At 34.1% G+C, this 144,179-nt stretch overlaps 9 protein-coding genes, 4 long non-coding RNA genes and 1 other non-coding gene across 21 annotated transcripts; 8 read left to right on the forward strand and 6 right to left on the reverse strand.

Moving 5' to 3' along the window:
• Nucleotides 1–632: 632 nt before the first annotated feature.
• LOC112736098 (uncharacterized) lies at nucleotides 633–1,202 on the reverse strand. Its single transcript, XR_003168722.3, has 2 exons — nucleotides 967–1,202; nucleotides 633–858 (listed from the first exon to the last, which is right to left on the reverse strand). It is a non-coding gene; the product is annotated as an uncharacterized lncRNA (long non-coding RNA).
• Nucleotides 1,203–5,265: 4,063 nt separating this feature from the next.
• On the forward strand, nucleotides 5,266–5,652 carry LOC112735629 (uncharacterized). Its single transcript, XM_025785156.1, has one exon. It carries the CDS (start codon nucleotides 5,266–5,268, stop codon nucleotides 5,650–5,652), a length of 387 nt encoding a protein of 128 aa, XP_025640941.1.
• Nucleotides 5,653–5,892: 240 nt separating this feature from the next.
• LOC114925012 (uncharacterized) lies at nucleotides 5,893–6,327 on the forward strand. The gene has a single exon (XM_029291293.1). The coding sequence runs from the start codon at nucleotides 5,893–5,895 to the stop codon at nucleotides 6,325–6,327; it is 435 nt and encodes a 144-aa protein (XP_029147126.1).
• A 5,433-nt stretch (nucleotides 6,328–11,760) lies between these two features.
• On the forward strand, nucleotides 11,761–12,702 carry LOC140182850 (uncharacterized). The gene is made up of 2 exons (XR_011879049.1): nucleotides 11,761–12,046; nucleotides 12,360–12,702. It is a non-coding gene; the product is annotated as an uncharacterized lncRNA (long non-coding RNA).
• Nucleotides 12,703–18,946: 6,244 nt separating this feature from the next.
• Nucleotides 18,947–19,532, reverse strand: LOC112736099 (uncharacterized). The gene is made up of 2 exons (XR_003168723.2): nucleotides 19,291–19,532; nucleotides 18,947–19,181 (listed from the first exon to the last, which is right to left on the reverse strand). It is a non-coding gene; the product is annotated as an uncharacterized lncRNA (long non-coding RNA).
• Nucleotides 19,533–33,627: 14,095 nt separating this feature from the next.
• Nucleotides 33,628–39,599, forward strand: LOC112734611 (glycerol-3-phosphate acyltransferase 9). Of its 6 annotated transcripts, none has more exons than XM_025784002.3 (13): nucleotides 33,628–33,727; nucleotides 34,372–34,558; nucleotides 34,764–34,821; nucleotides 35,210–35,328; nucleotides 36,143–36,242; nucleotides 37,225–37,320; nucleotides 37,417–37,513; nucleotides 38,034–38,121; nucleotides 38,333–38,429; nucleotides 38,580–38,665; nucleotides 38,757–38,876; nucleotides 38,978–39,076; nucleotides 39,366–39,599. In XM_025784002.3, exons 2-13 carry the CDS (start codon nucleotides 34,437–34,439, stop codon nucleotides 39,412–39,414), a joined length of 1,131 nt encoding a protein of 376 aa, XP_025639787.1. In that variant the 5' UTR covers nucleotides 33,628–33,727; nucleotides 34,372–34,436; the 3' UTR covers nucleotides 39,415–39,599. The 6 variants fall into 6 exon arrangements, with proteins under 6 accessions (XP_025639787.1, XP_025639790.1, XP_072089803.1 ...); XM_025784005.3 differs by having other exon boundaries at nucleotides 33,663–33,727; nucleotides 34,375–34,558; XM_072233702.1 differs by lacking the exon at nucleotides 33,628–33,727 and adding an exon at nucleotides 33,982–34,111.
• A 676-nt stretch (nucleotides 39,600–40,275) lies between these two features.
• Nucleotides 40,276–43,659, reverse strand: LOC112734613 (histone-binding protein MSI1). The gene is made up of 6 exons (XM_025784008.3): nucleotides 42,980–43,659; nucleotides 42,181–42,507; nucleotides 41,811–41,963; nucleotides 41,290–41,414; nucleotides 41,107–41,202; nucleotides 40,276–40,703 (listed from the first exon to the last, which is right to left on the reverse strand). Exons 1-6 carry the CDS (start codon nucleotides 43,322–43,324, stop codon nucleotides 40,478–40,480), a joined length of 1,272 nt encoding a protein of 423 aa, XP_025639793.1. The 5' UTR covers nucleotides 43,325–43,659; the 3' UTR covers nucleotides 40,276–40,477.
• Nucleotides 43,660–62,555: 18,896 nt separating this feature from the next.
• LOC112734615 (uncharacterized) lies at nucleotides 62,556–64,021 on the forward strand. The gene has a single exon (XM_025784010.3). The coding sequence runs from the start codon at nucleotides 62,861–62,863 to the stop codon at nucleotides 63,821–63,823; it is 963 nt and encodes a 320-aa protein (XP_025639795.1). The 5' UTR covers nucleotides 62,556–62,860; the 3' UTR covers nucleotides 63,824–64,021.
• Nucleotides 64,022–67,900: 3,879 nt separating this feature from the next.
• LOC112734616 (aspartate carbamoyltransferase 3, chloroplastic) lies at nucleotides 67,901–73,110 on the forward strand. 3 transcript variants are annotated; one of them, XM_025784012.3, is made up of 8 exons: nucleotides 68,027–68,270; nucleotides 69,369–69,536; nucleotides 70,301–70,417; nucleotides 70,519–71,026; nucleotides 71,103–71,242; nucleotides 72,119–72,292; nucleotides 72,397–72,633; nucleotides 72,742–73,110. In XM_025784012.3, exons 4-8 carry the CDS (start codon nucleotides 70,537–70,539, stop codon nucleotides 72,847–72,849), a joined length of 1,149 nt encoding a protein of 382 aa, XP_025639797.1. In that variant the 5' UTR covers nucleotides 68,027–68,270; nucleotides 69,369–69,536; nucleotides 70,301–70,417; nucleotides 70,519–70,536; the 3' UTR covers nucleotides 72,850–73,110. The 3 variants fall into 3 exon arrangements, with proteins under 3 accessions (XP_072089805.1, XP_025639797.1, XP_072089804.1); XM_072233704.1 differs by lacking the exon at nucleotides 70,301–70,417 and having other exon boundaries at nucleotides 67,901–68,270; XM_072233703.1 differs by lacking the exon at nucleotides 68,027–68,270 and having other exon boundaries at nucleotides 69,388–69,536; nucleotides 70,317–70,417.
• Nucleotides 73,111–76,664: 3,554 nt separating this feature from the next.
• Nucleotides 76,665–89,675, forward strand: LOC112734617 (protein CHROMATIN REMODELING 4-like). The gene is given in 13 exon segments (XM_072233695.1): nucleotides 76,665–77,075; nucleotides 77,829–77,902; nucleotides 78,168–78,469; nucleotides 80,230–80,331; nucleotides 80,468–81,229; nucleotides 81,739–81,846; nucleotides 81,967–84,735; nucleotides 85,265–85,422; nucleotides 85,755–85,869; nucleotides 86,021–86,103; nucleotides 86,469–86,850; nucleotides 86,853–87,131; nucleotides 87,225–89,675. Coding segments are annotated over 11 exon segments (7,062 nt in total). The 5' UTR covers nucleotides 76,665–77,075; nucleotides 77,829–77,902; nucleotides 78,168–78,181; the 3' UTR covers nucleotides 89,241–89,675.
• Nucleotides 89,676–92,350: 2,675 nt separating this feature from the next.
• On the reverse strand, nucleotides 92,351–94,962 carry LOC112734619 (uncharacterized). Its single transcript, XM_072233696.1, has 4 exons — nucleotides 93,849–94,962; nucleotides 93,547–93,642; nucleotides 93,222–93,468; nucleotides 92,351–93,039 (listed from the first exon to the last, which is right to left on the reverse strand). Exons 1-4 carry the CDS (start codon nucleotides 94,092–94,094, stop codon nucleotides 92,948–92,950), a joined length of 681 nt encoding a protein of 226 aa, XP_072089797.1. The 5' UTR covers nucleotides 94,095–94,962; the 3' UTR covers nucleotides 92,351–92,947.
• Nucleotides 94,839–97,654, forward strand: LOC112734618 (uncharacterized). The gene is made up of 2 exons (XR_011880455.1): nucleotides 94,839–94,979; nucleotides 96,181–97,654. It is a non-coding gene; the product is annotated as an uncharacterized lncRNA (long non-coding RNA).
• An 8,196-nt stretch (nucleotides 97,655–105,850) lies between these two features.
• Nucleotides 105,851–106,402, reverse strand: LOC112735630 (ethylene-responsive transcription factor 8-like). Its single transcript, XM_025785157.1, has 2 exons — nucleotides 106,012–106,402; nucleotides 105,851–105,924 (listed from the first exon to the last, which is right to left on the reverse strand). The coding sequence occupies exons 1-2, from the start codon at nucleotides 106,400–106,402 to the stop codon at nucleotides 105,851–105,853; spliced, it is 465 nt and encodes a 154-aa protein (XP_025640942.1).
• Nucleotides 106,403–110,499: 4,097 nt separating this feature from the next.
• On the reverse strand, nucleotides 110,500–110,607 carry LOC112738876 (small nucleolar RNA R71). The gene has a single exon (XR_003169828.1). It is a non-coding gene; the product is annotated as a small nucleolar RNA R71 (small nucleolar RNA).
• Nucleotides 110,608–144,179: the final 33,572 nt, after the last annotated feature.

Raw genomic sequence — 144,179 nt, forward strand, 5'->3', positions numbered from 1 at the left:
ACTTAAAAATATATTTAAAAAAAGACGTTTTACGCGTCTTTATCTAAGTGACTCCCTATATGTATATAAATTCTTCTCTATTTATATTTTATGTTGTCCCTTTTAGAGGTTGACTTGAAAAAATAGGTGTATGTATATATATTCTGGTCGACTTTAGTTTTACAGGTCGAGTTATAAGTTTAATAATTGTATATATACTCTGGAAAAACATATTTTGTTAGTTCACATATTTTATTATTGTAAATATTTAGTAAAAAAAAATAATTAAAAACAGTTAAAATTTATCTTATTTAGAATTTATAAATTATTACAACATACAATTAATAAATATTAAATAAGATAAATTTTATTTTTTTTTCTCTAGCTTTACCAATCTATTATATACATACGCATATAAAACAATCATTGGATCGAAACAATCACAACACTACTATAGCTCGCTACCGTATTCCAAAATTGAAGGTATTAGTATATTTCTCATGCAGTTCCTGTTCCTCTTTTAGTGCTCGATCAAATAACGTAATAGATTGTTGAGAAGCTATTAATGTTTCACATTATTCGACGTTCCCATATGCCAAAATTTCCTCAATTATTAGTTAGTATGGTTTAGGGTTTAACAACGCACAAATATATATATGCATATCATCACATTTTATTACTAAGATGACTCACTTGTTTACAATGAGAAACACATTAAATTGAAGTACAATTATTGGAGATAGAAGCACATATTTTTAACCAATGTATGTGGAGTCAAACTAACAAATAAAATAAACAAATAAGACCACTACATATATATATCCTCCTCATGGTACGTACTTAATTGCATTGCTTCATTCACCAAAAGTACACTTGAATCTGTAACGTACAAAATCAAAGAATATAAGAAATTAGTATGGTGATGAAATAAATAAGAATATAAACCAAACAATTATTCATCAGGAGCATTTAATTTGGAATAAGTACGTAGTGGGATTATGATTTGCTTCTTCTTGCAAAGGCATCTTGAATAGTTGGCGACTTTTTTCCAGGTTTTGGAGGAGGATTTGAATTACTAGAAGACGACTTAGGAGGTGGCCTTGTCACGGGGCACAGAACCTTTTGAATGCTTATGCTTTGGCTACTCATTATTGTGTATATATAATTGCTATTGGTTTTTGGAATGTCGTGGATATGTTATGAATGTTGATGATCGATGAAGCATATAGCAACATGAGAATCGTGTATTTATAGGGGTGCTGCATTAGTTCCTTAGCTTGTTCATAATCCCACGTATAAGAAGCGAAATTACCAAGTGATTCATGGTAATCTACATAGAAATTTCTATCAATTTTTTTTTTCATATTACATTTCTCATTTTTACAAATTGAATTATCTGATTTAGTTTGCGTGAAAAATGTAGCTTGTGGCACAAGGAGATATCCGCGGTGATGTGAGTCGTCACACCCAAACTGTGGCAAAAACCGTCATGTAAAGTTCAGAAGAAATTTAACCAATTGAAGTTTAATAAAATATAAGTTCTAAAAAGCAAGGATTTCAACGTTCAACATTACTACTAATACGCGCTACGGACACGGGTAACTATATATCTAGTTAAATAACGAGAAACTCTTCACCAAAAATTTTTAGTATTTTTTCTTATTATTTAACTAATATAATCACTAAATTATTTTTAATAAATACATTTTAATAATTTATGTGTAAAAAAATTTAAAAAATATAAATATAAATTTTGACAAATATAAATTTTATAATTTTGTATATAAAATTTTTATAGATATAAATATAAATTATTATTGACTAAATACTGATAAAAAATAATAATATTTATTAGATATATAATATTGTCCTAACTATACTAAATAATTAATTAACAATTCCTCTTCTATGTGTTCCTCTAATAAAATGTCGCATATATTTAAAAATTAGAAAGTTATTACACATTCAAAATTTCAAAGTTAAACATATAACCAACTGACCAAGTCATGCAGCTGAGAGTTGAGAGGCTCAAATTTAATGCAATGCGATGATATACCGCGTTCTGCGTTCACCAATGGTTAGTTGCTTGTACAAGTTCTCTTCTTAACTAAATGCAAATAATTAGTTAAGTTTTATTTTTCTTATACATAAATTCTTACTTTTTTACTTTTTTATATTTCTAATACTAGTTTTTTTTTTTTAAATTTTTTTTAGAGTTCTCTTCTTTCAGATTTAGAATATTGAATGTTATTTTGTGCTATAGTTTTACTGGGGAATTGACTCAATTGAGGAATTCTATCTTTAATAAGTCATAACTATTGCCGCACGTAAGTTATTCTATTTATAATTTTATTTATATCAATAAATCAAATGCTTTCTCTTTTTTTTTTTTTCTAAAAAAAGAGAGTTAAGTTTTAACAGGTTAAAATTGATCGTAGAATTTTTTTGGTATATAATAATAATAATTATGTTAGGTAGTGTATATTAAGATTAGACATTAAATTTAATTATTAGTGTAAAATATACATTAAAATATAAAATACACTAATTAAATTATACATATATTTATACAAAAATATATAATAACTGATTTTGATAAATTTTGATATATAAATAATATTTTAAAATAAAAAATATATAAATACTAAATTTAAATTTCTTTTTAACACAGTCTACATGCATAGTTGCTACAAAATAAATTGAAGTACTTAGTTGTTTACTTGGTTAAATAAAATAAAAAAAATTATTAAATACAAAAGAAAAGTATTTTGTTTCCTTTTTTATTTAGAAGAGGGAATTAGAAAAATGAACTTTTTAAAAAAATATAAACAAGGAGTTTAATTCTAATACATCAATAAACTAAAACTTTTTACATAATTAACAGATGTAATTTGTTATTTTAAATAATTATTCACGTATTAAATATAAAAATTAATTATTTTTATTAAGATTACATGTCAAATGCACTTATGAAATTTCTCTATACTTATATTATTCAAAATAAAATTCATAAAATATAACAAAGTGGGCCTCCCTAAGAGGCCGGAAGACCACCACCGACTTTTACCAACTCGTCGTATTTGGTGAGAATTTAGAAAGTGATTAATGGTTTACGGAGTGGCATTTTAGTCCTTTTACTCCGGACAATGGCTGTGTGTGTCTCCAAATTCCAGTTCAGGGTTGTTAACGTCAACATGAACGTGGTTGATAATAATTATTCTTAATTAATTTTGGAAAGACCTAAAGTCGAGGTTGATATATGGTATTCTTAGATTAATTAGCTTATAGTATATGTAGCTAGGATAAATTTATGATTTTGTTCATGATACAAGTTTAAAGCAAACACTTTTTTTTCATCCCTTCTGTTTTCTAACCTTAAAAAGAAATTATTAACTACTTACTCATTGTAGAGGGTTATTAATTAAGATTTGAAATTCTAGACATACAGAAATTTTGCGTTAACTTAACTGGAAATTACTCCATTAATAATTAACTTCACGCACACGACAACAAAAGTTTGTAGTTTGGTCAAATTAATGTGGATACGATGTTTGACGACTGGCGGTACTTTGATTTCTTTCAAGCCGTATAATAAGAGGTTGGTGGGATTCTTTATTGTTTTACTTAAAAAACTTTCTGGTTGTACCCTCATTTTACTTTATTTCTTTATAAAGTTAAATATTTACACCAAGGTCAAACATATTATTTTTCGGACAATTTACTTAATTAAATCGTTTGAACATCAATATTACGTAAATACATTATTTCCAAATTTAATATGCAATTGCATTGTTTCACGAATCTATATAAACTGCTACTGGCAGTAGCAGTTTACAGGTGTACAGAAACCGCTACAACCAGTCGCGGTTTACGTGCAAAACGGCTTAGTCATAAACCGCTGCTACCAGCAACGGTTTACGTGCCTGCGTGTATGATAGTAAACCGCTAGAGTCTATAGCGGTTTACGTTAAGCATGCTGAATGGGGCTGCCTATATAAACTATGGAGGGCCAAATGTAGAGAGATAGAGTGTTATTCACAAATGGAGGGGGAGGATAGTTTTGTGGCTCTGGTTCACTACTCTGAAAAAATTCAAAAGAGCAAAAGGCATGGTGTGAAATTCACAGATAGAGAACCGATTAGTATTTTTATCCGATCGTCGAGTACATTGGCAGAGATTAAGCTAAGCATATTACGGAAGCTCGGTACCTGTGGGACGAAGTGGGTAAAAAAGTTATTTTACAAGATTCCCATAGCCGTTGTTTCAACTGGTGTGAGATATGAGACATTCGTGATAGGGTCGGATGAAGACCTGCAGGTCTTGTTTCACTGCAGGCGTAGTTTTCCGGAGGTGAGGATACCTGAGCTGCTTGCGAAGTTGGAAGATGGTGTGGATAGCTCTGGGGCATTGGCACCGAATCCTCAGTCGACTGCAGTCGGTGGTGCCTCGACAACGATGCCTGTGGTAGCAGCGGCAGTTCCGATTCCTGAGCCCGAACATGCTGGGGCTGTTCATGCATATGTGGCTCCTGTTGTGCCTGATTTTGAATTTGATGCCGGACCGGATCGAGTTGAGAATGCGCTGTGTGACGATGATTCAGATGAGGAGCCGGTCGATATTGGTGGGGATAGTGATGATGATATTCCAAGAGGTACACGTCCAACCCATGGAGGTTCCGGTTCTGGAACACAAGAGTACCCTCCCCACATGTCTTCTTTGAACTTGGAAGCCATTGGCCAACACCAAAATGTAGATGCAACATTCGATGGGCAGGGGATGCATGATGGGACAACTATGACTGAATTTCAGATTGGCCAATCGTTCCAGAGTAAGGAGGAAGCCGTGCTGAGCGTAAAAGATTTCAGTATTCGGCGTGGAGTTGAGTACAAGGTTATGGAGTCAGACAATCTGAAATACCAAGGGAGATGCAAGGAGTTTGGTAACGGGTGCACGTAGTTGATTCGGATAGTCATGCGAAAAAGGAAGAGCACATGGGAAGTTAGGAGGTACAACGGACCACACACGTGTATGGCCACATCGATATCGAGTGACCACAAGCAGCTTGATTATCATGTCATCTGTGCGAGAATCTTTCCATTGGTTAGAGCTGATGCGTCCGTGTCGATTAAGGTGTTGCAAGAGGCAACGGAGGCGACATATGGATTCAGGCCTAGTTATCGGAAGGTGTGGTTGGCGAAGCAGAAGGAGGCAGTAGCGCAGATGTATGGCGATTGGGAGGAGTCATATGCGAATCTGCCTTGATGGATACTTAGGGTCACATCCACCATGGACGGTTCCGTTGCTCTGCTGAAGACCTCTCCGGTTAGAGTGGGTGACCAAGTTGATAAAGATAGAGTCTACTTTCATCGCATGTTTTGGACATTCCCTCCATGTATTGAGGCATTCCGCCACTGTAAGCCGCTCGTAAGTATCGACGGAACACACCTCTATGGCAAGTATGGCAGGACATTGTTGTTAGCGATCGCTCAGGATGGTAACTCGAATATTTTGCCTGTTGCGTTTGCACTCGTGGAGGGGAAAAATGCAGAGTCTTGGTCATACTTTCTATCCAATCTTAGAAGACATGTTACTCCACAGCAAGGTATTCTCGTGATCTCTGATAGACACAATGGCATCAAGGCTGCACTAGAGTCCCCCGATAGTAGTTGGTGACCTCCTCATGCTTATCGGATATTTTGTATTCGGCATGTTGCTGCAAATTTTGCCCTTACTTTCAAGGGACAGGATGCGAGGAGGTGGCTGGTAAATGCCGCTTATGCGAAGACGGAAGCAGAATTTGACTATTGGTTTGATATAATGAGGACAGAGAACCCAGCCATGTGCGACTGGGCAAACAGGATGGAGTATGAGAGGTGAACACAGCACAAGGATGGGGGGAGACGATATGGTCACATGTCGACTAATATATCTGAGTATGTGAACTCTGTTTTGAAGGGCACAAGAAATCTACCAGTGACGTCCCTGGTTAAGTCGACCTATCTCCAGCTGGCGGAGTTGTTTGTTGTCCGGGGGCAGATGGCAGAGGCACAGTTAGGGTCCGGACACCGGTATTCGCAGGCACTAGTTAACGCCATTAAGCGGAACTTGAAGGATTTGAGGTGCTTCACAGTGACTGTGTTCGATAGGCATCAACTTGACTATACAATGGCTGAGACTACTCCCACGGGCAAATTCTCGTTGGGTAGCTATCGGGTTTCTCTAAGGGATCGCACCTGCGACTGTGGATACTTCCAGGCGCTGCACTACCCCTGTTGCCATGCCCTCCGGATGGACCACGGCAAGTACATCAAGCACGGAGTATGGCTCCCATACAATTTGAAAATTTAGAACTCATCAGACATTACCACAACAAGTATATATCTAGTCACCACTCGAGAGCAAACCAGAAACGAAACCCTAACTAGTATAATACTAACATAACGAGCGGTCAAGCGATCCAATGTAAGCCGATAGCTTATGACCCTCTGTTCCTTGCCATCATTCGGAGGTAAGTAGGCAGACCACCTAATTGTAAATCATATGTGACACAAACTTAAAAAACCGCCCATGAAATTTTTAAGCATTAAAAAAACATAACCTATACCTGGATGCCAGCGGGAAAGAGAAAACCTCAAACCCGGACAGCCTCAAAGACGGAAACCGCCAGAATATCCAACTCTGCAGCAACTGAAGGGGACCCGCAAGGTTAGTCACATTTCTGTTTGCTACCCGACACATGCATCGGTACAACCAAGCCAAAGCGGCCGACCCCCAGCTATACCTCCCCATGTCATTAAGGTTTGCCACAAATGGCAACCACCGTATATGTACCCGGTTCGCACTCTTGTCCCCAAATAACTGAGTCGATAACAGCATCATGATGTAGGCACGTGTGTAGATGCGGACAGTCTCCTCGGTCGCATCTGGTGGTAGCATCCTAAACCTCTCGTGGAACCATGTAAAGTGTACTGTCATCTGCTTGACCTTATTCGGTGGAGGCCACTCACCGAATAGGTCCTCAAACCACTCTCAAGCTGGTCGGCCACCCTCCATGTATTTCTCAAACTCACCAAGGCAACCACTCACAGCCTCCCCATCCACAGGCAGCCCTAGCTGAAATGCCACGCCTTGCAATGTCACTGTGCACTCTCCGAAAGGCATATGGAACGTGTGCGTCTCAGGACGCCACCTCTCAACGAACGCACTAACCAATGGCTCATCCAACCAGAACCATTAGCTGTTTAGCCTGGCCAAATGGTACAATCCAGCCCTCTCTAAATACGGGATGATCCTTTCATGCATGGGCATATTCTGTTGCCGTCTCACACTGTATATACACCTAGTGGGCTGCACAGAACATGAAAGAAATACAGGGTCCAATTAAATTCTCCTATCCATAAAAAAATTTTCCTATCTAACAATAACAAATATCTTAAACCATCAACAAATGATGAACCGGTAAACAAATTAATCTATGAATCCTATATAACTAAGCCGTCGAAAAACATGTAAGCTTCAAATTATAGAAACTAATTACGATAGTAAAAATAACAAAACACATACTTCAATAAATAATAGCCAGAATTATAAAAATATTATAAAGCTTTAAAATAAAAAACTTCATATCATACAAATACACTAACCGAACTAAAATAAATCATGAACGTCAACTATCCCTTTCCCTAAACTAAACCAACAACATGTAGAATAACATTCATTGAAGGATTTGAAATTCAGCTAACTAGTCATATTTATAACTTAACAAGAAAAATTCAAAATATTAACCCAAACCGATTAAACTAACATCCTAGCATGCGAAGCCTAATTTCAAACTAGAGGGAATAATATATAAATTCTAGTTCGTCTATCTTACATACCATTTTTCTAACTAACAAATGCTAAGCCTAAAAAAAATAATTATTAACTAACCTCGTCACCAATAGAACCGGCAATATGCGCAACACCGTTCAGTCGGTACAAGCTCCTGTCTGCCATGATAACTCGCCGGAAGTCACCACTGAGATACCTCGGACCCGCTCTCAACTTGCTCTAACCTCTCTCTAGAATTTTCTTTCTCTAAAAAACCTCACAAACCCTCCAAATGAATAATCCGCGGCTACCACCACGGTTTATATAGGCAGCCAACTATACGTAAACCGCTATAGGCTCTAGCAGTTTACGCACGCACACCAACACACGTAAACCGCTGCTGGCAGCAGCGGTTTATGACCAATGCATAATACACGTAAACCGCGGCTAGTTGTAGCGGTTTCTGTACACCTGTAAACCGCTACTGCCAGTAGCGATTTATATAGATAAGTGAAACAATGTATTTGCGTATTGAATTTGGAAACAATATATTTGCGTAATATTGAGAGTGAAACAATTTAATTAAGTAAATTATCCTTATTTTTCACTTCAAAAGGGTATCGTGTATTTTATTCGTAAAAATAACAGTGTATATTTATTATGCTTCATATTTCACGTTAAGAAAACGATAACAATAATATATTTTTGGGTAAAATATATTTCTGTCTTTAAAATTTATAAATATTTTAAAAGTATTTTTAGTTTTTTTATTTTAATTTTATCTCAAAATTTTTTATTTACATCAAATATATTTTTGACAGTTAAATTTTTAAAAAATTTAAGACTAATTGAACAATAATGCATACAAAATTAGCCTCTAAAAATATATTTGATACAAATAAAAAATTTTTAAGATAAAATTAAAATTAAAACAAAATAAAATTTATAAATATTTAAAATTTTTATTAAATTTTAAAGACAAAAATATACTTTATGGTATATTTTTATTGAAAAACATCAATATAATGCATATATTAGTTCTGCATTTGAAAATAATACTCCAAGTATTTGTGAATGTAATCGATAACCAATTGATGAGTAAGAAACCGTCAAAAGTTTGAACATGAGCAGCGGCTAGGGGTGGAAAAAGGCCAGACGGCCTGCAAGGGGTCTGCAGCCTGGCCTGTGTTTAGCCTGACCTGTTATAAAATAGGCACAGGCTCAGACTGTTATAAAGGCCTTATTATGTTAATAGGCCAAGCCCAGACTCACTAATTAGCCTGGCCTGGCCTGTCAGACCTGTCTGAACCATTTAATACATAATTATATATATAAATAACTTTTTTATTATTAACAAGATAATGAGATATTTTAAATTTACTATATTTAATTATAAATAGTTTTGTATATTTTAAATACTTTAAAATTTAAAAATTCTTATAAATATTAAATATAATATTTTATATATAAATATGTTTATTAAAAAATATTTTTTTAAAATAATATTTTTATTTTTGTAAAAAAAAAAATTAACAGGCCTTTTAACAGACTTCAGGCCAGGCCAGGTTGAATAACAAGTGAGGCTTAGTACTTTGAAAAAAGTTTATAACAAGCTGCAGGCCAGGCTCAGGCCAATCAACTACATGACAAGTCAGGCCTGTTAAGAGTAAAGCTGGCCTGACCTGGCCTGTTTCCACCCCTAGTAGCGGCTAGAAAGTCAGATTTTTTTCCTTCCTGCGAATTCAGTGCATTACAAGGTGATATTTATTAGAAAGTTAGGATTGATCATGCATGAGATTAATTAAAAATTAACTTTAATGCGTATTAAAATTAACTTTAATGAGTATTAAAATTAAGTATGGATCTAATTCAATCTAAAATCTAGTTTAATATATAGGAAATAGAGATTTTGCACGTTTATAAACTATCTAATAGACATATATTTAAGATGTTCTATATTTATTATAAATTATTTAGAGGTCTATATATATTAGAATCGAAGTGTTTCATCTAAAATTTATCTATTTGATTTTTAACATTGTTCAATAAATATATTAAAATTTTATTAAAAATAATGAATTAATATCAATCTATCTTACAAAAATAATTTTTAGACTTCTAAAATAATAAAAATTTATTTAAAATCAAAGTGTTGATCTAAAATCTATTAATGAAGTAAATCTAAGTATTTACATTAAAATATATATTATCCAGAAAAAAACTACATTAAATTGTTTAAATCTAAAATATACAACTGATTTTAATTTTTTAAATATTACGTGATATATTTTTTTATATATTTTATTTATTTTAGGTATGTATTTTATATTTATCTGTTAAATATTTATACAATTTATTTTTATATTTAAAAATTTTAATATTAAATATTTTTTATTTAAAATACTATTTTTACGTTATTTTTTAAACTGTTATATTGGTCTCTTTTTTAAAATAATACAAAAAATAATTTTTCATAAAAATAATTTGTTTAATCATTAATTAAATAATAAAATACTAATAAATTAAAAATTAAAAGAATAAAATATTATAAAAAATACTGTAAAAAAGTTAGATTTTATCATTTTAAATTTTTGTTATTAATTTTAATAATTTATTCAATTTTTTAAAATAATTTATGTATGATAAAGCATATATTTACTTGTTTAGAGTACAACTTTTACTATTATATTTATATGTTTATTATTTTAATTATATTTTCAGTACCTAAGTAGATTTACTTTATTATATTATATTTTACATATGAATATATGTTCTATTATGTAATTAAATAAAGATATATTTTTTTAATAAAAAATTTAATAACTAAATTAACCATTAATTATGTTAGTAAAGAGTGATCCACAGCAGAAAGAGGAATCGAGTGAGAAGACAGGAGATAACAATGACATCGGCGTTGCTGGCTATACTAGGAATGACGGAAATTTAACAACGTAGTTAAGAAATGATACACTGAAGAAAGAGAGATTGCGTGAGAGTGACGACGACTCGGTGCTTCTTGTCACGACGACGACGACGATACTTGGAAGGGCCGAAACTACGCGATGAAGAAAGAATTGAGGAGTGGAAATGTGCTTCAATTAAAGGGAGTGAGATTTTGATATTTTAAGAAATTATACCATTACTCGTCTCAAATAATAAATTACAAAATAAATTAATTATGGTTAAGATAATGACCAATTAAAATTTGACATATTATAAAGAGTAATTTACATATTATTTTAGAAGGGTTGGATAGCATTTACTTTTTTTTTTTTTAGTTAACTTGAATTTTTTTTTTTTTTTAGTGAACTTGGATACAATCCATTGTTTACATGGTTTGCACCCCGTTATCTATCTAGAGAAATTGAAATAAAATAATATAATGTTGATCTCTATAATAGTCTATCCAACTAACTCATTCCCCATATATGCGTTACTGTTAATCTCTTCAAATACGCACGCATGGGTTGGCTTAGTTCCTCGAATTGTTGGCGCAAATGATACTGAAATTCTTTTACAAATTACTCATCGAGTTATTAATTATTATTGTCATCGATTTTCTTATAATTAAAAAATACAAAATAAAAATGGAGATCGAAGAGCATTTCATCATTTCCCTGCAATGTCCATCGAAATGCAGTAGCATTTCTCATGCAATGTCCATCAACATGAAAAACCAGTAATCTCTTCTAATAAAAAATAAAAAATAAAAGTAATGACCGTACATGCCTCTCTTAGCTACCATGAGTTTCCCTAATTAATTAGTTTTCTCAAGAACGCATCTGAACTATACAGTTAATAAGAATACAACAATCTCAAAATATAATATTATTACAAGTTAAATTTCATGTAAAGTTTACAAATGTTGAGACGCTGATATATATCATACGTAAATGTACCCTAATTTACGTAGAATATGCATGCAAGAATCACGTAGCATCTATAAATTAAGATGCCATATGAATAGATTTCCAAGCTAACCCAACACCTAGCAAGAACAAAAACCAATAACAACAGAAAAAAGAAACAATGAACACTGCTGATCACATGGCCTACGAGATTCCAAGAGGGAACTCAGGTCGGCAGCAGCAGCAGCCACCAGCAGCACAAACTGGAAACATGGCCTACACGATTGGAAAAACAAACTCAAATCCGCAGCCACAGCCGCATCAGCAGCCACCACCAGCAAAACCTGGAGACATGGCCTACAAGCTAAGATGAACATGAAGTCATCACGTCCATGATCACTAGGAAACAGGTACTTAAAGTCTATATATATTTTCTTGCATTACTTCCATTAAATGATATTAGCTAATTAAAAAAAAAAAATACCTATACATCTAATTATGTTGACTAATCATTAACTGTTTTTATTTTATTATTCACCGCTACTTTCTTGAACTGCAAACTTTTGTCCTACAAAACTTTGCTTTAACTTTCTATATGATTAGTTAATTACTTTTATATATATATAGCTGTTTTTTAAATTTTATTAATTAGCTCATCATTATTAAGCATGATGAGAAGATAATAAAAGATTATTATTCATCTTTTCAATATTTTTGTTGAAGGTCGTACATGCATATGGGGAAGTGGAAGCTATGTAGCTACTAGCTATTGAAATTAAAGGAATAAGCTTGCAGCAGCAGCAGCAGAGATTATATTATTATTGTTAATCAAAGAATAAAGATCATCTATTATTTGGTTAATTAATTGTAATTCGTTACTTCTTGTTCGTTTTGTTATTATTAGTGGTCGCTGTTTAATTTGCAGCTTTGAACATTATACGTAGAAGGCAACTTTTATGTGTAATTATTATTAATGTCTCTGAAAGTTTATATTATAGGCAGTGCTATTTCAAGTAGATTGTGAATATAATATTCATAATATAATATAAGTATAGGTCATTATTTCCATTATTGTACGTTTGTTCTCCATTGAAAGGTATCAATATAAATCAGGGTAAAATTAATAAGTAATCTCCTAGCATTATAAAAAATTCTGGTTAAAATATGTTTTTTTTTTTTAATTTTACGACGATTTTAACGGTCATTATTACCTTGAACGATAGTAAAAAAATCGCTTTAATTTTAAGTCCCATTTAGTTATTAAGGCGATTTTTTAAAAATTACCACAATTTTCATATTAAAATAACAATTTTTGAGTTAGTTTAAAATGGTTCTTAAATCGCTATTTTAAATTGGTTAAAATGATGATTATTAAATTATTTAAAATGGTATTTAAACTGCCATTATTCTCCATATATAATGTAATTTTAAACCGCCACAATTTTAAAAAATGTCAATAATAACCAAAAAATAAAAAACGGCCATAATTTAAAAAAATTACAGTAATTTTCATTAAAACTACCATAATAACCATCACAATTTTAGAATCTTATTATTTTAAAACTGCCACAATATTTATTATAATATGTTGTCAAATTTTTTCATCAACCTATTTTTATTACAAAATTTTATAATTTTTACGTAGAAACATGATCGAATTTACAAAATTGCATAATAATAGGGTCAAAAACCTAAAATCTAAAACCAGTCGTATCATCTATGTAGAGTTCTATTAATTTTTTAAAGTGAGATGAGAACATCTTATTTATTAATATTTGATAAGTGACTCCAGCATTTTTTAATACAAAGGGCATTATCATATAGCAGTAGTTTGCTTCGAAAGTAATGAAAGAGGTACTCTCTTGATCCGGCTTATACATCAGGATTTAGTTGTATTCCGAATATGCGTTCATGAAAGACAAGTATTTGTAGCCTGAGGCCAAATCTATCAGAGCGTCGATACTGAAAAGTGGATAAAGGTCATTTGAACAAGCTTTGTTAAGGTCGGTGTAGTCAATGCACATCCTCCACTTCCCATTTTGTTTCTTCATGAGTACTACGTACGCAAACCATAATGGGTATTTTACCTTCCTTATAAAGCCAACTTCTAGCAGTGTCTGAATTTGTTCTTCTACAACTTATAGCTCGGTTCAGGATATGAACAAATAGGTACTGATATGAGTGGTGATGTGGGGGTATGAGTGGATCAGGTTAATGTGGGGGTATGATGTGGGGGTATGAACTCCCTCAAATTTGTACAGTCTTTCTTTAAGCAGTCCTTGAAGAAGAATTTTTTTGAAGATCTAGCATTTCACATTGCATAAGTAAAGCCAGAATTCAAAATACACACAATTATCTAATGCAAACTTAGCTACACTTACTAAGTTTTTGGATATGATAGGGACATGGAGCAGATTTTGTAATTGAAACGGTCTATTTGATTATGATGCATGCATTAATGTACTTCTAATATGCTTAATTTTCATACATTGGCCATTACCTCCAAAGACCTGTTCTGTACCCTCATAATTTGTTCCTGTGGTTAGGTTTCTTGGATCATATGTGATGTGGTGAGAGGCTCCCGAGTCTGGGTACCATGCAGTGTTTGGTACTAATGAAGGCACGGTTAGAAGAGCTTGAGGGTTGGGAAGGGTAGGTTGCAGTGTGTTTGCGGATTGTTGCTACTGCTGAGGGATGTTCGGGCTTGAGTTGTTGTGAAAGGCAAGAGATGGTGGTTGAGCCGTGTTTAGGGGTTAGAGGTGAGGGTTCATGAATTCCTGATCGAAGCAATGGTAGCACTGGATGACTGTGTGGCCAATCTTGCCACAGAGTTGGCATTGTGGTCTCCTTCCTTGCTATTATGAGGACCGTCCTCCCCTGAATTGGCCTCTGCCTCTGGAGCTTCGGAAGCCACTGCCTCTGCCGTTGTAGTTGTTATAGTTTCTCCTTTGAGCGCTGTATCTTGAGTTTCATCACTTTGAGCAATGTTTACTTGCATTGAGCTTAGCTCATTTTTTCTGAATCTCTCAATCAACTCTTCTTAAATCAAGAGTTGTGTTTCAAAGTCGCTTTCGGTAGTGTGATCCATACTTGCCATTGCAACGGTGACAAATGTATTGTATTCTTCTCTAAGACCTGCCAATGCTAATTCGATGTATTCTTCTCTTGAGAGAGGTGCACCTATTAGCGAATTTGCCACTTGATTGATCTTTGACATATATTCTATTACTGTTGACCCGTGTTTCTTGAGCGTTCTTAGTTGAGACTTTAATTGTTTGATTTTTGTTTTCGTTCGCACTGCAAAGTATTCTTCTAGTGTGGTCCAGATTTAACATGCGTACTCACATTCAACAACTCGATTCACAAAGTTTGGCTCCATGGACGCGATGAGCCAAGCGACAAGCCATTGATCTTGAATCTCCCATTCTGAGTATTCTTGGCTTTCAACTTCATTTCTGTGATCTGATTCTGAGCTGAACCTTGTTGGAATCTTTACGGAATTGAGATGATCTTGCAGCTTGTTGACCTTGATGCATGTGAGTGCTTGTTTCTTCCATGCTTTGAAGTTGTTCTCATTGAGCTTGGTTGCAGAGAATGCAGCGAATGCATTCTGGTTCGGTGCGCCTGTAGGTGCTGTGGTGGCGAACTGTGAAGCGTGTTCCATGGATCTGAAGCTCTGATACCATGTGAGGTATCAGTACAGGATTGAAGATAAAGTGAAGAACAGAGAAAAAGCAGAAAGAAAAAGAAAACAGAGAGAAAAAGAAAGCAGATCTTAGACTTGTGAAGAAAATGAATTTGCCTTGCTTTCTTTTACAGGTGTCATTGATATATATAGTCAGAAATGTAGCTATCTTAACTAGCTGGAAGAATAACTAACTACTTCTAGAGACTTCTTAAAAGTTCTATTTGTAACTAACTTCCTAACTGTCATTCAATTGCAGCTTGCCAGAGCTTTACTGCTAACAGTCACCTCTATTGTACAAGTCAGGCACCTGGATATACATCTAGCTTGTGGTTCATGAGGTCGGGATGAATGCTTGGCATATCAAAAGCCTTTCAAGCAAAGAGATCAAATTTCCTTTGTAAGCTTGGAGGTTTCGATATCATGTAGAGTCTAACCTTTAAAAAAGGTCAAACTTTTTTTCGTGAGCTCTAAAAGATGTCAAATTTTTCTTGTGGGGCTGCTTCTAAAGTTAAAACTTTTTATAGCATTTATGCTCCGACTTTTGATCTCTATAAATGGTGGCTATCCCCTTCTTTGTTGGAAACTATTCAGTTTAGAGGTGTCCAACCTATTACTACATTATAGGTAGATCGGGTGTCTACCACAATGTAATCAGCACTGATAGTACAAGCTTTAGGACTTTTGCCAAAGGTGGTATAAAGGCTTATGTAAACAAGAGGTCGGATTGGTGTTTATTCTAATTCGAATAGAGTTTTGGGGTACACCTTTAAGTCCATGACAAATAATTTTAATTTATAACCAATATATAGTCAATAGAAAAAAAGACAACAAACTAAATATTTTAAATTTTTAATAAAAAATAGTAAAAATAAATTTGTTAATTATATGTTAAATAAAAGCATTTGATTACATCTGTTAAATAAAAGATATGGTATATAAAGAATTTAATTTTGATACATTATAAATATAAAATCGTTTTGCATGCATGTGAATTTAATCATATAACGTCATATTAGTAAAAGAACTATTTTTTATATTAACTGCATAAATAATAATCATCTAAAAAATAGTTATAATTGTATGATTTATATTGTCATTACATAAAAATTAATCTCTATATATAAATTAAAGAAGTTAACAGAAATATACAAAACATCTCTGTTATTAGGGAATTGAAAAATATAAAACCAATTTATTTTTTAAAAAAATGGGTGATTAACATATTTTTGTATTTAGTTAATAATTTTTTCCTCTTTTTGAGAGAGAGAGAAATTATTTCAATTTTCTTACATTAGCCTTAATAACTTATAGGAAAAGTATGGATAGCGAATGTAATTAGTATATAATATGTACAATAAAAATATTTTTATAATTAAAATTAAATGATAATTAAATTAATTAATTAACTTATATTAGTTAGCCATGTAACTCTTCTTTGATTAATTAATAGGTTTTAATACTTGTAAAGGATAAAATAAAATATTATCACCCAACTGCTCCCATGCTTAGGCTGTTAGACCATCTCCAGTAGGAAACTCATCCCAATTCCTGTTTATGGCCCACCTGTCATAAAAAGTAAATCCACATCAGTTTTTGCGTCATAAACAATAAATAGGAACTCAAAGCATCTCTATCTTCTCCATTAGGAGGAACTAACTTTAGTCCCTATTGTGGTTCCACTTAATTAATTAATTAAAATACTTAAAATTAATATAATTAATTTTTTTCAATAATATTATTTAAATTTATAAATTTAAAAATAATTCATTATTAAAAGATATTAATATTAAATAAATTCATATATAATAATAATACACAATATATAATTCGAGATTATACTAATTTATAGTTTTGTGTTTACAACTGCTAATTTTAATAATATCATTAGCATTTTAAATTTTAAAAATAAAAATAACCAACTCAACTAAAAATTATTTTATAAGGTATAAAAATTAAATTTATTTTTTAATGTAAGTAAATTTAATTAATTATAACTTAATATAATATTATTAATAATATTCAATATTAATTATAATATAAATAATTAATTAAATAAAAACTTAATTATTTAATCTAATTAATTATTTAATTAATTATTATTTAAATAATTAATATAAATTATTAATTAAATAAAAATATAATTTTTATTATAATTATTACTAATTTAATTATTATTTAATTATTTCAGATTTTATATTATTATTTTTTTATAATAACTTGTCAAATGACAAGTTGTTATTGATTAATTTGAGTCCCTGCTTAGAAGGACTCCCTTACCTGATCCTTGTGCGAGAACTCACTCCTTCTCTCCTCCAATGGTTAGAGTTCCTATATGTCAGAAAAAAGTCAAAGAGGAACTCACCATTAAAGGTGCTCTTAGTCAACGTACACGGTATCGTCTTCAAATTTAGAGCCAGCAATCTCGTCGTCGAATCAGAAATTTTGAACTTCATATTATTACTTGTTGAATTATGTATTTATTATAAAGTCCAAATTTATACACTATTTAATAAATTATAATTTTATTTAATTTTTAAAGGAAACTACATGGCAAACCAAATTTTAGATCAGCCGACATCAGCCAGCTTTTTTTTATTATCAAAATTATTTTTTTCTTCTTATCATTTTAAAAATTTTAAAATTTAAAATTTAAGATTTAAAATTTAGAATTTAAAATACGAGTAACAAGAGTAATAATCTCAGAGAATAGACAACAATAACAATGATGAGTGAAATTATAGTTGTGTTAAAAGTAATATTGGAAAAAAGAAAACTAAGAATGAAGTTGACTGGAATTGAGTATCAAAAATTGTTTTTCGAGTTAGTTATTACTCCTTTTAAAAAATATTTAATAAAAAATTATACCTACTACAGACAATATGTATTGAAATATTAATTCCATGTAATGTGTTATGTCAAGATGATCTAAGTAATTAATTAGGAGTTGGTTTTAGTACGATAATTAATTTATATGTATCGATAAGATAGAATATATATATATTGATACGATAGAAATGTAAGCGAATGAAAAATAACACTTAAATTATATTTATCTTCGTCATTATTTTTTTTTTAAATATCATATCATCATATACTTTAAAATATATTTATAAATAATTTTAAAAATACAAATACATCCTTTTGATTATTTTAATGAAAAAGTTAAATAACTCTTTTTTATTGTTATGACAAAAATACCCTTTTTCAATAGAAAGATTAAAATCAAATAAATTAATCTAATAATCTTATAAATGAACAAAAATTCAAAATCAAAGAAGCAGAGAATAAGTCCCCAATTATTCTATTTGAGAAAACAAATTCGTAATTGTTCATATGCGAAAAAGCAAACACCCAATTATTCAACATGGGCAATATAATTTATGTATTTGTTGTCATAAAAAACGTTCTACCAAGCTAAATCCTAGAAACGAAACAACAACAACAACAAGGCAATCTTCATCAAGTTCTTCTCTATCTCTAAGTCCCCACATTTTCTCATAAGGTAATAGATAGACTTTTGAGAAGCTATTATAATGTTAAGTTCTACATTATTCAACGTTCTCATATGGCAAAATTTCCTCAATTATTAGTTAGTATGGTTTAGGGTTTAACACCGCACAAATGCATATCATCACATTTTTATTACTAAGATAACTCTCACTTGTTTACAATGAGAAACACATTAAATTAAAGTACAACTATTGGAGATAGAAGCACATACATATTTTAACAAATGTATATGAAGTCAAACCAACAAATAAATAAAATAAACAAATAAGACTACTACATATATCCTCCTCATGGTACGTACTTAATTGCATTGCTTCATTCACCAAAAGCACACTTGAATCTGTAACCTACAAAATTAAATCAAAGACTATAAGAAATTAGTATGCTGATGAAATAAATAAGAATATAAACCAAACAATTATTCATAAGGAGCTTTTAATTTGGAATAATAAGTACGTAGTGGGATTATGATTTGCTCCTTCTTGCAAAAGCATCTTGAATAGTTGGCAACTTTTTTACAGGTTTTGGAGGAGGATTTGAATTAGTAGGAGGTGGCCTTTTCACAGGGCACAGAACCTTTTGAATGCTTATGCTTTGGTTACTCATTATTATGTGTATGTTTTCGGAATATATATATATAATTGGTATTGGTTTTTGGAATGTGGATATATGTATCTTATGAATGTTGATGATCGATGAAGCATAACAATATGAGAATCCTGTATTTATAGGGGGTGCTATACATTAATTCCTTGTTCACAATAACCGAAATTACCAAGTGATTCATGGTAATCTACATAGAAATTTCTATCAATTTTTGTTTTCATATTACATTTCTCATTTTTACAAATTGAATTATCTGATTTAGTTTGCGCGAAAAATGTAGCTTGTGGCACAAGGAGATATCCGCGGTGATGTGAGTCGTCACACCCAAACCGTGGCAAAAACCGTCATGTAAAGTTCAGAAGAAATTTAACGAATTGAAGTTTAATAAAATAAGTTCTAAAAAGCAAGGATTTCAACGTTCAATATTACTCCTAATACGCGCTACGGACACGGGTAACTATATATCTAGTTAACTACACTAATTAATTAGTGAGTGAATACCTACCTGGTCCTGACAATTATCTCGAAAGGATAATGAGGCCTCCAAGAAAAAAAAAATACTAAATTCGGTTCCTGATATTTTTTTTTAGGAATTGATTAGATCTGTGCCAAAAAAAATAACATTGACTTTTTTTATATAGAGATCTCGTTGTCCTTTCGAGGTAATTATTAGGGACCGGATTGATTTTTTTTTTTGTCAAAAATCTCGTTGTCTTTCGAGATAATTATCAGGAACAATTTTGAATTTTTCTCTTAATTTAATTAACAATTCCTCTATCTATGCGTTCCTCTAATAATATATATTTTTGTCTGTCGGGGAAACAATAAAATGTCGCATATATTTGAAAATTAAAAAGTTATTACACATTCAAAATTTCAAAGTTACATATAAAATATATTTTAACAACGATATAATTTTTCCGATCACCATTTTGTATCTTCAATTCGTTTTGTTTTGTTTTTTCTTCTTTCACACATGGACCAACTCTTTTCATTGGCACACAAGACCAACTGACCAAGTCATGCAGATGAGGCTTAAGAGGCTCAAATTTAATGCATTGCGATTATATACCGCGTTGGCGCGTTCATCGCCAATGGTTGCTTCTACAAGTTCTCTTCTAATGTCCATTTGCATAAAAAATTATTAACTAAATGCAAATAATTAATTAAGTTTTATTTTTCCTATATATAAATTCTTACTTTTTTATATTTCTAATACTAGTTTTTATTTTTTTATTTTTTAAGTTTTCTTCTCTCAGATTTAGAATCTTGAATGTTAGTTTTGTGCTATAGTTTTACTGGGAGAATTGAGGAATTCTATCTTTAATAACTATATATATTGGCGTAAGTGATTCTATTTTTAATTTTATTTATATCAATAAATTAAATGTTCCCCTTTTTTTTAAAAAAAAAAAAGGTTAAGTTTTAACATGTTAAAATTGATCATGGAATTTTTGGGGTATATAAACAAGAATAATTATGTTAAGAGTATATTAAAATCAATTACTAAAATTAATTATTAGTGTAAAATATATATTGAAATATAAAATAATATACAAATTAAATTATATATATATTTTTATACAAATATATAGTAGTGATTGATTTTGATGAATTTTGATATATAAATAATATTTTTAAAATATATATATATATATACTAAATTTAGATTCATTTTTAACACACAGTCTACATGTATAGTTGCTACAAATAAATTGAAGTACTTATTTTTTTTACTTGGTTAAATAAAACAAAAAAATTATTTAATACAAAAATTTAAAGTCTTTTGTTTCCTTTTTTGATTTAGAAGAGGGAATAGAAAAATGAACTTTTTAAAAAAAAAAGATAAATAAAAAGTTTAATTTTAATTCATCAATAAACTTAATCTTTTTACCTAATCAATAAATGTAATTTTTTATTTTAAATAACTATTTACATATTAAATATAAAATTAATTATTTTTATTAAGACTACGTGCAGGACGGATATAACAGGGTGAGTGGAGACTTTAGCCTCCAACTTTTTTAAAAAAAATGAATAGTAATAAGTTATTATGTATAATTTAATTTTAAAAAAATTATTTAGTATTCAATTTAGTATAAATAAAAGTCATGTCTAATTTAAATATTAATAAATTTTAATATCTAAAAAATAAGTAATAATATTAAAAAAATTTGAAAAAGATATTATTACTAATATTTTTAATTAAATAAAAATTTTCAAATATCATAAGTAATTTTTTTTTTCTTTTTGTGATCGTCTTTTTTGATTTATTTGGTATTAATTCTTTCTGTTTCAACCATTACAACTAAGAGAAAAATAACTCAGAAACAAAATAAAAAATAAATTTCTTACTAATTTCTTTTAATTATATTGAAAAGAAAATTGCTGAAAAATTTGATACAAATTCTATTATCGATAAATTTTATGATACAAAGAATTGACCATTTCATTAGTAAAAATTATACACATATTTTTTATACTTTAAAATATATCTTCTATTAATATATTTTTATAATACATCTTATATTATATAATTTTTTACATAATTTTTAATATTATATATATATTATTGACCTTATAATAACATTTTTAGATCCATCCTGACTACAGGTCAAATGCACTTACGAAATTTCTCTATACCTATATTATTCAAAATAAAATTCATAAACTATAACAAATAAAGTGGGCCTAAGAGGCCGCAAGACCACCACCGACTTTTACCTGCTCGTCGTATTTCGTGAGAATTTAGAAAGTGATTAATGGTTTAAGTAGTGGCATTTTAGTCCTTTTACTCCGGACAATGGCTAATATGTGTCTCCAAATTCCAGTCCAGGGTTGTTAACATCAACATAATGTGATTGATAATAATTATTCTTAATTAATTTGGGAAAGACCTAAAGTCGAGGTTGATATATGGTATTCTTAAATTAATTAACTTAATAGTATGTAGCTAGGATAAATTTGATTTTGTTTATGATACAAGTTTAAAGCAAACACTTTTTTTCACCCCTTCTTTTTTTTCTTAAAAAAAAATTATCAACTACTTACTCATTGTAGAGGGTTATTAATTAAGATGTGGAATTCTGGAATATATAGAAATTTTGCGTTAATTTAACTGGAAAATACTCCATTAATTAACTTCACGCACACGACAACAAAAGTGTGTAGCTTAGTCAAATTAATGTGGATACGATGTTTGACTGGTGGCACTTTAATTTCTTTCAAGCCGTATAAGAGGTTGGTGGAATTCTTCATTTCTTTTACTGAAAAAACCTTTCTAGTTGTACCCTCATTTTGCTTTATTTCTTTATATAGTTATATATTTACACCAAGGTCAAGATATTATTTTTCACTTCAAAAGGGTATCGTGTATTTTATTCGTAAAAAATAACAGTGTATGTTAATTATGCTTCATATTTCACTTTTAGAGAACGATAGCAATAATATATTTTTATTGAAAACATAAATTCATATTAGTTCTGCATTTGAAAATAATATTCCAAGTATTTATGAATGTAATAATCGATAACTAATTGATGAGTGTGAAGATTTGTATATGCAGAGAAGGGAATATTAAATTGAATCAATAGAGAATAGGAATGAGTATAGAGGAGAAGAGAGAAGGGATAAAAAAAAAAAGAATTGTATTAGAATGAATTCAATATTTCGGTATACAAAGTATTGTTCCACACATTAGAACAGAAGCTACAATCAATTCAGAGTTAGCTGCTGCTAGTACTCGATAACAAAAAAAAAAATAAATAAAAAAATAGAATATATGTATTAAAATTGTTGTTTACATGATAAAGAGTCATATTATTTATAAGAATCTTTTAAATTAACCTCATAAATATTTAGTTACCAACTACTAATTCTCAACTACTTATTATTACTCTAACACAATTACTTATTATTGTTCTAATACGTCCCCGTAAGATGGAGGAAGAAAAATATCAAGAACTCCTAATAATTTTGAGAGATTAAGATAAAAGAGATGAGGGGACAATGGCTTAGTGAAGATATCAGCCAATTGTCCTGAAAAAGAGACAGAAAGAAGTTTCATCATTCCAACTTGAACCTTTTGACAGACCACATGACAATCAACTTCCAAGTGTTTAGTTTGCTCATGAAAAATAGAATTTGCTGCAATGTGTAGAGCGCTCTGATTATCGCAAAAAAGAATAGGAGTGCGATCAGTTGGAATTTGAAGAAAATGCAGCATATTGATCAACCATTGGAGCTCACAGGTGGTGTTTGCAAGAGTCCTGTATTCTGCTTCTGTTGAAGACCTGGCAATAATGGATTTCTTCTTTGTTTTCCAAGAGATCAAAGACTTTTCCAAAAAGAAACAATAGTTAAAGAATGACGAGTATCTGGACAACCCGCCTAGATTAGACTTCAAGTAATCCACATATGTGAACAATAATTAAAGAATCACTGAATCCACATATGTGAACAGAAGAGTCACGGGAAAGAAAATACCTCTGCCTAGATTAGACTTCAAGTATCTCAAAACCCGATTTGCTGCATGAAAGTGAGATTCAGTCGGAAAAGCCATGAATTGACTAAGCTGCTGCGTAGCGTATGTAATGTCAGACCAGGTAATAGTAAGGTAGAGGAGGCGGCCAACAAGACGACGATAAATTAAAGGATCAGGAAGTAAATGGCTACTGTCTTGATGCAACTTTGTAGAATTGTCCATGGGAACAGATGCTAGTTTAGCACCCAACAAACCAGAATCTTCCAATAAATCAACACAATACTTTCTTTGAGATAAAGAAATTTCTTGAGCAGAATGAGCAACTTTAATACCCAACAAATATTTAAGAATATCCAAATCTTTGATTTTCAAATGCTGATTTAAAATAGATTTGATGGTAGTCATCTCAGAAATAGAATTGCCAGTGAAGACAATATCATCAACATACACCAATAAAATAGAAACTTTAGCACCAATAAAATTTGACAAAAAGGCTGTAATCAGATAGAGGCTGCTGGTACCATAAGAAATTAAAAGTTTGGATAATTTTTCATACCACATACGACTTGATTGGCGCAAACCATACAGTGATTTCATCAGTTTACAGCACTGATTTGGATGACTAGAACTGATTCCAGGAGTCAAGGTCATGTATACATCTTCAGATAAATCTCCATGCAAAAAAGCCTTGTTAACATCTAGTTGATGGATAGGCCACCTCTTTATGGAAGCCAGAGCTAATACAAGTCAGATTGTAGCTGGTTTCACTACAAGAGAAAAAGTCTCCAAGAAATTCACCCCTTCTGTTTGTGTGAATCCTTTTGCTACGAGACGAGCCTTATAACGTTCCACAGAACCATCATGGCGACGCTTGATCCTATACACCCCATCTACAGCCAATGAATTTTACACCAGGAGGACAATCCACAATAGATCAAATTTGGTTCAAATCCAGAACAACAAGTTCAGCTTTCATAGCACTGCACCAATGAGAATATTTATTGGCGTCCTGAAAAGATTTTGGCTCAATTTCAGAATGTAAGGATAAAATAAATTTCTGATGAGAAGGGGAAAGAGAGGTCAGAGACAGAACAGAAGAAATAGGATACCTACAAGTTGAAGATGGTGGAATTGGAGTAGTGAGAGAAGAGCCACAAATATAGTCAGCGAGACGATGGGGGATGTTTATGACGGAGACGGTGACGGATGGTAGGATGAACGGTTGAGAACGGTGTAGGAGAGATTATTTCTGATTGGGAAGCAGGAGACGAGATTAAGGATTGTAAAGGAGGGAAAGAGATCAACTGAGGTGTATTAACTTGATGATGAAGTATGGGTGGGTCAATAGGTAATGGTTCAGGCCCAATGGAAAGGGAAATGAGTTGTTTGATTGGTATTTCATGGAATTGTTTTGTTTTGGACATGTGTGAATTTGGTATGTTTAAAACTGATTTAGTACTAATGATAAAAGGCATTACCATTTCATAGAAAATAATGTTTTTAGACATTTCAAACTTTTTATTTTCTAAAGTGTAAATAATGTACCCTTTAATTTCATGTTTGAAACCAAAAAATACAGCTTTTTTGCCCTTGGATCAAATTTAGAATAATTAGTCATGAGAGTTATACATAGCATAAGCAACCAAAAATCTTTATATCATTATAATTAGGAGACTTATTAAATAAAATTTTAAAAGTAGTTTTAAAATTATTTATAGAAGAAGGGACTCGGTTAATTAAATAAACTGCATGATTGATAGCATAAGACCAAAATGATAGAGATAAATTAGATTGGAACATGAGAGCACAAGCTACGTTTAAAATATGTTGGTGCTTACATTCCACTCTCCCATTTTGTTCGGGTGTTTCAACACAACTACGTTGATGAATTATGCCCTTTGAAGAAAAAAATCATGTAAGAGAAATTCCGGTCCATTGTCGAAACGTATATACTTAACTTTGGAGTTAAATTGCGTTTCGACTAATGCAATAAAATTTTTGACATGATTTTGTACTTCGCTTTTTGATTGTAATAAAACTACCCAAGTAAAACGGCTAAAATCATCAACAATAGTTAAAAAATATTTATGATTATGGATTGAATTTTGTCGAAACGGTCCTCATATATCAAAATGCAATAATTTAAAATTACATTAGCATTATTAAAACTTGGTGAGAATGAAAGTTTCTTTTGCTTGAAAAAATGGTAAACATTACAAGGCTTATCATGAGGCATAGAAATAAAGGGAAATTGTCTATGTAAAAATTTTAATCTTTATCCAAAAAGATGTCCTAAACGAAAATGTCATAAATTGAAAGGTGAAATGGGTGTTGAATGAGTGGTGTTTATTGTATGAGCAGGAAATGGATTATTTGTTGTGATAGAGGTTTCAAGGACATACAACCCTTATCTCATGCTACCCAAACCAATCATCTTCAAATTGTTGTCCTGTAAGAAATAAGAAGAGTGTGAAAAAGTAAGTTGGCAATTGATCATTGAAGTTATTTTTGAAATAGAAATAATATTAAAATTAAAGAAGCGGGGTAAGTAAAGAACATCATGAAGAGTTAATGAAGTTGAAAATTTAACAACACCTTCATAAAAAGAAGTAACTTTAGAACCATTAAGCATATGAACAGTAACTGGATTAATTTTAGAAAAAGATATGAACCAAGATAAATTGGAGGTAATATGATCCGTGACACCAGAATCAATGATCCAAGTGCCTATAAATTTATTTTGTGCAGTAAAATTATTTAAAATATAATAAGTGTGAAATGAACACAAATAATGGGTACCCAAAGTTGGGTTAGAAAGAAGCCTAATTTGGTTGGAGGGTGAGAAGCTTTTATTCTTGCTGTCTGAAGATTGAGATTCAGCCTTTTTCAAAAATGCTAGAAGGATATTGTGTTGAGCTAGAGTAAAGTCCAAAGCCTGCTCTGTGTGTGTTCTTTGATGAGGAGTCCTTTCTTCATGAACTAAGACATGAGAAGAAACTGGCGGTGTGGGAGAGCCAGGAGATGGTGTCGGCACAACGCCGGCATTAATGGAGGCAGAGGCACGGTCAAGGAATCGTGGTCTCCTTGGGTGACGCGGGTGGCTGGGAGGGTAGCCATGTTTGTTGTAACAAACATCCACGGTGTGCCCCCTCTACCACAATAAGAGCAAACCTTTGAGGAACCACCGCTGCCGCGTCCTAGGTTTGAAGAGGCATACCCACGACCACGGCCAAAAGGAGGATGACGAGCTTCTACGGCAGCAGCAATGGTTCGTTGATCGTCCAAAATTCCAGATGCATTTTGAAGTTGACGTTCGTGTTGAACGATAAGAGCGAACACCCTGGTGACAGATGGAAGAGGATCAAGAAGAAGAACTTGTGATCGAACTAGAGAAAAACGCTTATCAAGACCTTTAAGGAATCGAATGATAAAATCTTGTGAGCGATGTGTTTTGGCTGGGCAATTACAGACGGGAAGAAGACATGAGTTATCAAGCTCTTCTCAAAATATCTTCAAATAGGTATAAAATTTTGTAAATGACTGATTTCCTTGTCTAAGAGCATAAATTTCTTCTTGTAATTCTGTAATACAAAGAAAATTACTTTGGAAAAAATGTTATTTAAGGTCAGTCCATATAGAAGGGGCAGTAGAAAAATAAACAACACTTTGGATAATAGAGGGAGAGAGAGAATGAAATAGTCAAGACAACACCAAATTATTGCAACGCTCCCATGTTGAAAACAGAGGATCATCAGTTAGAGGAGAAGGAATAGAACCAATAAGAAAGCCATATCTGTTTTTGTAGATTATGGCCATAGAAAAGGATCGACACCAAGAGTGACAGTTACTGCAAAAGGATCGACACCAAGAGTCTGAGCCACAAACGTTCTATGTAAAATGCAAGACGTATGGACATGGGTGCGATTGGCTTATCCGAGCCAGCTTGATATGGAAAAAAAGTTGTTGGGACATATGCAGATACAAGGTAAGCACACGTACACTATGGAAACGATTTCACAGAATCATTCCTAGTTGAACTTGGATACAGTTGCTGAGACTATAAAGCCATTGGTTGAGACCGACCTGTCCATCAAGGTAAAATCTATAATTGCGAAAGTTCAGTCAAGGATTAATTACACCATCAGTTACCGAAAGGCTTGGTTGACAAAACAAAAGTCCATAGCCAAATTTTTTGGTGGTTGAAAAGATTCTTATCAAGTTTTGCCATGGTGGTTCTCGATCATGGTTCAGAAGATGTCTGACTTAATTGTCCAAATATAAACACAACTCCTGTACAACGGGAGTGAGGAAGCGAATGGTATCAGGATACTTCATCGCGTATTTTAGAGTTTCAACCCGTGCATTAGAGCGTTCAAGCATTGTAAGCCTCTGGTTCAGGTTGATGGCACACACCTTTACGTAAAATATAAAAGTGTATTTTTGGTTGCTGTTGTACAAGATGATAACCAGAACATTTTGCCTATCGCTTTTGCCCTAATAAAGAAAGAGACCGCTAACCAAGTTGGGTTGGTCTAGTGGTTAGCTCACTAGTCCGCTTAAGCAAGTGTTGGGGGTTCGAATCCCGCCTTGTGCATGCAGCAACCAATTGGCCAGCGACAAACCCTTAAATGGAGCTCAGTACCGTGACGGATTAGTCCTTGACCTGCCGGATTGGGGGATACCGTGGGAAACCAAAAAAAAAAAAAAGAAAGAGACCGCTGATGTGTGACACTTTTTCTTAATAATTTAAAATATTATTATCCTTCATAACGATCATAACAAATACTTGAACAAATATTTTTTATAAATTCATAATATTTATTTATTTTCATAAATAAAAAATTATTCATTAATGTTAACATTTAAATTATTTATTAAATCTATAAAAAATAATCACATTATTATAACAAAGAATTCCAAAAATTAATGGAATTTATATTTATATTATTTCTCTATTTACTAATCAACAAACAAATATAATATAAAATAATAATATACTAAAACTTATATTATTTATTAAATTTAATATTTACAAACTTAATTAAATAACATAGAAATATTAAATACAAACAAAAATAATATCATTATCTCATATTAACGCAAAAAAAAAATTAATATTAATTAAAATTACAAAAATAAAAAAAAATAAATTACAAAAAAAAAAATTATCAACTCACATAAATAAAATAATCCAAATAATTGATAATATGTTCTTCGAGTGCCGTATAATTATATACAATTTTTAATCAATACAAACTAATATATTTTTTTTGTATAATTACTCTTTTTTTTTTTAAACACACTACTCATACACTAGTAACTCTCTTCTTCTTCTTCCTCACTTCATATTTCTTCTCTCTCAACACCCTGCACAACATAAAATGGAATATAAAAGGGGATGAAGGAGCTCAATTTATAGAGTTTGAACTGCGTCACTGATTATCGGGATAGAGGAGCTGTTCCTGCATATAGACCGCCTCCAATACAACACACAACACGTCCACCCCGTGTTGCTGCTGCTTCTCGAAAATGCATGGAAATCTCTGCTGGATTCGGAGAAAACATGCCCACCGCGTGTTGTTAGAAAACTGCCACGCTGCTGAACTCGCTGCATCACCACATCCCCCATGTATTGTCAAAAAACTGTCACGCTGCTGACGGACTCTGTCACCATGCCCTCTACGTCATGAACCTGCACCCACAAACTGATAAAACATCCCTTCTCCATTATTAAACAAAAACACAAACGGCTGATCTATATGAAAAATAAATTGTGGAAGGTGGGGGGTATGCAATAATTTACATTTTCTGTTATTATAGGTCCAATCGAAACATAAGGAGCATGACTCATGACTCATGAGCCCATGAAAAAAGGTTACTATTATAGCGGGCCACATTTGTGGGCTAAATTTTGGTCTAATGCTATTACTAGATGCAAATTGCCTAATCTTAATGATAATCCAGGACAAAAAATAAAACTAATAATCAATAACAGACCATACAAAAACATTATAAAAACATCCATGATGTTGTGTATATATCAAAAACGAACCATCAGCATAAAGATATTAAAATATAAGACCAAAAAAATATATATTAAAATATAATATATAATATATATTTAAAATAAATTAAATAATATATATATTTATACACAAATATATAATAATTAATTTAATAATTAATTTTTTATATATACACAACATATTGCACAAAATTTGAAGGGATTATTCACACACTTTAGGAACTGATTAATTTGCCCATTTTTTATTTTTATTTTTAAAAAAAATAAAAAATGGGTTTAAAATACATTAAAAATATTTTTGCTCAAAATACATGGAAATTTGAAAATATTTTTTTTATGTTTTCAGCATTTTTAAAGTTAAAAATGTTTTTAAATAAAAACACACGATGATATTATAAATAAATAACTATTTGCCTTCTTTATAAGTATAGAGACGTGTCTTGGATATATTTTTACATATCTGAAATGAAGATTCAACGAAAAAAACTGTTTATTCATGGAAATATTTTTAAGAGTAAAGGACAAATAGGTCCATAACTTTTTTTTCGCAGACATTTTCGTCCTCAACGAAGGGAAAATACATTCAAGTTCCTCACCCCCGAAAAACGTGGACATTTCAATTCTTCCGTTGAGTTCAGGCGTTTGGACTGGACGGAAAAGTCTAACCTGGCAGAGGTGGCGCTGACCTAGTCGTTACGGAGGCCACGTGACAGGGATTAATTCGAAACAGAACATATAAGTCCCCGCAACGAAAACGACGCCGCTTTTGTAACCTCCCACAATCTTTCAAATTTCTCTGCACTTTTCTTCTTCCTTCGTCCTTTTTCCCTTCCATTCTTCTTCCTCGGCCCCTGCTTCCATCAGCACCGCACAACCGCCCCTCCGTCAGCCATCATCAACGCCGGCGACCTCCTCCTTCCTCTCTTTTTGCGCCTTCTTCCCTTTTCTCACTCCCTTACTCCCATTAGTCTCTCTCTCTTCTCACCCTCCTTCCACCCACCGTTCATCCGCGACAACCTTCTCGGCGACCCATTGCCGCCGCGCCGCCGCCTCTCTACCGGCGTACCACCGTCGCTATTAGGGCCCAACCATCATTTTTCCTCTCTCTCAGTACCACCCCTATGCTTCCCAGGATGAGGACCACTGGCAAGGGTAAACAACCTGCCAAAGGAAAGAAATCAACTGGGAAAGAAAAACAACCAGCTAAAGAGAGCACTGGTCTCTTCTCTGATCCCGACATGGGAGTCCCAACAGAAGACACATCTAACTTTCCGAATCAATATTGTGAGAAGCAATTTGTGGCCTTTTTCCAACAGAAAAGCCTTCACTTTGAAAGGGTCATCAAATGGAATAAAATCCCTTCCGACTTGCACACCATGGTTAATGAGAACATTGAAAGTCGGGAATGGCATTTTATTGAATGGGAATTGAAGGAGTACAATCAAGATTGGGCAATAGAGTTTTATTCCAACTTCTACACACCCACTCTGAAAACAGTGTATATGAGAGGCAAGCAGATTCCAATAACTGAGGCTGCCATTGCTGAGATCCTTCGGATCTCCCAGAAGCTGAAAGGAAAATGTGCCTATGTCAATGCAATGGAAGACAAAAATCTACCTGGTATACTGAATTGGGACAGAATTTTGAAGAAGATTTCTATTCCGGGTAGTGCCTAGAACAGGGGCACCGATTGTGGGTGAAACCAGTTAAGCAGCTGGTTCGTGAAGCCCGGATGTGGCAACAGATCTTAGGCAGCTATGTCATGCCAAGCTCTCACGAGATATCTATTCCAGTTGACTTGGCTATTCTGATTTGAGTTGTTTTGGAGGGTAAACCGGTCTTCCTCCCACATATCATCTGGGACCATATGTATAAAGTACATTATGTGGGGAGGAAAAAGGCGGCATTTCCTTATCTGATTGCTGAAATGGCCAGGAAAGAAGACGTTGAATAGGTTGAAGCTGATTGTGTTCCTCCTATTCCTGGTAAGGAAAAGAAGATTCCTTACATTGTGGCGGTGATGGAGGCAGGGGTCGAAGAAGAAGAATGGAAGGGAAAAAAGACGAAGGAAGAAGAAAATGGCAGAGAAATTTGAAAGATTGGGGGAGGTTACAAAAACGGCGTCGTTTTCGTTGCGGGGACTTATATGTCCTGTTTCGAATTAATCCCTGCCACGTGGCCTCCGTAACAACCAGGTCAGCGCCACATTTGCCAGGTCAGACTTTTCCGTCCAGTCCAAATGCCTGAACTCAACGGAAAGATTGAAATGTCCATATTTTTCGGGGGTGAAGGACTTAAATGTATTTTCCCTTCGTTGAGGACGAAAATGTCTGCGAAAAAAAAGGTTAAGGACCTATTTGTTCTTTACTCTATTTTTAGATTTAAAAAGCTTTTAGATTTATTCGAAGAAAAAGATGATATTTTTCTATGTTGCAATACTTTTTTGTATAGAATAAAAAATAAAAGAGATTGTAATTTAACTATTATAAGTTCCTAGCCAATTGTTAAGGGTTTTTTGCAATTTCTTTTATTCATTTTTTTTCTTTTTCTTAATTTTATTTCAATGTTAATCTTTTTAAATTTCTATAATAATAACTTTATAGATAGTAAAATTTATTTGAATAGCAAAGAAAAGAAGAAGATAAAAGACCATTTATAATAAATTTTATAATATTCAGCTAATTTGAACATTTAAAAAATTATAACTTTATTCTTTTTAATTAATACTAAAAATTCATTTTAAAATAAACCAGTTAAACATATTTTCATTAATTTTTTATGTTTGAGAACGAAACTTATCTTTTCAAACTAAATACGTTTTCTAGCATTAAAAAAAAAAAAAACTAAATACGTTTTCTAAAATATAAAAATATAAAAAAATAAAAAATAAAAAAATCGAAACATTTTCATAACCCAATCAATCCCTTATCCCTTACTATCTTAGTACTGTGCACTCATGCTCATTCTATTCAAATATAGTTCATTTTAATATTATTTATTCATATAGAATGAATATCAGTCCATTCGAATGGAACGAGTATACATCTAATTAGTTGCTATAAGATTACACCATACTTTTTCACCTATAGCTGATAAACTCCATCAAGCCATTGTAAAATCAAATCATAAATATGGTTGGAGTGATAATATATTAAAAAGAATTAAAGTAAAGTACCCAATTAAAAAAAAAATAGTTAACATGTGTTTTAAAAATATACATTAAAATTATTATTAATAAAAATTTAAATTTTTTATTTTAATAAATATTAAAACTAAATTTTACATTTTTTAATTTTGTAATTCATAATTTTTATGTTAATTATTTTTTTTTAATATATTTGTCACAAGTGCATCTTATTAATGTTGTAATTAATAATTATGTTAAGTATATACTAGAATTAACTACAAAAATCAAACATTAATATAAAATATATTAAAATATAAAATATATATTAAAAATAAATTAAATAATATACATATTTATATATTTTTAATGTACACATAATATTTTATAATCGGTGCAATTTATTTTTCTAACCTAACCAACTGTAACCGTGAGAGTCAGGGTTAGTTATGCTGTTCCAACGACCACGAGGAATCATAAATGCAAATAGACAAAAATACCCTAGTTGGATTACTGAAATTACAGAACTGCCACTGGCTTTTTCCTCGCCATTACTACTTGTTGTACGTGTTAGTTTCAGCGAGCAACCAACCTGCGTAAGTTGTTGGAGCGTTGGTCACATCGTCGACGTCCACGTCATCTCAGATTCGCCACCGTAAGCTATCTTTCTCTCCGCCATTTTTCTATTTTGGAATTTTCTGGGCCTCGATGATTTCAATGCGATATCATATTCCCACATTTATTGTTATTATAGGCTTATATTGATATATATGCTTCGTAGATTCTCTGATTGATGTGAAAGAGAAGCGCTAGGGTTTTTTTTTTTATTAGCATAATTTAGTTAATCTGGTTCGTATACATAGCGTTAGTTATGCTTTTTATTTTGTCTGATTTGCATGGAATCCATTTCATGAAACGACAAATTTTTCCCTTCTATTTTTGGTCCTTTCTGTGATTCTTGTTTTTGCTTTTTGTTCACTTTTCTGTGTCCGCTACATGATATTTTTTAGAGGAGTTTGAGTTCACTTGGCAGCCAGAAGTGAGAAATTTCTATACCTTTTGGTTCTAATGATTTCACTGTCACTTTCTTTGCTTCACACAGTTGTTGGATTAGATCACATGGCATATTGGTAAATGGTAATTGATGCATGTGCTGCTAGTTTGTTTAATTGTTTTCGAGTAGATGGTGACCTTGATGATTTGTTGTGGCTTCTCTTTGGTATTCTAGTCATAGATGTTTAAAAGGAATTTTCAATTTATAGCATGAGAGGTTTGAGCATAACACATTTTGGATTCCAGAAGGTCGTCTTTGGCTGCAAGTTTGTATTGGGAAGTCCCTTCAGTTCAGTGTTAGGACCACAAAGATGATGAGGAAGACCAATCCCAAGTCTCAAAGTACTGAATTGGAACTTGATCAACCTAACATTGAAGATTATCTACCTTCTGGACACACCATTCATCAAGAGCCTCATGGAAAGCTTCGCCTGTATGCATACACGTTACCTTGACTTTATGTTGTATAGATGCTCACAAAATAGTAGTCAACAAGAAAAAAAGCAGATTTCTTTTTCTCAATTGACATAGCTGAAAACTAGAGTCCTTTTAATTCTTTTCTCATTTAATTTTTCACATACTCCTGGCAATGTGATAGCTGGATTCTCATGTGGAGAATATATGAAATTATATTTCAGGTGTGATTTGCTTGACATTTCTCCTACTCTATCTGAGGCTGCGGGTGCTATTGTAGATGTAAGCTTTTGGGCTTATCTTGAATATTTTCATGCCGTGTGGTGTCAGTTTCAGTTATTATCTTTTATAGAAACAATAATGATCATCATTGAGTGTATTAAAGAGGAGAATTTTTACTGTCAAGCAGGGAAAATTTAGCTTTTTCCAACAATAAATGGTGTCCTGCTTCTGCAGGCTTCATTGCCTCTTGATTTTTCTGTTTCAGTTCTCATGGATGATTTAGGGTTTTGCTATAAATCAGAAGTTTTATATTTTAGGTCTAATGGAAGCCGAAAGCCATTAGACATAATGTCATTTCATATTGATATTGCAATATATGCCATCCCCTATTTTGCGCCTTGGATAGATTCTGGTCATCTGCTCACATATTGAGTTTTATGCTGAGTAGGATTCATTCTTAAGGTGCTTCAAGTCAATTCGATCAGAACCTTGGAACTGGAATGTTTATTTATTTCCTTTGTGGTGCTTTGGAGTTGTAATTCGATATTTGATTCTGTTCCCTGCAAGGTCAGCATATTGCTTTTACCATATTTGCTTACATGTGATGCATCATATAGTATTACTAATGAAATATTGCTATCTGCCTAGCTAATTTTAGATGATACTTATCCTTATAGAGATATGCTTTGATGCTGACATTATCGAAAAGAAAACAACAGGATTTAAAGGACATGATTTGATCTTCAGCTTTAACTAAATATGATTCTCTTTTACACTCTGGAATCATTAAAAATAGAACCAATTTGATTTAGAGAGCAACTCCATGAATAGAATTCCCTATAAAAATATGCGATTCAAATTTATTTGCAAATCAATTAGTACTCTTGGAACTTAAAAGAGATTAATGAAATTCATTTTTATTTCTATATTACTTTCTTAGCATAAAATAATGAGTTTAATTTTGATGCACTAACAGTATAAAATGTTTTACAATAACAAAAAGAACCATATCATGTGAGTTATTGTATCGTATCATGAATCATGTATTGTTAAGAGAATATTAATATGTTATCAATTTGGAAACCAAAACTAAAAAGCCTAATAAAATTCCTTCTACGGCAAAAAAAAAAAAAGGAATCAATCTAATTTTGAGTGGATTTCTTGATGTACACATCAATCAAATACAAGGAGTTCAGAATCCACTCAATTCCTTTCTAATTTGTTATACATCAAACGAAGTTTTGGTTTTTGTGGGCTGACTGAAACATGCTGTTTATATTTGGCCTATTAGTATTTCTTTTCAACTTTTCATATTGATGACTTGTTTTATTGTAATGTTGTCCCTGTCTGTTGCATCCTGCTTCCTGCTTTGACCCTGCAGGGTTCTACTGTTGTCATTCGGATGGATGATATTCCTTTCAGCTTTCATTCCAGTGCACCTTCTCTTGAAGAGAGATAATAGCGTGAGGAAAAATATTGAGGTGTATATTTATTCATTCCTGCTTCATGACATTTTGTCCCATTTAAATTTTTTAGACTTCTGTTTCCTTTCTATATGCACTATAAAACTGGAAATTAATGGTCAAACTTCTAACAGTTTGCAGTCAAATAAAAAGGATAAAAAAAGAACTTCTACTGGTTTGATGCATTAAGATTTCTTTGACATTTGAACTAAGTCCAGAATATAGAAAGAGAAAGGGTTCAAATATACAAAATATTCTACTGGTTCTCAGTTGCTGTGGACTCTTGGCAGCACTGAACTGTTGGGTTATAACCTTCTATGATGTCCTTTCAATTTTTCAAGCTTTAAGGCATATAATGTAAAAATATTAGGTATAGTTGTTCCTGCATTGTATCATCTTATGTTGTATCTTATTTATTATAGTTAAAATTTGGACTAATAGTGTAAGAGGGGAGAAAGGGTAAAAAGCAGTTAAAGCCACCTGATAGGGATTTGACCCTAACCAAGAAACACCCAGTCCCTTTCGCATTATTTGGATTTAATATTAAGTGCCTTGTGTCTGGTTTCAATTCATGTTGTCTTAACTACCAGAAGAAGAAACTTAATCCAATGGCTCTATTTAAACTTCAAATTTTAGTTTGACAAATGGAAGAGTTAGTGTGTGCGTGTGTGTGTATATTGAATAATAATAATAATAATAATAATAATAACAATAATAATAATAATAATATTATTATTATTATTATTATTATGCAATAAATTTTGGTCAATTCATTGATGGTCATAATTTATTTTCCCTTCAAGTTGTAATATCAACTTCTGTAATGAATGATTGCTTTATTTAAAGCACAGGAAAAAAATTTGTTTCTTTCTAGTTCTTGTTTTTTATGTCACACGTTCTAATTAGCTCTCTGTTTTTCCCTTTGAAGAATAGCAACTTGACAACTTCTAACTTTCTGTGTATCAAAGTCAATGCACTGTAAGTTGCTTCTTTCTTTCAGAGATGTTTGGTGGAGATGATATGCGGTTTCTTTGTTGCATCCTGGACTGGGGTTGTCAAGTACCATGGGCCACGGCCTAGCATGCGACCAAAGCAGGTTTGTCTGATGTATATTGGTGTTGCCATTTTGTCCTTATTCACATATCGATTAGAGTTTGGTAGTATTAATCTAAGCTTTTTGTTCATTGAATAGGTTTTTGTGGCCAACCATACTTCCATGATTGATTTCATTATCTTAGAACAGATGACTGCATTTGCTGTTATTATGCAGAAACATCCAGGATGGGTTGGTAAGTGCCGTGGTGTATACCTCAAGAGACATACACAAAGCTTTTAAGTCTTTGTCATCAATAAGTAGCGCCTTTTTTATTATTATTTATTAATTTTTTGTGGCATCTCTTATCCTGGTAATTTGGTTTTGAGAATTGCACATTGCCAAAGGAAACACAAAAAGAAGTTTGTTGTGGCTTCTCTTATCCTGGTAATTTGGTTGAGAATTGCACATTGGCATTACCATGCTTCAACAATTGTTCTTAGATATCTTCACTAGAATTAATTTTGATCCACTTCCAATCAAATAACTTCCTTTAGATCTACTTTTTCACGTCACTCACTCCAGCGGTTATTATATTAACATGTTTTCATCATCATCTCTCAATAGATGCTACTCGGTCTTTCTCTTGATTACTTTTGTTCTTGAACCAATCTTTCCTTGTATGTTCACTCATGTGCCTCAAATTTGCTTTGAGCTTATTAGATATTTTACAAGCACAAATTTATGTCTGAAACATTTCTTCATATCATGAACAGGATTGTTGCAGAACACCATTTTGGAGAGTGTAGGGTGTATCTGGTTCAATCGGACAGAGGCAAAGGATCGAGAAATTGTGGCAAGGAAGTAAGTAGAAATGAAAATGTTAGGAGAGCTTGCTTCTCTGATGTTCTGTTATCTCTTTAGTTGTTGTTTTCATATGAAATGTCTCTTCTCTTATCTCCTTGCATTCTTCTTCTGTATGTCTTAACAGAATTGCTTCTTGATATAAAAAAAATGTTTGGAAATATATGCATCAGATCTTATTGTTTTACTTGCATAATTTTTCATACTTCAGATTGAGGGAGCATGTTCAAGGAGCTGACAATAACCCTCTTCTCATATTTCCTGAAGGAACTTGTGTAAATAATCACTACTCTGTGATGTTCAAGAAGGTGTGTAAAACATTTTCAGTTGCAGTGATTCTAATCTCTTGTTACAATAGGCTTTTGTTCCCTTCTGTGATTTTATCTCCATTGACTTGTATTCTAATTCCTGAATGCCGAAAGCTTTAATGGAAGCTTCTTAATTTTAATAATTTGTAGGGTGCATTTGAACTTGGATGCACAGTTTGCCCAGTAGCCATCAAGTACAATAAAATTTTTGTAGATGCATTTTGGAATAGTCGCAAGTAAGAACATATATTTGAGGGGTTAATCATTCTGATCTTTCACTTTTCTTGTATTTCTGTTTTAGACTTTCTAGTTTTCATGCATTTGCAGGCAATCATTCACTAAGCATCTGCTGCAATTAATGACATCTTGGGCTGTTGTGTGTGATGTTTGGTACTTGGAGCCACAGAATCAGAAGCCAGGAGAGACATCCATTGAATTTGCAGAGAGGTCAAAGATCTTTATTATCAATGATATGCAGCATCTTTGTTTGGCTTCAAGGAGTTAAAACTTGAAACAGTATGTTTATTACTTTATTTCAATGGTTGTAGGGTGAGAGAGATAATCTCACAACGTGCTGGCCTAAAAATGGTTCCTTGGGATGGATATCTAAAGTATTCTCGCCCCAGCCCGAAGCTTAGAGAAGGAAAGTAAGTTCAACTTCTTAGTACCTCTTCTTTTTAATCAAATGCATTCGTAACGATCTAGGCATTATAATGAGGATTAGGATCGTTTTAGTTTTCTTATGATACACGTAAGTATTATTCGCTGATAACTGAAGTATTTTATCAAACACTTGATTCAAGGAAGTACTTATCAGATGTGCATTGGCGACAGTAGAGTTTGCTGATAAAAGTCATGCTGTATTAGATTTGTTTACACTTTGGTTCTTATTTCAGTCATTTTACCTACCAAACTAATTATCCACATGCATTGCAGGCAACGAAACTTTGTTGAGTCTGTGCTCCGGCGCTTGGAAGAAAAGTAATGCGTGCCTTCTATACATTATTAATTTAGCCCTTCACCTTAATTTTTGTTTTTATTTTTATAATTTTTATCTAGACTTCTGTTTTTTCAGTTGATCTTTTATGATGTTACCGGTTGCTTTGTCAGTTTGTTGTGATCTTGTGGACATTACATAGGAGCTATATTTATCGCTCAATTTTGACGTTAGTGGTTAGATGTTGGGGAAGTGCTCGCTAATCAATTACTACAATACTTATACTGCAAAACTATTAAAAAACACACCTAGAGTTCTTTTATACTAGTGCTATATAAACGGCAACAAAAACAAATCGATTTTCCGTGTTATCCATTCCAAAATGGATTTTCGTAAATAATGTCTTCTTTTTTCCTTCGGGAAATAAAGTTTTATTTTATTTTATTTTATTTAAGAAAAAAAATCCTTCCAAAAGATTGTCAATCAGGAATCACACCACTGAGGCACTGATATTACGTTTTGTTGCTAGTGGGCTAAAGCTGAATTAGCAGCACGTAAGCATATGTGAGAGTGTACATGCTAATTTCATTTTAAATTCGTAACCGGTAATAGCTATAACTAATGGGAAGTCTAGACCAACAAATCGAAATTGCCCTCAACAACTTCGGGTAGAACCAACCAAAGGTGTGCATTCTACACAACATGAAAATCCATCATTTTCTCACTCACACATTTAATTAGCATATCTCATAACTAAAAGTGGGTTACGATCATTTTTTTTTTGGTGACTAGTGGGTTACGATCATTGAAACAGTTGACAAGGTATCTGTAAAAACAAATAAAAAATAGTAAATTAGCATATCTCGTAACTAAAGGTAGGTTAAGATCATTGAAACAGTTGACACCGTATTTGGAAGAAAAACAATATAGCAAATCTTACTATCAAGTTGCACCTAAGTCTCAGTTGCTCAGTACTTGAGTACGCTACGACCAAGTACAGGTCGAGCAATCATATATAGTTTCATAACTTACAAAAACACAGCTTCAACTAAGGTGAAAAAGGGAGCAACAGGACCAACACAACTAACTATCATGACAAGTTATTATAACATTAAGAAGCCTTAGTGGACTCTTCCGGCAGATCATCTTCGTCATGGTATATGTTCTCTGCCATCTGCCATATTTGAAGTATGTTGTCTTCAGCCACACTAGCAACCACCCAATCTTCACATGGGTTCCAAGAGAAGTCAGATATTTTACTTGTATGGCCACCATGAATGAAAAGCAGTTCTGGTGGACCATCTTCCGCATCTTCTGGTGACTGCTCTTCATCAATCCTAAGGGGGCAAATACATGAACTTAATAATCAAGGAGGAAAACAGCGAAGTATATACAATTAATCATGTATAATATTTCTAGATATTATTTAATAACCCATTTTCCTCAGTAAAACAAATAAACAATTATGAACCCTCATTTTAACATTGCTAACTAGTTGCAAGCTCTACACCTAAGAGCTAACATTAACCAACATGTAAGAGCCTGTTCTACTCTGTATGTGAAATGCATGAACTCAAGCTCAAATATGCATAAATGCTTTATGTCATGATTTGGCTCCCCTAAGTTGAAACCATTATAATTTAAAATCTAGCGAAAGGGTAAAAGAACTCAGCACCATATCAGTAAACCTAATATTGACTAAACACCAAAATTTTCAGGATGACAGTGGATTGAGTATACCTGCTAAGATCCCACACCATGAGTCTCCTACCAAGACAACAAGAAGCCAAGATTGTCTCATTCTTTGGATTCCAACCAACCTGGAATACTTCCTCCCTGTTGTATGGCAGAACCAAAATCCAGATCAAAGACAGATAAACACAATTAAGGAGTAGTTTCATAATAATTTGGAGAGAATGTTACTTGTGACAATCAAAGGTGTGAAGTGCAGTACTGATCTTGCGCAGATCAAATAGCTTCACAGTTTTATCAGTGGAACCAGTAGCAACAACCCATTCATTAAAGGGATTGAAAGCCAAGCAATTAACCTAACAGGACATCAAACACAAAATCCAATATCAGTAGGTGATATTAAGGAAAGAAGGATGAACTGTCTGAAATTCCTGGAAAAGAAAATCAAAATGACACTTTGATTTGTAATCATTTCCATAAAATATATGTGTTTTCTAAGATGTCACAGCATTCTAACACTTGTCCTGGTGAAATTAATTTTATCATGAATCAGAGAATACATGAGTATTCTCAGAATTGTATTTTAACAAATTCTTTAAACAATGATTGGGCTTCAGTGATTGGGTGTTGTACAGATGATCAATCCCATCACAAAAGAGTTCCTTGGATGGATTTACTTTTCAACATGTGTATTAAGAACTAACTGGTTGACACGATAAAATGAGATCATGACAGGCAGAATTATTATCCACCTCACTTGAATGGGCAACAACAGATTGGACAGGTTTGGTGACTGACGGTGTTCGGAGATCCCATATAAGCAAATATTGATCATCACCAACAGAACCAAATAAGTACTCATGCCTCAAATGCCAAGCGACATCCTCCACAACACCCTCATGAACCTGGTCAGAATAAATGACATTACTTGTGAGGCTGCAGATGAGGATATTAAGAAAAATGAAAACACTGTTAATTTGTCAGATGTAATCATGCAAGTAGGATGTGCAAGGAAAATAAACCCATCATGTGACAAATTGCAATAGGCTAAGGATTACTTTGCATAAAAAAAATTAACACAATAGGTGGATGTAAATTATGATGAATAGAAAAAGAAAGTACCTTGAATATCTGACTAGCTTCAAGGGTTTTATTCTTAGGAGTTGCATTAATATCCCACAAGCATATCTGAGCATCATCGGAGCCACTCAGCAAATGGCCCTGCTTGAACTTGCTCCATGACAAGCCATACCCTTCGGTATTGTGACCTCTCAATCTAAGATCAGGGTTACATGCCCCATCTAGCGGAGGCTTAGACAGATGCCTGCTGTAATCAAAGACATAAACCTCGGCACTGACAGTCTTAGTGGCAATAATAAAGGGGTTCTGAGGCATGTAACGAGCTCTATTAACCTCTCCATCATGATTTATCTGCTGGATTATTTGCACCTGTTGAACACAACACACACTCCAATGAGATGACACACTCAATACCAACTCAAATAATCCCCCAATTGGCACGTGGCAACTGCAGCTTTCAAAACCCGCCCAGATTAGGTGAGAAAGCATCAAATCAGAGTAACACAAATACCGCCCGAAAATAAATAAAGAATCAAACTTAGCAAGGACCAAATTAACAATCCCTAAACCCTAGTAAGAATTAACCACATTGCACGTGCCATTTGCAAAAGTTGTTGAAATCGGGCAAAAAAAAAGCATCAAATTGAAGTCATACAAAGATGCAGAAGAAAAATGCATACTTTAGATCACCAAATTGTTGATGTACATGTACCCAAACTAAGCCCTAATGAAATTGCAATTATAATTAGGGTTTAATAATGAAAATGAATAAGCAATAAAAATTTTATAATGAGGATGAAATTGCAAATGAGAAGAGCATGTATGGTTGGGATGGAGATACCTTGCCGTTGGCGGCGCCAAAGCCACCGAGGTCGGGGCGGTCGTCGTCGTAGTGGCGTGAATCGTTCTCGGCCTCGTCGAGAGGGAGCTGGACCTGAGCGAGCATGAGGTAGTTGGGCTCGTTCTCGGATGTGTGGGTCCCAAGAATCATCTTCTGAACGGAGTAGTCCTTCCCCGGCGGCTCGTCCCTGTCGGGAAGCCATTCAACGGTGAGAGAAGGCCACTCGAGCGCGTGGGTTATAACAAGGTCGTAGAGAAAAGGAGTGTTCTTTTTCCAAATCTTGTACTCTTCGTTTATTAACCTCTCTTCTATTTCACCTCTCATCTCCTCCTCCTCCTTCCCCATTCTAATTCCAATTCTTCTTCTTCTTCTTCTTCTCTATTCCCAGATTCCAGAAAGAAAGAAAGAAATAATCACACTCTCTATCTAGGGATTTTCCCGCCAAATTAAGCGAGGGAGAGAGTAGAAAACCTAGGAGGTGGTGAGAGAAAAAAAAATGAAAAATGGGATTTTGTGTTGTGTATTGTGTATTGTTGGGGAGTGACTAGTGAAAACTGAAAACAAATGAGTGAGAATTGTGGCTATTTATTGCTGCAATTTCTTCTCGGCGCTCAACTTACCGCCATTTCTTTGGTTTTTTTTAGTATTTATCTAAATTGGTCCTTAAAAATTTTTGTAATGAACGTTTTAGTCTTTAACAAAATCTAATTACACAATTAGTCTTCAATTTTTTTTTTATCCTTCACTCTAATCTTTTTTGTTATTCTTCCATTACGAACTAACCGAACAATATATCGTATCACATGAAACTAATGACTCAATCATTAGGTGAAAACTCATGTGCAGTCAACTTCACGTGAAGTTGGTAGCTGAAAGCCGTTAAATGATTTGAATATTTGACTAAATTTTCATCTAACGACTCTCAGTTATCAACTTCACGTGAAGTTGACTGTACCTGAGTTTCCACCCAATCATTAAGTGCCACGTGTAAAATTAGGATAAATAAGTTTTCATTTTGAATGATGCTAAACGTCGCGTTTTTGGACTAGGGCACGATAATGTGTTGTCGTTTCGTTAACTAAGTGGGTGTAAAGGTCTTTTTTTATCTTTCCTCCTCCAAAACAAAATACAAGCAACATCTTCTCTTCCCCTAGGTTTTACGGAAAAAGCCACCACCACGCTGACATTGTTAAATCAAGACTTTGTATGAGACAGAATTATTGAGAAAAAGGTTCTGCTAGTCTATCGGTCGCCACTAATTGATGTTAATATATCTCTTTTCTAGTATGATGTAGATGGTATAGTTGTTCATGGTTGCACTTGTTTAAAGGTGTGTATCTTGTGTAGTTGTTTGTGGTAGTAGAAATTAGTTGTTGAAAAAAGTGTTTCTAGATTCTTCATTACTATAAAAATCAGTTACTGATAAGTTGTGTAATGCATGCATATATGAGCTTAACATTAAAAAGATTCAATAGTTTGTGGTAAATACACTTTATGCATGGATTAATATGGTTATCACAAATAAAAAACCAAAGTTTGAGCAGTTGTTGTTTAGTATGTAATTCATCTGTATAAGTTTGTGTTCTGACTTTGACATTTTATTCCATCTTTATGAATGTCATATGACTGATTGGGTTATCCCTATCTTTCAACATCGGGGAAACTTTGTCAAAGATAATAGGGATGAACTTCTTTACATTAATGGAAATGTAAAGAGATTTTTTTCCGTTGGATCTTGGCCTAGTGAATTATTTTGACTTGAAGAAAATGTTTGAAGAGTTTGGCTACCATGCATACAAGATGTATTGATATGATCCAATAGCTCTTAATTATGAAGCAAGCCTACATCCTATATGGAGATAAGAAAATTAGAGAGATGTGTGACAAGAAGAGTGAGGATAGAGAGACGGATGAATTGTATCTATTCTTTGATCATCCAATTATGGAAGATGTTGATTTTGAGAAAGAAGTTGACATGAATTTGGGTCAGGGAGATACTGTTAAAGATAACATGAATCAGGAAGACAAAGACGAGGACAACGAAGATGAGGTCTTTTCTGATGAACCAATTTCTGACAATGATAGCTATGAAAGTACGGAAGACGAGGCGTATAAACCCCCACCTCCAGACTTTGAGGATTACACCGATGATAGCTATGATAGCTATGAAGATGAAAGACTCATAAAGAAAACAAAGAGCAGACATGGCAAAAGAGATAAGAAGAGTAAGAAAAAAGCTGTTGAAAAAAAGGATAATGTAAGAAAGAAAGTTGGGGCTAAACACACTGATGGTTTAGGGTTTGAGTCAGAGAATTTTGATACACCTCAATCATCAGACAATGAGGGAGATTGTTTTAACTGGCCCCAACATGGCCGATCAGAACTGAGTGGCTGATAAATTAGAGAAGAGGTTATTGACCTAACTTCATTTGACTCATGGAGAAGCTTTTTTGATCATATTAAGATAGACTTTAATGTAGTGTGCAGTGACAAGATGATATATAGAGCTTTAAGGATTGCTAGGAAAATATATGTTGGGAATGAGAGGGTTCAGTATGGAAAATTGAGAGATTACCTCACTGAGATTTACAGGAGCAATCTTGGCAGCACTACATTGCTGGAAACAACCCCCACAATTCCTGGTTCACCATCATTGTTTAGCAAATTGTATGTCTGTCTGGATGGGTGTAAAAAGAAGTTTAGGGCTGGCTGCAGACTACTGATTGGGTTGGACGGATGTTACTTAAAAGGATATTATAGAGGGTAACTGTTGTGTGCTGTAGCTCAGGATGCAAACAATCACTTCTATATGATTACCTATACAGTAATTGACAGTGAAATAAATCAAAGTTGGAAGTGATTTCTACAACTTCTCCAAGAGGACATTGGTAATTGCTCGGTGGAAGAATGAAATTTTATCTCTGATCAGCAGAAGGTAAATGACAGTTACATTATTTACGTTTATATTGTTATGAATATGTCTGACTATATTTGAATTGAATTGAGTTGATGTGACGACAACACCATTGTTTTAACTTCACTTGGTGTTACTATATTTGAAGTGGCCTAGTTATATTTGTATTTGAATGGAATTGAATGGCCTGATTGTATTTGTAGTTGAATTGAATTGAATTGAATTGGCCTGAGTTGCATTGTTTATGTGTACTTGATGTGATTCTGTTTGAATTGATGTCATTCTATTGAATTGAATTAAGGTGGTCCTGAGTTGCATTGTTTATTGTACTTGATGTCGTTCTGTTTGAATTGATGTGAAATTAATGTGAAGTAGTGTTCATTCTTTAGGGACCTATCTGCCAGATGTGTTCATTCTTTAGGAATCTATCTGTCTGAAAATAATTTTTTGGAAGACATATCTGCCTGATGAATGGTTTTACTCAAGATGTATGTGTTTGTTAAATAGTTTCTTCAGGATTCGAATGCACATCTTAAGCTTGTTTATTTGGATGTATTCTGCAGTGTTTGTTGCTTGCTTTGCATGAGGTGATGCCAAATGCACACCATAGAAATTGTGTAAGGCACATTTGAAAGAATTTTATTAGGAGATCCAAGGATAAACAGCTGAAAAATATGATGTGGGCGTGTACAAAGAGTAGTACAGACGCATAGTTCCAGTATCATATGCAGAGGCTGAATAGGATGAACGAAGAAGCATGGGCATATCTTGCTAAGTTTCAACCTTTTTGCTGGACCAAATCCGATTTTAGCCACTGTCCCAAACTTGACAACGTGACTAACAACATGAGTGAGGTCTGAAACGTCAAAATTAACCATTACAGGGGAAAGTGTATTCTCACCATATTGGAGGAGCTTCGTTACTACTTGATGAGGAGAATGGCAAAACACAAGAAGGTTCTAAGCACCTACACTGGAGTATTGACACCAGTTCAGCAAAGAAAATTGGAGGATCTTATAAAGGATACTAAGTTCTGGACAGCTTAATGAACTAGTGACAACGATCGTAATGTGTTTGAGGTTCACACACATTTAAAGAAGATTGTTGTGCATATTGGAAGGAAAACTTGTACTTGCAATATGTGGCAACTGACAGGTAGTAATAACAAGTTGTATTTGACTTATATGTATTAAAGATATGCATTTTGCTATGTCAATGCTATTTAATTATTTGTAGGAATATCATGTGTTCATGCATTGGCAGCTATTCAAAAGAGGTGTGACAGGCCATAACCATATATGCACCCTTGGCTAAAGATAGATGCATTTAGAACAACCTATGAGCATGTCATCAAACTTGTCAATTCAAAAGACTATTGGGTGAAGACTAGACTACTATCTCCAGAGCCACCCACTATTAGGAGGCTTGCAGGCCACCCCATGACGAAAAAAGAAAATCGGACCCTGTTGAAGACGTGCGTGATGGAACAAAGGGACAAAGAACATTCAAGGTTATTAGGTTATTACCTGTAAAAAATGTGGCAAAGCTGACCATAATGCAAAAACATGCAAGGGACCACTAAGGTCTAAACCCCATCAAAGAATAAGGGTAATGGAAGTGGATCTACCACTGCACCAGGGTCACATGAGGAAGTACAAGTAACCCTATCATCCCCTCAACCACAGTCACATGTACCATTCTAAATTGGATTAAATTGGATTATTTATATGCCATTTATGTATTTACTTATCTTGTTATCTTGTGTTGTATCAGGAGCACATTACTACCTCATCCAACCAAGTTGTACCAACAAGTTTTAGGCCTTCAAAACCCAAACAATAAATTTTAAGACCTGATGTAGCTCTGGCTACTACTCCAACACCTCCTCAGACACTTGTTCTAGCTCTAAGACCTTCACCTCCACTTACTCTAACTCCTCCACCTATAGTCCCATTTGCACCAGTACCTAGGTCGCTCCATTCGAATCAGATATCAAGAGTCTCCCCAGAAACAATTGCTACTGCAAGCTCTGGAACTGCTGCCAGAATATTCAAGTTCATGCTTATACTAAGACTCAAGCTCCAAAAGAAGAAATGATACTGCTCTGTGATCTCATGTTGACTGTAGTTATTTTGTTTAGTTTTTTGAAATCCTTTGGAAATAGATTGTGGTTCTGTAGTGCTACTATGCAACTTTAAGATAGACTTTTGGAATGTATCTTTGATGCTAGAAACACATATAAATTAGCTAAAAAAATTTTGTTGGAATATTCAGAACTTTGATGCTTGGTTTCAATTATATAAAATTATGGTTATTCAACTATTTTGATAATGAGTAAATTCATTTATATTAAATTAGGTTCTTGGAGCTTTATTTTGTGAATACATATGATTCTAGTATTAGCAATATTGGCATGAAAATCATGTTCTTTGAGCATTATTACATGATTTATTAAACAATTCTAAAAGGCTACAATATTCGCAATTACACTTTGATCACTTATTCAACTACAAGATATCCTTTTATTATAAGCCCCTAATTCCCTTCTTTTTCTATCTACATTCTTCCTACAAAATGACAAACCAAAAAATTCAGCATGAAAAAAAGCACACTTCTGCATGGACTGCTCCACCCCTTCCTTTTATTTGCATTTTTAGTCTTCTTCTCTAATTCATCTATCAAATCTTTCAACTTCTTCACCCTTTCTTCCAGTACAATATTATGCTAGCTACCTTGCATTTCATAGAGAAAAATCTTGTTAAACCATATAAAGAATTTATAGTGTGAAAGATTCTTTTATATTGAATAGTAAAATATAAAAAATCAGAGTTAACCCATGAACACAATTTTGCAATTCATAATAAAAAGTATTATATTTTATGTTCCTTACCCTGTAATAAGGACACCCAAAGAAAGGTCTTTTTGAGTTCTTCTTTGTTCGAGACTCCACAACAATGGCATAGGCTCTGCAGTGGCATCTTGGATTCTTTCCTCTTGCAATTCTAAATTTGGTGCCACTTGAAGCACTATTAGCACTACCATCTTCGCCACCTCTAACCCTCGACGATAAGAGCTTGCCGAATTCCCTCCACTTACCATGGTTTCACATTTTCAGAGTAGCACATGAAGACGATGATGACCTTCAGAGCATGGTTTCAGGCTTTACAACATCATACAAGAACATTTTTATAGTTGCCTTTTCAGGGGTCATTTTGTCTTCCATCCAACGTGTCACTTAACATTCGACTCATCATCTTAATGTGATACATTGGACTCCACCATTAAGGTGTCACTGAGTAAACTAACAGAAAAACTAAAGTGACGGACGCTAAAAAAAAGTTGAAAACTAATTATGTAATTAAATTTTATTGAGGACTAAAATGTCCACTTCAAAATTTTTTAGATACAAATTTGAATAAATACTTTTTTTTGTTTGTAGATTAATTAATTGCATTATAGATATTTCACTTTTTCATTTTTTGAAAAAAAATGCTCATTGGCTAAATCTTTAAACTAGAAATTTTAAAGATAAATAAATAAATAGGGTAAAGTATACTTTTTGTCCCTGAAGTTTGGTAAAAGTTTTAAAAATACCCCTAAGTTTTATTTTGTTTCAATTTTGTCCCAAAAGTTTTCGATTTGCATCAAATATACCCTCGACGGGTAAATTTTTAAAAAATTTAAGACCAATCTAACAATAATGCATGAAAATTATGCTTGAGTTGCTTATGTTGAGGGTTGTTCTTATGAAATTGTTGTTGAATTGGTCTTAAATTTTTTGAAAAATTAGCCGTCAAGGGTATATTTGATGCAAATCGAAAACTTTTAGGACAAAATTGAAACAAAATAAAACTTAGGGTTATTTTTGAAATTTTTGTCAAACTTCAGGGACAAAAAATATACTTTACCCTAAATAAATACTATATTTGCACATAATTCGTCGCAATTTATAATGTAAACGTTTGTAAATTTATATTTTTTAATGTATATTTTGATTGGAAAAGTATGAGGAGTCAATGTATGTTTTATACAATGTATACAATGGGTTAAATTGAAATTAGATTTAAATTAGAGGAAATTAATTAATTTTGAATAGTTTCCAATTTAATTTTGAATAAAATCATTATTTTCGTCAGTTATGGAATCAAATTAGAATTACCTAATTAAATTATAGGTAATTAATTAATTTTGAGTAGTTTCCAATTTAAAATTTGAATCAAATCATGATTCCCGTCAGTTATGGAATCAAATTAGGATTACCTCCCTCTCTCAATATGGTGTGAACTTCTTCTCTCACTCTCTCCTCGAAGCAAAAGCCGATACAGTGCCGCCACGGTTACCAGCCGCCGTCGGACATTGCATCGACACTCTTCCGACTGGCGCTGTCGTCCGCACAAGCCACCGTACGTAGGGAGGACACGCATATTGTGTGATTCGAGCTCGCGACACCTGATGCGTGAGCATTTTTCCTGCCTTTTCCTAGTGAATTTGTATTTAATTTGTTGAGTTTAATCAATAATTAATTATCTTTTAGCCACTATGGATGCTACTTTGAGTCGTGTACAATTCTGTTTATTTTAGGTAGCATTCGGATGTATTTGATGGAGCTTCCGCAGAAAAAAAGAAGAAGGCTATATAGGGCAGGAATGGCTTAAAGGATGGAGAGAAAGCTTGCACAAATGGAATCAGCACAAGAATTAAAGGAGATGACAGCGAGAAGCGACGCGTGCGCGTACCTGACGCATGCGCGTGATTTGGAGCTTTCCATGACGCGTGTGCGTACCTGACGCGTACGCATGACTGACGCGTACGCGTGACATGCGCCACGTGCAGAAAACGCAGAAAACACTGATTTTGTAATTAATTCTGATTTAAACTTTATTTTTAAATAGGAAAAGATATTATTTTAGTTTTAGAAAATATATTTTTTAGGATTAGATATAAAAGGGAAAAGAAACTTCCCTTTTGAGGATCATTCTATTCCAATTAGTTAACTTTTCATTCCACCTCAGCCCAACTTACAATCCTTATTTTCTCTCTGAACCATGAGCAACTAAACCTCTATTGTTAAGGTTAGGAGCTCTGTCTATTGTATGGATTGATACTATTATTTTTCTATTTTAATTCATGTACTGATTTATATTTCAAGAATTATTTTTGTTCTTTATTTTATGAATTTGGCTGGAACGAAAGTATGACCTTTTTTCTAATTGAGTTCTTGTATAACTTAGAAAAGCTCTTTACTTGAACAACAGCTTGAAAATATATTCTCCCAAATCATAATTATCTGGACTTAACGGGATACATGACATATAATCCTCTTATATTTTGGTAATTAGGATTTCTGTGGCATATAAACTAGAATTGAACTTCACCCTTTAATTGTAATTAAGTGACCAAGGAATTGGCGGTTGATGAAAGTTAGAGTAGACTAAGAAGGTCTAAGGAATTAGGGCTTAGTCACATATAGTTTGCCATGAATTAAATCTTGCATGATTAAAATAGTTAGTAAGAAAAGTCAATTCAGAAAATAGATAACTCTGAAGCCTTAACTGCTTCTCCATATATTATTCACTACTTGTTTACTGCTTGCTTTATTAAATTTCTGAATTATTGTTTAATGCTTTTGAATACCAATATACTATTTTTCTGTTTGTCTAACTAAGTAAATCACTTAATCATTGTTGCTTGTCCTCAAGAAACCAAACTAATATAAGCTTAGAATGTGAATTTGCATGAGAATGAGAGTTCGATTAAGCTCATGTCTCTTCTTACAGTAGGGTTTACAACTGCAATCTTGAATAGTTTTGGCATTTCACTCTCCTTTGAATCAGAAGGATGTCACTGTCATTCGGAATTAGAATCCGGATAATATTATGAATTCTCTGATCTTTTGTAACTCAATTTAACCCTTGAACACAGCAATTTTTTTCTTTTCTTTGGTGCTTTGCACCTTGTGCCTAGCCGTGACTTTAAATGTTTTGTCTCAAGCTTCACTTGACACAGAAACACCACAAACACTTAACTAGGGAACTCTCTTTAAGTTCTGATTTTTCTTTCAGTTACTCCCAGACAGTGGTGCTCAAAGCCTTTGGCATACTCTGTTAATTGTAATTGATCTCGACTCTAAATGTTTTGTCTCAAGGATTACTTGACACAAGAACACCACAAGCATATAACTAGGGAAACAACTCTTTGAGCTTTTAATCATGTCTGACCTCCCTAGTCATTGATGCTCAGAGCCTTGGACCTTGCTTTTATATCCTTTTTTTTGTTGTTTCTTTTGCTTCAAGGATTAAACTTTTACTTATTGCAGAGACTTCATAATGGTTCTCTAAATTCCTGTTCCTTGTACATCAACATTCTTTGATTCAAATTTAAATATGCACTATTCATATCATGCATTCAGAGTCATAGAAAATACCACCACATTTAAGTGAATAAGACTGCTATTCAATATAAACTCAATTTCTCATGCAATACATCACTTCTTTTTCTTTTTCTTTTTAGATTAAAGTTCAGTGAGCGGTACATGAGACAAATAACATAATGAAACTAATTCTAAGAACTGAAAGTACTAAAGACCATGCAGACAATCAAAGCAACAGAAAATAGAAAATAACAAAATAAGAACAGAAGAGAAATAGAATGAAAGGAATTCAACCACCTCAGTTATGCTAGTGGCCATCTCATTCCTCCAGGAAGAACATTCATCCCCCTTTGGTGCTATTAAAATAAGCAAAAAAGCCATAAGCGAAGCGACAACACCAAACTTAAAGGTTTGCTTGTCCTCAAGCAAAGAAGAACTGAAAACAAAAATAAATAGTATGATGAAAGAAGAATAAAATGATAAAAGAACAAGAGAGAATTAGGATTGGGGGGGTGGATGATTTGAAATCAGGCGCTGATATGGTTTAATTGCGCGTCGCATGTGACGCGTACGCGTGAGGCACGCGTACGCATGGATCGCGCTAATTTCAAGCGACGCGTACGCATCTGGGACGCGTACGCGTGGATGGCTAGGATTGAAAAACGACGTGCATGCGTACGCGTGGTGGGGCTTGTGCTCCCAGCACGGTTCCAGCCCCCCACCATCATAACTCTCTGGCCATACACTCATTTACGCCGATTTGCAGGGTCACGCGTACGCGTGGGGACGTGCACGCGTGGGTGGCTAAAAGCGCAATCGACGCGCATGCGTGAGGTACGCGTACGCGTGGGCTTGTTTGTGCGCAAAACATAGTTCCAACGCCACTCCTGCTCAACTCTCTGTTCACTTTTATTTTTTACGCACACACATATGACGCGTACGCATCAGCGACGCTTGCGCGTCGTGTGCTCTTTTTTTTTTCCGAAGTGTTTGGTTCCTGTTCTAAAATAGCTGCATGATCAGAACACACTTAAAACGAAAGAAAAACAATAAAAACTCAATAAAAATCAAATAAATAAGAAAATCAATACTACGAAAAATAACTAAGGATACAAAATTATCGGGTTGCCTCCCGACAAGCGCTTCTTTACCGTCACTAGCTTGACGGTCAGCTCCTCTGAGGAGGAGGATCATAGGGGCTCAGCTCTTCACCCCTTACTTTGAACTTCTTTCCTGTGTCTCCATAAATTAGCTCAATATGCTCCAGAGAGAGGATTCTGTTTACTGTATAAACTCATACTGGATTCCTAGTCAACACCACCTTCATTCCTGGGGAGAAACCTTCAGTGGGTATCTTTTTGTTTCTCCATCCCTTGGGTACTTTCTTCCTTTTGGGGACCTCCTTTGTGGTGGATGATGCATTCTCGACACCAAACTTAGGTTTGATGTCAGGAGGAATTTTATCGGTTGTCACTAAAGGAGGTTTGAGCTGCAGATTCTGCTGTCCGTCATCAGGGGGTTCTTGAAGGTTTGGATCAATAAGCTCAGTCTGCATGCACCTCTCTTCTTCACCTGCTGAATGTATATCTTTGAAGACATGAAAGACCAGTTGCTCATTATGCACTCTAAGCACTAATTCACCTTTTTTCACATCAATCAGAGCTCTTCCAATGGCTAGAAATGGTCTTCCTAGAATTATAGAGGCATTCTCATCCTCCCCTGTGTCAAGAATCACAAAATCTGCTGGGAGGAAGAACTTACCCACTTTGACCAAGATATTCTCCACTAATCCGTATGCAGGCTTCATAGATTTGTCTGCCATCTGTAATGCTATCTTTGTGGGTTGTGCCTCTTGGATTTGCAGCTTCTTCATCACAGATAAGGGCATTAGATTTATGCTTGCCCCCAGATAACATAGGGCTTTCTCAAAGGTTGTGCTCCCAATGGTGCATGGAATTTGAAAGATCCCTGGATTTGGCATCTTCTTTGGTAAGTTATTCTAAATTATGGCACTACATTTCTTAGTCAGGACCACTGTCTCATCTCCCCTTAAAGGCTTCTTCTTTGACAACAACTCCTTCATGAACTTGACATAGAGAGGCATTTGTTCCAAAACCTCAGCAAAAGGAATATTAATTTGCAACTTTCTGAAGACTTCCAAGAACTTTGAAAACTACTTGTCCTTGGTCTCCTTTTGAAGTCTTTGAGGGTATGGCATTTTAGGCTTGTACTTAGGAGCCTTTGGCAATGTAGGATAAGTGTCAAGAGAGTCTGGGAATGGGTTGTCTGCATGCTTTGGAGGGACGTGCTTTACTTCTTCCTTCTTCTCTTCTGGAGCTCCCTTTTCAACTAGCTCTTCATTGGCCTTTGTCTCAGAGCCAGCTGTTTTACCACTTCTCAATTGAATAACCTTGCAATCTTCTCTTGGGTTCACCACTGTATCACCTTGAGATGTACTCGCAGACCTCTCAGGTATTTGCTTGCTCAGTTGGCCCATTTGTACCTCTAAGTTTCTAATGGAGGCTCTGGTTTCCTACATAACTTGTGCTTCCGTACTTGCCACTTGTCCACTTATCAGGGTGATAGCCTTGCATTTCTCTCTTGGATTTGGAATAGTGTTACCAGGAAGGCTATTAGTGGTCCTCTGATCGATTTCATTAACTTTTGTGGCTAATTGGCCCATCTGAATCTCCAAATTCTTGATTGATGCTCTAGTTTCCTGTCTAAAACTTGCCAGTATTGCTTCCAAATCATTGTTCTGCTGGGGCTGAGAAGTTGCTTGCTGAGATGACTGAAACTGGTGGTTATTGTGATTGTTCTGTTGGAAGCCACCTTGAGAATTATTGGTGGCCTCTGAGGTTGCTCTCTCCACCCAAAATTTGGGTGATTTCTCCATCCCTGATTGTAGGTCTTAGAGTAGGGATCATTATTGGGATTTTTAGGAGCACTCCCCATATAATTGACCTGTTCAGAAGAAGATTGAGTATAATCATAATTAGCATTTTGCACAAAATTACCTGTCATATCATAAGAGACCTCTTGAGGTGGATTTTGGGTGTTGATAGCTGAGACTTGCATGCCACCCATCTGCTGAGTAAGTAAATTTATTTGTTGAGATATAAGCTTGTTCTGAGCGAGAATAGCATTAATAGCTTCCATTTCCAACACACCTCTCTTCTGAGAAGTCTCAGAGTTCACAGAATTTCTGTTAGATGAGTATAAATATTGGTTGCTAGCAACCAATTCAATAAGCTCAATAGTCTCCTCCGGTGTCTTCTTCTTGTGCAATGAACCACCTGCAGAATTATCTAAGCACATCTTGGACATTTCACCCAAGCCTTCATAAAAGATATCTAGTTGGGTCTATTTGGAGAACATGTCCGGAGGGTATTGCCTAGTCAGTAGCTTGTATCTCTCCCAAGCTTCATAAAGAGTTTCACCATCCTTTTGCCTGAAGGTCTGAACCTCCACCCTAAGCTTAGTCAGCTTCTTTGGTGGGAAAAATTTAGTAAGAAACTCAGTAACAACCTTGTCCCAAGTATCCAAACTCTCATTGGGTTGGGAATCTAGCCATAGCTTTGCTCCATCCCTCAGAGCAAATGGGAAGAGCATGAGTTTGTACACCTCTGGATTCATTCCATTTGTCTTCACAGTATCACAAATCTGCAGAAAGTTAGAAATAAATTGATTTGGGTCTTCTTGGAGAAGACCATGATACTGGCAGTTTTGTTACACCAGGGTGACCAATTGTGGCTTCAACTCAAAGTTATTTGCAGCTATAGGAGGCACCACAATACTTTTTCCATAAAGATCTGTAGTAGGAGCAGAGTAAGAGCCAAGCACTCTCCTTTGTTGCTCATTCCCATTCGGATTTGCCACATTGGCATTAACAGCATTATTAGGATCTATAGTGGATTCTGCAGCCTTGCAAAGTCTTGCTTGTTGCAAACGTCGCTTGAAAGTTCTTTCAGGTTCAGGATCAAAGTCTAAACGAGGTTTTTTGTCTCTGTTCCTGTGCATAAACAGACAGAAAACAAGAAAAGATGGAACTCTCTACGTCAGAGTGCAGAGAAGTCCCTGTGAGGTAACCTATGTAAAATAATAAAATAGAAATACTAAATAAATAAATAGAAAAAAATTCGAAAATGATAACTGAAATTAGACAAAAAAATTCGAAAATTAACAGGAAAAATAAACAAGAAAATTAAAATGAAATTAGCACCGCAGCAACCTGGACGTTCAGCGCCTCTGTCGCAGCCGATTTGTGCCTTCTTCCCGTCGTCGGGTGTTCACTTTCTCTGTGAACGTGGATGGTTGTTCTTGGGTGCTTAGTTGTAGACGATGATTGCTGGTTATGATTTATCTGACTATCATGGTTTCAAAATGTTTTTTTACACGGTCATTTGGTTGGTAGCTAGTCGTTTTATAAAGTAATTACGTTGTTATTTATACACGTTTACATTGGATGTTCATTTTTGTATGATTTTAGATGTTCACTTTCTCAGTTTTCGTAGATGTTTATTCTTCGAGTAATTCAATAAGACTCAGACAGCAGGCTGGCACTGGGATGACGTGAGCGCGGGGGGTTCGGGGCTGCAACTCACGTCGGCAACGCTGACAGTTGCAGGTCACGGATGTTCGGCCACGGGGGGAGTAACGGAGGTTCTTCCGGCGAGGGCGTTGGCGCGACGAGACGGAGTGCGACAGTTCCAGTCGGCAGGAACGGAGGCTACACGTCGCGCAGAAACAGAACTGTGGGATGCAGGGTGCTACGCACACAGCGGGACGGCGGAGAAAGGAAATTTTTCTGCAGAACAAACAATGAGGTTTTTTGGGGGGTAGAGTAACGGTGGGTGATGAAGGGTTAATGTGAAAGAATTTGGGGTAAATTGGGGTAGATATCACAAAACTAAACAGGCAACTAGAAATTAGGGATAATGATATTTAATTTACATTATTAATACATATTGGACCAAATAAATAACCCATTAAACATATTATATAGATACTTCATTGTCTTCCTAACGGGACTCATTTTGATTTAACCTTATACATACTATTTGAATCGGATAAGTTTAAATTATATTCGATTCAACATTTAAATTGTAATGTAAATCATATTAATCTAAATTTTAAAATTTTTCAATGATTAATTATCTTCCAAAATGAAATAAACATATCCAATCCAAAATACAAGAGTTATAAACATATAATTAGTTTGATATAAACAAAATTCAATCAATACAATACAAATGGTAAATTCGTATTCGTTTAAATTTTCAGATAAAAAATAAAATCAAACGTTCTCTTTTTTCAAAGGTCATCTAGTGCTATTAAAATAGGTTAAATTTATCGGATTATTTTATTAATAATTATTTTTTATATATAAGTCATTTTTTTATACAAGTCTATACAAGTTATTTATATTCAAGCACACACATTTTTTTTGTATCGTTACTGTACGTTCTTCTTCTTCTTCGTTATTTTTCTCTTTCGTTATTGTCGTCACCAACACCACCTCCTCTTCCTCCTCCTCCTCTTCCTCCTTCCTTTTTTTATTGGAATTTCTTCTCCTCCTTCTTTTTCCTCCTTCTCCTCCATCATAAGTTATCTCGTTGTTGAAGATAATGAATAATTCAAGTTCAGATTGTCAAATGAATCAGAATGAAATTGATTATTATTTTGAATCCAATCAAGTGGTTGAGGTGTGGTTCAATTCTAGTTAATTTTTTGTTAGTAGTTTATGATTCTGTAGGTGAATAATGTTTCATCGTTGATGGTTTAAATTGAATGTAATGTAAAAGTTCTGCATTAAAGAAAATATTTTTCTGTATTTGTAGTAAATTTGGGTGTAACACGAAGATATTTGAGTGTATTGTTTAAGAATTTTTAGTGTATGTGTGCTAATAAGTTCTGCATAATTCAAAACTCTTCTTCTTCCTCATCCTCATCTTTTGCTGCTTATTCTTCTCTTTTTCATCATTATCATTATCTTCCTTTTTTTTTCTTATTAATCTTTTTGTTCTTATTTTATCTTCTCAAGTTTCTTCTTATTTTACTCTTTTAACAATAATAAAAATAAAAAGAATAGACAAAGAAGAAGAAGAAACACATAATGCTGCAAAATTACTTGGAAGATGATGAACTTACTTTCATTCAACTAAAAGAAAGAAAGAAATAAGAAAAAAAAGAATAAGAAAAAAATGCAACATTAGAGAAAATATTTTTCTGTATTTGCAACAAATTTGGGTGTAACATGAAAATATTTAGGTGTAACACAAAGATATTCAAGTGCATTGTTTAAGAATTTTCGGTGTCTGTATGCATCAAGTTCTGCATAGTTTAAAACTCTTCGTCTTCCTCCTCCTCATCATATTCTGATACTTCTTCTTTTTTTTTTCATCATCATCATCACCATCTTTTTCTTTTTTTTTTTCTTATTCATCTTTTTCTTTTTATTTTACCTTCTCAAGTTTCTTCTTGCTTTACTCTTTTAATAAGAATAAAACAAAAAAAATCAAACAAAGAAGAAGAAGAAACACATAATGCTGCAAAATTATTTGGAAGATGATGAACTTACATTCATTCAACTAAAAGAAAGAAAGAAATAAAGAAAAAAAGAAGAAGAAAAAAATACAGCATTAGAGAAAATATTTTTCTGTATTTGCAGCAAATTTAGATGTAACACAAAGATATTTGGATGTAACATGAAGATATTCGAGTGTATTGTTTAAGAATTTTTTGTGTATATGTGCTGATAAGTTTTGCATAATTCAAAACTTTTCCTCTTCCTCCTCCTCATTTTCTGCTGCTTCTTTTTCTTCATCTTCTTATTTCTTATTCTCATAATTCTTCTTCAGAGAAAAAAATCAAACAAAGAAAAAAAATACATAATGTTGCAAAATCAATAGAAAGAGGAAGAAGAAAAAATTGCAGCAACAACAACAGTAATAAAAGAACGACGATGAAAATGAAACACGCGAATAAAAAGGAGGAGAAATATAAAGAAGAAGGAGAAAAAAAGAAAGAGGAGGAGGAGAAGAAACGCGGGATATAAAGAGAAACAACGTAATTTCACGCGCACGTTATGATGTAAGTGACTTATATAACTTGTATGCCAAAACAATTTGTATGTATAGCCGTACTCTTTTATTTATTTATTTAAATATGTAGATTTTTATTTTTAAAATTAAATGTCTATAAATTTCAGGTTAAACCTGAGTAATCCAAAAAAATAACAGATTAAATAAGCTATCTATTAATTTTTTTTCGTATTTTTCAAAAAAAAAAAAGTACTTTTTTAATATTTTTGCATCTTTTGCAATAGTGATCGGTTCACATGGCTCAAACCTTTGGATAATTGGCGGCGTCTCCCACGACATAGCTTTGGCATCTTTTATTTTTTTCTTTCTTGTTTTCTGTTTCTTTTTTCTTTCCGGCACAAAAACACAAATTTCGTCGGGCTGGACATAAATGAAAAAACTTGAAAATTGAATTTCGTGAACAAGTAAAAAAAAATTAACTATCAATTTAATATCTAAAAAATTTAAGTATTCATATTTTCTATAAATCAGTTTTTGAATAATTTAAAAATATGATAAAAATAATTAATAAATATTATATCTTTATAAGTGACAAAAAATCTTCATATTTAAGTATTTAACAAACAATTTATTTATTTAATCCAAATTTTTGTGATAACATTTATATAAATATTTAGAAATTATGTAAAAAATTCATAATAAAATTTGATTTTCAAAATTTTTTTTATTTTTTAATAAAATTTGATCATTCACACTAAATTTTAAAAAAATCACTTGACATAAAATTATTAAATTTAAAAAATGAAAATATTTTATTTTTTTAATATAGTCATACTAAGTGTATGCTAAAATTAGTCACTAAAATCAGCTACGAATATAGAATATATTTTAAAATATAAAATACATATTAAAATGAGTTAAACTATATATGTATTTATATAAAAATATATGGTGGCTAATTTTAGTATGCAAATAGAATTTTTATTTTTAATAATACCTACAAAAAATTACATCAAAATCTTATCTTTAAAATTATTTTTTAAAATATATATTTAATATTTAATTATTTTTGTGAAATTTTAAATTTTTCAAGAACTTATTTATCTTAACATTTTGAAAAATTTTAGTCAATAACATGAACTTTTATGTACTATTTTAATAATTTACTCAATAAAAAATTAACAAGTCAACCAGTATAATCTGTGAACTTAGTCACTTTTTAATTTAGATATGGAAGGGAAAGTGATGTAGGACGCAGTTATGGAGTGTATGAGTGTTTTACGCAGTTGTGGTACCAAGAACAAATCGGACCCTCCGATTTGTGTTTAAAAAATTAAAAAAATTTGCAGTTCACAAATCGGACCGTCCGATTTATGTTTTAGACAATAAAAAAATTTAATATCAAAATCGGACCATCCGACTTTTGTTTTCAAAATAAAAAAAAAATTAAAAATACAAATCAAACCCTCTAATTTTTCCTCTCACACAAATCGAACCATTCTATTTGTGTTCTTAATTTTTTTAATAAAGAAACCGAACAGTCCATTTTTTTTATTTTATAATTTAAAAAAAATTATCCCCACATTCATATCTAGCACCCCCACTTTCATAATCATATACAACACACACAAAATTTACATATCTAAAAAATTGAGCCGAACTTAGTTGCCACTTTTCGGCATGGAAAAACTTGTTTTCCTGGTTTTATGGTTCAAGGAAAAGTTTACCAGAATTTTAACCTCAAAATATAATTTTAGTTTAAATCCCAGATATATAAGCGCGTTTGGATCGGCCCATTGGCTTGGGCAAGCAGTTTATAATGGAAGCCTGTCAGATTCTGAAATAAAATAAAATAAAAAAAAGTGTTGTTTTTGAAACTTATTTAAATGTGAATCAAAACGGTATACCCTTCTTTTATTGGCCAATTTTGATGCACAATCAGAATAAAATTATTTTATACATATATTTAGTCATATAATATCATATTAATAAAAATAATTATTTTTTTATTAATTACATAAATAATTATTTAAAAAAATAATTATAATTATTCGATTATATAAAACAATTTACACCATTAATACATTAAAATTAAACTCTTATTATAAATAATTCACTGAATCCAGGACCAGATAAAAAAATCTTTGTTACTATATGGGCCATGGCCAATGGGTACGAACCACAAGAGAGAGACTGAGAGAGAATGCAAAGAAGACTGGTAGATGAAGAAGATATACGATAAAGAAAAATATAAAATCTGGCCACAGAAATAAAAGGAGAAAAAAAAATTAGCACATCAAAAGATGGTTCACATTTCTTTTATCACAAGGAGGGGTAGGAATGCTAGATAAACTATTTTTTAGCTAATTTTTTTTAAAATTATTTTATTTATTTTGAATTTTAATATTTATATTATAAATTTTTTATTTTAAATTCTATATTATAAATTTAAATATTAAAATTATCTAATTATGATTAATTAAAAATTAGTTTTTTATATTTTTTCTAAGGAATAAACTATGAATTTAACCAATGAGTAATAGCTCAAATGGCATAGTCTTCCCCATACTCATCTAAGAGGTTGCAAGTTCGAATCTTCCTATCTTTGGTAAAAAATAAACTATGAATTTAACTAAAAAAAATTAAAAATAAAAAATACACCAAATATACAATAAATTAACTAATTGTTTTTTAATAGACACCCTAATTGAATTTTCTTTTAGAAAAAAATAAATTTGTATGCATTTACTGTGATATATTAAAATTTTGATTTTCATTTCAAAATTTAGTCTAAGTTGTATACTTTTTTATATTACCATCCAAAAAACTTGGACCTATAATTTTATTAATCAGTGTTATAAAACACCTGTTGAAAATAATGATGTACTCTCCTAATTCCATTTTGTTTTCCAAACAAACAACTTAAAGATACATTTACTTATCATTCTAAAACAAACTTTTTTTTTTCTTTATATGGTATTTACAAATTAAGAAAATATTTTTAAAAGATGATGATATTGTGGCTATTATTTTTTATAATGTTATCTGACACATGATTTTTTATTATTATTATATGTTTGTATTGATTTGTAAAAGATAATGACATCATTAAAATAAGAGTGTTAATATTTATTTTTTATTTAAAATTATTATTATTAATTAGAAAAATAACGAATACTATTCAAAGTACTATAATCTCACTCATAAACAGATAAAGTAATATAATAAACTAATGTCACACACATGTGAGAACAGTCAACAATCAACATCTAGATCTATCTTCCTAAACTTTATAAACGTGTAAAACAAAAAACAAATACAGAAAACCAAAAAAAAAAAAAAAAAAGAAAGAAAGAAAGAAAGAAAGAAAAGCATTCTTTCTCTCATATCATCTCATCCCATTTCTGCAACCAAGAAGAACAAAAATCTGATACCTCAAAATCCCATCCCTTCAAAGCAACCACAAACCAAAACTTTCGATTCTCTTTCTCTCTCTCAGATCAGAGAAGAACAGAACGAGATTCTGAGAAGAAGAAGAAGAAGAAGAAGGAATAATGGATCTAGCACCAGAGGAGCTGCAATTCCTGAACATCCCAGAAATCTTGAGAGAATCAATCTCAATTCCGAAGAGATCACCGAAGACATTCTACCTGATAACCCTAACCCTAATTTTCCCTCTCTCATTCGCAATCCTCGCACACTCACTCTTCACACACCCACTCCTCGCTCAGCTCCAGAACCCTTATCAGGATTCTTCCCAAGCTAACCATGAATGGACCCTTCTCCTCACAATCCAGTTCTGCTACCTTCTCTTCCTCTTCGCCTTCTCTCTCCTCTCCACCGCCGCCGTCGTCTTCACCGTCGCTTCCCTCTACACCAATAAAGCTGTCTCCTTTTCCTCCACCATCTCCGCAATCCCCAAAGTCTTCAAGCGTTTGTTCATCACTTACCTCTGGGTCACGCTTTTGATGTTCATCTATAACTTTGTCTTCGTGATTTCCTTGGTTTTGCTTATTATAGCAATTGATACACAGAACTCGATTCTGCTGTTTTTCGCGGTTATTGTGATCCTTTTGTTGTTTCTCGTTGCTCATGTGTATATTACTGCGTTATGGCATTTGGCTAGTGTTGTGTCGGTGCTGGAACCGATTTATGGTATTGCTGCTATGAAGAAGAGCTATGAGTTGTTGAAGGGTAGGATCAAGTATGCTGCGGTTTTGGTTTCTGCTTACTTGGTTGTGTGTGGCATAATCGGTGGGGTGTTCAGTGGGGTGGTAGTGCACGGTGGAGATAGCTATGGGGTCTTCACTAGGATTGTGGTTGGTGGATTCTTGGTGGGTGTGTTGGTCATTGTGAATTTGGTGGGATTGTTGGCGCAGAGCGTTTTCTACTATGTTTGCAAGAGTTACCATCACCAAGGGATTGATAAGAGTGCTTTACATGATCATCTTGGTGGATACCTTGGAGAGTATGTGCCCCTCAAGAGCAGCATTCAAATGGAGAATCTGGATGTATGATCAAAGGGAAAGAAATTTGGGGGGTTTGTAAGTGGATTTTTTCTTTTTCTTCTTCTTTTTTTTAATGTAATTGATGGAATAGTGTAATACATTTGGAAAGAAACACAAATGGTATTGGTAGATTGTAATTTGAATTGTGATATTGTGTTCTGTTGTGCGTGCTTCTATCTGTGCCTTTATATGATCTGCATTAGCAAATTCTTGTTTAGCTGTGGCTTAGTAGAGTTTTCTTTGTTGCTGGATATTTATATTGTGGTGGTATTGACTTATTGTAGTGACCAAAATGGAAGGTATTCAATTGTCATTAGATGAAGAAGCTATCTGCCTTTGTAATTCCTTCAATGATCGAGTTTGTTTCAAGGTTGTGGTAATGTTTGTTGCAGAAAAGTATACCATTATTAGCTTGGCCTTAGGTGGTTTCATCAGGTGACAAGAAGACCTATAGAAAAGAATCGAAGATCAGATATAGTGTAACCCAGTAGTTGAGTTTGAGGTAGAGAAGGATTAAGATGAAATCATCAAGAAAGATTGAGATTTAAATGGCTTATATAATTCTTTGTAGACATCATTAATTCATTATCTATAGAATAAAATGGCATTATTTGATTCACTATTTCCTGTATAGTGTAATGCAAGGTCCAATGGCTTGTAGGATTGGTCAACAAGACATTCTTAGTCTAGTTTTTTTGTGTTTGTTTGTTTGTGTGGTACTTTGTGATTGCTTTGAAGTTTGAAGCAATGACTATTTGATATTGTGCCATTTCTTGGTCTTGTTGAAAGGCAACTTTATCAAGGGAAGTAAAATAAGCTGTTATTGGTTTTTTGGATCTCATTTGTTACTTTTGTGGCTCCTAATGAATACTGGGTTTACTTTCGAAACATAGTTGCTGATGGTCACTCAACTGTAGTTAAAAGCATTGTATACAAGTTTGGAGTATTTCAGTTATAGCAAGTGATACTGTGCTAGTGTTGAATACAAAACTTCATTTTATCTATTTAAACTATGTTGAATCAGCCAACTGAGTACGTGATTGCTTATTATGGATTTGTTGGTTTCATAGTATGAAAACTCATTTATTTAGCATATAAATGGGTCAGAAGTGAGAGAATAAAAGCAATTGATCAGAGGTGACTCAGGCGAGAGAATAAAATATTTGTCTTTTATATCATAAAAGAAAGTAATAAGAGAAGTGTATACAAAGAGTGCTATAATTTTATTTTTAATATAGTCTATATAGATCAAAATAAACTACTTGCTCAGAGTTTCATTTTCATTGTTCTATTAGATGAAAACATTCGATGGTTTTTGCAAAGCGTGTTTTGTTTGGGATTACCATTCGAGACTATGCTTGGAATGAATGAAGCACTAGTACTTTATTGTGCCAGCTTTCAAATTTTAAGAGAAGGCCAACACTTTTATTAAAATTTGGTTAATGTTTAATCTGCAAAAAAAAAAGTGAATAATTTTATACTATTAGATATAATTTTACATTATTAAAAATATTAATGATAATTAATTGATAGTTATAAATTACAAAATCTGCTAGTCTTTTAGCACTCTTCTTATGAAATTATTATGTGGCACATGTTTAGGAAACTGTCTTCATATATATACATCGACCACTTATATCAAGATCATTTGTTCTGAAAGAAAAAACTGTTCATTTTTCTTATTTTCACATACGGTTTGTTAAGAAATGGGAAATGTACCGAGGATAGCACATTCTGTTTAGAATATTCATATTCTAATAGTTTTAGCGGTTCATTTTAATTATAAAAAATATATTTAGTATATATTAATTAAAATTAATAATTAAAATTAATAAAATACTGATGTTTTTAATGTTGTGTTTCGCTTTGAATAAGTATTTTAATTTGGTAGTTGCTGACAAAAGAACAGACCAGAGAATTATAACTAACAATGCTATAAATTTGTTTTTTTTTTTTGTCACCATTTGTTTTTGTTTAACCAGAAATATACTTGGACATTGTTTAATGGTTAAAATATTTAAATATGGACCTCGTTGTGGTGAAATCCATTAATATGGATCTAATTTGTGAGATTCTCAACTATGACAGCCAAAATAAGAAAACATAAAAAAGGATGAGGCAAATTGTAATAACACAACACGGAAGGGAAGAATTGTAAGTTTTAATTTTTCTTGAATCAATTTGCCAAGGGCAAAGGTGTGCTGGCCATGGCATATTGTGTTTGATCATAACTATGTAGAGTGAATACTCACCTTGACTTCTGAAAATTTTTTTGAAGGATTACGAGAACTTCAATTAAAAAAATATCTATTTTGATTCTTGATATTTAATTTTAGAGATAAATACTATTTGAATTTAGATCCTCTAAATTTTGAATTTTATTTTAGAGTGTAAAGTTTGATTTCTCATCATTTATTTCATAAATGGGACCAAGAGAAAATATAAAAGAAAAATCATTCAAGAGTGAGAGATCAAACTTTACTTTTTAAAATGAAATTCAAAATTTAGAGGTATTTTGGTCCCTAAGGTTTAGGGTCAAAATTGAATTCGTCCTTAATCTTATTTTTAATTTAAAATCGTCTTTAACGTTTTATTTGGTATTAAAATCATCTTTTCAATTTTTTTATGAATAAAAATGTCCTTATGTTTGTTCTGACTCCAAACTTATCATCTATCATCATCACCTCCTTACTTCCACTAAATACCAACAATTACATTCAACAACACAATATTTAACAACAATAATTCAGTATTTAAATTCAAACGATTATCAATTTCATCCATCACTAATAATGCCACATCATTCAAATTCAACAACAAAAACAACACACAACATTTAAAAAAAAAAATTAGGAGAGAAAGAGAGAAGAGAGATGGAGTGATAGGGAAGAAGAAGAAAAAAAGAAGGAAGAAAAAGAGAAAAAGGGTAGCACGGCGCATGCTTACAAAGGAGTCATTGCTGCAAAAAAACAAGAGAACGATAGGAAAAGAGAGACAGAGAGAGACAGTCCACTTTCTCTTCCTGTTTTTTGTGGCTTTAGCGACGACACAGATCGTGAAAAAAGTGCTATCTTCGAGCTATACTACGACGAAGGCGACAAAAGCAATTCACAGCCTCAGATCGCCGTAATTTTTGCACTCCACGATGACATACAGCGCATTCGCCATTATGTCCGTCATCGACTTGTACTTCACCGGCGACCCAAACAACAATTGCTAATCATGCGGGTGAATTGCTTGCATCCAATGGATAAAGTTGATGAGCCTATTGGCCAACTGTGCTGGTGAGATGACAGGAGCCATAGCGAATTGAATGGTTAAATAAAAAATTGCGGAAAGAAGAGAGAATAATGTGAGTGTTAAAAAGAGAGAAAGAGAGATTAAAATCTTAGTTTCACTACCAATAATAATTATAGAAGTATTTTTGTCTGAAAAATATTAAAAGGACGATGTTAATATTAAATGAAATGTTAAAGAAGATTTTAAATTAAAAATAAGGTTAGAGATGATTTTGATTTTGATTCTAAATTTTAGAGAGCAAAACAGTATTTATTCTTTTAATTTTGTGAGATTAGTTAGTCTCTCTATTAATGATTTCTCTCCAGTTTATATGACACATTAATCACTAATATATTTTCTATTTAATTTCTATAAATAAAAATAATTTAAAAATTACTAATATTTTTTAATTTTACATAGCAAATTTAGCCAATATATTTAAAAAAGCAACCAAAAAAATAAATAACTAAACGGTTCTTGACAATTATTTTTAAAAGACAATAAAACTCTCAAAAAAAAAAATTGTCAATCTTAATTAGCTTTTAATGAAAAAATCAATAGTTTAACATGTCATGTAGTCTTATTCTATTAATACAAAAAAATATTAACAAAAAAGTTAATCAATCTTACGTAAATAAAAATAAAAAACAAAAAAATATTTTTTTATTAAAAATTTCTCTGTCTTTTGAAATAATGGCTCAGAACCATTTAAGTAAGTTTTTTTTTTTCTAACCGTGTATCAGTTAATTTTCACCTAATAAAATCATAAAAAAATATAAATACAAAGGAAGAACGAGTAACGAAATTGCATTATTCATCATTATTACAGAAAGGAGTATGGGTGGTGGGTGGAATTAAATAGCATAAAAATGACGAAGGATTAAGCTGGCTTGCGTAATAACCTATAAATATTTGGAAGGATTTCATTATTGTGTAATAGAGATTAGAGAGTGACACTCACGTCATTAGGGTTTTCGTCTCTTTCACCATTTTGGGAATGGCGGTGAAGAAACCGAAATCAACAACAATAGTTCAACAATGCCAGTAGAAAGGCATCGGAATCAAGAATTGTTGCTTCAAGATTCATGAAAAAGATTCAAGGTTGAAGAAGGAACCACGAGAGGTGCTGCTGTTGAAGGAAGTTTAGCATGTTCAAATCATGAATGTTAAAACAAGGGTAACACTCTTGTTATTTTCTCAAGTTTAGAATTATTTAATCATGAAAAAGTTTGTTGTTACTCTTTTCCTATCAAATGAAAAATCAATTATTTTCACAATATTATTGATTTTGACTTTATACCCAACACATAAAAATAGGTTTATGGAGGCAAGTTAACGGTTAAATAAATTATTTTCACAATATTATTGATTTTTTTTGTTTAACATTATAAAATTTATAGTACTCTTTTTCATATTTTTTTTATTGTATTTATTTATTTATATAATAAATATTTTTTATATTATTTTTGTTATGTTCTGGTTTTGTATGTATATAAAAAAAATTAAATTGATATTTTTTTTAGTAATTTTTTATTTAAAAATGATTTTAAGTAGTATAATCCAAACAACATTTATTTTGCTATAATCAATTTTAATATAAATATTGCAAAACATAAATCACGTTAACTCAAACTTACTTTTCATTAAAATTAATTTTATAAAATCAATTTTATGCAACACACACTAAAACTTCTTGTTACTCTCAGTGAAATGCTTATTGTGCCTGCTCCTAAATATATCAGTTTCTGTAATTCTGTGTCTTGGTGTCTTTAAATACTTGTTAATTTTTTGTGACTTAATACTTGTTAAAGTTATTTACTATAAAAAGTTTTTTTTTCTAAATTTAGCTATTATATGTTTAAATTTAATGTTATTACTAATAAACATTTTTAAATTTCTATTTTAATAAATAAACAATAAATATATTACAAATTTTTTAATTAATAATTTTAATGTGTATCCTTAAAACACATATTAATTACATCTTTTTTGTTTATACAACAATTTAAAATCTTTAGTGTTTTGAAAAAAAAAAAAGACATTTAACATCTTAATAAAAATATACACATAAAGTAGAATCCTAAAATATATTAATCAATTACATCAATCATTAGATCTAATTCAATTTGTAAATTCACAATTAATTTAATTGTTCGAATATAATTAGTATAATAAAAATATAATATTTTATAATAAATATTTAAATATATTAAATAATGTTAATTGATCTGATTTATTTTAATTGATTCTGATTTTACTCTAATAATAATGATAGCCATTTTCCTTTAACAAACGTGAGAAAGTGTAAAGCTGCCTAGGCGCCACCGAAAACTGGTCTGTGGTTTCATCCATTCTCATCCTCAGTTCTTCCTTTTCAGAAAGATCGTTCCTTTCTCTGCTTTGTTTTCTCTCCCTCCACTACAACACAGCCACTGAACCGGAGGTAAACACACAACTTCTAGTTTTAATGCTTCTTTTGTGCATATAGGTTTTGAAGTTTTGAATTTTCATGGTGGGAATTCTGTTGGAGGTTTGGTTTTTATGTGTTGCATGGATCTGCTTAGCTGGGAGCCTTTGCTTTGTGTTCATTGATGATATTTTTTCTTGCGTGGGTTCTTTATTGTTCTATTTTAATTTAGTTTTTTATATTCTATTTCCTGGAATTTCAAGCTTTTATGTTTAGTTTTGATACATCATGTGTGCAGGTTTTGCAAAGGGAGTATTTGCAAATTTTGTATTCTCTTTGTTTATCATTTTAGCTTTTTTTTTGTGTGTGTTATATAACACTACTATTAGTGATTAGTTTCTTTATGTCTATTCACTCTATTGGTTGATCGTTTTCACTGTATATTTCTGGTTCTAGGAGAATACGACCACCAAGCATGTGTGGTGTTCCAATTCAAATAGTTTACTATCTATGACTGTGATATGGCTGGTACTTAAGGTTGGGAATATAGTGGGTTGGTATATAACTTGTTATGAGCCGTGATATAGTTTGCTAGGGTCATTGTGTGATCAATATTGAATCACGGCTGAATATTTTAAGCATATTTAAGTATATTTAATGTTTTAAAAGTGGAGGTAAATGCGAGAAAGTCTTCGTGCACATGTGACTATTTGGTAATTATGTGTGGAAAAAGTTTTGTTGTTGTTACATCATATCTGGAAAGGAATACCGGAGGTTTAACAGATAAAAATATGTGGCAGTGTCAATTTTATGCAGTGGTATCATTCTCTGATTCTGCACTGGTTGGAATTTTGAATACGTCCATTATGCTTCCTTCTCTGCTTGACTTTTAGACAAGAAGTTGCAAAAACGTCAAGGTTTCAACTTTCAATTGATATTTTTTTGTGTGTACCTATAAATGAACGGTATGGTGAACAATATTTTTCATCCAACTAACGATTTTTTAATCCATTTATAGGGGTTGGTTTAATTTGCAATGGCTGCGACTTCTCTTTTCTCCTGCTCAATGCATACAGAGATGCTTGCTCCAAAGATATTAAAAGGCTCAGATGTTTTATGCTGTCCAAAATCGAATTTTTTAAGTATGAAGAAGTCATCAAAATTGGAACAAATGAAATCAATCTTGCAAACAGATGGAATTCATTCCAATGCTTTGAAAGTTGAACGTGCACCTTACTTTTCAGTGGGACAAAAATTTCAACTTGATGATGTTATTGAAGCTCAACAGTTTGATAGAGACATTCTAAATGCCATTTTTGAAGTTGCACAAGAGATGGAGAGTATTGAAAAGAATTCTCCTGGTAGCCAAATTTTAAAGGGTTATCTTATGGCCACCTTATTCTATGAGCCCTCTACTAGAACTAGACTTTCATTTGAGTCTGCCATGAAAAGACTCGGTGGAGAGGTTTTAACAACTGAAAATGCAAGAGAATTTTCATCGGCTGCCAAAGGAGAGACACTTGAAGGTCAGTATCTTAGTTTCTGTATTCAAGTTTTTGGTTTGCTTTTCCTATGAAGAGTCTCATGGAGATTTGCTTGCAGATACAATACGAACAGTTGAGGGTTACTCTGATATAATTGTGATGCGGCACTTTGAAAGTGGTGCTGCCAGAAGAGCAGCTGCTACAGCTGGCATTCCAATAATCAATGCAGGGGATGGTCCTGGACAGCATCCTACCCAGGTATGCATGAAATTTCTGCACCAATATTTGTTGCATCAAGTTATGTTTCCATAGAGAATGTCAAACAGACTGAATTTGATAGAATATTCTGCTGAATGAATCTGATTTAGGCTATCATTCTCAAAGCTAGTTAAAATCTCCATACTATTACATTTGTTAAGGTGCTTATTTTGCATCTACAATAAATGTTCTTAAATAGGTATTAAGAATGATAAATAGTGATCTCAATTTGTTGTCTCTTTTAAGAGAAAAAATTAAAAGTATCCAAATTTTCTACTTTTGGGTCATCTTTATGTAATAAAGAATGCTACCAAATGAAAATATTTACAGAGAACACGATTTTGGTTTCTTCTATTCTTGGATTTTTGCTTCTGTCCTCTTTAATATACTATTCAATGATAGTGGAACCACAATGGCTGCAACTCCAGTCACATTTACCATTATTAGATATAGTCGTGTGGGTAACGGTGATATTTCCAGTAACATAATTAGAGGGGCAGGTGCTATTAATTAACTCGTCCATTGGGGTGGGAAATATTGGGAGAAAGTCGGTTTGGAGTGTCATATTCTTGGTCCCTGAGGAGAGATGAATATAATGTGCCCTATTTTTAATGTAGAGGTTGAGATATTAGCTCCGACATTTCTGCAGTGGATCTTAACTTTATGTACTTTCCATATACAAGTGCTTTTCTGCACTTTTTGTGTATGATTGATGGTTCAATAGATTCCCATTTTTCCTTGTTCTATCTTTTTCTTGTTATCTTTGTAAAGCTGGAAAGATTGATGCAAGATCATGTATGTGATAGAATGCGTAATTGAAGTAGCACTTTTATACGAAGTTGCATTCATAGCTTTACTACTTCTCAAACTACTCAGGCACTTTTAGATGTCTACACTATTCAAAGAGAGATTGGGAAGCTTGACAGTATAAAAGTTGGGCTTGTGGGAGACCTTGCTAATGGGAGGACAGTTCGTTCATTGGCATACTTGCTTGCCAAGTACAAGGACGTGAAAATCTATTTTGTAGCACCTGATGTGGTTAAAATGAAGGTGACTGTTGAGCATACTAATTCTTCACTCATAATGACAAAATACCATGTTTGAGTCTTTTTGAGATTTCGTAATTTGGTCTGAGTTTATATTTAACTCTGTAGGATGATATAAAAGAGTATTTGACATCAAAGGGAGTGAAGTGGGAAGAAAGCGCTGATTTAATGGAAGTGGCGTCAGAGTGTGATGTGGTTTATCAAACTCGTATTCAAAAAGAACGATTTGGTGAAAGAGTTGACCTTTATGAAGAGGCTAGAGGCAAGTACATTGTGAATAAGGATGTTCTAAAGGTGATGCAGACTCATGCTGTGGTCATGCACCCTCTTCCTAGGCTTGATGAAGTAAGCATGCTTGCTTATATTAAATGTTGTGAGGATGCTCTTTAGGATTTTAAGCAAGCATTGAGTTTACAAAATTTGATTCATGAAATTCGACTTGGTTTCGTGCAGATCACAGTGGATGTTGATGCTGATCCAAGGGCTGCTTACTTTAGGCAGGCCAAAAATGGTCTATATATTCGGATGGCACTTCTGAAACTCTTGCTTGTTGGTTGGTAAACCTGCATATTCATCCTCAAAGTGCATGGAAGAAAGATACTGAAAGATCATTACTTCTTTTGCTTTTGTTTGTATTGTCCTTGCTTAAAACTTTCTCTCTCTGTTTTTTCTATTGTAGTTTCTTATCTCATGAAGTATTGGAATGAGAAAGAGGAGAGCTTCCATTAGGCAAAAGTATTTACATTTCATCTTCTTGACAGCTTACTACTAATTTTACTTTTCATATATCCACTAATCCACTGTATAATTGATTGTCCTCAACTTATTAGTTACTTCAATCATTGCGAAAGAGAAATATTATTTTACAGGATGGTATAAAATCTTCTAATAAGCTATAGTACCACTCTAGTTTGTGGCCAAGAAAAGAGGGAAAGGATCAATTATAACACATCTATTACAGTTATTATTTTAAAATGTTCCATAGATGTATTTAGTGTTTAAATTGTTTATTTTTCATAATTATGTATTTTTACTCTTTAAGAGCATCATATACAATATGCTCTAAATGTGGTAGGATAATTGATATTGGAAAGACCTATTTTTCTTTTAAGATACCCTGCATATTAGCTTATCTCCCTACTTCACCCATCTAATTTTGAAACCCTGAAATATTTATTGTAAAATAAAAGACAATAAAAGAAAGCACAAGGTAAAATCTCAAGACTCCCTAATGCATAGTCCTTGTCTCAAGGGGTAAGAAGTTGAGCAATTTGCTTATGATGATGGCTATTGACAATTCTTTCTGTCATCCAACATTGACTAAGGAACTAAGATTGAAAAAAGAATAAAGTTGTATCATCTGTGATGAAGTGATGGATCAGTATGAACAGCATGATCCCTGCACAAACTTGAAAAAGCAACCATGTGAAAAATGAGACGGATACTGAAATGGACAAAGAGGTGGGGTTTGTGAACAATGAGCTTTTTCCCTACATTTGGTTTTAGAATTAGAAACTCATTAGATTCCATATTCAATAATCGCCTATCACTCTTATGTTCATCAATCTTCAATCAAACACTTTTATGTAAGCTATTATGTTCATCACTCTGATAGGGTTGCTTCCTTAGAAAATAGAAATAATGTATGTAATAAAGTGTTGTTCATGATTTTTGGTTAGTTAGTTTGATGGCATTACTAATAATAATAAAGGCAAAGGAATGCTCATTTCAGAAGAGGACACTTGCTATGGAATCTAGACAGAGATGAGGTATTAATAGGAGAGTGGTTGACTATGAGAGACAAAAACACATACCCTATCTAATCTTATATTGAAATTCAAGAGTTTTCATATAATGATTTTCATTTTTATGGGCAATTTACGAAAATAAAATATTTGGCTTTTAAAATTAAGCAACTTTTACAGTTTGGATACGAAAATGCAATTTTTTACAAATTTATGTAAACCGTGGAAGGGGTTCAACGGATTTGAAATACACATAATTGTGGGACCCCTTTCACAATTTACATAAATTTATAGAAAGTTGTATTTTCATATTCAAACTGTAAAAGTTATATTTTCGTAATTTTAAAAGTCAAATATTTTATTTTCGTAAATTGTCCCATTTTTATTGGTGTGTTCTGTTTGCAACTTGATTTTAATTAGTTCTATTTCTACTTTTCTATAACATATAATGTAATGGCTAATCTATCTCATAAGACAATTAAGAATTAACATAGAATGTCGTATTTGGCCAAAAAAAAAAAATCCCTCGACTAACTGGTGCATTTGTTATTAATAACTTAAACTTCATACAAATCAAGTTGGGTTGGTATAGTAGTTAGCTTACTAGTTTGCTTAAGTAATTATCAGGGTTTTGAATCCTGCCTTGTGCATGCAGCAACCCATTTACCAGCGATAAACCCTTAAATGAAGCTTTGATCCACGACAAATTAATTATTGAGCTGCCGAGCAAGGAGATACCGCGAAAAAAAAAAAAAAAGAATAAAAAACTTCATGCATGGCTTGTGCTTCTTCAACAAATTCAAAGACCACACTTTCTTACTTCGCACGACTGATCAAAAGCATGCACATTTTATGCCTCACCATGCCAAATTTGTGATTAAGTCCGTCTAGCACGTTTAATCATTTACATATACTTTTATAAAAAAAATTTTGGGGCAAAAGAAAAGTTTCAATAATCAATCCAACATGTCTATTCATCAATTTACAATACGATTTTGCTGTTGATACAATCATTTTGAAAAGTGTTTATTCAAATCATAATGTATATATTCATCAAAAGTATATTAAACTCGATCTAAAATATATCTTATTTAAGGTGGGTTTGAAAAAAAAAAATCTATAATCGTATTTTTTCATAGATAACCATAACGCACTATATATATCTATATCTATATCTATATGACTATATAGTTGAATATTTGTATCGAAGTTAATGGAAAATCTTATTCTGATGACGTATTTTAAATAGCAGTTAATAACATATTGCAATATTTAATCAAAAGGAGGGATAATTGAGAGCCTTAATTCATTATCCTATTTTTTCAAATTTTAAATAAGTAAAAAATTTGAATATATATGTTGTTTTTAAAAAACATAAAAAAGACAAAAAAAAATCAATATTTTCTTTATTTAAAAATGAAAAACATAATTAAAAAGATGAAATAAATTTTCAAACACTGTTCAACTGAAAAAGAGTAAAATCCAGCATAATTAATAAAAAACCTAGTTTTGAAAATCTTAAATGATACAATCAGTGAAAAAACTATTGGTCTCCAAATTATTTTCAACAATATAATACCAATTAATAAAATAACTATTTTTCTTCGATAATATTAATCACCCAAATTAAATAAAAAATATCTTATTTAGATAATCTTACACTATAGCAATTAATAAAATGCAACTTTTGAAATATTTTTCAAATGCCATTAGATAGAAAATAGTTAATTCATGGATTCATAATAAATGATCTTCACAAAAATAAGGCGGAAAATGACAAAAGAAGGAAATTTTGTTTTCGAAAATTTTATGCAAGTCAATTTGTATTTATTCAAAAGTAGTATAGAATTAAACTCTCTGCAAGAAAGAAGTGTTATAAGAAAGAAACTTGATTTGAAATTCACAACTGTATTCATCCAACCAAACTAAAAGGGGGAATTCTATATAAACAAGTGCATAATAGCAATTAACAAAATTGCAGATTTTCCAATAAATATTTACTTTATATGTCATGAAATAATGCTGCTCAGTATTTATCAAAAGAAGGTAACTTCTGACTTCCTTTTATAAACTCTGAAAAAATCACAAACATAAATTTTTAGAGGCATGATATTAGTAATAGTAGTAGAATCTATTAGCAATGGCAAAAAAAAATCTAATTAAGGGAAAAAAATATAATCCTTATAGAAGATATGGAACTAGATTGAAAATTAAAGGGGCAAAGTCCCATTTCTAAGAAAAGAAAAAGCTGACAAATGAGAAAAAGTTAAAGGGCATTAACAAACAATTATTATTATTTATTACTTAAAAAATGTAACAAAGCCATTAAAGTAATACACATGCAGAAACCTAAGCTACTGATGTGTGTTGATCATTCTAAAAATTTTCAGATATTCAAAAATGATTGAAAACTAAAAACAGAGAACACTGGTTAGAGAGCATAAATCATTCATCAAACAAAGAGAATAGCGTGTGAGAGAGAATTAGAGAGCGCAAAGAGAAGGAGAAAAAAAGAACAACATTAGGGGGCAATGACTCGTGGTGGTGCCACGTGGCAGTGTGAGAGTGGAAGAGTGGCTTTTTGGGGTTGAACAAACAAGAATAAGAACAGCAACAACATCAACATTCAACAACTCTTTCTCTCTCTCTCTAAAAAAATTTATAATTTATAAAAAAAGATTCAATTTTTCTCTTCTCTCTCTTCTGCCATGTCAGAGGGTAACCCCGTCCTATGACCCCGGCGAATCCGTATTTGTGTGTGTGTCTTTCTCTCTCTAAAATACACACACCAAAAAACACACACACTCTCTCTCTCTACAAAGACAACATCAACAAACAACAACAACAGCTATCTATCTTTCTCTCTCTATCTATTTATTCATTTGTCTGCCCCCATTCTCTCTCTCTCTCTTTCTCTCGCCTCGTATCTCTCATCTTCCTTGCTTCCCATGCCCTAATACCCCCTTTTCTGCACACCCACTTCTCTCCTTCAATCTCATGCAAATCGTGTCCCTATTGCTATTTGATCCGTCATCGAGATTGGTACGCTTCTTAATTTCTGTTATTTCTGCTCCTTTTTTTTTATTCTGTGGCTTCTTGCTGGGAATTTTGGGTTCTTGGGGTTTTGTGGGTATGTGTTGTTTGCTTGTTCCAATTTGGTGCGGTTTGTATGTGTTGTTCCCTTGATGCTTGGGCCCATTTGGTCTGTGATTCTGATTCTTGCTGCAAAGTTTGTAAATTTCGTGTGTTTTGACACTTGGGGGTCTTGAACTGGTTTCTGAGCTCACTTGTTTCTTGAATGGGGATTCTGGGTCTTGGTTTGAGCTGAATGTGCATAATGCTTGACTGGTTGGAAGCAGATTGCTGAAATTTCAGTTTGTTCTTTGTGATTTTGTGGTATGCTGAAATGTGCTGTGGCTTCTTGTTCTATGTGTATGCTTTGTTAGATTCAGCACAATAATTCTTGTAAATGACACTGTCCTCTGTTATGGATAATCTGATCTTGCTTAGACTCTCAAATGAATGTGGCTTGTGGTTCTGTATATATGCTTCACGAGATTCAACGCATTCAATGGTTGTATATAACGGTGTACTATTTGATTGTATATCTATGCTGGTATGGATAATCTGATCTTGCTTTGTCAATCTGTAGTATCCGAACTAATTTACCACCTGTTCTACCTGTTGTTTCCATATTCATTTATCGGGAACATTGTAGGTCTTTTTATGTCATATTCTTTGAAGTGTTATTCATTTATCATGCTGTGGCCTAACATTTGAAATTGGATCATGTAGGCAATCGATTCCTTGTTTCTTAAGAGAATGCAACGCTATTATTCATTTTAAACTCTTCTGCAATACTGACCTAGGTAATGCCATTCAAGTTCTTTCTTGAATCAAATTTGTTTGCTTCCATGTTAGGGAGATTTGATGCTTTTGGCTTTAGTATGTTTAACAGATAATGAGGAATACTTAATCTTGGAATAATGGAACCATGTATACTCTGAATAAGTTATGAGAATGCTTCATTAGTTTGGCAAACTTCTATTATTTTCTTGTAATGGTTAGTTAAACTTTACTCACATCTGTTGAGAGAAATATGCTTATGGTCAATTGTTTTGATTGTTTATGTAGGAGGCATATGAATAATGAAGGAAAACAATTCATCAGCACCGACAATGATTAACAGTAAATGGGTTTTAAAGCGTAAGCGGAGAAAGCTCCCTTTAGGACAGGATCAATCCTCTGGTAAAGATGAATCCAATGGTAAAGAGCAGCCCAATTGTAAAGAGCAATCCAACGGTAAAGAACAATCAAATGGTAAAGATGACAATTCAGCCACATCTGAATCTTCTAGGAGTGCTTCGGTCAAACGCATGCTAAAGACTGAAGTAGTGACTGATCAATCTTCGTCCAAGAAGAAAGGACATGATGGGGTGAGTTACTTTTTTATATATGCCTGATTTGGTGTCAATGATTTTACCTTAAGTTAGCCCTTCACTAAGATAAGTGCTATGACTGAGATTATTTATAATAATCGGAATACTTCACTTCTAGTGTCAAGTTTTGCAAACCCAACCAGTAAAGAGCAAAGGGGAAGCATGCATATTGTTATGTAAATACATCATGGCCGTCAGGGCCATTTAATTATGTTCACATGTGCAAAATCATTTATATATTTTTTTATAATCGGAAATATGATTGATGAGGATGGAAGAATACAAGAGACAGGGCAAGATATCCTCTGAATGGAGTCAATGGACAACAAAAGGAAAGGGCAACTTGGTGCAAAGCATCCCACATTACATAGGGTCTAAGAAAGGACTTGGGGTGCAATGTAATCAACCTAATCTGATGCAAGCATCAATGTTTTGAATCTGTGATGTCCTTGAGATCACATAGAGAAAACTCAACCATGCTCCAAGGCTCCCCCCTTTGGACAAAAGAAGAAAAAAAAGGAATAACAAAAGATCTATAAACGAAGGAATAAGGAAAGCATAGATAATTTTTAACCCTTAGAGTGTGTCTGCCAATGGACAACCTACATCCACTTACCTGTTGAAATCACAAGCTTGTCATGAAAACAATGATTTTGTCCCTAAAACCCCTGGCATCCCTATCCAACAGTAGGACCCGAATAATAGCTAATATATTACCTGGCCAAGGGGTCTTCTTGCCATTTTTCCTCTGAAAATCTCTGAAATGAAATGTGAGGAAGTTCTCCAAACTTCCTTCCTTTTACGGAATACATGCCGTACATTCCTCAATAATATCTAGGAGTCTTTATGCAAATATCTGGAAGCTTGATAGTATAATGAATGCCGTCTCCTTCTGCCAATCGGAAAGGTGAAAACACATAGTTTTGTATTGGGATTTAGATAGTTGGAGGAAACTGATTGTGGGAAGGAAAAATGTACTTGATTAGTGAGGCTATATTCAGCACATCATGTTATTACTTGTTTCCTTTTCTATTTTGGTTTAGGATTGAATGGCATCATGCTAATTTATTGTTGGCATCTTTTACTTTGGGACCTGGATTTTGCTTATTTACTAGTATAGATACTGACTGACTAGTTATAGGAAGTTGATTATGTTAACTTTAGTATTTTCAAGCATTTCTTTTATTATGTGTTGGCTGTTTGTATCTTTCTTTTACTCAAATACAACTGTTGCTAGATTTTTTCTCACTTCCGCTACATTGGTATGGAAATATGATGTGTTATACACTGTCGAAACAATAAATATCATGATAATGGTAACTTAGTGATTAGGCTGCAGCTTAGTTACATATTACCTCGTTCATTGATTGTAATTGCACAAACACAATTGAGCATTCTCTCTGTTTTCTATATGACACCTAACTGGGTGCCTTCCTTTATTACCTATCTTTGCACTATTTCACTGCCAAGTCCATGAAAACCTAGAACTCTTCTTCCATGGTGTCTGTCTCACTTTCCTGCCTTGTTGGCTTTTACTATTTTCAGCCACATTAGCTCTAATTTTTCCTGCAATCCATGGATCCTGGAAGTTTGTCACTCTTGAATACTTTTTAATTTTCTGGTTGGTGTTTGCCTACTTTCCCTACCTGCATATTGTATGCGCTGTTTAATAGCTCTGTATTTTCCTGTTATTTTTTTATTAAATTCTATCTTTTACTCGCTGTTCTAACTGCCATATGATAAAACTTCTGGTCCAGTATTACTATGAATGCGTGGTCTGTGATCTTGGTGGCAACTTGTTGTGCTGTGATAGCTGTCCTCGCACTTATCATTTGCAGTGTCTTAGTCCACCTCTTAAGGTATGCTCATTTGAGCTGGTTTTATGCTGAGTTCTTTCTAATTTTTTAATTATTATAATTTGTATTACCAATTATGAATTACCATTCTCATTATTTGATTCTGTATCTGATAATCTGATAATGTTATCTCCTGAAGCGCATCCCCACGGGGAAGTGGCAATGTCCAAGCTGCTTTGAAGAAAATGATCACCTAAAGCCTATGGACCATTTGGAGTCAATTTCAAAACGAGCAAGGACCAAGATAGCTAAGGACAAGCCACAAGTTGGAGTCAACTCACTTTGCCTTGAGAAAGTTTCCCGAATTTTCGGAAATAAACATGTTTCCAAGAAAAGGTCATCAAGCAAGGCAAAGCCTATTTCAAGTTTGGGGGTGAAATTCTTTGATAAGAAACCATTTTCTTCCTTAGTGGATGCAAACAAACCATGTGACCCATCTGTTGGGAGTTCCATAGAAGGAACTTCATCGTGTGCCGATGTTGATGACAAAAAATCAAGTGCTTCCCCAACAGTTTTCCTTGTGGATGAGAGGGCATCTTCACCTGCAACGGAAATTGTTTCTCCTTCTAAAGATACTAATTTAGAGTCAACTGATGAACAGTTGGAAGGAAAGCCTGATTTATCTTGTAATCAAATGCCTGTGAAAAAGACAGTTGTTCTTGCAATTGGTGTTGGTGGAGAGGAGGGGAGAAAAAGGAAGCATAAAGATATTAATAATAATACTAGTCAAAAGAAGCGTAGGACTGAAAAGGGGAAAACTTTTGTCAATACATCTGTAAAGTGCAAGTCTGGTAATAATAAAACACCAAAGAAGCAGAAATCTGTAACTTATAGCATTTCTGCATCTGGATCAAAAGAGAAATTTGGAAAGAAAGATTCTGAAGTCCAGAAGAAAGATCAGGTAAATCTTGCTGCACTTGTTGTCATTAGATTTTACTGTTGGTAGGTAATTATTTCAGACTCTTGTAGAAAGTTATTTTATTTTCAGAGATAACATGTTTATATATTTATTACTTAATATATTTTAATTTTTATGTATTTGTCATAATTTATATTTTGATTAGTATTTATGTATTTTAATATCAAGTTATCAATATTACCACTATTGACTTGTTTATTCATGGAGCTAAAATCTTTATATATTTATTACTGAATTACTGAATATCCTTTCCAATTATATGTATTTTCTTAGTTTCTGCGCATTTGGTTAGATTTAGGAATGCCAAATGCTGTGCTTTATATAAGTACAGAAAATGTATAGTGTGGTAAAATATATCATACTTACGATCTGGTCTTGGATTTACATCAATATATATACTGGCTGAAATCTAGTACATGTTCACCATTGTTGTTGAGATGCTATTGCATGTGTTTATTCTTAGTGTGTGATTGTTGTTTACTTGGATGCAGATGATCTCTCGGCTAATAAAAGACACATCAAATGAGCTGGATATAGCAGGAAGGCATGTGGATGGAACTTTGATGCATGATGATAGTGCTATTGTTGAATCTTTGCAGGTAACCATAAGGAAGGGCTTATTGTTAGATGGTTTGCATCTATTTGCTAAAGAAATTGCTTTCCTTGGTATGCTCTATGTGAATATCATGGCTTATTTTTTACTCGTATCTGACTTTCAGGTTGATCGGGTTTTAGGGTGTCGAATTCAGGGTGAGAATGCAAACACAATACAACATGGATCTTTGACCATTTCAAATGACTCACCTGGTGATCAGGCAATCTCAGAAAACCAGAATAGACTAGTGGAGGATAATTCCACCGATGATAATGATTTGGATGCTGAAACAGTTGAAAATGTTGTTGATGATCCACAAAATGATATCAAAAGTTCTGGTAAAGAAGAAACATTGACAAACTCCAATAGAGTGGAAACAATTAATGTATACAGAAGATCTACAACAAAGGAAAGTAAGAAGGGAAATTCCGCAGATTCATTGAGTAAACCTACTGATGATTTAGATTCCTGTCCCAGGGATAGTAATGATCAGGATGATTCTACCGTTTCTGCTGAAAATTTGGAAAAAGCAAGTGACAAGATGGAGGTGGAGGAGAGTATCACTGTTGCTTTAAGAAGCAATGATAACAGTGGGCTTCCAGAAAACTGTGAAATACCGGCCACTCTTGAGACAAAACTGAAAGAAGTGGATATGGAGAAGGGAGTGAGTACCGATGTGATTGAGAATAAAGTTCTGGCTGCTAATGTGGCTGAATCTTCTTGTCTAGATGGAAAGAAAGTCTCCTATGAATTTTTAGTTAAGTGGGTAGGAAAATCTAATATTCATAATAGTTGGATTTCTGAATCCCGGTTGAAAGTTCTTGCCAAGAGAAAACTGGAAAATTACAAGGCAAAGTATGGGGTATCAATAATAAATATTTGTGAGGAGCGTTGGAGACAGCCTCAGCGAGTTCTTGCACTCCGCACTTCCAAAAATGGAGCATCTGAAGCATTTGTAAAATGGACTGGACTACCTTATGATGAATGCACTTGGGAAAGTTTAGATGAACCTGTGCTTCAAAAGTCTTCTCATCTGGTTACACTTTTTCATAAGCATGAAGCCCTAACTCTTGAAAGGGATGCATCAAAGGAAAATTCAGCAAGGAAAAGCAATGAACATCGGCATGATATATTTAATCTTACAGAGCAACCTAAGGAGCTGAAAGGAGGTGCCTTGTTTCCTCATCAACTTGAGGCTCTCAACTGGTTACGTAAATGCTGGTATAAGTCCAAAAATGTGATACTTGCAGATGAGATGGGACTTGGGAAAACAGTCTCTGCTTGTGCTTTTATTTCATCATTGTATTTTGAATTCAAAGCTAAACTTCCTTGCTTGGTCTTGGTACCCCTTTCCACAATGCCTAATTGGCTTGCTGAATTTGCACTGTGGGCTCCGGATGTGAATGTTGTGGAATATCATGGCTGCGCAAAAGCAAGAGCCATGATTCGCCAGTATGAATGGCATGCTAATGATCCAAGTGGGTTGAATAAGAAAACAGAAGCCTTTAAATTCAATGTGCTTTTAACTACATATGAAATGATTCTTGCTGATTCTTCTCATTTGCGCGGAGTTCCTTGGGAAGTTCTTGTTGTTGATGAGGGACATCGACTGAAAAATTCTGGAAGTAAGCTTTTCAGTTTGTTGAATACCTTCTCTTTTCAACATCGTGTACTGTTGACAGGTACCCCTCTCCAGAACAACATTGGTGAGATGTACAACTTGCTCAATTTCTTACAACCGGCATCATTTCCTTCTCTGTCTTCGTTTGAGGAGAAGTTTAATGATCTTACAACTGCAGAAAAGGTTGATGAATTGAAAAAACTTGTGGCTCCTCATATGCTTCGTAGACTTAAAAAGGATGCAATGCAGAATATTCCTCCCAAGACAGAAAGAATGGTTCCTGTTGAGTTGTCATCCATCCAAGCTGAATATTACCGTGCAATGCTTACAAAGAATTATCAAATATTGCGGAATATTGGAAAAGGGGTTGCTCAACAATCTATGCTGAACATTGTTATGCAACTGAGGAAGGTCTGCAATCATCCATATCTCATACCAGGAACTGAGCCTGATTCTGGGTCTGTTGAATTTCTTCATGAAATGAGAATAAAGGCTTCAGCTAAGCTTACTCTCCTGCACTCTATGCTAAAGGTTTTACGCAAGGAAGGACACAGAGTTCTTATTTTCTCGCAAATGACCAAGCTGCTCGACATCCTTGAGGACTATTTGACCATAGAGTTTGGGCCTAAAACATATGAGAGGGTGGATGGCTCTGTTGCTGTTGCTGATCGTCAGACTGCAATTGCACGCTTTAACCAAGACAAGAGTCGATTTGTTTTCTTGTTATCTACCCGTTCCTGTGGACTTGGGATAAATTTGGCGACTGCTGACACTGTCATCATCTATGACTCTGATTTCAACCCTCATGCTGATATCCAAGCCATGAATCGAGCACACAGAATTGGTCAGTCAAAGAGACTTTTGGTATACCGGCTTGTGGTTCGTGCTAGTGTTGAAGAGCGCATCTTACAGCTTGCCAAGAAGAAACTGATGCTTGATCAGCTTTTTGTAAATAAGTCTGGGTCTCAAAAAGAAATAGAAGATATTTTGAAATGGGGAACTGAAGAACTCTTCAATGATTCTCCTGGCTTGAACACAACTGAAAATAACAATAGTAGCAAAGATGAGACGATAATAGATGTAGCACACAAGCAACGGAAGAGGACTGGTGGTCTGGGAGATGTTTACAAAGACAAGTGCACGGATAGCAGCAGCAAGATTGTGTGGGATGAAAATGCAATTTCTAAATTGCTTGATCGATCTGACCTTCAAGATGGTTCAACAGATATTGCTGAAGGGGATACCGAGAATGATATGCTTGGCTCAGTGAAGGTAAAATAATTCACTTGCGTCTAATACAGTCTTCTATCATTTCTTTAAATTCTGGGTAGAATTGTACTGGTAAGTTATATGATGTGTGGTGTGAATACATGAATCTTGTTTTGCATGTATATGTTTGGACGAGGACCCTCTCCCATTCTTCCACTCTAGTTTAAGTTCTTACACGATGATATTTATTTTTCTGTCGAGTAATCTTAAGAGCTTATGCAATGGCTTTACTGTACTGTAGTAAATGGTTGTACTTGGTTCTAGAGGAGCTCTTTCAAAGTTTCATTTGTGATTAATGTGTAGAGTATCTAAACAGAGTTTGTTGATGCTCATGTTCCCTTTGCGCTAATATGCATCCTAGTGTGATGGGAAGTTTCTCTCTCCTACAAATGTTTTGTTCTGCATCAATTGACTGGTTAATTTCTCTTTTATTTTGATTTTTTTTCTTTGAAATATTCCACTTTGCTTACATACTGTTAGATATACAAAGACAACGATGCCCCTAATCATGATTGTAATTTTTTTTATTCAGGCGGTCGAGTGGAATGATGAGCCAACTGAAGAGCATGGAGTGGATGAATCTCCTCCTCACGGAACTGATGATTTGTCTACTCAAAATTCTGAAAAGAAAGATGATATTGTTATGATTGCCAATGAAGAAAATGAATGGGACAGACTACTGCGTGTGAGGCAAGGAGCTTTTACTTGCTTGTATCCTCTATTTCTGTAACATTTTACCTAAATCAAGTTGTGTGAATGTTTACTTATGCACCTAATTACCTATTTAAAAAGAATAGAATTATCATTTTAGCTCTAAACCATATAATGGTAAAGGTGCTACAGTTATGAGATAATGGCTTTTGAAAAATCAGAACCTTTTAAATGAAACCTGGGATAGGTTATATCTCTAGAAATGATGGTTGTACAATTATCATCATCATCATCATCATCATTATTATTTGGCAGCACAATTAGCTATCCAGTGTTCTGAATGTTTCTTCTGCGTATAATCTGGTTTGCAGGTGGGAGAAATATCAAAGTGAGGAGGAAGCGGCTCTTGGTCGAGGGAAGCGCCAGAGGAAAGCTGTTTCTTATAGGGAAGCATATGCTCCGCACCCAACTGAAACAATGAGCGAGGTAATTTGGTTTCTTTCTGATTTTAAGTAAACCTACTTTTAAACAAGCTTTAGAAGAGAAATGAAAAGGGTTCGCTCCTTTGGTAACATCTCAGTATCCTGAACGGTGTTTTCTTGATGTTAATGTTTTATTGATGTGCTTTTTCTACCAGAGTGGCGGTGAGGAGGAAAAAGAGCCAGAGCCAGAACCCGAACGTGAGTATACACCAGCAGGACGGGCTCTGAAGACGAAATAGTATGTTTTCTGCCTTTGAAATTTCCGAGTTTCTCTGCAGTTACTAAATATGGGTATAAAAGATAAATTTGTCCTTTATGGAGCATTTATAAAGTCCTACTTGCTGTCGGCTAAATTGTTCATGGTAGTTTGAATTCTCATACATTAATTTCAGCTAAACAAACTGGTTATATATGGTATATTGATACCTCCTTCCTGGTACTGGTTAGATTATTTCTATATTGGTCTGAATTATTCACTGTAATACTAATTCTCAAGCTAGTATATATGTTGTGCACTTGTAGTTGGTACTGTTTTCCGGAATGGTATAAGCTTCATAATTAAATGTGCTCTCAATGCTGAAAACACTTTCTATTATTGGACAGTGCTAAGCTCCGTGCTCGGCAGAAGGAGCGAATTGCTCGGAAGAAAGAAGCAGCATCACGTCCTCCTGAGGAAATCCCAGGAGTTGAGCCACTCCCACAATTTCCAACTAATACTAAGGGTGGGGACATAGGAGCTGGAGCAATGCATCCCGTTCAAGAGGTGCCTTCCATCAACTTAGTGGACAGCAAATCTAATCAACTTGCAGAAGCACAAGTTCAGAACAGCAACAACACAGATACCATTTCAAGGATCGACAGGCTTTCGAAACATAAAATGAGCAACCATTTTGATGCTCATTTGAATAATCCAAGCCGTACTCTACCTGACATTTTTGTCCCAAATCACCATATTAAGGGCGGACCAAGTACCTCAAACTCTATGCCCCCAACAATTTGTTGCCTGTCCTGGGACTTTGTGCTCCTAATGCTAACCAGATGGAATCATCAGAAAGTAATGTTCCCAAGTTAAATTGGAGACAAAATAGACATGGAGTCAGACAAGAATTTCCATTCAATCTTGCCTCTTGCTCTGGGACATCCATGGATGCAGAGGTCAGAAGTCAGGAAATGGCACCAAATACCAAAATACCAGATGCCTCGACTGAAAATGTTAAACATAGTTTCAAAAATAGCATCCCTGACAGCAATCTCCCATTTGTTCCGGTATGCTCACTTAGTATGATGAGTTTGGACTTAATTTTGGGTTGCCATTGGCTTTATGTGTGGTTTTAATTCATATCCATTTGCTTTTTGCAGTTCCCACCTTCTGTTAAAGGAAAGGAATCCAATGCATTTGAAAAATCAGGTGCTAGATTCTCTGCTTTCCAGGAGAAGATGGCCCTGCCAAATCTGCCATTTGATGAAAGGTTACTGGCACGATTTCCGCTTACAACGAAGAGCATGGCAAATTCACATCTGGACCTCTTACCGAATTTGTCATTAGGAGGCAGGTTTGAACCTCTGAATGGATCTGGGCAAGACCTTCCAACAATGCCAGCACTACCTACTTTCAAAAATCCCCCTGAAGACATGTTCAGATATAATCAGCAAGACAGGGATGTTCCTCCCACCTTGGGTTTGGGACAAAGACCAACCCCATTCCCATCTTTCCCAGAAAACCATAGGAAGGTGCTTGAAAACATAATGATGCGAACCGGCTCTGGATCGAGTAGCTCGTTAAAAAAGAAGTCAAAATCAGATGGATGGTCTGAAGATGAGCTCGATTCCCTGTGGATTGGTGTCCGTAGGCATGGAAGGGGTAATTGGGATGTCATGCTCAGAGATCCCAAGTTAAAGTTTTCAAGGTATAAGACGCCTGATGATTTATCAGGGAGGTGGGAAGAGGAACAAGTAAAGGTCTTTCAGGGGCCAGCTTTTCCTGTGCCAAGATCTTCCAAGATGACAAAGTCTACCAAAGCTGCACATTTTCCAATCTCTGATGGAATGATGGAAAGAGCTTTACAAGGGAGCAAATTCATCTTGCCACCGAAATTTCAAAACCATTTGACCGACATGAAATTAGGGATAGGTGAGTCTGTGTCTGGTCTGCCACATTTTAGGACATTGGATCGACCTAGTTTGCAAAATGATCAGTTTGTGCCAGTACCATCTTGGAGTTCAGACAAACATAGAGCAAAACTACCTGAAGATGGTTCTGCTGAAGCATCTGATAGGCCTGGGACTTCTAATGTTCTTTCTGAGCACCCATTTATGCTCAATTCTTTTGGAGCCAGTTCCTTGGGTTCTTTAGGTTTGAATTGCTCAGGTGGCCTTGATATACGGCAGAAGGAAGATGAACAAGGAAACAGGAAGCGAGGAAAGTTGCCAGAACTTCTGGATGGATCGTCCAACGATTTGCGCGATAATCGTGCAAATGTGGGAAATGGTGAATCAATGGGCTCAGGATTGGCATCTAACGCCATTAGACCTGATCTTTCACACTCAAAAGGAGATGATGTAGCTGGAAGTAGTACTTCAAAAGACAAGCTTCCACACTGGTTGCGAGAAGCCGTGAGTCCCCCTGCCAAGCATCCTGATCCTGAACTGCCACCTACAGTATCAGCAATTGCTCAATCAGTTCGCATGTTATATGGAGAAGATAAGTCAACAATTCCTCCTTTTGTGATTCCTGGACCACCTCCATCCTTGCCAAAGGATCCCAGGTGTATCCTCAAGAAGAGGAAGAGGAGAAGGTCACCTAAGTTTGATCAGGGTCTTGCAGATTTTGCAGGATCCAGCAGGGACTTCCCCAGCAACCGCGATGCTGATAATGGTGCTTCAAGCTCAACTCCATCGGGGCCACCATTTCCTCTACTTTCTCAGACAGCAACTCGAGGACCTCAGCAGGTCGAATCCAACCTCAGCTTGCCTCTTCTAAATTTAAAAGATTCAAGTCCATCACTCTCATCCGGACTGTCTCCTTCCCCTGAAGTGCTTCAATTGGTTGCATCTTGTGTTGCTCCTGGGCCTCATCTTCCGCCAGTTTCGGGTGCTTCAAGCTTTCTTGAGGGCAAGCTCCCATTGCCAAGGCCTGTTGCCAGAGCCAAATTCAAGGACTCTGAAGGTGCCTTTGAAAACAAGAAAGCGCATCAAGTTTCACCAAAAACTTGGTGTCCACCTGAAGACGATATAGTAGAACTCCCTGACAGCGGAGATTCCAGCAAGACTCAATCGGATCCTTCCCGGGTCGAACGACCCGATGAGGTTGAGGAGGTATCATCCGAGGGAACAGTCTCGGATCATGCGGTGAGAGATCAGGAAACACAACTGTAGTTTCTTGAATTATAAATAAAAACCATATTCTTTTCTTGCTGCTTAGAGCCTTCTCACCAAGATTAGAGCCTTCTCACCAAGATGCTAGAATTTTTGTAGGTATGACAATGAGTGAAACTAGCAAATATAGGATTGTTGAGAACATGTGAAGGTTTTTGTCTCCAAGTGAAAATGAAATATAGTATTGCTTGCTGGGTATTTTGTTTTATTCCATGGCATTTTTTCAGTTGGAACAAGATACATAGTGCCATGAAGCATTTGGAAACATTTGTGCTGCAGTAACAGTACATAAACATTACTACTGCAGTGACATGTTCTATTCTATCATTCTGCCTAGGAGAAAGGGTAAAGTTTCATAACCTAATGTTCTTGAGAATTTTGAAATATATTGTATTCTGAATTTTAATGATATATACAAGCTGTTTATGTATATAACTCTTTCAATTGGATGGGTCCGAAATTTTTTTATTTTTTGGTTGTTATTTCCTAGGCAAAGTGAAATTGCCCAAAGCCAAATTTAAATAGTGAATAACTACATTTCAAATATATTTTCAAATGCCTGATGGATGTGTTACTTGAAATGTAGACATTTATTTCAATGTCTAAGGAATTATAACTCATAAATCATATATAAAAAGTGAAGATTTTATCTAAATATAGAATTGCCTTATACTTGAATTAACAATTAACATGTGTTATTTGATCCAACTTTATAATCTCATACTTTGCAGTTTGCATATCAATTTGGATCTATACAATTTTTCTAAATATTTAAAATTGGATTAACTAAATTCCTAAAGTGGTTCTTCAGATTTGGGCTGTGCACCAATTTGACTCTTGAGATTCCAATTATACTATTTTGGACTCCAAGATTGCGCTCCGGGCTACATACTGGCTCTTCACGCCAATTTCGGCGTGAGTCAGCAATTGACTTGCTGATGTGGCATAACTATTGCCACTTAGGATGAGCATAACAATTAGATGACGTGGATAGGAGTGTACAATTCTCCAATTTAGTCCCCGTTCCCTTTATAAACCCTAAAGCTTCTTCTTCCTCCTCTCATTCTGGTTCTCTCCATCCACGTTCTATTCTTCATCTTCAATCTATAGAAATAATCGTTGCCCATGATAGGCAGGCATTGGGAGCCACATTGCAGGAAGCTTGAACTGGTCATTCATCATAACAATCTCTAAGTTTACTACTCATTCACCATAATAATCCTTCTCATTCACCATCGTGTATCTAAATTAGTCCCAACACCAAACATTACAATAGTTTATACCAATCATGTCTAGATTAAAGTGAAATGAAGTGAAGTTACGAGAGTACTTTTTGCATATCAGAAATGAAGCTCCATCCACGTGTTTTATAGTCACTAAGATCTTTATGTAGCAACTCTAGGAACCACTTCCAATTATCCTTGTTCTCCACTTCCATAATTGTCCATGCAATGACGTATATATGGTTGTTAGCATCTTGTCCAACAACCAATAGGATTTATCTTGCTTGACTCAAGTTTTCACTTTCTTACTTTACTTATGGATAAAATGGAATATATCTTACCCTACTTCACATGAATAGGAATAGAAGAGAGGGATGTTCTAACTCGACCCATAAGAGGAAGGGTAGAGATAGATTAGGGAAGGAAGTTAGTATAAGTCTTTGTACTTGTATCATTGCCCTCCGAATACAGTCTTCAAGAAGGCACCATCAAGTCCAATTAGTGGATGACACTCAGCCTTAAAACCATTCTTGCATCCACTCAAACAAACGTACATCTTCTCAAAAATTACCTCACCACTTGGCAAAAGCTTTATGCATATCTGAATTGTGGAACCTGGGTTGGTCTTCAGCAGAGTTTCACCATAATTCCTCGTCAAGGCATATTGTGCCTTCGCATCACCATAAATTACATTCCTAGCATAAAAAAGTGTCCGTAAGATTGAATTCCTATTAAGTGACAAATCGTATTTGGTCTTAAAGAATGTTGTAGCCTCACAATGCCAAATTGAGATATTTTCTCACTTTTTTCACCAACTTACTAGCCACCCAGTTTCTATTTGCTGTCCTATTTTTATCTTCTGTTGGATATATATGATCATCTAGGAAGGTCTTAACTTGCCAACAACTGTTCCCATGATCCCTCGAAGCATAGACTACCCACTTGCATTTCTTCACTTTACATACTGCCCTAATCTTTTTGCTATCATTCTTTTTGAACCTGATTCGCCTTCGTTCTTGTATAGTAAACTCCCTCGTTACCTCTTTGAAATTCCACTTAGTGTTGAACTTTATGCCTACTTCCAAGTGCAATTCACCAAACCTAGCAACATGCCTAAACACTGGAAAATTTTTCTCTGATTCGTCCTCTTCATCCAGCTCATCTTCTGAATTCGGTGGGATTTTCATCTCCAAAGAATACCATGAATCTGCACTATCGAATTCTGAAACCCGGATCATAGGCATTATAAAGATCAGCCCTGGTACCCCTAACAAATCCAATGTCAACTTCGTCATCTGAAACGTCTTCCACAAATGCATTATCATCAACACAAACCTTCTCCTTCCCTTTTTCCTTTCCACTACCCTACTGAACCTTCTTTCTCAGATTTTATTTTCTTTTTTTATTCTTGGAGGAAGTAATTTCGTCTCCAATGCCTGATTCAAATGAACTATCTTCCAGCAGTACGAGCTTATACAGCTTATCGTAAGCACTCTCATAGCTGTTATGAGAGTCTAAGTCAGAAGAGAGCAATATGGCATCACCTCCATCTAACTTGATTTTGAAACAGCTTTCCCTAAAGCCTTGGGGGTGAAAGATCTCAAACAATAATATCTCCTGGTCTTGGTCACTTTCTTTTGTGTAGGTTTCAGGATTATCTTATGTAACATCCTTACTATCAGAATGTCACGCTTCCGGCTGCACCACTTTAATAACGAGGACATTACGATGACTTCTATATACTTAATAATAAAATAGAAGCCTTTTAACTCGAAACTGTATCGCTGTATGCTTTAAAAAACTAAAAGTTCTTTTTCTTTTTACAAATATGCTTATATAAACAAATTCAATCACACACACACACACACACACACACGAGACTTTTCATACAAGTAACTTAAAAATATTACAAACATAAATATCATTACAACTCCTATCCCTCTTAACTAAGGCGAGAAAAAAACTATAACTAATATATAAATATACAACAGAATCAGATGTGTAGAAGAAACTCCTTAGTTCCTCATCCGTCCTAAAAAGAAAAATATGTAGGGGGTGAGAACCTAACCACACGGTCTCACTAGAAAAGTTTTGGAATTGTCATGAGAGAAATATAAAAGAAAGTTGTTTTCAATCACAATGATCATCGCTCGTCTTGTGAATCTTTTCAAAAACTAACGGTTACTTATTAAAAACCCAAATTCATATTTCCATTATAAAATCTTAAAAGTTATTTAAACTATATGAATGACCAACTTGTTCTAAGCGTAGGTTCATTAAGTCTATGTTAAACCAGTTTGATTTTTCATACTTTACTAAACTTAAACATAAATCAATCGCGGCCTCCAGCCCATCACATAATCAATCATGGCCTCCGGTCTAAGCAAAAGCAATCAACACACAACCCACCGCAGTCAATGTGAATGTCAACGAGTTAATACTCAAAATGGTCTCTGAAATTTGACCCCCGACGTAATTTAGCCCTCAAACTTTCAATTGACTCAAATTGTACCCTAAAATTTTGACCCGTGCCTCAATTTGATCCTTCCGTAGTTTTCCGTCACTGGAAAGTTGACCTGGCAAATTTCAGGGGCCATATGGTCAACAATTTGGTTTCAATTTTTATTTTCTATTTTCACTTTCAATAATTTCTATTTTTAAGATTTTGTGAAAAAAAAAGAAACAAAATTATACTAAACCAAACAGTAAAAATAGGCACCAATCAGTCCCTGGTTTTCTTGAATAAAATTATACTTACCAAATATAGTTGATTTTAAGGGAAATCTGATTAATGAACCCTTAACTCTTAGCTCCCGGTTTTGCTTGTTGTTTCTACTTTGTTTCTCCAAAACTGCAGAACTACTACTGCTACTTTTCCCAGCATGAAAATCTATCACCTTATTTACCTTTTCATGGTATACAGCAGGTGGGGCAAGCCTCAATTGAGGCAAGTTTTCTATCTGAATAAATCTCTCATTTTTCTGCAAGCTGTTCAAGATCTCAAACTGCAAAACCATTACTAAGGTTAATAAAATCTCTAGAAAATTCATGACCTTAATATATAGTGATTTGTGTGTAAATACTCGTGATATCTGTTGATGTCCATAAGAATTCTCTGCTATATCATTTTCATGCAGAGGAATGGGGCTTCCATGTGGGGTTGGCATCTTGTAGAGAATCTGCTGATCAAGCCATTGTCAACGATAGCTGATTTGTTTCTAGACCTCAAGATTTCAGGTCATAATGCAAGTAACAAGAAGTTCCAAATGTGATAAAATAAAATGGTTAAATAATAAATACTTAGCCAGATAAAAGTTAATATTTGGTACCACTAAACATCTGGGAACCAAAAGGTTAATATCATCAAAAGGGTCCCTGAACTCACTTGGTGATATTGAGTGCTCTCACAAAGTTCTAGTACATATGCATCCCAGTCTGAATCAGGCAGTATTTCCGAAAGTGCAAGCACTTGTGTTTCTTTATTTTTTGGAGTTAAACCATGAACCAAGACATTTGTTGCAGAGTACCTCTCTGAAGTCAAATATTCAAATATTTGACACAGTACATCCTTTGAGATTTTAGCTCTTTGGAGAGCGACATAATAGGCAATGAACTCAAACAGATAACCCATGTCCTTCAATGGCCACTCTTTTATCAACCCATCATCACCACTACTAGAGGTCGTGTCTGGTGAAACAGATTTAATATCAATTAATTTAACAAGAGCATCTACTGTGTTCTGAACCAAAGTACTTTGATGTTCTGTAATACCATTTTCTTCTTTTGCTTCTTCAATGGATTGATCAATCGAGTTTAGTGAAGATGAACCAGTAATTGAAATTTCATCTTCATCAAACGCACATCTAAGAACATCTAATGTAGCTTCAGTGTCCAACTCTAAGAGAAGATATACATTCAGACAGGGTTGTTTTGCAACTAAGTTTGATTTTGCCTGTGATTTTGAAGCATTAGAGTCTTCTAACAAGAACTCTACAAGTTCCTTTCTAAGAGTCTAATTTCAGAAAGTGGTTTTAAGTCTCACCGATGCTATGCGCACATGGTGTTGCTGTAGGCCAAGTTGGAAGCTTTTCACACTTGTTTACCTAGTACTATGCATATCAGGGTCACCCAAAATTTCCTAGCACAAGCAACGGAAGATTCAGAAGAGGAGTGGATGCAGACAGCCAACCTGAGCACCACGATGGCAAAGAAGAACCAGAATACGCAGAGCCAGAGCAGAGGCAGATGCTGACTCACAATTATGACGACGATGATGACTCAAAGGCCGAAGCAGAGGATGGCGAAGGCTAATGGAATAAAGAAGCACCAGAAGAGGCAGATCCAGAGAACATGCTAGAGCTACCTGAGGCTTGCTCCTGCTCCCCAATCCCCCTGTTTTTCTCTTTCCAGCGTGTCAAATGCTGCCGGCACCACTTCTAGTGGCCGACCACCACTGCTGCTGCTCAGTCTAGCAACCCTGTACCCCTTACTCTGTCTCTGTTTGCTTTACTTCCAGGTTTTTATATTTTATATTTTATTTTTTTCGTTTCTTTTAATTTCTTTGTTCATTTTAGTTAATTTTGATTAGTTAGTTTGATTTGGTTAATTGGTTAGTTAGATTAATTCTCTCTGTTAGTTGATTATAGGTTAGGTTAGGTTAGGTTAATTTAGTTAGTTTACTAGTTTCTGATTCTTGGCTCAATGTGTTTGAAATTGTTCTAAGTTGGTGATGTATGGTGGAGATTCACTGTTTTACTACTGTTTTTCTGAGTTTGCTGTTATATTCTGTTGAACCAGTTTGATTGATGTTTTTGTTGGATTAATGGATAATTTGCCGACGAGCTAAATTGGTTACTTGATCTGATTGTCTGAATTTTGTTAATCCATGATATTGATTGCTGGATTCTTTGGTTTTTACTTTATTATTTCTATTTGCCATGTTGTTATGCTATCTTACATGTTGGATATGGTTTAGTGAATATGTATTATGTGCTGATGAATTGGAATTGCAATTTATTGGTTTGATCATGCCGAATTTCTGAGTTATCTTGTTGCTTTTGTGTTATTAAGGCTGAATTTGATGCATTTGTGTTGCAAAGTTCCCTTATTATTGTTATTTGGTATTGTTTCTGACTTTGCATCCCAATTATTTGCAACATACATCAAAATGCTTTTTATTGAACATTTTGGTCAATTCTTTGACATCATTTCTTATTCTCTTCCTGTTTTACCTATTTGCATTGATGGAGTTTGAATTGGTTTTAAATTGACCAAAATGTTTGCATTTGGTATGTTTGAGGTTCTTTTTGCCTAATTATACAAGATTGACAAATTTTGGCCTATGTAAAACATTTAATTCATTTCGTTTGTCCTTAATTGGTTTTTGGAATACATTAGGCTTGGAACTTCCCGTTTTTCATATTAATCTTGTGATTTTATTGTTGGAAAGCATTTTGGTGTTTGAACTTGCTATACTTGCCTTGTTGACCATTATTCTTGTTTATTCATTCACCAATTGCTTATGCTTTATGCCTATATGTCTCATTTATGTTTTGAATTACATGTTGTAGCTACCATGTAATTTGATTCATTATTTCTTGTTTAGGCATTAAGTTGAGAATATTGCTTCTGTGCCCTTGAGTGCTGCTTATGTATACCCTTGCTTTGTTTGCCGTGTGATTACATTTCACATACACCTTTTTTTTATTCTTTTACAGGATGACCGCCAGAAAAGGAAAGGAAAAGACAAAGGGCATAGAGCCGAGTAAGAGGGGAAGAACCCGACAAATTACTGAATCAGTGGATAAACCACAATCTGAGAGGACGATCAGTAGGAGAGGCCAGATTAATCAAAGAACACCTTCTACTGATCTGTCTAAGTTCTCCAACCTCTACTCAGAGCTCAAGTTTTTTGAATTTCAAAAGAGGAGCCTCCATGTTGAGCGAAAGCTCCAGATCCTCCCTGAGATGAGAAAGTTCACTGATGATTGGATTGATCAGCGGGGATGGAAATGCATCTTGGGTTCTTGAATTCTATGCCAACTACTACATGGGAGTCCTCGATGCAGTTTACCTCATAGACAAGCAGATTTTGGTGACTGACGAAGTCCTCGAGGAGATCCTTCACATCCCGCCTAAGCTTGAAGGCCAGGATGATTATGAGAGGGCGGAGGAGGATCGACTCATTTTGACCTTTGATTGGCACAAGGTCCTAGAGGTGATAGCCCAGTCGGATAGCACATGGATTTATGGTACTCAGAAATCGGGCCCCAAATCTATTGCCATCAAGTACCTGACTATTGAGGCCCGAGTATGGCATCAGATTCTCACTAACTATGTGATGCCAAGTACCTATGAGACCGATATCACAGCAGATATGGCGGTTTTTATCTGGTGTGCTTTGGAGGGTAAACAGATGTACCTTCCAAGACTCGTCAGGAAGTACATGGGACGAGCTCACATCATGGGCAACCTAGCCTTCCCTTGCTTGAACACTCGGTTAGCTCTGAGGGCCGAGGTTGTCTGGGAGGACGCTGATGAGAGACCTACAATCGCCGGAAGTAAGAAGATCATACCTCATGGCGACTTGTACAAATCTTAGCCATCCACCAGATGCAGAGGGTGCAGCCAGGCATCCACTTCAGCACCAGCACCTAAGCAGCCACAGTTAGCAGCAGCACCACCATCACCATTATCACAGCCGATCCATCATCTTGTCCAGAGACTCTTCGAGGAGATAACCCGCTTGGAGCGTCGTAGGAAGTGACGCTATGAGAATATCAAGCGTCAAAACTGGAATTGGGACCCGATGATCGAGGAATTAGACACCCCTCAGAGCATTGCAGTGAGAAGGAGCAGAATCCACCAGTTAAAGGTGGTGATGAGTAAAGCTCCAACTTGTTTTACTTGCACGGAAGACCGTGCATATTTTTAAATGTGGGGAGGTCGAGCGACAAGATCGGCTGTTGGGTGATAATTTTTCCTTCCAAACACTTACTTTTTTATTTTCATTATACTTTTTGATTATTTGCTAGTATTTTGATACTTTGAGTACCTTTTAGTTTATTGTACTTTTTATTTTGATTTGTATATATTTTAAATATCTTTTCGAGTTTTAGCGTATTTTACTTCTTGCATATGGTTTGTACATATATATCTTTAGCATTTAGTTATTATTGGATAATGTGATAATGATTTGTACATATATTCTAGTTTACTTTTCTATATGCATATGATGATTTGGATTGATAGAGAATAAGAAAAGAACCTAAAATTTTGATTTTTTATCCAATCGCATCATGCATACATATATATACATAATAAGTTTAGTCAAAATAATTAATTTTCAAGACATTTATTTATAGGGCATCCCATTAATTTGAGCTTTTATGTGTGGTTGAATTATATTAACCACTATTTTCATTCTTGTGTGTTATTCTCTTTCTATGATTGCAATATTTGACTTGTTTAATTTTTTATGTCAAATATTTTGTGTATGAATGCATTTACATCATTGAGGCCTTTATTTTATTTAGCTCACTTACCCAAATGGTCTTACCTTTTTATCTACCATTGTTAGCTAATATTGAGCCTATTTAATCCCCTTTTTGTTCTTAATTTTAGCACAATACTACTCCTAAGTGAAAAAACAATAATTATTTAGTTTAGATCTTTGCTTAGACTAGTGAGAATGTGCATCATCTAAGTGTGAAAAATTTGAAAATATTGGTTGAGAAAAATGGGTATTTTGCATTTTTGTTGAAAATCTTGAAAATTGGGTACATACTCATGCATTGAATGTTGAACCATATGCACTAATCTTTTTATATATATTATCTTATTGAAAAAAAAAAGAGTTTGAAAAAAAGAAAAATGAGAAAACAATAAAAAAAGGGACAAATGTTATCAAAAAAAAGTTTGAGAAATAACTGCATATGTGATATGAATTAAAAGAATGCATGAGTGTGAAAAAAAAGTGAATAATAGGTAGTTAGATTTTGCATTAGAGTTGAATAGGTTGTCATAGGTTAGGTGGGGGTTTAAGTTAATCAAAAACTCAATTTCAAGTCTACTTAGACAAATACAATCTTACCATGACTCTAACCCCATTACAACCATTTAAAAGTCCTCATGATACTTGTATATATGCATTGAATAATTATTGATTGTTAGATGAAAAATAAGTCTTCGAAAGCAAGATTATAAGAGAATTGAGTGAATCGACCCTATACACTTGAGCGATTAGAGAGTATACACATCTAGCGAGAGATTTAATTGCTCAATTCTATATTTTCACCTTTTATTATCTATTATCTTGCAAGTTATTATATCTTTTAGAACTCAAATTGATTTATGAGGATTGCATTGATTGCTATATTGAGTTAGCCCTCTATACATATATGTTTTTTTGAAAATTAATTTGTTTTGACTAAGTAGATACTAATAGATACAAGTAGATAGATAGATAGACAGACAGATATAGATAGAATAGATATAGATAGCTTGCTTTTAATTGGTGTGAATATCCCTTGATCTTGTCTTTCTTGATGTTTAGCATGAGAACATGCTATTGTTTAAATAAAGGGAGGTTGATAAATCCATATTTTATGATGAATTTTGGGTGGAAAAGAGTAGAATTTATCAACTTATCTTACATTTATTCATTGAAATTGTATGTTTTTGTGAATTTCTCTTAATTGTGCTTAATTATAAAAAACATATTTTATGCTTTAAAATTGCTAAATTTAATTCACTTTTATCTCATTTGATGCCTTGATATATTTGTTTAAGTGATTTAAGGTTTAGAAAGCAAGAATGGTTTGAAGGAATGGAGGAAAAGCATGCAAAAATGAAGGAATTATGAAAAATTGAAGTTTTGAAAATATTTCACAAGTAGCAGCACGTGATTTGCTTAAGTAAACATGTGGATCGCGATTTCATGCCCATTTTTTTGTCTAATCCAACTCATTTGTTATGCATATGGAGGCAATATTCAAGGGAGATCAAGCAAGTAGTGTAAGTAGTATAGTAGTAGTTTAAAATGATGTTTTAGGTAAAATTCTAGTAGAGGCTCCAACTTCTCTCTAGAATTTAGGGTTTCTTAATTTAATTTCTTCTTAATTTTAGATTTTTATCATTGTTTTCGTTTAATTTTTTTTATATTTTCATGCTCTAATATCTTGATTCCCTTAGTTTTACTTGTTAGCTTCTCAATTTTGATTAATTTTAGTTATTGAACACTTGTTGAATTTTTATTTTCTTTAATGTAATTTTGATGTTTTTCATATTATTGTTGCTTAATTGAGTTATTATTATTGCTTTCTTATTTTGGTATTTATAGATTTTATAATTCATGCAATTTACCATACTTTTTTTAGGGAGAAAAATTCTAAATGACCCCTGACAATTACCTCAAAAGACAACGAGACCCTTGACAAAAAAAATACCCAACCCGACCCCTGTGCCAAAAAAAGTCAATGTTGTTTTTTTTTGCACAGGGGCTAATTAGTCCCAAAAAAAATGTCAGGGGCCGGGTTGGTATTTTTTTTTGTCAAGGGCCTCGTAGTCCTTTCGAGGTAATTGTCAGGGGCCGGGTTGGATATTCATGACCTTAAGTTATTGATGTCCAATATTAATTGGTAATTTAGGATTGTTAGTTGATTTTATTTCTATTAACGCTAGTCTTTCAATAAGTCTAATTAGTGAGTTGGCTAGGACTTGTAGATTAAAATTAATTATGTCTATTTGACTTTCAACAAGATGCCTTTTAGCATTTAAAATCTGTTTGCTCTTTATTTTCTTACAATTTAATTTCTTGTCAATTGCTTTTAAAATCTCTTTTTCTCATAACTAATAATGTGCATACCTCACTACAATTTTTTTGAGAGACGATCCGGGATTTAAAACTTTCGATTTTTATTGAATTGAATTTGTGACAAACAAACTAAACTCTGATTTGGATTAGGGGTGGCAATGGGGCGGGTAGGGGCGGATTTTCGCCCTATCCGAACCCATCCCGCCCCGCCCTACAATAACCCGCATCGAACTCGCCCCGCTTCTACCCGCAGGTAGTAAAAAGTTAAACCCTAATCCGCCCTTACGGGTACTGCCCCGCCCCTACTCGTCCCTATAATTATTAAAATCCAACAAATAAAATTAAATTTTAAAATTTATATAACCTTCATTACATACATAACATAAATTAAAGTAAAAATTTAAATATGATACAATATTATTAATCATTTTACTAATTATTTTATATATAATGGGGCGGGTCTAACCTAAACCCAATCCCGCCGCGCCCAAGAACCCGCCCCGTTAAAAATCTGTCCCATTGCGGGGCGGGTAGTTACCCTCCTCGAGCGGGTAGGGGCAAGCTGGGTACCCACGGGTTCGGGTAGTGTTGCCACCCCTAGTCATTTGTTAGTTTGAAACTATACTATTGACAATATTCTTTTTGAGAAATTCTGAACCGACGTTTGACCCGCGTCAAGCAATTATGACAAGTAGTACAATTAGCAATTAACAGGATGTCAATTAGGCAAGCCAAGTAATTATGCAGACCCAAGCAAATACAAACAAATACAATATGATGCATGCCTGTCCTACGAACCGTGAGCTCAAGTGTCGGTTAAATTGTCAGAACTTAGACACATCCGGTAGCTAACCCGGACATTATCTCTCAATACGAAGGGAATCCTGAACCTTCCAATCAGAGAGAGACTATGATGTAAAGATAGGAAATCATCAACCTAACTCGTTCATACCACAACCAGAAATTGAATCGAAAGGAATTCTTAACCTTCTCCATTCAATTTTCCGATGTAACAACAGAAGAAATCCTCAACTCCGCTTGCCCACTGCAACAAGAGAGAGAATCATCAACCTCAACTTATCTATAGCAGCAAAAGAGAGAATCATCAACCTCAACTTGCCTATTCGTGAGCAGGACAAAGTCACCGTCCTCAAAACATCAATCAAATTCTCATTTCAAATTATAATCAAGATCAAAGTCAAAACCGCAATTATATATAATCATATTTCAATCAAACCTCATCATAATCATAATTCATCATGTTCACATATATAGATGTATAACCAGAGGGAATCTTCAACCTCCCCACCAATTCATTATCAATGTATCATACTTAGATTCATTAACCCCAATTCCTTATTGACTTATCAATTCCATCCTTTCATGGGTAGGGTAACACCACCATCCTCACTGTGGGCAGAAAGAACCACTATTCCCGTAGCAATTTCATCGATTAACCAAGCGTTTATCTGGGAATAATTCGATTTAATTCATTATATTTTTTTCTAGTTTATTCAAAGCTTAATTATTAGTTATTAGACTTCACACAGGGTTAAACATGGGTTATAAACATGTTGAGAAGATTAAATAGTTCAAAAACAGTATTTTGGCCAAAATGGAGTGGCTATGCATACGCATGCCTTGTGCGTACGCACGAATCCCAAATCATGCATACGCATCCATGATGCGTACATGCAAAATCCACCACTTTTCAATTCTATTATCTATTTCATGCGTATGCATGACCAATATGTTTTTTTTTTTTTAACAAAAGAGCTCAACACAGTAAAATGGAGCGACAAGGTCATCAACAGAGTCTGAAAAACAAGTACAAACAAGAAACATAACGCCTAGTAACAATCCCTTGTGTTATCTCCGGCATTGCCATCAAAAACAAAAGGGATCCAAGCTACACCAATCTCTGTAGCTGATCAAAGATTTGTGAAACACCGCTTCTACTCCAGACTCCTTATATTAAAGATCCGCCCATTCCTCTCTAACCACACATTTCAAATAACTGCAAAAAAACATATGAACCACTTGTTCCGCTCCTCTTTCCTGTTGATAGCTCCTGTCCAGCTCTCAAAATGCTCTTTCAATGAATCCGGAATAGCCCACTGCCTCTTAAGGTCAGATAGCCAAGCGCCCCACACCTGCCAAGTAATTTCGCAACCAAGAAACAAGTGATAGATATGTTCAACATCTTTATTACACAATACACACATGTGATCACCCTGGCTAATAATTCTTAGCCTAAGCAACCGTTCTTTGGTATTCACCCTGCTTATCAAAACAAACCAGACAAATAACTCCACTCGTGACGGAACCAAGCCTTTCCATACTGTTTTGGTAAAAATGTAGCTGGAAATCTCCTCCGGAAGTGTTTCAGCCTGCATCTCCTGCACAAAAGAGTTAGTTGAAAATATCCCTTCCTTGTCAAACTTTCAAAAAACTCTATCCTGTGTACCACATGCTAACTTTACGGACCAATATGTATGTACAAGATTCAGTTATCCTAAAAAATACGACTCTGCATAATTTAGTTTTCACCTCCTTTTCAAATATCAATAATTTTTGCTACAAAATTTTATTTTTATCCATTCTTATATCGTTTTAAAGCTCTCATTATTATCTTTAATTCAAGACAAGTTTCATCAAATTTCAAACTCCAAGTGCCAAGTTATTTCCCGTCAAAATTGGTCAAAGGCTCATCTTTACCAAAATCTGCATAATGTCATTTTAACCAAATTCACTAATTTACTTTATTCCAAACTACCACAACCCATCACTAAATACTATCAACACACATTTATCAATACTCAATCACCTTCTAATCATTCAAGCTCAATTAACCCAATTCCCTCTCATATAGCATAAACCATCAAAATGCACATTCACAACAACAATCATAACTCATCAATTATCAATTCAAACTCATTATCTCAACTACAATTAGCCACATGGCACTTATGCACTTATCATAAATAGTCTTAGTCCCAAACTCTCACATCAATAATCATAATAGGCAATTAAACCACACCATTATAATTATGCCCACATACATATACATATATTCATAGCGTAATTCAAGCTACCATTCAATCAATTAATCACTACAACAATCAAATATACAAATTTACGAGACTCACTTGATCACCCAAAAATATAATTTTCATATTGATATCGATTTATAACAATTTTTGGTAATAAAATAGTTTTAAGAAAAACTCCTACTTTGCTGACGATAGTTTCTAACCTTTGAATTTCGTTTACAATCCAATCCAAGCCTCAACTAAAGCTCCACATGCCAAACTAAGCGTTCAATTCTGCACCAAATCAATCCAAGCACTCAAGCAACACTAATTATGTCAAATTTTTCATCACTTACCCTAAGGTTTTCGTTCATTTATTGGGAAAAATGAGAGAAAATAGTTCTTTTACCTTTTTTTGTAAAATCTTGGTCAAAACCTCGCTAGAATTCAAGGTTAAGCTTTCCCTAATATAAACATTAAAATCACAAAATCTCAACTTTAAACTAACCAAAACGTGTTTTTAGAATAGAAACAGAAAATAGGACAAAGATTTCGAAGTTTCTTACCACAATAGCTAAATGAAATCGAAGAGGAAGTCGAGACGAACGCATAGCCGTAAACATGTCGTCAATTGGAACTACAGATTGAAAGTTATGTGGATTTAAATATTGGTGTGAATGGTGACAAAAAAGGAGGCTATGACACTCTTCTTCTCCTCTTTGTTGGTCTTTCTCTCACTTTTGGGGGAATATGTGCTGAATTGTTAAGTTATGAGGGTTATAAACTTTGGGTTTGAGCCCAACATGAGTCCGTTTGTGGTTTTTGGTGTGATTAGCCCCATCTTGAGCCAAAACATTTAAGATAAGTGTCTGAATTTTTGTTTTAATTTTTTTTTATCCTTCCTAAAATAAGGTTCAAAATCTCAAATAACTTATATTTTAATTTTCAAAAATTTGAGATTTTATAATTTAGACTTAAGCTTCAGTTTCGAATTAAAATTGATAGGCCTTAGCATTATTTCTTTAGCTTGAGGAGTATTAGTCACTGTAGGGTTAGGATCATCAGTTGCTTTGCTCACACTCAATGGAGGAGGCTTCTCAGTAGTTTTGAGAGAAGAATTTTGGACAGTGGTAGTATTTGACTTTGTTTACTTTCCAAAATCGCTTATTCGGTCATCAAGGTACACCATAACCTCCTGCCCTTCTAATATCTCATGTGATAAAATTTTATGTTCAATGTACACATTAATAATACCATCATTTTTTTCACCAAAAAAATACATCTCTCTTAACACATTATCAAAGTTTAAACGTCTCAACCCCACTCCCAGACTCCTTCCTAGCACAAGCCACCACACTTCCTTCACTTTATCATAACCTAACTCATTGACGTAGTTTCTCAAATAGAACACATCCAACATGTCCACATCAACCTCATCTAAACAGTGCTTGTCAGGAGAATAAGCCAACCTTCCATCCTTACTCTTTTCAAAAAATTTTCATGATAAAACATTATATATAAAACTACATCCATATGCATCATAACAAAACAAGAAAAAACTTAAAATACATGAAACTAACAAAAAAAATAAACACACTACACCATCATAAATAGCTCCTGTTTTATTCAACAAAAACAGAGCATTCAAACCTCGTTCGAACATATGAAATTATGAACAACAAAAACTCAACAATATATTATTCCCAAAAAATTATAAATGCAAACGAAAAGAGTAACTTAAACAATCATGGAAGAATGATAAATGAGCCTAAAAAAAATTGACCTTGAAGATAGCTTAAATAGCTTCCCGCCCTTTGCTTCAATAGCTCTCCAGGAGACTTCCTTCAACTTTCGCGCAAAGAAACGGAAGAAATTGATGACGAAGCAGTGCTGGCCTAATCTATCGCCATTGTCTCTGGCTATGGAGGTGACGAAGCGTTGATGTCAGAGAGAAAATAGGAAGAAAATGTAGTGAATGATCAACCCTTCACCCAAGCAACTATTTCATTCCATTAAGACCGAAACGGCGACGTTTTAATTTCAAAACGCTTCAGCCGTAAAATGACGTCGTCCCGCTCATCCTATGTGGCAGTAAATGTACCACATCAGCAAGTCGGTTGTTAACTCACGCCGAATTAACGTAAAACGCCAGTATGTAGTTTAGAACATAATTTTAGAATCTAAAATAGTGTAATTATAATTTTAAAGGCTAATTAATGTACTGTATAAATCTGAAAAACCATTTTGAGAATTTAATTAAAGAGTAAAGGATAAATCCGGCCCTGACCTTTTTTTTTTGCGGACATTTTCGTCTCCGATGATTGGAAAATACATTCATGTCCCTAACCCTCCGAAAAAGTGGACATATTTACCCTTCTGTTAGAGTCGCTCCGTTTGGCCTGACGAAAAACGGTGACATGACTCTCGTGGCGCTGACCTGGCCGTTACGGAATGCCACGTAGGATGGAATTTTGAAAAGAGGACGTATTAGTCCCAGGAACCCAAACGTCGCCGTTTCTCCCTCACCCCTCCAAACAAACTTTAATCCCCTTTTGCATTTTCAACCAATATTCCAGATTTCAGATGAATAACAGAGCAATTCAGCGACATATTCACTAACAGAGCACAAATTCAATTTCACAGGCTCAGTTCACCATTCAACCAGTCCAGATTGTGTAATTTATGAAGAATCAGCCACTTACAAAAAAATGCATATGAAGGAAACGGCTTTGCTCGAGGAGGAAGTTGCCATCCAGGATGGCGGAGCAGCAGCGGAGGGGTTGAATCTCCCATCGCAGCAAGTGGCGCTGGCGAAGCTGCAGTTCTACATCGAGGGCTGGATCCTGAGCGGCGAGAAAAATTGGTCTTGGCTTTTGGTCCCCAGAGTGTTCTTGCGGCGGCGTCCTCGGCGGAATCGAAGGTTCCGAGCCAAACCCTTGCTTTCTTCAACGAGTCTCTGATTTCGGCGGCGAATCTTCCCCACGGTCTCTTCCTCGCGCCGCGGTATCTAACTTCCTTCAATACTGGCATCGGCCCTAATTCGTTTACCTCCGCCGTGGGTTTCAGAGCCGCAACTCCTCTGCCTCTTCCCATGGCGATGGCTTTGGTTTTTGATGAGCGGATAATTTATACACTTTTTGACACTGTTTTTAGTATGTTTTTAGTAGGATCTAGTTACTTTTAGGGATGTTTTCATTAGTTTTTATGATAAATTCACATTTCTGGACTTTACTATGAGTTTGTGTGTTTTTCTGTGATTTCAGGTATTTTCTGGCTGAAATTGAGGGACTTGAGCAAAAATCAGATTCAGAGGTTGAAAAAGGACTGCTGATGCTGTTGGATTCTGACCGCCCTGCACTCAAAGTGGATTTTCTGGAGCTACAGAACTCGAAATGGCGCGCTTCCAATTGCGTTGGAAAGTAGACATCCAGGGCTTTCCAGCAATGTATAATAGTCCATACTTTGGCCAAGAATTGATGACGTAAACTGGCGTTCAACGCCAGCCTTCTGCCCAAATCTGGCGTCCAGCGCCAGAAAAGGATCCAAAACCAGAGTTGAACGCCCAAACTGGCACAGAAATTGGCGTTCAACTCCACAAATGGCCTCTGCACGTACTACACTTAAGCTCAGCCCAAACACACACCAAGTGGGCCCCGGAAGTGGATTTATTCATCAATTACTTACTCATGTAAACCCTAGTGACTAGATTATTATAAATAGGACCTCTTACTATTGTATTAGACGTCTTTTTGACCATCTTTGGTCTCAGTTTTATTCCATTGTTCATCTTAGGAGACTATTGATCTCGTTTAGGGGTCTGGCCATCTCGGCCATGCCTGGACCTTCACTTATGTATTTTCAACGGTAGAGTTTCTACACTCCATAGATTAAGGTGTGGAGCTCTGCTGTTCCTCAAAGATTAATGAAAGTACTACTGTTTTCTATTCAAATCATCTTATTTCGCTTCTAAGATATCCATTCGCACCCAAGAACGTGATGAAGGTGATGATTATGTGTGATGCTCATCATCCTTCCCCCTTATGAACGCGTGCCTGACAAACACTTCTGTTCTACATGAATTAAGCTAGAATGAGTATCTCTTAGATCTCCTAACCAGAATCTTCGTGGCGTAAGCTAGAATGATGGTGGCATTCAAGAGAATCCGGAAGGTCTAAACCTTGTCTGTGGTATTCTGAGTAGGATTCAATGATTGAATGACTGTGACGAGCTTCAAACTCGCGATTGTTGGGCGTTAGTGACAGACGCAAAAGGAGGGTGAATCCTATTCCAGCATGATCGGGAACCGACAGATGAATAGCCGTGCCGTGACAGGGTGCGTGAGCATATTATTCACTGAGAGGAGGGGATGTAGCCACTGACAACGGTGATGCCCTTGCATAAAGCCAGCCATGGAAAGGAGTAAGACTGACTGGATGAAGATAGCAGGAAAGCAGAGATTCAGAGGAACGAAAAGCATCTCCATTCGCTTATCTGAAATTCTTACCAATGATTTACATAAGTATTCCTGTCCCTATTTTATTATTTATTATTCGAAAACACCATTATCACTTTATATTTGCCTGACTGAGATTTACAAGGTGACCATAGTTTGCTTCATACCAACAATCTCCGTGGGATTCGACCCTTACTCACGTAAGGTATTACTTGGACGACCCAGTGCACTTGCTGGTTAGTTGTATCGAAGTTGTGACAACTATGTATTGAGATCAGAGCACCAAGTTGCTCACGTGCCAGGAATAGTTTGAGCCTGGACATCACAATTTCGTGCACCAAGTTTTTGGCGCCGTTGCCGGGGATTGTTTGAGTTTGGACAACTGACGGCTCATCTTGTTGCTCAGATTGGGTAACTTTCTTTTCGTTTTCTTTTCAAAAATGTTTTCAAAAATAAATTATTATATGGCTTCAGAATTTTTAAGAATGAATTCTAGTGTTTCATGAAGCATGTTGAAGCCTCGCTGGCTGTAAAGCCATGTCTAAATTCATTTGGACTGAGGCTTGCAATTTGTTATCAAGAGCAATTTAGTTGTTGCTCATCCAGCTGCTGCTGATCCATGATCATCTGCTGAAGCTTGGCTGGCCATTGGCCATGTCTAGTGTTTTGGACTGGAGCTTTCTTTGAAAGCTTGGCTGGCTAGTGAGTCATGTCTAATTCCTGGACTGAAGCTTTAGACTAACATGGCAAGATTCCTGGAATTCATATTAAAAATTTTGGAATCCTTATTTTCCTTTTTCAATTAATTTTCGAAAAAATCCAAAAAAATTTAGAAAATCATAAAAATCAAAAATATTTTTCTGTTTCTTGTTTGAGTCTTGAGTCATATCATAAGTTTGGTGTCAATTGCATATGCATCTAGCATTTTTCGAAAATTTCATGCATTCATAGTGTTCTTCATGATCTTCAAGTTGTTCTTGGTAAGTCTTCTTGTTTGATCTTGATGATTTTTTGTTTTGTGTCTTTTCATGTTTATCATATGCATTCCTGAATTCTTAGTGCGTAAGCATTAAAGAATTCTAAGTTTGGTGTCTTGCATGTTTTCTTTGCATTAAAAGTTTTTCAAAATTGTGTCTATGATGTTCATCTTGGCATTCAAAGTGTTCTTGGTGTTCATCTTGACATTCATAGCATTCATGCATGCATTCATTGTTTTGATCTAAAAAAATTTCATGCATTGCATTCTTTTAGTGTTTTTCTCTTGCATCATAAAAATTCAAAAATAAAAAAAATATCTTTCCCTTTTTCTCTCATCAAATTCGAAAATTTGGATTGACTTTTTCAAAAAATTTTTAAATCAAATTATTTCTTATGAGTCAAATCAAATTTTCAATTTGAAAATCTTATCTTTTTCAAAATCTTTTTCAAAAATCAAATCTTTTTCAAAATTCTTAGTTATTTTCGAAAATTCCAAAAATATTTTTCAAAAATCTTTTTCTTATTTTTAGACCAAATTTTCGAAAATAACATAAACAATTAATGTTTTGATTCAAAAATTTGAAGTTTGTTACTTGCTTGTTAAGAAAGATTCAAACTTTAAGTTCTAGAATCATATCTTGTGATTTCTTATGAATCAAGTCATTAATTGTGATTTTAAAAATCAAATCTTTTTCAAAACTAATTTCAATCATAACTTTTCAAAAATATCTTCTTATCTTATCTTTTTCAAAAATATCTTTTCTAACCTCCTAACTTCTTATCTTTTCAAAATTTGTTTCAACTAACTAACTAACTTTTTGTTTGTTTCTTAACTTTTTCAAAACCACCTAACTAACTCTCTCTCTCATTTTCGAAAATATCTTCCCCCTTTTTCAAAATTTCTTTTTAATTTATTAATTATTTTATTTTTTAAATCTTAATTTTCGAAAATCACTAACATTTTTCAAAAAAACCATTTTCGAAAATCACTAACTCCTTTTCAAAATAATTTTCGAAAATTATCCCTCCCCCATCTCATTCTATTTATTCATTCATATCCTAACATCTCATCTCACCTCTCTTCCATCCTCACAGTTGTGTTTCTTCCATTATATTACATTCTTTGTCTCCCCCTCTTTTCTTCCACTCACAAAGGGATCCCTATACTGTGGTATAAAGGATCTCTATTATTATTATTATTTTTCTGTGCCTTCTTCTTTGTCATATGAGCAGGAGCAAGGACCAAAACATTCTTGTGGAAGCAGATCCAGAACCTGAAAGGACTCTGAAGAGAAAATTAAGAGAAGCTAAAATACAACAATCCAGAGATAACCTTTCAGAAATTTTCGAACAGGCAGAGGAGATGGCAGCCGAAAATAATGATAATGCAAGGAAGATGCTTGGTGACTTTACTGCACCTAATTCCAATTTACATGGAAGAAGCATCTCCATTCCTGCCATTGGAGCAAACAACTTTGAGCTGAAACCTCAATTAGTTTCTCTGATGCAGCAGAACTGCAAGTTTCATGGACTTCCATCTGAAGATCCTTTTCAGTTCTTAACTGAATTCTTGCAGATATGTGATACTGTTAAGACTAATGGAGTAGATCCTGAAGTCTACAGGCTCATGCTTTTCCCTTTTGCTGTAAGAGACAGAGCTAGATTATGGTTGGATTCTCAACCTAAAGACAGCCTGAACTCTTGGGATAAGCTGGTCACGGCTTTCTTAGCCAAGTACTTTCCTCCTCAAAAGCTGAGCAAGCTTAGAGCTGATGTTCAAACCTTCAGACAGAAAGAAGGTGAATCCCTCTATGAAGCTTGGGAAAGATACAAACAGTTGACCAAAAAGTGTCCTTCTGACATGCTTTCAGAATGGACCATCCTGGATATATTCTATGATGGTTTATCTGAGCTATCAAAGATGTCACTGGACACTTCTGCAGGTGGATCCATTCACCTAAAGAAAACGCCTGCAGAAGCTCAAGAACTCATTGACATGGTTGCTAATAACCAGTTCATGTACACTTCTGAAAGGAATCCTGTGAGTAATGGGACGCCTATGAAGAAGGGAGTTCTTGAAGTTGATACTCTGAATGCCATATTGGCTCAGAATAAAATATTGACTCACTAAGTCAATATGATCTCTCAGAGTCTGCATGGAATGCAAGCTGCATCCAACAGTACTCAAGAGGCTTCTCCTGAAGAAGAAGCTTATGATCCTGAGAACCCTGCAATAGCAGAGGTAAATTACTTAGGTGAACCTTATGGAAACACCTATAACTCAACATGGAGAAATCATCCAAATTTCTCATGGAAGGATCAAAAGCCTCAACAAGGCTTTAATAATGGTGGAAGAAACAGGTTTAGCAATAGCAAGCCTTTTCCATCATCAACTCAGCAATAGACAGAGAACTCTGAACAAAATGCTTCTAATTTAGCAAATCTAGTCTCTGATCTATCTAAGGCCACTGTAAGTTTCATGAATGAAACAAGGTCTTCTATTAGAAATCTGGAAGCACAAGTGGGCCAGCTGAGTAAAAGGATCACTGAAATCCCTCCTAGTACTCTCCCAAGCAATACAGAAGAGAATCCAAAAGGAGAGTGCAAGGCCATTGACATAAGCGCCATGGCCGAACCTGTGAGGAAAGGAGAGGACGTGAATCCCAAGGAGGAAGACCTCCTGGGACGCCCAGTGATCAATAAGGAGCTTCCCTCTGAGGAACCAAAGGACTCTGAGGCTCATCTAGAGACCATAGAGATTCCATTGAACCTCCTTATGCCCTTCATGAGCTCTGATGAGTATTCCTCTTCTGAAGAGAATGAGGATGTTACTGAAGAGCAAACTGCCAAGTTTCTTGGTGCAATCATGAAGCTGAATGCCAAATTATTTGGCATTGATACTTGGGAAGTTGAACCTCCCTTGTTCATCAATGAACTAAGTGATCTGGATCAACTGACATTGCCTCAGAAGAGACAGGATCCTGGAAAGTTCATATTACCTTATACCATAGGCACCATGATCTTTAAAGCTCTGTGTGACCTTGGTTCAGGTATAAACCTCATGCCCCTCTCTGTAATAGAGAAACTGGGAATCTATGGGGTGCAAGCTGCTAAAATCTCACTAGAGATGGCAGACAGCTCAAGAAGACAGGCTTATGGACAAGTAGAAGATGTATTAGTAAAGGTTGAGGGCCTTTACATACCTACTGATTTCATAGTCCTGGATACTGGAAAGGAAGAGGATGAATCCATCATCCTAGGAAGACCTTTCCTGGCCACAGCAAGAGCTGTGATTGATGTTGACAGAGGTGAAATAGTCCTTCAATGGAATGAGGACTCCCTTGTGTTTAAAACTCAAGGATCTCCCTCTGCAACCATGAAGAGGAAGCATGAAAAGCTTCTCTCAAAGCAGAGTCAACCAGGGCCCCCACAGTCAAACTCTAAGTTTGGTGTTGGGAGGCCACAACCAAACTCTAAGTTTGGTGTTGAACTCCCATATCCAAACTCTAAGTTTGGTGTTGGAGAGTCTCAACAAAGCTCTGCACATCTGTGAGGCTCCATGAGAGCCCACTGTCAAGCTATTGACATTAAAGAAGCGCTGTTGGGAGGCAACCCAATGTTTATCTAATTCTTATTTTTATTATTTTTCTTAGGTTCATGATCATGTGGAGTCACAAAATAAATAGAAAAATTGAAAACGGAATCAAAAACAGCAGAAGAAAAATCACACCCTGGAGGAGCATCTGTCTGGCGTTCAGCGCCAGAACAGAGCATGGTTCTGGCGCTGAACGCCCAAAATGGGCAGCTTCTGGGCGCTGAACGCCAGAACAGGCATGGTTCTGGCGTTCAACGCCAGAAATGGCACACAAATGGGCGTTGAACGCCCAAAATGGCCACCAACCTGGCGCTGAACGCCCAGAGTTGGGTACAAAGGCATTTTTACATGCCTAATGGGTGCAGGGATGTAAATCCTTGAACACCTCAGGATTTGTGGACCCCACAGGATTCACTCAGGATCTGTGGACCCCACAGGATCCACTCAGGATCTGTGGACCCCACAGGATCCCCACCTACCTCCACTCACTTCTTCTCACCACTCTCTTTCACACAACCCCATAAACACTCTTCCCTAAAAGCCCTTCACCAATCACCTCAATCTCTCTTCCCCATTAAATCTTCACCACTCACATCCATCCACTCTTCCCCATAAACCTACCTCATAAACTCCACCTACCTTCAAAATTCAAAACCAATTTTCCACCCAAACCCACCCATATGGCCGAACCTTAAACCCCCCTCCCTTCCCTATATAAAGACCTCCATTCTTCATCAAATTCACACAACACACCCCTCTACACTCCTCTTGGCCGAAACCACATCTCCCTCTCCCTCTCCATATTTCTCCTTCTTCTTCTTCTATTCTTTTGTTTATTGCTCGATGGCGAGCAATATTCTAAGTTTGGTGTGGTAAAAGCATAGCTTTTTTGTTTTTCCATTACCATTGATGGCACCTAAGACCGGAGAATCCTCTAGAAGAGGGAAAGGGAAGATAAAAGCTTCCACATCCGAGTCATGGGAGATGGAAAGGTTCATCTCCAAAGCCCATCAAGACCACTTCTATGATGTTGTGGCCAAAAAGAAGGTGATCCCTGAGGTCCCTTTTAAACTCAAAAGAAATGAGTATCCGGAGATCCGACATGAAATTCAAAGAAGAGGTTGGGAAGTTCTAACAAATCCCATCCAACAAGTCGGCATCCTAATGGTTCAAGAGTTCTATGCCAATGCATGGATCACCAAGAACCATGATCAAAGTAAGAACCCGGATCCAAAGAACTATGTTACAATGGTTCGGGGGAAATACTTAGATTTTAGTCCGGAGAATGTGAGGTTGGCGTTCGACTTGCCATACATGGAAGAGAACGCACGCCCCTACACAAGGAGAGTCAACTTTGATCAAAGGTTGGACCAAGTCCTTATGGACATATGTGTAGAAGGAGCTCAATGGAAGATTGACTCCAAAGGCAAGCCGGTTCAACTAAGAAGATTGGACCTCAAGCCTATAGCTAGAGGATGGTTGGAGTTTATTCAATGCTCAATCATTCCCACTAGCAACCGGTCTGAAGTTACTATAGACCGGGCCATCATGATCCATAGCATCATGATTGGAGAAGAGGTGGAAGTTCATGAGATTTTACCTCAAGAACTCTACAAGGTGGCTGACAAGTCCTCCACCATGGCAAGGTTAGCCTTTCCTCACCTCATCTGCCACCTATGCAATTCGGCTGGGATTGACATAGAGGGAGATATCCTCATCAAAGAGAACAAGCCCATCACTAAGAAAAAGATGGGGCAAGCAAGAGAGCCCACTCATGGAACTCAAGAGGCGTATGAAGCTCATCACCATGAGATTCCGGAAATGCCTCAAATGCACTTTCCTCCACAAAACTATTGGGAGCACATCAACACCTCCCTAGAAGAATTGAGTTCCAATATGAGACAACTAAGGGTGGAACATCAAGAGCACTCCATCATGCTTCATGAAATAAGAGAAGATCAAAAAGCAATGAGGGAGGAGCAACAAAGACAAGGAAGAGACATAGAAGAGCTCAAGGACATCATTGGTTTCTCAAGAAGGAAACGCCACCATCACTAAGGTGGATTCATTCCTTGTTCTTCTTTCTTCTGTTTTTCATTTTCTATGTTATGTGCTTATCTATATTTGTGCCTTCATTACATGATCATTAGTAGTAGTGACTATGTCTTAAAGTTATAAATGTCCTATGAATCCATCACCTCTCTTAAATGAAAAATGTTTTAATTCAAAAGAACAAGAAGTACATGAGTTTCGAATTTATCCTTGAACTTAGCTTAATTATATTGATGTGGTGACAATGCTTCTTGTTTTCTTAATGTATGCTTGAACAGTGCATATGTCTTTTAAAGTTGTTGTTTAAGAATGTTAAATATGTTGGCTCTTGAAAGAATGATGACTAGGAGACATGTTATTTGATAATCTGAAAAATCATAAAAATGATTCTTGAAGCAAGAAAAAGCAGCAAAGAACAAAGCTTGCAGAAAAAAAAAATAATAGGCGAAAAAAAAATAGAAAGAAAAAGAAAAAGCAAGCAGAAAAAGCCAATAACCCTTAAAACCAAAAGGCAAGGGCAAATAAAAAGGATCCCAAGGCTTTGAGCATCAGTGGATAGGAGGGCCTAAAGGAATAAAATCCTGGTCTAAGCGGCTAAACCAAGCTGTCCCTAACCATGTGCTTGTGGCGTGTAGGTGTCAAGTGAAAACTTGAGACTGAGCGGTTAAAGTCAAGGTCCAAAGCAAAAAAAGAGTGTGCTTAAGAACCCTGGACACCTCTAATTGGGGACTTTAGCAAAGCTGAGTCACAATCTGAAAAGGTTCACCTAATTATGTGTCTGTGGCATTTATGTATCCGGTGGTAATACTGGAAAACAAAGTGCTTAGGGCCACGGCCAAGACTCATAAAGAAGCTGTGTTCAAGAATCATCATACTGAACTAGGAGAGTCAATAACACTATTCGAAATCTGAAGTTCCTATAGATGCCAATCATTCTAAACTTCAATGGATAAAGTGAGATGCCAAAACTATTCAAGAGGCAAAAAGCTATAAGTCCCGCTCATATGATTGAAGCTCTGTTTCATTGATAGTTTGGAATTTATAGTATATTCTCTTCTTTTTATCCTCTTTGATTTTCAGTTGCTTGGGGACAAGCAACAATTTAAGTTTGGTGTTGTGATGAGCGGATAATTTATACGCTTTTTGACACTGTTTTTAGTATGTTTTTAGTAGGATCTAGTTACTTTTAGGGATGTTTTCATTAGTTTTTATGATAAATTCACATTTCTGGACTTTACTATGAGTTTGTGTGTTTTTCTGTGATTTCAGGTATTTTCTGGCTGAAATTGAGGGACTTGAGCAAAAATCAGATTCAGAGGTTGAAAAAGGACTGCTGATGCTGTTGGATTCTGACCGCCCTGCACTCAAAGTGGATTTTCTGGAGCTACAGAACTCGAAATGGCGCGCTTCCAATTGCGTTGGAAAGTAGACATCCAGGGCTTTCCAGCAATATATAATAGTCCATACTTTGGCCAAGAATTGACGATGTAAACTGGCGTTCAACGCCAGCCTTCTGCCCAAATCTGGCGTCCAGCGCCAGAAAAGGATCCAAAACCAGAGTTGAACGCCCAAACTGGCACAGAAACTGGCGTTCAACTCCACAAATGGCCTCTGCACGTGCTACACTTAAGCTCAGCCCAAACACACACCAAGTGGGTCCCGGAAGTGGATTTATTCATCAATTACTTACTCATGTAAACCCTAGTGACTAGATTATTATAAATAGGACCTCTTACTATTGTATTAGACGTCTTTTTGACCATCTTTGGTCTCAGTTTTATTCCATTGTTCATCTTAGGAGACTATTGATCTCGTTTAGGGGTCTGGCCATCTCGGCCATGCCTGGACCTTCACTTATGTATTTTCAACGGTAGAGTTTCTACACTCCATAGATTAAGGTGTGGAGCTCTGCTGTTCCTCAAAGATTAATGAAAGTACTACTGTTTTCTATTCAAATCATCTTATTTCGCTTCTAAGATATCCATTCGCACCCAAGAACGTGATGAAGGTGATGATTATGTGTGACGCTCATCATCCTTCCCCCTTATGAACGCGTGCCTGACAAACACTTCTGTTCTACATGAATTAAGCTAGAATGAGTATCTCTTAGATCTCCTAACCAGAATCTTCGTGGCGTAAGCTAGAATGATGGCGGCATTCAAGAGAATCCGGAAGGTCTAAACCTTGTCTGTGGTATTCTGAGTAGGATTCAATGATTGAATGACTGTGACGAGCTTCAAACTCGCGATTGTTGGGCGTTAGTGACAGACGCAAAAGGAGGGTGAATCCTATTCCAGCATGATCGGGAACCGACAGATGAATAGCCGTGCCGTGACAGGGTGCGTGAGCATATTATTCACTGAGAGGAGGGGATGTAGCCACTGACAACGGTGATGCCCTTGCATAAAGCCAGCCATGGAAAGGAGTAAGACTGACTGGATGAAGATAGCAGGAAAGCAGAGATTCAGAGGAACGAAAAGCATCTCCATTCGCTTATCTGAAATTCTTACCAATGATTTACATAAGTATTCCTGTCCCTATTTTATTATTTATTATTCGAAAACACCATTATCACTTTATATTTGCCTGACTGAGATTTACAAGGTGACCATAGTTTGCTTCATACCAACAATCTCCGTGGGATTCGACCCTTACTCACGTAAGGTATTACTTGGACGACCCAGTGCACTTGCTGGTTAGTTGTATCGAAGTTGTGACAACTATGTATTGAGATCAGAGCACCAAGTTGCTCACGTGCCAGGAATAGTTTGAGCCTGGACATCACAATTTCGTGCACCAGTTTTCAATATAAAAAAGAATAATTTGGTGATGTTTTAAGGAACAGAGCGGAACTCAGATTGGGAAACGATGAAAAGAATCAAGCTTTGAAATCAAATAAGCATTTCAATGTGTGAAATTTTGATGGGTCATTCACACTGATTTTCAAAAAAGAAAGAAAGAGAAAAAAAGAAAAGCAACACATTCTTCTTCTTCTTCTTTTTTGAATCTTTGTCTTTGTTGTTGAGTGTGGTGTGGAGGGTGCGCATGGAGAGGGGAGTAGAGTGTGTTAGGGTAAGCGAGGGAGTGGAAAGGGATGGGGATAGGGCAAGGAGAGGAGGGGCAGCGTAGGTGGTGGTGGAAGAGGGAGTCAGTGGAAATATGTCCTGTTTTGAAACGACATCATTTTGGGGTGGGAGGACTAATATGTCCTGTTTTGAAAAGCTACACGTTTTGGTGTGAGAAGACTAATATGTCCTGTTTTAAAAAGTTACATGCCATGTGTGCTCCCGTAATGGCTAGGTCAGCGCCACGGGAGCCACGTCAGCGTTTTCCGTTGAGCCCAACGGAGTCACTTTAACGGAGGGGTAAATTTGTCCGCATTTTAGAAAGGTCAGGGACATGAATGTATTTTCCAATCCTCGGGGACGAAAATGTCCGCAGAAAAAAAGTCAGAGACGAATTTGTCTTTTACTCTTAATTAAATTTAGTCACTACAATACGAGTGTGACCTCATTGGTTGCAAAAAGTTTTTTTTGGTCAAAACATGGTGGACCATTGGTGCTCCTTAAATACATTTTTGGTGCGACATAATTTAACCGCAAGAAGAAATTGCGCATTAGATCATGTAGAACCACATAGTGGTGAACATAAGTACCTATTATTGTTGGTTTATTTTATTTTATACTAAGTCGCTTGATATGAACTATATATATGGCTTTTCCAATGAAAACTGTGTTATAAAGTGGTTTCTTTAGTGGGAAGCGTGCTGATAGATATAGATAGATGGATCTGAATAACTGAGTGACCACGCAGACGCGGTTTTGTGCTTTTAAACCTTTCTGGTCACTTCAACAGTTCAACTATTATTCCTCTCCTTCTTGAGTTTCCTCTTTCAGAATCACACATTTAACCTTATAAAACCATAAAAACAATTTTTGGTGTATCCAAAATCAACTTATCCATTGAAAAATAGTTTAATATTGATGCACATTTTGCGAAATCATCTTCTTATATATATTTTTCAAAGCATCGTTCACATCATTAATATAAAAAATAATTATTTTTATTAATATTAGTCAAGTACAACATTTTATGTTATTTTTAAATATTAAAAATAAAAAATATATTTTATTTTTTTCTAAAATAAAATAATAAAAAAATACATTGGTTGCAATTTACATACATTTTATAGAATTTATTTTTCAGGGCAAAAAACCCTAATAAGCCAAGGCAAGTTTCGCATTACGTAAATAAGTCAAAAACAAAATCGTTTCAGCAATGAGCCAAGGCCTATTTTAATGTAATTCGAACCAGCATGGTTCGAACTACATTCGTTAGTAAATCGAACCAACTTAGTTCGAATTAGGAGGAGAAAAAGTTGAACGTAATTCGAACCGATCTGGTTCGAACTCAAATTGCACATAATTCGAACCAGGCAAGTTCGAATTATACCAACCATAGCTAACCATGTAATTCGAACCAACCTGGTTCGAATTACCCTTCTCGTGGCTCCAATAGTAATTCGAACCACCCTGGTTCGAATTACTCAAGATTCGGCTATATAAGGAGTTCGAATCAGCCTCATTCGAACCATTCTTCATTTCTCCTACCCCACCAAATCCCAGAGAAAACGATCCAGATTCTCTCCGACGAAGACCTGAACGGAATACTCTGCTGATGGGGGACGATCCGGCACGGTTATATCGCTTGGACGGAGTTGCTCATATAGCCGGGGTCATCAACGACAAGGTTAGTACAGAAATAACTTCGTGCTAGCGGTATATGTGACTTAGTGGTTTTGCCTTTGGTTTTAGTGGCGGTTTATGTTAGCGATAAAGCGTAGTGGTATTGCTGGTGGTTTAGTTGAGAGGTTTAGGATGCGGGTTAGATGGTGGTTTAGTTGGTGGTTTATTTAGTTGGTTTCTGTTGGTGGTTTATGTTAGTGTTTTACGTTAGTTGTTTAATGCTAGCTGTTTTACGTTAGTGGTAGGTGTTGGTTGTTTTGTGTTGGTTGTTTTAGGTTGGTGGTTTAGTTGGTGGTTTATGTTAGTTGTTTTATGTTAGTGGGATGGTTTAGTTGTTTTATGTTAGCTGCTTCATGTTAGTGGTTTATGTTGGTTTTTTTATGTTGGTGGTTTATGTTAGTTGTTTTATGTTAGTGGTTTGTGTTAGTTGTTTTATGTTAGTGGTTTGTGTTAGTTGTTTTAGTTAAGCTGTTTTATGTTAGTGGTTCTAGTTAAGCTGTTTTATGTTAGTGGTTTAGTTGTGTGGTCTATGGTAGTTGTTTTGCATGTGGTTTTCGTTCATGGATTTTTATGCGGTTTGATTTAGTATGATGTTTTGTTGATGATTTATCGTGTTGGTTATGTTTGTCATTGGTTATGAAGCTGGTTCTAACAATGCGGTGGTCCATGATAATCCAAACTCCTGTGGTCACTCGAGATGGAGGTGGCAAGGCAAGCGTGAGGTCCATTGTACCGTTTGACCTCCCAAATGCCCTTGCACTGCCGGAGACTCAGTCGAATCAACCATGTGCACCCATTCCCAAACTCAGAACACTTGCCCATATACCGGCAATAATCAGACTCCACTACCTTGTACTGTACCCCTCGCCGGATGCTGTAAGTCTTCACACTCAACAGGGCATCATCTTTATCCTGAAATTGCTGACCAACCTGGAACTCTGTCAGACCAACAGTCCCTTCCGCATCTCTAGCTCCGAATCCAACAGAGTGCCCAGAAACCCCCTCCTGCCTCATGGCATCCAAGTCCAAAGAGGAAAAATGTGGTGGATACTGCTGTGTGCCAGAGCTAGAACCACCTACCGCCAGTGCAGGCTCACTCGCTCCGATATCATCGCCGCTGTCATCATCAATCATATCCAGTTCGACGTCATCATCTTCTACATCACCCAACAATCCGTCTCCAACGCCAAGCGGTGCAACGCCTTGTAAAGCGTTCGGCAGAATATCAAATGATCCTACCTCGTTGCCTACGCTGTCATTCAGATCAACAGCAAAAGACGGGGAGGCGACAGGTTGGACTGCTGGCTCGTACACAGGGACGGAAGAAGAAGCAACGGCAGGCCTAGAACTAGAACCGGCTGCCGTGGCTAAAGTGGTGGTATTCCGGTTTGAACCCCCTGAGCTGGATACCACATCAACCAGCTTTGCCAATAATTCTGGTGTTCTCACCTCCGGAAACTGCCGCCGACAAAGAAACATGACTTGCAAGTCCTCATCACTACCAATCGTGAAACAATCATACTTCACGGTATCCTGGTGGACCGTGATTGGAATGCGATAGAAAAACTTCTTAACCCGCTTTGCACCTTCCAGACCAAGCTTCATCAGCACAGATCTAACAAGGTCATCATAGCTCGTCGTAGGACTCACGACAATACAGAGAGGATCCTTATCTGTGAACTTCACACCGGAACGAGTTTTCCTCTTAATGGATCCTCTGTGATGAACCAAAACAACAAAACTCTCCTCACTAGCCATCTTACACCCTCTAATGAGAGCAACTCACGTTTACAACCATATATATACTGCTCTATCTCCCACTAATTCGAACCAGCCTGGTTCGAATTACTTGGTGCAGCTTCTCTCTCTATAATTCGAACCACTATGGTTCGAATTATTTGGTGCAGCTTCTCTCTCCATAATTCGAACCAGCTTGGTTCGAATTACGTGCGTTGCTAGTTCGAACCACCCTGGTTCGATTTAGTTAGATCTCTATATTTGTAATTCGAACTGCTTTGGTTCGAATTATTACTGAATGCAGTTCGAACCACACTGGTTCGATTTATATAAATATATGCTTTGGCTCATTACTGAAACGATTTTGATTTTGGCTTATATACGTAAATTCGGCCTGGCAGTGGCTTATTATGGTTTTTTGCCCTATTTTTCATATAGATAGTAAATTGATGTACTTGTCCGATGTTAACAATTAAGATATTTTATACATTTGTGGATGAACTAAATACGCAAGAAACATGTAGCATAGCGCCCTTAGTGTTTATCAGAAGTTCATCGGAAACGTGAAAGCTCCTGAGCAACACGTGTCACGGTAAATTTTCAAAGGTTAAATTTAACAGTATTTGTATAATTTTTTGGAGTATTTGAGAATGCTACTAGAAAGTTCTAGAAGGTTTCGGAATACCCTAGAAAGTTCTAGAAGACTCTGGAAGGTCATAGAGTATTTTAGAATAGTGTAGATATATATAGAAGTATAAAGAGTGATATGGAATAATTTAGAAATATTTAGAGAGTTGTGGTAGGATAAATATTTGTAAAGAAGGTTCTGGATAATTAATCTGAATCGTTGATTAGATTTAATCATAACCATCCATTGAGGAAGTGGATGGTTATAAATAGGGGTGAGAGTTAGAGTTAGTTTTTGTGTGTGTGTGAATCATTTGTAACAAACACTTGAGGAATAAAGTGTTCTTCCACCAAAGTTTCCTTTCTCTTGTGTTCTCTTGTATTCTTAGCTTTCTTGCTAAGTATTAAGGGTTAGGCTGACTTGGTCTTAGCTCAAAAGGTTGAGTAAGTTCGAGTGCCGGCACGGTAGTGTTGGAATGTGTCCAAAGCCATGACATGCGGCAAAGATTTCAACCAGTTTTTGCAAAGATTTACGCAGACAACTCCCAAGCAACACGTAGGAGCGGCTAACTGCAGCAGATAGAGATTCCAACCAACTTTCATAGAGATTCACTGCACGTTTTTGAAGAGTTACAAAAATTTTTCAACATTGAGAGGACATGTTAGACTTGTGTCTGCATACAGGGGACAACTCCTATCTCCGAGAACAAATAACGCAAACTTGAAGCTCTCTAAATTAAGCTCAACCCTCCCCTTTGTTGCATTGAGTGAAAATTCAAAGTGGGAGAAGAGAGAGATTTTCAGAGGGGAGTTCTGCAGCGGCAAAGAAGAAGAGATTAGTAGTTTTTTGAAAAAAAATTATTATAGATAAAAAAAAAATTATAAATTTGTATTAATAAAAAATAGTAGATAATTATACGATACTTGAAAAATATATTATCAATTATTTGGGTTATTCAGTTTATGTATGTCAATAAATTCAGCTTTTTTTTGTATTTAAATTTTTTAATTTTAGTATTGTTATGTTATTTAAATTTGTAATTATTAAATTTAATAAATAATATAAATATTAAACTATTTTCAGATAATATTTTTATTTTTTCAGTATAATATTATTTTATTTTATATTTGTAATTAATAAACAAATTAAAGAAGAATAATTAATAAATAATTATTTTTTATAATCTTCGTTCATTTAAACTAATATGTATATTTAACGAATAAATATATTTTTGTTATACTAACCCAACAGGAATTTTATGGTTCGTAAACTTGATCCAACGGAGACGTGGAATTCGATGGTAAAAGACGCCTTACGAGTAACAAGATTCTACTATGTTTTGAGAATTGGGGTGATAAGAGGATATTACCCCGTACTATCTGCTCTTGTGGAAAGGTGGAGGCTAGAGACTCACACCTTTGTTTTGCCGGTGGGTAAGGTTACCTTTACATTGGAGGACGTGGCTCATATATTTGGCTTACCAATTGATGGAGAGGTTGTGAGCGACTGAACAGATAGCAGTCATGACCTCTTGCAGAGCCAGAGCATCGCGATTTTTCAGCAGCGAATCTGTGAATAGTTCCTCCAAATCTTATATAAAGTTGGAATGGGTTCGCCATATCAGAGACGCAAAGCCGTTGGACACTTTGGAATCTATTCAGAAATACGTAAGATGCTAGATTTTCTGTTTGTTGGATTTGACCCTATTCATGGATAAGTCGACGGTCTATGCCCACCCGAAGTATCTACCGTTACTCCACGATTTTCAGCGGATCCACACTACAGTTGGGGGCACCATGTCTCGTGCATCTTTACAGTGCATTGTGTCATGAATCATGGTATGATTGCAAGGAGATAGATGGCCCTCTTAATCTTTTGTTTGTTTGGACATGGGAGCGAATGTCGTGTATTGCGCCCGTTCCGAGACAGCACCTTTCAGCGGCTAACATACAAGTTGCTCGGAGGTAACAGTTCCTATTTTAGTTGTGTATTCTATTGACGATGCATATTTGATTGACGACACATTTTTTAATTTTTTCAATGTTATGTGTTGCAGGTGGAGTCATTCCTCACGATCCACAGCATGGTTATCAAAGACCACAGCGATATTTAGGCAGAAAATAGACTACATGGATGAGGTTAATGTTTTTGCTTTGTGTGTGTTAATATCCAACATAAATATTAAGTTTCTAATTTTCTAATAATATATTGCAATTTGTCTGGCAGCTGTATAAAGGATTGATCATACCCGACGAGCTACATGGATACATTGAGGTGTGTAACACCGTTGTTCTGTTATTGTCGTTCAAGTGTGTTGAGTGGCACCCTACGAACTGAGTGATATATCAGTTTGGATTTGCACAACCCACCCCAGAGCTAGTGAAAGTCATTAGACCGAAAGAGCATTGCATCACTCTTCGCGGAGTGTAACTTCAAGATTGAAAAGTTTTACATGTGGCATGGATAGAGGAATGAGGCAATCGCCGCAACACTCGGTTGCGAGATCTGCACCCACTTTCGACTTGGGACTTTAGACCGTCGGCTGAGTACCATGATTGGTACGTGGTTCGTTCGGAGTATTGCTGAGATTGTCGGAGCAAGTTCCTCAGTTACCAGCACCTCCGTCACAGCATAGTTATCAGAATCGAACCGGTAACTAACCCGGTCGTCAGACTACTGGATCACCAGATCACTAGTTCAACCGTTAGGTTACAGGTTGAACCGGTTGATCCAGTCATAATTAAATAATTATATAAAAATTATTTTTTTATAATAAATTTTTTATATTAAATTAACTTATTTTAAGATTTCAATGATTCATTAATTAATTATATTAATAAAATATATATTAAAAAAGTTAATATTTATAAATATTATATAATTATCAATAATAAAAATATGATATGATTAACAAAAATATTTTTGTTTATCTTTTAATTTAGTGATATTTTTAACAATATTTAATGTTTTCTTTTAATAATTATGTAAAATTAAAAAAATAATTAATTTAAGTGAGTAAATATAAAACAAAAGATTCAATTAAATTAAATTAAATATATAAACTACTCATCAGAATAAAAAGACAAAAGGATAAAGAGATTTTAAATTTTGCTTGACTAAAAAGAGTTAATAAGATGAAGTTATTAATTAGGATATGTCTAATAAGTTATAATATATTTTTAAAAAGGCACATATGTTACTAAAGAATATCTTAGCCTGGTGGTTACAAGGACTTTTATGTCCTGGTAGTCCTAGTGCCAATTTTTTGAAATCGGTGAGCCCGGACTTGGGTAGATATGGCCTCTGGTTGACGGGGTCTGCTTGGGTTTAGAAATTAAGTTGTGTAATTATCATTTTAGATTTAAGTTAATGTAATTTTTAATTAATGTTTTATAAGTTTATTGTATCAAATTTTAATTATGGTTCGTCATCATGTGGCCCAATTGATGTCTTTCGTCAAATGCTAATACCTAGTTCCTAACTCCAATGACATCGTACCACCGGGCATATGACTCGCGTCGCTCTTGCAACCTCTTATAGTTGATGTTATACTCCTCCACCGTCCTTAAATATCCTATATTGACAAGTTTTTGCAAGTGTAGGATTTTGAATGCCATTAAAAAGTTACTACTGATGTGCCTAATATTTTTCACCATATTTTTGGAGGTTGCCAATCACCTCCGGAACGATTTACTGCTGCCCGGATGGACTCATGTCGATCTGAGATTATATCCACCATGTCTCTTTTAACAACATGCCTTCGTAAATTACTGAGGAAAAAGTATCACACATCAGCGGTCTCCCCCTCCACGAGGGCAAAAGCGGTAGGCACAATATTCTGGTTCCCATCTTATGTAACAGCAACCAAAAGTGCACCTTTGTATTTTTCTTAAAGGTGTGTGCTGTCAACCTGAACCAGAGGCTTGCAGTGTTTGAACGCTCTAAAGCATGGATTAAAACTCTAAAATACGCGGTGAAGTATCCTAACACCGTTTGTCTCCTTATTCCTGTTATACAGAGGTCGTGTTTCTATTTGGACAATTGAGCCAGGCATCTTCTGAACCATGACCGAGAACTACCACGGCAAAATTTGGTAAGAATCTTCCCACCCACTAAAGATTTTGGCTATGGATTTCTCCTTTGCTAACCAAGCCTTTCAGTAACTGATGGTGTAGTTGAACCTTGACTGGACTTCCGCAATTATAGATTTCACCTTCATGGACGGGTCGGTCTCAACCAATGGCCTTATAGCCTCAACAACTGTGTCCGAGTCCAACTTAAAATGATCATGTAAAACCGTTCTCATGGTGCATGTGTGTCTATTATTGTATCTCCGTATCTCCCAATAACCTTTTTTTCGTATAAATCTGGCTCGGATAAGTCAGTCGCACCCACGATCATACGTCTTGCATTTTGCATAAAACGTCTGTGGCTCAGACTCATAAACATTGTAGTCGACCGTTCTAGAGGTAGTGTAACTTCTAATTGCTGCGACATTGACTTTCTAGAACTATATTCTATTCCGATCCTGAACTCCCATCCTCAGGATCAGCAGCATCTACACAAAAAAAAAAAATAGTCAATCATTGATTCATCCAAAATATAAATTAAGAAAAACGTATTATTCACTACTCACGTACCTATGTTTGCATATTCGGGAAATTCCAGTACATGCATCGTGTTAAGATCCAAGCTACGCATAAAAGGTGGAACGTTCATCGGTTGGCTGACTACGGGAGGAACCACTACATTTTTCACCGCTGCCTCACCTCCCACATCGCCATCCTCATCTTCGTCGCTGGCTTTATAAGTAGCTTCGAAGTTCTTTTCGCTATTACTGTTCATTCATTCGTACACTTCAGCTCTATCATCTTCAATATCTTAATCAAGTTGAATCCTATCTTCCTCTATATTTTCAAACTCAACATACAACTCGGTCTTTGGTTGTCACACCTGAGTTTGCCGGTTAATATGAAACATATTCTGCATACTTGCTTTGTCAATGATCAACATAATATCAAACTGTATTAGATCACCAAATACTATAACAGAATTCCGGTACAGAATATTGTTCACTCTCCTCAATATATTGTTCTCCATGCTTTGACAGATACCGTTCTAAAGCTCTATAAACGTCATGGTGCATGAAACCACAAACAAAAACGGATTCTCACACGCAAAGCTCAATCCCTCATGAGTATTTCGTATAATCTCACAGTTGTGATACACCCCTAAATTTGCGGTACCCTCCATTACACCAGAAACACACTCAATCAACTCTCCTATTCGCAATGAAATGATACCAAATTTTGCCTTATATAGTAAGAGCACTCAACACGCAGACCACGTGTTGCATCGCCAATAAATTAGAGTGCGACACGTAAGTAGCACGCCCCCTACGTGTTGAGACAACACGCGCTCACGTACTGAGTCAGCATGCCCTCCACGTGTTGTAGCTGTCCAAACTGACACGTCCACTAAATTATACACCAAATACCCCCATTTCTAACAAAAATACCAATAATATTTTCATATTATCAAAAGAGGAGTGCTAGGAGGCCAGTAACTTTTATGTTTTGTAACTATCAATTGGCCATCAATAGTATTTTTAATGGTGTGAGATTACATTCAATGGTGGGAGATCATTCACTTTTCTTTTGATGGTTAAGTGCTGACCACAAAACACAAAATATTGTTGGTCCCTAGACTTTTCCTTATCAAAAATAACCTACATCCTACATCTACGGAATAAGGGAATTATATATCTAATAATTAACTTGTTTAGGAAAACATTTACCATAATTATCAATAATACTTTTTTTAACAATTTTATTCTTTACTTACTTAAAAAAATGGTTTCAAAAAGTATAAATATTTTAAGTAAAAATAAGACCACGTTTTATCCTATAATAATGTGATAAATTAAAGTAAGTAATTATTTTTAACTATGAAAAATTCAGATACGAATATATAATCCATCCTCCCAAACATACCTTAACCCACAAACTAAAACAAAATCAAGGACTATGACTAGGAAAAGTGGAAAACTATTTCATGTGCTCCAAAACTAAAATTGGTGAACAAAATAATTAATTTGGATGCTTTTGGATTTTGTTGTCACCTATGTGTGTGTCTGTTAGCATGGAATCATTAGATAGATATATTCACTCCAAAATTGACTATAGACACAAATTCTTTATGACAATTATATATATTACCTAATTAATGAAAGCATATGTGTACAATATAATGTTTGGTGTGTTATAATAGAGTTGTTGACCGTTAGTTATAGGACCTATATTATATTACAGATAAAAGAACTTAACAGCTGTATTATACTAGTTAAACCTAAACCATGTGTGTTTGGGGGTTGATTTTGTGAGCATTATTTGCGGAATTTGGTCTCAAAATACAATATATAATATATATAGGCTTGGAGAAAGGAGTTGACATGCACATGGCTTCTCACTATTCAAGAAGCAGCTTCCTCTATTTCTCACATATACACCCCCTCGGTTTTTAAAAATGTAAAGTATAAAATTAACTTTAGTCACGTTAATGATATTTCTTTATGTATATACCGCGCACACATTCAACCTAGAATAACGCATCACTATGCTGGACGGTGGTAAGTGGCAACTTTCTCTGTGACGAGATCGATTCATTTTATTTCCATTGCTTCTACCATGTTAATTTAAATTCTTAGTTTAATTATTTTTAATTCAAAAAAATAACGTGTTACATATCATATTCACATTGTCTAATTATAATACTTTATTCAAAATATTTTTATTTCACCTCAGCATCTACGGTTCATAGACGATTATTGAATTCAACTTCCAAATACTATACCAAACGTTTAAATACCGAATAATATTAATTAGAGTACATTTTTAAAATAATTTATGAGATTCATGCGATTATCTAATGTAGTATTTGATATCTCAATTTTATCATTGTAGTTTTCATAGAATTTCAGACATCATATTGGTTTTTGGACATCAACCTTATAATAAAAGAGACACGAATAATTATATAAGTTCTAAGTAAGCTATCACAAAGCTTTTAACCCCACCAAGAGAATCCTATAATAGCACCATTTATCAAGAGAAGACGAAAGAAAAGAGGGTGAAAATAGAAAAGACGAATGAAGTGTTTATGTTTAATTGAAAACCGTTTTACATGTTTAATTTCCTTTGATAGGGTCGTTTTTGCCAAAATTGGACTACAAAACAAAACGACAACGTTTTGGTACATTCTATCATAACAAAGTGATGCCATATAGTACTGTGTTATGATGTTTGAAGTAGGGGTGTGCATGGGCCGGATTTGATGTGATTTAGATTCGACCTGAAATATATATCAGGCCTATTTATTAGACTCGAACTCGGCCCTAAACCCGATAAAACTTATACACTTTTGGGCCACGATTATACCGGGTAAAAATCGAGTGAAAACCGGGTCGTTAACACTACATTACCTTGATACCTTCTTATAAGCTAGCATGTGAAAATATCCAAATTTCCAAGACTCCAACCATTATTTGACATGGTAAAATTCACTTAGAAAAATATAACAAGAACCAACTCTTCTCTAAAATTAAAGCATAACCATAATCAATACTAATATTCTCTAATAACACCAAATATTTAAATCAATATAAATAACACAATATTATACATTAGTCTAAAATCTTATGTATTTTAAACATAAAACATTAATTTATAGTCTTATAATAACTAATAACACAAAATATTAAGGTTTACAATACTTAAATTCCACATAAGAATAGCTATCATCTATCACTAATAATACAAAATATTAATTGTGTATGATTACCGGGCCACCGGACCGACTTCGGGTGACCCGAGCCATGGCCCGAACTCGACCTGAAATAATGACCGAGTCTATTTTTGAGATCCTTACCCGACCCTAAATCCGATAAAATCACACTAAAATAGCCCCTAAAGTGTTTAGAGCCAGACCAGATCTTCGAACCGGATCGGGTTATGCACACCCTAATTCGAAGTTCTATCTTAAGATTATAATGGTAAAATTAGAATTTTTAAGATTATATTAGATTATTGCGTGAATCTCAAAAGTTACTGTATATAAAAATTTATTTTATTAATTAATTAAATACTTGCATAATTGATAAAGATGGACAACTCTAAAAAGATAATATCTAAAATTATTTTATATAATATAAGATTTATAATTTTATATATAAAATATCTATAATTATATATTTATTATATATTTAAAATTATATAATTATTTAATAATAATTAATAAATATTAAATAAAATAATTTTAAATTATTTAGCTTATTTTTTGTTGTTTATCAAATATTATTATATATCTAAATGGCACTGGTGACCAACATTATCGTTTGCATATGAGTTTATTCCAAACAACCAAAAATAGAATAAAAAATTATTAGTTAATTAACTGAGCCCTCAGCCAAGTTTGTTTAAATTAGCGTATCACACGACACGAGGTTCTATGTCTTGGTCTTACTAGATACTCTATTGTTTTTTGGTTTTGATTATCTATGGACATTTCAAACATACAGTTGAAAAACTGAGGAAGAAGAAATAAATCAGCATTTGAAATAGGTTTAGTTAGTTTGATAAAAAATTTTGAATAAGTCTATGTGTGTTTAAAAAAAAATGTGTTTGTGTTTTTAGTTTTGAAAGTTTAGCAGACTTTAAAAAATACAGTAATACACGGAGACCTTCTTAAAACTTTTTTTTTTGTAAATTTTTAAAAGTTTAATATAATATTCTTTACTGATAAACAAAACTGCTATTTAGATTATGTTATTTTAAATTTAAGATTTGTTATTTTTGTTTAGATTATGTTTTATTTTAAATTTAAATGTAGTGATTTTTAAAAGGACTAATTTTGTTATAGGATGTTTCTTAGATTTTTCACTTAAATAAAATAAAAAAAATTATTATTTTCTAAAATTTTATTTTTTAATTTTAATTTTTTAAATATATTTTTTTTATTTAGGGCAAGTTCGCCACAGCGAACTCTATATTTTTTTATAGAGTTCGCCTAAACCTGACGAACTCTATAAATTTTATAGGGTTCGCTTAACTCAGCGAATTTTACTTCATCAGTACATAGAAGTCCACAAGAATAATACATAGACAACAAGTATGACTTCTTCAATATTATTGGCGGCAATGATCGTCTCCAGAAATACACATATGCATGAAAATAAGCCATATTTAACAAGATTTTTTTCGATTATAAATAAAAAAATCATTATTTTTTCAATAAAAATATAACTTATTTCTGTTTACGTATTGCTATGTACTCTGGAGATTGTCATTATTCATTGTAAAGTTTAAAAATTTGAGTTAGCCATTTTTTAAAAATTTGAAGTGAAGTTTGCCGATAGGTAGGCAAATTCTATAAATCTTACTTTAAAAAAAATTATATTTAAAAACTTAAAGTTAAAAAATAAAATTTTAGAAAATAATAATTTTTTATTTTATTTTAGAAAAAAAACCGATGTTTCTTGTATTCATTTTTTAAATAAAAATTGACCTCTACTTAGAAACACAGTATCCATACACACAAGTGCAGAGAACAAATTAAGATTACACCAACTTGCCATTTAATTAATTAATATATGTTAAGCAACATGCCCTTAGACATACATTAGATCCCTAAAACTACTTAGTAATACGAAAATCTTTGGATCATACCCATATCTCTCCTCTTTTTACCGCACTAATCATAATCTAGAGACGAGCACAACGAGTTATAACTCAAATGGCATAATTTCTTCGTTGTCGCTACTATCTTTAAAATAATAATAATAATAAAGAGCTGAGTTATTTCTCTAACGGGAGTGGATGAGTTGAAGAAATAGTAGTAGCAGTTGATGATGATGATGATGATGGATTAGCGAGGAAGCGAGAAGAGAAAGCAGAGAACTTATAATAATCTTGTTCTTCGAAGTTGAGTGAGTAGCTTAATGGATCATAGCGGCATTGGAATGAACTCTGTCTACTTGTTGTTCTTCTTCTGCTCCTGTTAACGCTCTTGACGAGTAGTTTCCTCATGAACTTGGTGACCACACAGCAACAATGGCAGCTGCTGTTCATGGATTTGGTGGGTGTGTTTGCTGCAATGGCGGTGGCAGAAGAAGAAGAAGAAGAAGAATTCATTATGTTTTGATTTGGAGAGGGTAAAGGCCACACTATTATTCTTATTCTTTTGTGTGTCATATATGAATATAATGTGATGGTGACAGTGATGAGTGATGAGAATTCAGAATATGAATAAGATTCTGCTGTGACTGTGAGATGCACAATTTTGACCACTATATATAAACGCGCCCCCCCTCACTCATTCATAATTCAATCCCCCAAATTTTTGTAAAAATATTCTTATAAAATAAAATAAAATCTCTCCCTAGATCTGAGATGAAAGTACAAAAAAAAGTAATAAAGGAGGGTAAATATAATAATAATAATCTAATTTTAATATGCTGTTAATGTTTTTAATTATATAATATTATATTAAAAAAATAATTATTTTTTAATATTAAAATAGTTATTTTAGTTGATTTGACTAAAATATAATTAATTATTTAAAAAATGTGATTAAACGAGACTAATTATTTTTTATATGATATATAAAGTTGTGTAATATATTAATAGAAATCTAAATTAGTATATTTTATAAGTATGATATATAACATAAATCATGAGTGCCAATTTATATAATAAAAAAATCGTGATTTATAATTTTATAAATTATAGTTTTTTTTTTAAATTAAAAAATTGAAATTATTATTCAGGATTTTTAATTATTTTTTCTTATTTAAAATTGTCATTCACGATTATTGATTACTTTTTTAATTTTGTCTTATTTAAAATTAATATTTATAATTTTTTTATTTTATATATTTTTTATATCATTTTATTACACTAAAATAACATAATATTCACAAAAATCGGTTTTTTATATTTTGTATTGTAGTACAAGTAGTGTTTTTTAATAATGTAAAAACTTTATATATTTTTATTTTATATAAATACTACAAATTTAATGGTCAAATTTGTAATTTTTTTATTTTAAAAAAAATTTACAAATCTAAATATCAGATTTATATTCTAATACTAAAAAATTTTTTGAACCTGCAAATCAAATCTTTTGATTTGGTTTTTCTAAAAATTTTTTTACCTAAAATCAATCCTTATTTTTTTATTTCACCCAAAATTGACCCTCAATTTTCTATGTCAATCTAAATCTGAGACTCATTTCTAATTTTAAAAAAATTATCTCTTTATCTATAAAAAATACACTAATTCTTTATAATAATGTATAACACACTCTTTCAATCTATTAAAAAAAATTAGCCACAAAAATCATCAATAACATTTCAATATTAAAAAAATCATTAAAACTATTATGCAAAATATTTTATAACATTAACGTATTAAAATTAAAAAATAATAATATAATATAATATAAGTTGGCTTGATTGAAATGTACAACAGTTAGCCATGTGATGAGAGTGTAGTAACTGTAGATTAGTATATGATCATGATCACATGAAATTATAATAAGATATGATTTGATAACGAATAATATAATGATGAGGCTGATGTGATGATGGCAGAGCAAAGGGCCAGCCAGAAGCTTGTCATGTCTAGTGGTTTCTTTTTCCATCCAAACGGAAAACCTTTTTTCTTTTTTCTTTTCAATACAAATTTACAAGTGTTTAAAATTAGGTTTTATTCGAATTTTTTTCAGAAATAAAATTTTTTTTTTTTTGCAGAAACTATTTTTAAACTTTAATTATACAAATACAACTTTTTTTTTAAAGCAAGTTTGCCGCACCCGCGCGAATTCTATAAAAATTATAGAGTTCGCCTAACCTTCGGCGAACTCCCTTTAACTTTTTTGAAATCCGCATTTTTAATCCATTTTAATCCATTATTAAATTACTATTCCACCTCAACTCATGACAACAATAAAGAAGTTTCGTGGCCCACAAATTCAGCCCAACAGAATACATAAATTCAATTACAATTTTCGTCTTTATTATCTTATTTTTATCTCGTCTTTATTTGCTTTTATCTTTCATAGGACAATGCTCTATATATATTTAGTTTTACCCTCATAGTTTACAATATACTTCAATACAATTTTCAATCAATCAACAATCAATAAAATTTCTTCATCTATTCTTCTACACAGGAGTACACAAAAATACACAAACAACTACCATGGCTTTTTCAAATTTTTTTAATTATAAATTAAAAAAATAAGTCATATTTAACAATGACAATCATTATCATCGTCTATAAAAATACACAAGTACATCAGAATAAGCCATATTTAACAAGGATTTTTTTTAATTATAAATCATATTTTATTTTGAAAAAATGATGATAATGGTTGCCATTATTAAATATGGCTTATTTTTTTTAATTTATAATTAAAAAAATATTTTTATGTACTCATGTATACTGTTTGTAGATCTATATACTATTTGGAGATGATGATAATGGATTAAAATGGATTAAAAATGCGGATTTCAAAAAAGTTAAAGGGAGTTTGTCGAAGGTACGGCGAACTTGCTCTATAAAAAAAAATCGTATTTGTAGAATTAAAGTTTAAAAATGGTTTCTGAAAAAATATAAAAAAAAAAATTATTTCGGACAAAAATCTATATTCTGCATTATAGTCCGACCATTCTTACATGTTCTGAAACACAAGTGTTCCACTTGTCTTAATCGTTAATCTGAATTATAAAAAATATGTAATATATATTAATTGAAATCAACTGTTAAAATAATTAATCACAAAAAAAAACTGTTAAAATAACTGAAACATCAATATTTTTAATACACTTAAAATTTTTCCTACATGTTCCAACTTGACATTGAATATTATATTAAGCTAAGGTGAGTCCAAATATAAATCCTAATTTTCATATTTTAACACTACAATAATACATGTGTTGTTAGTAATTTAGTATCCATCAACTCTTCTATATCATGCGTGCCTTGGACAAAAAAAAGCCAACATCAGGGATAACTAATTTTCAGTTATTTGTTTCTGCATATTTAATTATAATCATCACTATACCACTACCTACCATATGGAATAGTACTGTTAAATTAATAGGAATAGGAATAACCTATGCCTGTTTTTTTTTTTATATAAAAATTATTGTTGTGTGATTTTTTGTTATGGAGAAATGACATATTTTAATTTAGTTTGGAGGTATTCATAAATTAGAGAATTTGATTTGTGTTTAAAAAAATTAAAACTCACAAATTGGAGAGTTAGATTTATACAAGTTCACAAATTGAGAAATTAATTTTGTGTAAGTCTACAAATTGGATGGTTGGTTTTGCATTTTAATAATTTTAAAAAATTAAAATTTACAAATTAGAGAGTTAGATTTGTGTAAGTTCACAAATTAAAGAATCGATTTTGTGTTTCAACAATTTTAAAAAATTAAATTTTATAAATTAAAGAGTCAAATTTGTGATCTCTATATAAAAAATATATCAAATTTTACACATTATTAAAAAACACTACTATAAATCTAATATCAATATTAAAAAGCGATAACTTATTCATGTAGCATTAATTTGATTTCCACATATATAACTTGATATTATTCCACCCCTAATTGTGTAAGAGTGGTCTAGTAATTTATTATCTAATACCTTAATAAAAAAAAGTTAAGTTCAAATCTTATATTAAACATAGAAAGTAATATGTACCTATTCCATCGAATTACACACAATAAAGATAAAAAAATAAGTAGGGATGTCAATGGGACAGGACAGGGGCGGGGGATGCCTCCCTGCTCCCCATCTTCGCCCTCAGATTTGCTCCCATTCCCGCCCCATTTCTTGCCGTGGGAAATATTGCTCCCCATCCCCATTCCCCGCGGGGACCCCATTCCCCATGTACATAATAGTTCTAACTAATTATTAATTTTCATATGAATAGAGCTGCAAGTATCTATCTTATACAAAAACTGCAAGATTTTGTACAAAAAGTCTAAATGACACGATGGTGACTTCTTTCGAAATAACGCAATGGGGACGCAACGACGAGGCAAAGGACAAAGTAGTAGACGAGGTGGGAGACGCGGCAACAGAGAGGAGAATGGACACGACGGCAGAGTTATGAAAAGGAACGCCGTAAAAAGAAATTACGACGCGGTAAGGGTGATGGCACAGTGAGGTGTGACGATGCGGTGAGAAGGATGACGAGGGGGTGGCTGCAGAGAGGTTGGATGAAGTATGGACTGCCTTAGGAATCTCTGAATTGAAGAAGGGTTATGCAAATAAAGATTAGGAATTTTGGGTTTCTATATATATGTGTGTGTGAGAAATGTCTAAAAAACATATATGAGAAATAAACTATTAAGGATAATTCAAGAAATTCATAAATTTCGGGGAATAGCGGGGACGGGGCGGGGATCCCCGCTCGGGTCCCCGCGCCTACTTCGGGGGAATTTTGTCCCCCATCCCCATCCCCACGGGAAAAATTCCCCACAATCAAATCTCCATTCGGAGCAGTCCCCGCAGAAATTCCTACGTCTCGAAAAATTTTGCCATTCCTAAAATCATGGTTGAATTTAAGATAATTAAATTTCATTCGTAAATACATGAATTTAAATCTTAAAAAATTGTGTTAAAGATGAACTATATAATTAACCACTTTAGAAATACTATAAATAAAAAAAATAAAAATACTAAAGATAAAATTAACTTCTTAAATTTAGTATTTTTATCTAAAATATATATGAGTTATTAAATTAATCATCATAGATTTATATATAATTAATTTTTAATTTATTTTTTAATAATAAGAACAATAATAGAAAGCAAGGGGCTATGTTAAGCAAAGTAAGAAGGAAAGTACGCAAAGGCATAGCATGGTAAGAGGAATATGGGAACCCACTAGGCACAAATTTGAAATTTCTCAGTCACAGTACACAGTAGTCATTGGTCAATGTACAGAGAAATTATTTGACTGCACTGCACTGCTCTGCCTCGTTTATGCAAAACTAATACTATTTATTCATTATTAACATGCCTGGGTTCCACTCACACTCCTTAACTATCAACTCCAATTTTCTTTTTTCTTATAATCTTAAAAAAGAATATTATAAATAACAAGTTTTATCAATTATATAATTAAATATATTAAAGAAATTAATTTCCCCTTTTAATTTTCTTAAACAATATTCTGAAAACACCTTTTAGCAAAATCCTAATCATATATGATAGATTTCATTAGCCTAGCTTTTTAGGTAGGTCTAACCGTCTAAGATTCAGTATTATTTAAAACTAATATCAAACATTGGATTGTGGGCCAAGCTTCAGCATTGCCTTTTTCGTGATCACTGATCAGTATTTTATACGGGTGAATGCTATGGTGTTTTTGAGATTGTGCTTATCTTATTAAAAAAGATAAATAAATAATATTTAATAAATTTTAAATATTTTATTTTTTATTTTTAAAAATAAGTTAGATAATTTAAGCACCATAATAAAAGATACCATAAAATTTAACTTTTATATATCATTCATCAATGTGCAAACAAAAGTTAGTTCGCAAAATATTTATATATTTATTTCAATTTATTATTTTGCATTTACCAATTTTAATTAAGTTTCTTTATATTTTTAAAATAATCGTACAAATTATAATAAAATTAATTAGACTGTAAGCTAAGCAATTATTTATGTACAAATTTATATAAAATAATAATAAAAAATATTAAATAATTTAATATATTTCACTATAATACAACATCAATTAAAAAATATTGTCAAATATCTAGCGCAAATTTAAGGATAAATTACATGAATAAATTGATTGATAATTAATATTATATAAATATCTTAAATTGAATTGTGTTACATATCTGTCTACTACTAGTATACTAAATACAAGTAAATGTATGGAATCTAGTTGATTCGAATTACTACTTATGTAATATATAGATGTAAATCAAATCTAATTGATTCGATTTACTATTTATACATCACATTTGTTATTTTAGTTCAAATAAAATATAGTCTCATTTAGATTCAAATAAAATATAAAAAAATTAAAATGAATAAGAATAGAAATTCAAATTTTGTATTTTAGTTCAAATTCCAAAAAATCTACATTTTTATAAACTTGTAAATTCAAAAGGAAAAAAATCATTAAAAATCATCCATTGATTCATTAGCATCTAAAAAATTATTACCGATACTTTTGATGTTAAAAAAGTTTTTTTTTTTTTTTTTTAAGTAAAGGAACTCAATACAACAAGGTAGAGTAAGAAGTACAAAATAACCAAAAACGAAAAAACAAATACAAAGAAACTAAAAAGTAAAGATTAAAATAACTGAATCTATAATAATTTCTGACATTGCTATCAACAACTATTGAGATCAACTCTAAACCATTCTTTGTAGTTCATCAGCGACTGATCAATAACAACCACAACACATATTTTAGTGTAAATCAAATTTAAAAACAGGACAAACATATAATATAATTCAGTTTAGGACATCTTCTCAATATATTTATCCATGTAATTTATTTCAAATTCAAGGCATATTTTTTCTTTACAGAAAGAAACTAAACGAAAACTAATATTTTAATCAAACAATAGTTAGAAAAGAGAAAAAATTAATTGAGTAATTATACCTCGAGAGCTATTAAGACTGAAGCTCAACCAAGTTCTGATTCAACCAAGGAGCATTATGTTACGATTTTGGACACACTCCAATGCTATTTTGTCGGCACTCAAATTTACTCAACCTCTTAAGTTAAGACCAAGTCAGCCTAACCCTCAATATTTAGCAAGAAAACTAAGAACACAAAAGAACACAATAGAAGAAAAACTTTAGTAGAAAGAACACTTTATTACTCAAGTGTTTGTTACAAATGACTCATACACTCAAACTCTAACTCTCATATCAGTTTATAGCCATCCACCTTCTTAATGGATGGTTAGGATTAAATCTAATCAATGGTCTAGATTAATCATCCAGAATATTCATTACAAATATCTATCCTGCCACAACTTTTTAAATACTTTTAGATTATTCCATACTACTCTTCATACTTTTATATACATCAAAACTTTTCTAGAATACTCTATGATCTTCTAGAGTCTTTTAGAACTTTCTAAGGTATTCCGAAACCATCTAGAACATTCTCAAACACTCCAAAAAATTATACAACTACCGTTAAATCTAACCTTCTAAAATTTACCGTGACATTCTCCCCCCACTTAATGTGCAGACGTCCTTATCGCGTTCTGTTCATGATATTGCTCTAGGTGTTATTGGAATTGCCACAGGTCTTCACGAGCTTCCCAACTAGCTTTGGTTATCGGGAGTCCTTTCTACTTGATCAAGTATTGGATACTTGGTGATACTCTTCTTCGTCACACGACGCGATTAGCTAAGATCTCTTCAATTTCTTTATCAAAGGATCTAATCACCACAGGCAGAGCACGACTCGAGTCACCTCTACTTGGTTCATCTTGGTCTTCATAATATGGTTTAAGCATACTCACATGGAAGATCGGGTGGATCTTCATTGAGGGAGGGAATTGTACTTTATAAGCAACCTCCTCAACACGTCCAATGATCTCAAATGGCCCTTCGTATTTGCGGATTAAGACCTTATGAACCTTGCGAAAGGCTTTGAATTGTTGTCGAAGAAGTTTAATCATTACCCTGTCTCCCATTTGATAGCTTGCATGCCTCCTCTTCTTATCTGCTCATTTCTTCATCCTCTTTGCAGCTTTGTCGAGGTAAGAATGAGTGATATCTGCTTGTTCTTCCATGACTTAATCATATAATACGCTACAAGGCTCTTCCCTGAGTAAGAAGAAGAAAGAGAGTGTGGTGTAAGCGGTTGTTATCTGGTCACAATCTCGAATGCACTCTTCCCTGTGGACTCACTCTTTTGTAGATTGTATGAAGACTGAGCAATGTCTAGGAGTTTTATCCAATTCTTCTGATTAGCGCTTACACAATGCCTCAAGTAATACTCGAGTAAGGCATTCACTCTCTGAGTCTGCCCATCAGATTGAGGATGGAAGCTTGTTGAGAAATGAAACTCCAATCTAAGGAGTTTGAACAGCTCTGTCCATAGTCGTCCTGTGAAGCGTGGATCTCGATCACTAATGATACTCTTAGGTAATCCCCAGTACTTCACCACATTCTTGAAAAATAGTCGTGCTGCTTCCTCTGCAGTCCAGTCAGTAGGGGCAGGTATAAAGGTAGCATATTTCGAAAATCAATCCACTACCACAATAATAGATTCAAATCCCTTGAACTTTGGTAAGGCAGAGATGAAATCTAAAGACACAGTTTCCCACGATTGCTCTGGCGTCGGCAGAGGTTCCAACAATCCACTTGGTGTCTTGTTTTTAATTTTATCTTGTTGACACATAAGACAAGTCTTCAGATAACTCTCAATTTCATCTCCCATTTGAGGCCAATAATAGGAGGATTCAATAAGTGGCAAGGTCCTTTGTTGTATTCTTTCATTTGACACCAGCCCATTTGTTGTCATGGCATTCCTTCACTTGGTGATATCCTGACCTCAAATCTAGCTTGTTAAGTACTCGATAGTCGATGCATAGTCTCAACGAACCATCATGCTTCTTTTGGAACAAGACTGGTGCTTCAAAAGGTGCCTTCGATGGACGGATGAATCCAGCATCTAGCAAATTCTTCAGTTGCTTCCTCAAGTCCTCAAGTTCTAGCGGTGCCATCCTATAAGGTGTTGAGGCAGACAGCTTTACTCCTGATTCCAATTCAATTTTGTGGTCCACCTTCCTCTTAGGTAGTAGTTATTTTGGCATCTCGGGAGGCATCACATCCTTATTTTTTCAAGGACTTCCTTGATTTTGGGAGGAACATCTTCTCTTTCAGATGTTGATTCCTCTTGTAATAGAGCTAAATATGTAATCTCTCCCTTCTTGAACCCTTTCTTGAGTTGCATAGCAGAAAGCATCGGTAGTCCTCCAGCTTTAGATATTGTAGGGACCATGCATGAAGACCCTTTCTCCATGACGCATACTATGTCGTAGTATGGCATAGGTATTATATTTTCCTTCCTTTACAAATCGAGCCCGATGACCATTTTGAAATCGTCCATGGGTGCTACTGAGAAATTCACAAGGCGCTTCCGAGAACCAAAAGTCATCTCAACCCCTTTTTCTACTCCCTTAAGGGGTTCACCCTTAGTATTTACGGGTTTGAACTAGCCATTCTTTTCTGTGATCTTCAACCCAAGCCTCTTTGCTTCATCAGGCGTGATGAAGTTGTGTATAGCACCAGTGTCGATCATAGCCATGACGGATTTTTTGTTGATAAAGACTTTGACATACATCAAGCCTTTCATTTTTGTAGTGCTTACCTCTTTGCCCTTCATAGCATTCATGAGTTGGATAGATTCAACACACTCAATTACTTGAGATTGAGTCTCTCATTCCTCGACGATATATGCCAGAGTCCCTAGCTTAGAAAGTCCTTCATTTGGTGTGTTCCCTTGCACAAGAAGCATCCTCCTTTAGGCATGAAAGTCTTCTTCTTTTCCTCGTACTCTTTTTTTGAAGAGTATTTTCCTTCCTTCTTGGTTGAGAAACTCTTCCCCTTGTCTCCCCTACCTTTAGTAGAACTAGGTTTGGAGGAAGATTTGGGTTTAGAGTCTCTCCTATGATACTCAGTGAGTGATTCGGCCACCACGATGGCCTCATTGACATCCTTAACATTCTTTCTTTGTAGTTCTTTCTTTGCCCAAAGTTAGAGTCCATCAATGAAGAAGAACAATGCATCCTCTGATGCTAAGTTGGGAATTTGAAGCGTAAAAGTAGTGAACTCCCTTACATAGTCGCTAGTCGTACTCTTGTGCTTCAACTCCCTCAACTTCTTCCTTACTTAAACCACATTCTCAGGGAAGAATTGTCTTTTCAACTCCCTTTTGAAATCTTTCCATGTGGCTATGTTGCAAGTACTTTTTTCCATATCTGCGTACTTTCTCCTCCACCACAAAGTAGAATTATCAGAAAGGTAGAGAGCTGCAGTGCGTACCTTTATTACTTCTTCGACCACCTCTTTGCCTTCAAAGTATTAAGTACCTCTCCATTTGCTCTCGAGCGTCCCTCGTGCCCTTGAACTCCTTTGACTTTGGGAGATCAATCTTTGTCGTCTCCCTTATAATAGTTGGTCAAGATTTTGCCTCCTCGATCCAAACTCGAACTTTCTCAAATAGCTTTAAGGAATTCTCAAGCTTCTCTTTTATTTGGAGCATGCTTTCTTTGAAAGTATCTAGTTCTCCTAACACGTGAGTCTCGAGGGTCTCCTTGTCATGTTCTATCATTTGGAAGCTCTCATCCATAAAGAATAGAATATTCTCCAACATAGAAACTCTCTTTTCTAAGAAGTTAGAGTCCTTACCTCTAGGCTCACTTGAAGAACAAGCCTTCTTGCCTCCCCATTGAGAATGACTAGCATCCCTTCCCATTTGAGGCTCAACATGCTCCATGGTTACACTAGAAGTCATACCCACAAACCACTTGTACTCCCTCTCGAACCTTGCTCTGATACCAAATTGTCGCGGCCTTGGACACATTCCAACGCTTCCGTGCCGACACTCGCACTTACTCAACTTCTTGAAGTAAGACCAAGTCAGTCTAACCCTCAATATTTAGCAAGAAAGCTAAGAACACAAGAGAACACAAGAGAAAGGAAGTTTTGGTGGAAAGAACACTTTATTACTCAAGTGTTTGTTACAAATGACTCACACACTCAAACTCTAACTCTCACCTCCTATTTATAGCTATCTACCTCCTTAATAGATGGTTAGGATTAAATCTAATCAATGATCCAGATTAATCATCCAGAACTTTTATTACAAATATCTATCCTATCACAACTTTCTAAATACTTCTAGATTGTTCCATACAACTCTTCATACTTCTATATATATCAAGACTCTTCTAAAATACTCTATGACCTTCTAGGATATTCTAGAACATTCCGAAACTATCTAGAACATTCTCAAACACTCCAGAAAACTATATAAACACTGTTAAATTTAACATTCTAAAATTTACCGTAACAATTAGTTTGTAAAGGAAAAAAAAACTAACTACTTTCGATTTCACAGGAGATACGAGGTGTCTATTGTGTAATAGAGTTTCAATTTTCGAAATTTCAGTATTCAGCTATTTTTTTTCTTTGTTTCTTAAAAATATATAAAAAATAATCATTAAATTATTTATTTTTATAAAATATATATTAAACTATAAAATATATATAAAAATTAAATTAAATAATATATATTTATACACAAATATATATTAATTCTCTTTTATATGTACATAATACTTTTATTTTTTTTTCTCTCAAAGGATTATCAAGTTCGATTCCGACAATAAGATCTAGCCGTGGGTATTATTATTATTATTATTATTATTATTATTATTATTATTATTTATTTTGTGGGTTTAGCATAGTTTAGTGTTAATAATTTTTATAATCTGAAATTATTTTAGAAATATAAAAAAAAATTATTAAAAATGAATAAATACAAAACAATAATAATATACCGACTTGTATTACACGCATATAAAAGTTGATGAATGATGGAAGAGATCAATCAGAAAATCTTGAGAAAGCTTTTATTTATTTATTTATTTATATTTATTTATTTTCTTTTTATTTATATTTTCGTAACTATAATACCTACCTAAGAATTTTTATTGTTAAACATGTATTAATCAAATTAATGTTGACTTGGTTGAATTGAAAGATGTGACTAATAATTAATAGCATGGCTGTAACAAACTGACAATAATCAGTTAATCACGACAAGGAAACTGAGCATCCATCCTTGTCTATTTCCCCGACGTCAGGGTAATTCAATATTAATTAACATTTTTTCAATAGATATTTCATATTTATTGAAGATTTTTAAAAAATAAAAAATAAAAAATATCTTAGATCACTTAATAGCAAATCTAAAAATAAATTATAAATATACCAACCGAGCACTTCTCATTTTTTTCAAAGGAAAACATTATGTCAAAAAAATTTAGTTATAAAATCGTTCAATCATATGTTGTTCTAAATAGTAAAAAATCTATTCAATACCAAGTAATAAATATTTAAATAATATCAAACCAGTTATATACACTTGAAAGAAACAAAAAAAGAAAAAAAAAACCTACTTAATATTCCTTAGGGACATCTGCTGTTATCAGATTCAGTTAGGAATTAATTAGGTAAACTATACATTACTTTTCAACGCTTTTAGAAAAGAGAATAAAATCATTCATTGAAATAAAAATGTATTATAAAAAAACAATTATATTATGTACATATTAAAAATTATTGCCAATCTATCAGTATATATATATAAAAATACATACTTAATATCTTATAAAAAAAGATTTATATTTCTATAAATAAATTTGATTATTAATTTATTATAATGCAAAATTAATTATTCTAGTATAACAATTTAATTATTTTAATGACTAATTATTTAATTAATATATATATATATATATATATATATATATAACGTTTACTTGATTTTTTTATAATAATTGATCGAAGGGAGTCAATCAAATAAAGACGCTTAAAACGTTTTTT

This window comes from Arachis hypogaea, chromosome 3 (genome assembly GCF_003086295.3).
Source record: "Arachis hypogaea cultivar Tifrunner chromosome 3, arahy.Tifrunner.gnm2.J5K5, whole genome shotgun sequence".
Classification (NCBI taxonomy): Eukaryota; Viridiplantae; Streptophyta; class Magnoliopsida; order Fabales; family Fabaceae; genus Arachis; species Arachis hypogaea.

Bases quoted from the DNA above. Each gene is read 5' to 3' on its own strand.
- LOC112734611 (XM_025784002.3), top strand. From the start codon at position 34,437: ATGATGAGGAAGACCAATCCCAAGTCTCAAAGTACTGAATTGGAACTT. The intron at 35,329-36,142 runs GTCAGCATATTG...TTGACCCTGCAG, and splicing joins TTGATTCTGTTCCCTGCAAG to GGTTCTACTGTTGTCATTCG. The intron at 39,077-39,365 runs GTAAGTTCAACT...CATGCATTGCAG, and splicing joins CCGAAGCTTAGAGAAGGAAA to GCAACGAAACTTTGTTGAGT.
- LOC114925012 (XM_029291293.1), top strand. From the start codon at position 5,893: ATGTCGACTAATATATCTGAGTATGTGAACTCTGTTTTGAAGGGCACA.
- LOC112734616 (XM_072233704.1), top strand. From the start codon at position 70,537: ATGGCTGCGACTTCTCTTTTCTCCTGCTCAATGCATACAGAGATGCTT. The intron at 71,243-72,118 runs GTATGCATGAAA...CAAACTACTCAG, and splicing joins CTGGACAGCATCCTACCCAG to GCACTTTTAGATGTCTACAC. The intron at 72,634-72,741 runs GTAAGCATGCTT...GGTTTCGTGCAG, and splicing joins CTCTTCCTAGGCTTGATGAA to ATCACAGTGGATGTTGATGC.
- LOC112734615 (XM_025784010.3), top strand. From the start codon at position 62,861: ATGGATCTAGCACCAGAGGAGCTGCAATTCCTGAACATCCCAGAAATC.
- LOC112734619 (XM_072233696.1), bottom strand. From the start codon at position 94,094: ATGGGTTATCTGTTTGAGTTCATTGCCTATTATGTCGCTCTCCAAAGA. The intron at 93,643-93,848 runs GTGAGTTCAGGG...CTTGATCAGCAG, and splicing joins AGAGCACTCAATATCACCAA to ATTCTCTACAAGATGCCAAC. The intron at 93,040-93,221 runs GTAAGTATAATT...GAAATTTGCCAG, and splicing joins CTTAAAATCAACTATATTTG to GTCAACTTTCCAGTGACGGA.
- LOC112734613 (XM_025784008.3), bottom strand. From the start codon at position 43,324: ATGGGGAAGGAGGAGGAGGAGATGAGAGGTGAAATAGAAGAGAGGTTA. The intron at 41,964-42,180 runs GTACTTTCTTTT...TATTCTGACCAG, and splicing joins AAGCTAGTCAGATATTCAAG to GTTCATGAGGGTGTTGTGGA. The intron at 41,203-41,289 runs GTAACATTCTCT...GCCATACAACAG, and splicing joins CACACCTTTGATTGTCACAA to GGAGGAAGTATTCCAGGTTG.
- LOC112735630 (XM_025785157.1), bottom strand. From the start codon at position 106,402: ATGGGAAGAGGCAGAGGAGTTGCGGCTCTGAAACCCACGGCGGAGGTA. The intron at 105,925-106,011 runs GTAAGTGGCTGA...GTGCTCTGTTAG, and splicing joins TCCTTCATATGCATTTTTTT to TGAATATGTCGCTGAATTGC.
- LOC112735629 (XM_025785156.1), top strand. From the start codon at position 5,266: ATGGACGGTTCCGTTGCTCTGCTGAAGACCTCTCCGGTTAGAGTGGGT.